The sequence below is a fragment of the Schistocerca americana genome, chromosome 1 (genome assembly GCF_021461395.2).
Source record: "Schistocerca americana isolate TAMUIC-IGC-003095 chromosome 1, iqSchAmer2.1, whole genome shotgun sequence".
In the NCBI taxonomy this organism is placed as follows: Eukaryota; Metazoa; Arthropoda; class Insecta; order Orthoptera; family Acrididae; genus Schistocerca; species Schistocerca americana.
In genome coordinates, this window is record NC_060119.1 from 1,089,699,865 (window position 1) to 1,089,844,043 (window position 144,179).

At 43.0% G+C, this 144,179-nt stretch overlaps 1 protein-coding gene across 2 annotated transcripts; it reads right to left on the minus strand.

Annotated features, from left to right (window-relative positions):
* Window positions 1-53,144: 53,144 nt before the first annotated feature.
* Window positions 53,145-112,908, minus strand: LOC124550502 (glycine-rich protein DOT1-like). 2 transcript variants are annotated; one of them, XM_047125317.1, is made up of 3 exons: window positions 112,784-112,908; window positions 62,125-62,395; window positions 53,145-54,121 (listed from the first exon to the last, which is right to left on the minus strand). In XM_047125317.1, exons 1-3 carry the CDS (start codon window positions 112,863-112,865, stop codon window positions 53,884-53,886), a joined length of 591 nt encoding a protein of 196 aa, XP_046981273.1. In that variant the 5' UTR covers window positions 112,866-112,908; the 3' UTR covers window positions 53,145-53,883. The 2 variants fall into 2 exon arrangements, with proteins under 2 accessions (XP_046981273.1, XP_046981274.1); XM_047125318.1 differs by lacking the exon at window positions 112,784-112,908 and adding an exon at window positions 112,647-112,759.
* Window positions 112,909-144,179: the final 31,271 nt, after the last annotated feature.

Genomic DNA, 144,179 nt, shown 5'->3' on the forward strand with positions numbered 1-144,179 from the left:
TCAGCCGGTAATAGCGAAAACTCTGAAATCACAAAAGGAGGAGGTACATTTGGAAAAGGCCGGGTTATACGAGAAGAATTCAGATTCTGAAATCAGATACTGGATTGTAAGGCGTACACAGGATCAAATACAAATTCAGATCACAATATAGTAGTGATGAAAAGTAGGCTGAAGTTTAAGACATTAGTCAGGAAGAATTAGTACACAAGAAGAGGGATGCGGAAGTACTAAGGAATGACGAGACACGCTTGAAGTTCTGTAAGTCTATAGATACAGCAATTAGAAATGGCTCAGTAGCCAGTACAGTAGGTGAGGACTGGACATCTCTGAAAAGGCCAATCACAGATGTTGGAAAGAAAAACAAAGGAACAAAGAAGGTAACTGCGAAGAAACCATGGATAACAGATGAAATACCTCAGTTGATCGATGAAAGGAGGCAGTACAAAAATGTTCATGGAAACTCAGGAATACAGAAATACAGGTCACTGAGGAATGAAATAAATAGGAAGTGCAGGGAAGCTAGGACGAAATAGATGCATGAAAAAATCCATGCGTGAAGAAATAGAAAAAATCGAAAAGGAAATGATTGTAGGAAGGACAGTCTCAGCATGCAGAAAATTCAAAACAACCTTCGGTGACATTAAAAGCAAGGTTGGTAACATTAAGAGTACGACGGGAATTTCACTATTAAATGTAGAGCAGAAAGCGGATAAGCGGAAGGAATACATTAAAAGCCTCTATGAGGGGAAGGTTTGTCTGATATAATAGAAGAAGAAACACGAGTCGATTTAGAAGAGATAGGGGAACCAGTATTAGTATCAGATTTTAAGAACTTCAAAGAACTTAAGATCAAATAAGACAGAAGGGGTAGGTAAGATTCCATCAGAATTTCTAAACTCACTGGGGGAAGTGGAACAAAACAACTATTCACGTTAGTGTTTAGAATGTATTAGTTTGGCCTTTCGGAAAAGTATCATCCACACAATTCCGAACACTGCAAGAGCTGACAAGTGCGAGAATTATCGCATAATCACCTTAACAGCTCATGCGTCCAACCTGCTGACAAGAATAATTGAAACGTCCCCTTTGAACAATTTATACAGGACTGTGCTTAACCTGACACACAATATTTTGTTAGCGCAACGCAATCTGACTTTCAAAAATCCCTACAAAAGAATGGCCCTGACTAACATTAAACTATACCTTTCACAAATCACTTACCTCACAAAAATCTTCGCTGCTCAAGCTACTGCAATACAGCGAGCGCCACTACTGCCAGCTAAATAAAAGATTCAAGCTATGGAAGGCACTAACTACTGATAGGGATAGTTAGCAAATGAAAGATATTAATAGAGAACAAACAATGTATTTACCTTGATATCATCATATATAAATATAGCAGTTCATGACAAATTTCAAAACTCCCCCATCTCTCTCCCCACATCCACCACTGCTGGCGGCTCACCTCCAACTGCGCAACGCTACGCGCTGTTCACAGCCAGCTGCCTAACACTACAATGGCGAGTATTACAACAATGCAAAGCAGCCACAGACTGCACACAGCACAGCCAGTGATTTTCATACAGAGGTGGCGTTACCAATAAAAAAACCTAAACAGCCTACTTACATAGAGAAAACGTAAACAGCCTACTTACATAGAGAAAACATAAACAGCCTACTTACATAGCCCCCATGCTCCCCACAAAAAATTTTACAATTTTTTTTTGGGCAGTGGCCAATAATGATTTGATAAAATTTTTCATAATTACAATAACAAAGAAATCAAATGCACACACTTATTGATACTATGTTGGTCAAAAGCTAAAAATTTCTCACAGTCCATAAAGACAGTCCAGATTGTTCATCACAGTAAAAATGCAGAGTTTTTCTCAAAGTCTGAGCAGTAAAAGAAAATGCACACGGAAGTAGTGGATTTCCATGCAGTCTTGAAGAAGTAGTGTTGTCCTTCCAACGGAAAGACAGTGCTGACTCTCGACATGCAGACAAGTATTGGGTCACAACAGAGCAAACCCACAGCAGAGTCATTCGAAGTTTGGAAGAATATTGGTAGGTAGGTCATCACAGAGCAGACCCACTGTAGTCCTGGTAGAGATTACGGTATTGGTGGGCCACCAGAGGTGCAGACCCACTGTAGTCCTTGTAGAAATGGCCAGCAGCCATCTGTTGCGACTGTGCAGGTGCACAATCACCATCGAAGAGTCTTGCAGAGAATATAGCAAGTCCATAAACCACCACTTGTGCACTCACAAAGTGTTTGGAATTGTCCTTAGAACCAGCAATGCTGTTATCCAGTCCCTTGCTGAATTATTAACACACGTGCAAACACTAACAGTCCCTACTTCTCACATATTGTCCATATACTATGACCAACAGAAACGTGTGCAGTGAAATGTAACTAACAAGTTAATAATATCATGAACTGGTGACAATTACAATTTTATAACATAAGAATACAATTACAAAGGTACAAATACATCATTAAAGAACATAATAGTACAGATAACATTTGTAGTAATAGGGGCTTTGCAAAAGAATAGAAATAAACATATACAGCAGTGTTACAGGAATTATGACATAAGTAAATACATAAAAGATCAGAATAACTTTTGAAACATCAACTTTACACATGAGCATTAAAACAAAACAGAATAAATAATGTCTAAACATCTTTAAAAAGAAAATAACATAGTATTTGAAAAATTCTACAACATATCTCTTATCAGATAAACACATAAAGACAGGAAAAACACAAATACACAAGAGTGCACAAACACATACCAGAATAACACAGGAGGAAAGGACAGGGTTTGTTTTCAGTGTAACACTTGGTACTGCAGTGCAACCCAAAACTTCATTCCATAGATCTATCGTCTTATTTCAACATTTGTTTCCACCAAAAAAATCCTATCCCAGCATGCTTTCTGTATTTATATGTTCACATATTTCTTACCTCATTATTTATTTCCAAGAAAATCCTACCTAAACCTGTTTTCTCAATGCGTTTTTTCCAATTCATCGCAACTCATTCTCTTAGAGGCTACCCCCTCTTAAGCTAACTTAAATCTACTGAGCTCAGATGCTAAACTAAGGGACGAGGCAATGCAGCAGCACAAAACAATTAACACAAACAGCAATGACAAAAAAAATGGAAAGTTGCAAAGCAAGCAGCAGCAAATCTAAATTAACAGATAAAATGCAAAATTACAACTAATATGAGCCAATGTGCAGCAACAATAAAAATAAATGAGTAGTAAAATTGGCTTAGCAGAGTAACACAAAGTCAAATTCAGTGACACTACGCCTGGCAAACAGCAGTAACTTATACCTAAACATGACATAGCTCAAGCAGAAAAAATATTACAGTAAAAACAACAATGCAGATAAGGGAAATGTATATTCACATCTTAATATCTATGTAATTAAAGTGGTGCACCATAACAACTGATTGTAAAAAGAAATATTACCATGTACTTGAAAAGAAAATTATGTGTTACTGTTACTAGTTCCTTCTTATTGTTCTTTCCTTTCCAAGGGCTCCTTTTTTAAAGAATGTGGATCATAAAATAATTATTTAATAGATCTGTTGACAGAAAGTGTTCACATTAGCAAATGCATTTCATTTTGTAAAAGCAATGCTGCAACACAGCTGGACACCAGATATCAAATGAAATAAGCAATTACGCAAACCAAAGCATAAAAACATCATTCAATAGTCATGTGGCATTTCGTAAGTCAGTAGCTCTCAACTCTCATAGAAAGACACTTGTCATAATCAGCTGTGCAGATGTACGAATATTTCCCATCAATTCATAAGCATTGCAGCAATTAGCACAAAGTACGAGTAATCATATGTTTTCAGGTAATGAGCGTGTAATATTTGCGATGCTTTCTACAAAGGAATGTCAATAGCAAGGTTAATGGAAGTAATGAGGGTGTCGCATTTGCAATATTTTCTCTAAAGGAATGTCAATGGCGAGGATAAAGGCCTGCCTTTTTTCCTTTTTTTTTTTTTTTTTTTTTACCTGTGCTTCCAGAAAGGCACACCCTAATGGCTTGTTCTCCAGGTGTTTGACACAGCTGCGTGCCCACAACGCATTACGTGCAGGTGGTCACTTAACTTTCTTACGGAAATATTTACGACACCAGTTTCCACTACAGTGACAGTCTCACATAAAAATATTTCACAGGTCAAGAATTAGCGTTGCAAATCTGTAGAAAGAAAAATCCTAAAAATATAAGTGTCCAAATAAAATATTCGTCAGTATTGTGATACAGTCACGCATATACACACATTTCATAACTCTTAAAGTACGATTCTTGGTTTCCAACATACTTCTTATTTCTCATATACAGTAGCATCATCTTATTGATCATAAACATATCTCAACAGCATAGTACACATCGTCGTCGTAATAATAACATCATAACACCTCAGTCAAATCTCAAAAACGTCGTAACTTCCTCCAATAATTTCTAAGCCTAAAAAAATTCTCTGCTCATGTCAAAAGTGTCAGCTGCCTCAAACGTACTTTAAAAATCATGATCTCATACCAAATACATCATTCAAAGCTCTCATAGTATCACAATGATTCCGAAAAAATATGAACAGTTTACAAAGTACAGACAAACACAATTTCGTAAGTGTGAAGTTATCCAACTGTGTAATTACGTAAACATCTGTCACTGATGTAGTAAAAAGAATGTTTGTTTCTCTGTCAAATAATCAGATAGCTGTGTAATTCCGTGTTAGAGAAATATGGTACCGATGTGTAAACTTGTATAAGCAAATACCATATTAGCTAGGGCTCCTTGTGCTTGCCAAACACATGATACACAAAGTCAGCGTGTACCCCCCTGAGGATTAATGTAATTATACCCTCAGGTGTTACAGATTACAGCAATGGAATGAAATGTATCACGGAAAACTTTCTTTGTAATTCAAAAATCTTTAAAAATAAATGTTTTAAGTACAAAATTAATCACTCAAATACGTGTACTGTAGCGCTAAATGTGCGTCTTGTTGCAACATAATCTGTGTGGAAGTGTCGTAGTTATCGTCCTCCGAAAGCTAAGTTCTGCATAAGTCAATGTACTTACCTCATAATACACAAAAGTGAAATGCTTTGCGTATAGATATCGTAGTTATTACGCTTATTGTTGTGATGAAGAAAGTACTGTACAGTAAAGTATTGTTATGCCACGAAAAAGGCTGTCTCATTGTTGCTATACCACAAAAGTTACTACTAAAACATGTTTTTCTTCCTAGAAGAATTCAGAAAACTGTGCAGATATAAAACAGATACACTGCAAAAGCAACATTGTGAATTGTCACTCATTAGTAGCATCGTGATAACATCGTGTAGCTGTCACATAAACTAACCACTGTGTCCTCTGGTATCTCACAGAAAGCACTTTAAACCCAGAATGTATTTTCAAGTAAACCAAAAGTTGCATTAAAATCTCATTAGCAGTACTGGTAAATGTTCTAAGTATGTGAGCCTTATAGTCGTTACGTAATCGTGCAACTAACAAGCAAGAATGTACAAATACAACACTGTGTCATCTGTTCACTATAACAATGGATTCGTAATTTCTGTTTAAAAATGTTCCCTAGGTTCTAGACTGGATATTTAACTTCAAACATTGTTGTATGTTAGCAGTTTCTTAAGTCTAACACAGCATACTAGTAATGTAAAGTGAAAAGTTTTATGGCAATGACAAAGTTAAAAAGCATATTATCTTTCAATAAACGGTTTTACATGTGAAATGTGGTGTAAACCTTTACTCTTCCTAGTACGCAGAGTTTCAACTTCAACGCAATTATCATGTGGTATACGTCGGATTCTGTAAGGTCATTGTAAACTAGAAAGAATTTGTGACTCAAGTGTTTCTTCTTATGTGACAATGAATGAGCTTTAATGAGAACTTTCTGACCAATATACAATTTCTTTGCATTTGCTTTACCGTGTAGTTTTCTCCTTTTGTCTGCTGCAGATTTTATATTTTTAAGAGCCAAATCAATTATGTCTTTGTGTCGAAGTTTACGTGTATTTGGGAAAGGTACAAGCTCTCTGATTCTGTTCGGTGGTTCTTCATTCTTTAGTACAAGAGTAGGTGGTAAAGCAGTGGAATCATGAGGCATTTCATTCAGCACATTTTGAAATAAGTGTAAATATCTGTCCCAATGCTGATGCTTTCTGTGACAATAAAGTCTGCAAAGCTTATTGATTTCTTTCATAATCCGTTCAGACGGGTTACAATGTGGTGAGTACAATGAAATAAAAACAGGTTTGATTTTATGGTTGCGAAGCATGCGTGACCAAACAGCAGATCTGAATTGCGGTCCGTTATCTGAAATGACTTTACTAACGTGTCCAACTTCACGTAAGAAATTTTTAACAAAGGCGTTGGATACAGACCGTCCAGTGGCTTTACGTAACGGTGTGAAAGAAACAAATTTTGAAGTAAGTTCAACAGCGACTAGAACGTACGAAAATCCATTAGATGTTCTGACAAGCGGTCCCAAGAGATCAACAGCAGCAAATTCTTTTAATTTAGAAGGAATGATAGGAAACAGCGGAGCACTATGGGAGATAGTAGATGGTTTCACCTTTTGACAAAGTTTACAAATAGACAAGACTCTTCGAATTCTCTTTTCCATATTGTTAAAATAACAAATCGTTCGAAGAATATGATAACATTTTCGTGGGCCAAAATGTGCGTAGCTAAAATGAATGTACCAAATGAGCTTATTAACAAAATCGTCTGGAATGCAAAGTACCCATAGCTTGTCATCAACAGTGAGCGTTTGAAGAGTATGTTGTTTCTAACCAGGTAATAATGCCGAATCTGAGTGTGTGTCTTTTCATGCCATTTACTTTTGATGTCTCTCCAAATCGGATCTTTATCTTGTTCATGAGCAATGTCTTTTAAAGATGTGGTGATGAAGTTTTCAAAGGCGACTTTCTGAATGTAAAGAATACTGAAATTTTTCTCGAGGTTGCCTTCTTTGTTACTTTTCTCAAGCCCAGCCGGTGCGCGTGACAGTGCGTCCGCAACAATGTTCTCCTTGCCGGGAATGTAGACTATTGTGAAGCGGAATTCTTGGAGAAACAATGCCCAACGTTTTAACCTGTCATGATTTAATTTTGAAGACATAAGAAATTGTAATGCACGATGATCACTGTATACTTTTACGTGCTTACCAGAAAGAAAGAAACGGAATTTGTTAAATGCCCAAACGATTGCTAAAGCTTCTAATTCAGTAACGGAATAATTTTTTTCAGATTTTGTTAGCACTCGGCTAGCAAAAGCAATGGTTTTCTGAACGGTAGTGTCATTTTCTATGGCTTCTTGAAATAAATGGGCACCAAGACCGACTTTAGAAGAATCCGTGCTAAGGCAGAAATCTTGTGATAGATCTGGATGAGCTAATATTGGCGCATGAAGTAACGCTTCTTTTAAAGAATCGAATTCCAACTGTGCTTCTTCGTCCCAGTTCCAAATAGTATTTTTTCCAGTGAGAGAACAAAGTTTTGGTGTAACAAGAATTTGTATATTCAGAAAACGACGGTAAAAATTTACGAGACCTAGAAAACTGCGGACTTGTCTTTTTGTAGATGGAACTGGAATGGCTCTGATTGCTTCTAACTTTTCAGGATCCGGCTGAATGCCTTCAGAAGAAATAATATGTCCCAAAAACTTCACTTTTTTCCTTCCGAATTCAGACTTTTCCAAGTTAACTGTAATTCCAGATTCTGCAAAAATGCGTAACAAACTGTTGAGGATGCGATTATGTTGTTCCCATGAAGCTTCTGCTATTGGAATATCGTCCACATATAAGGTGATGTGACGTTTTAAGAACTCAGGCAATATGGAATTTAGCCCGCGAATGAATGCTGCTGAAGAGATGTTCAAACCAAAGGGAAGTATCCGAAACTGATAACAAACGCCGAAACAAAGGAAAGCTGTGTATTTTCTACATTCTGGATGAAGTTCGATGTGATAAAAGCTGGATCTGAGATCAATGGAAGACAACACTTTTACACCATTAAAATTTTGAAGAAGTTCTTCCATCGTCTGCGGCCTGTCTGTTTCAGGAATAATGATAGTATTGATTTGTCTCGAATCCAAGACAAGCCTGATCGATCCATTTTTCTTCTCAACAACATGTAATGGATTGTTGTATGAGCTTACTGCAGGCTCAATAATGCCCTCGTCGAGCATAGATTGTATTTCTGTTCTAACACGGTCCCTATAATGTGCTGGAATTACATATGGTCTAACACAAAATTTAGTATGCTCACGAACACGAAATTGGTATTGAAATCCCTTGATTGTTCCTGTTTTATGAGTAAAAACTGTGGAATGTTCTTGTAAAATCTCAAAAAGGTCCTGCCTATCAGTGTCATTACAATTCTCAATTGTTTGAATTTTATTCTGAATTAACTTATTAGTGTCAAATGCGCCGTCGACATCATCCCTGTCAGTACTTGCAGAGTGATTGTTAGTGTCTAGTTCCGTAGAAAATTCCGATCTGTTGTCTAACAGAAGGTAAAGCCGATTGATTTCTTCGTCATGGTTTGAGAGCCAATATTCAAATTTCAAAGCTATTGACTTACCTTCTTTCTCTAAACTTATTTCAGCATCGTGAAAGTTTAAGATTGCTTTGTATTCATTCAAAAAGTCTACTCCCAATATAATTTCCGTCGACAATAATGGAACAATGAGAAAGTTCATAGAGAAGCTTTGGCTATGACAAAAGAATTCTAAATTGGTTTGTTGGCGTACATCTACACTTTTTCCAAAGATTGCACCTTGTAATTTAATCTTACGTAACGGAAGTGTGGGGCAATCGTTCGATTTGTTGCATTTGCTAAAGGCTGTTTCACTGATTACTGAAATGGGACTGCCAGAGTCAAGTACTGCCGTAAATTTTACGTCATCTACTGTAATGTGAATCACAGGATATGCAATGCTGTTATGTTTTACGTCGTGTTCTTGGAGTAAGATGTCCCTAATGTCTTCCATTTTTACGTAATTACTAGCTACGGCAGCTGCGTCGTTAGTTTCATACGTGCGTTTTGTGGCTGCCTGCGGTGTGAGTCATTGCCTATTGTCTCTTTGTTGGCGCGCGTCGTTATTGGGATTTGGAGACCTAACTTCTACAAATTCACCGTGACGAGAGGGCCCTGCCCTGTTTAAATCCCGCCAGTTCTGATGCAATTCGGGTCTGTCGTTACGATCACATCGTCTGTCGTCATGTCGGTAGTTCCTGTAGTTTCTTTCTTGTCGGTTAAGTGGTGGAGAATTTCTCCCTGAATCATAACTGCGCGCTGGACCGTTGCGTCTCAAGTTATTCTGTCTCCCGTAATAATAATTGTTTTGGTTCCCATATTGTCTGTTTCTCTGATTGTCTCTGTGATAGTCATTACCGCGGAGAGGTGATCTTTCCCTGTAATTATTACTACTCTGCCAACGGTTGTCATACGGGTGGTGTCTGTTTTGGTCACGATTTGTGTTGTGAGAATAGCCTTGTCGCGTCCAGTTATTATCGAGGAATTGTGACGGATGTGACCTGTAATTGTTGTGTTCCTGTTTCCGCATTCCGCGATTGTCAGTGTCAATTTCCAATTCTTGTAACAGTCCCTGAGAAGCTTCAATGTCGTCTTTGCAACGTCCTGCCAAAATAATGTGTCGTAAATGTTCAGGCAATTTGATTAAGCAAATGCGGATAAGTTCTGAGGGGCTGTATGGGTTTGACAGGTACTGATTCTTGTGCAACATGTCTTCAAAATATTTCATAAGACTGGAAAATTCAGATTGTTCGAAACGTTTCATCATTATGATGCTTTGTTTTACTCGGTCTTGTGTGGCCTGAGACCAATATGCTGAGAGGAAGGCATGGTAAAACTCTCCTTCACTGTGGCAATCGTGAATGACCGACCGCATTCTTACAGCTGGTTCATTCTCCAAGTAGCCACACATAAATTCTAATCTGTGTTCTAACGACCAGTTGGGAGGAAAACAATGAGAGAATTGATGGAGCCATGCTTGTGGATGAATGTCGTTGCCAGAATTCTTAAATGTTTCGAATTTACGTGTAGTAATGAACAGCTTATAGTCAAAATCATCATGTCGGCGAGTCGCATATCGGTCATTGTTAGGTCGTGTCGGCCGTTCCATATCAAAATTCGGTGCACATTGCCAATTTCTTTCATAACTTCCGAAATGCCCTGTGTTATTATTTTGTGGCTGTTCCGTATTTCTGTGTCCCTCTTCCCGTATTGGGGTGCGAGTATCCTCTGAAATACGTAATTCTTGAATTACCTGTGTCAGCTGATCTTGTACTTCCCGGATTTCTCTTTTGTATTGTGTATTGATTTGATTTTGATTCTGTTTGAATTTTCTAATTTGTTCATACTCTTCTGTGTCAGTGAAGGCTACAGGTGTTGTGTTATTCAGATCATCATCTACCTTTGTAGATAAGTTAGTGAACTGATCTGAAAGTTCAGCTACTTTATCCGATAGTGAAATTATTTCCCCTGTATGTTTTTCTGAACCAAGTTTCAGAGTATCTACTGTGTCCTTTAAGTTTTCCTGACTTTTTTGCAAGTTGCGTAACCGAATCGGTAGATGCAACTGAGTCAATTTTAGCTTGCAAGGTGTCGTGATTTTCATGAACAATGGTTTGCAGTTCTTTTATGGCTGCTTCGTGATTCTGTAATACATTTTCATGCCGCGAAAAAATAGGTTGAAAATGCTCACAAATTTGTGTTTTTACGTCATTACAGACCTTTTGACATTTCGATTCGATGTTATGTAACTCAGTGGTTAAATCTTCACGTGTTTGTTCATGTGTAGTGTCTAACGTTTGAAGATTTTGTTCCATTGTGTCTAACTTTTTGAGATTTTGTTCCACTGTGTCTAACTTTTTAAGATTTTGTCCCATTTGTCTCTGATTTTGTTCAAGTGTTGTGTCTAACTTTTGTAGTTTTTGTCCCATTTGTTGCATTAACTGTAATAACAATGCACTGGTGTCTGAAACATGTTCCTCAGTGCTTTTCGGCAGTGAAGTTGCACCGGCAACATTCACATTTTGACAAGCGGAAAATGTGTCTTGACTCATTTGGGAAAACGGTGAGGACGCAAAACCTGAATCTACAGTATTTGCAAAATTGTGTCCTGTCATTTCGGATTCCTGAGGTGAGCTGTTGCCGAGCGATCGATCGATAATGCTTCCCTGTTCACTACCTGTTTCACTGTCTACGCCATTGTTTGCAATCCGCTCCATATCCCTATGCACAGTTACCAAATTACTACTTTGAACGTCTGTTAATTCATTACACAGTGGTGCTGGTAAGCTACGCTCGTCGTCACTATTATTTCTCAGTTTACTTTGGAGCCTAGTGTTACGTTTTTCACACGCCATTATTGTCACAATATTTCACACGATAACACAGAAAAACACAATTTGAAGAGCAAAAATAAGAGAACACATTAACATAGCACTGAAAATAGTATCTAGTTAATTGCAAGCGCAGCTGCGAAATACTTGGTGCAAATTAACATGCATGCCACAACAACAATGAAAGACTGCAACTACAAAGGAGATTCTCTCTACAATTACGCGCTAGCAATAAACAAAAGCTACACCAATTACACAAACTACAAGAAAAAGTCAGAAGATTCCAGTGAGGTATCCTCGGCTAAGGGTCGACATATGAAACGTCCCCTTTGAACAATTTATACAGGACTGTGCTTAACCTGACACACAATATTTTGTTAGCGCAACGCAATCTGACTTTCAAAAATCCCTACAAAAGAATGGCCCTGACTAACATTAAACTATACCTTTCACAAATCACTTACCTCACAAAAATCTTCGCTGCTCAAGCTACTGCAATACAGCGAGCGCCACTACTGCCAGCTAAATAAAAGATTCAAGCTATGGAAGGCACTAACTACTGATAGGGATAGTTAGCAAATGAAAGATATTAATAGAGAACAAACAATGTATTTACCTTGATATCATCATATATAAATATAGCAGTTCATGACAAATTTCAAAACTCCCCCATCTCTCTCCCCACATCCACCACTGCTGGCGGCTCACCTCCAACTGCGCAACGCTACGCGCTGTTCACAGCCAGCTGCCTAACACTACAATGGCGAGTATTACAACAATGCAAAGCAGCCACAGACTGCACACAGCACAGCCAGTGATTTTCATACAGAGGTGGCGTTACCAATAAAAAAACCTAAACAGCCTACTTACATAGAGAAAACATAAACAGCCTACTTACATAGAGAAAACATAAACAGCCTACTTACATAATATACAGAGGAATCGAAAAGAAAATCGAGGTTATTGATAGAGGACGATCGGTTTGGCCTTAGGAAAGGTAAAGGCATCAGAGAGGCAATTCTGACGTTGCAGTTAATAATGGAAGCAAGACTAAAGAAAAATCAAGGTACGTTCGTAGGATTTGTCGACCTGAAAAAAGCGTTCGACAACGTAAAATTGTGCAAAACGTTCCAAATACTGAGAAAAATAGGGGTAAGCTATAGGGAGAGTTGGGTAATATTCTGGGTGAGTAACCAACTATTCCCACCAAGAATAACTCCGTAAGTATGACAGGAACTGAAAAGTTTGTGGGTCAAAAGTTGCATGGGGCAACGGGGGCCATAATATATGACGTTGGCTTTTTGTTGCTAGGTGGGGTCGCTTCAGAGATATGAAGGTTTTTTTTTTATAGGATGCTATAGTTCACTGCTTATTTTCTGATAACGGCTATCGAGACAAATCCAATGATGTGTAACAGTAACGTCTTTGAAGGTCAACGAAGGTCAAAAAGGTGGCATGAACGCCCATTTCCAAAAGATGTTCGAAGTGATGACCATTGGTATCAATGCACTGCTGTAATCATCTTATCATGGATTGAGTTGTATTCCTTACCACATCGACACTTATCGAAGGACATGCTCTGACAATTCTCTCTCGCATATCTTTAGGTGTAGTTGGAACGTCTTTATAAACAATGTCTTTTACGAATCCCCACGAGAAACAATCCAGAGGCGTCAAGTCTGGCGAACGAGCCGGATACGACACATCTCCTCCGCGTCCAAACCAACGGTTTGGGAATTGTCTGTGCAGCTCATTTCTAGCCATCAGCGAAAAATGTGCCGGACAACCATCGTGTTGAACCACATTCCGTTCCTTCTTCCTAAAGGTATTTCTTCCAATAACAGACCTAACTTCTTTTGGAGGAATGTGGTGTACTTCCTATCATTAAGATTTCCTTCAATGAAACAGGAGCCTACAATTCTATCCTCCAAAATCCCGTACCATACATTCACCGACCTCGGTTTTTGGTGTGCAACTTACCGCAGCCAACTTTGATTTTCAGTTGCCCAATAATTCATGTTATGCAAATTAACAAAATAAAATGGTTCAAATGGCTCTGAGCACTATGGGACTGAACTTCTGAGGTCATCACTCCCCTAGAAACTACTTAAACCTAACTAACCTAAAGACATCACACACATCCATGCCCGAGGCAGGATTCGAACCTCCGACTGTAGCGGTCGCGCGGTTCCAGACTGTAGCGCCTAGAACCGCAATCATCTCCATGGTTCTACATCTACATCTACATCCATACTCCGCAAGCGACCTGACGGTGTGTGGCGGAGGGTACTTTGAGTATCTCTATCGGTTCTTCAATTCCAGTCTCGTATTGTTCGTGGAAAGAAAGATTGTCGGTATGCCTCTGTGTGGGCTCTAATCTCTCCAATTTTATCCTCATGGTCTCTCCGCGAGATATACGTAGGAGGGAGCAATATACTGCTTGAAGGTATGTTCTCGAAACATACGTACCGAGCTACTGAGCGTCTCTCCTGCAGAGTCTTCCACTGGAGTTTATGTATCATCTCTGTAACCCTTTTTCGATTACTAAATGATCCTGTAACGAAGCGCGCTGCTCTCCGTTGGATCTTCTCTATCTCTTCTATCAACCCTATCTGGTACGGATCCCACACTGGTGAGCAGTATCGAAGCAGTGGGCGAACAAGTGTACTGTAAAGTACTTCCCTTGTTTTCGGATTGCATTTCCTTAGGATTCTTCCAATGAATCTCAGTCTGGCATCTGCTTTACCGACGATCAATTTAATATGATAATTCCATTTTAAATCACTCCTAATGCCTACTCCCAGATAATTTATGGAATTGACTGCTTCCACTTGCTGACCTGCTATATTGTAGCTAAATGATAAAGGATCTTTCTATGTATTCGCAGCACATTACACTTGTCTACTTCGAGGTTTAATTGCCATTCCCTGCACCATGCGTCGATTCGTTGCAGATCCTCCTGCATTTCAGTACAATTTTATATTGTTACAACCTCTCGATATACCACAGAATCATCCGCAAAAAGCCTCAGTGAACTTCCGACTTCTCTCCATTGACAATGACATGCTGCGTTCTGTTATCTAGGAACTCTTCAATCCAATCACACAATTTGTCTGATAGTCCATCTGCTCTTACTTTGTTCATTAAACGACTGTGGGGAACTGTATCGAACGCCTTGCGGAAGTCAAGAAACACGGCATCTACCTGGGAACCCGTGTCTATGGCCCTCTGAGTCTCGTGGACGAATAGTGCGAGCTGGGTTTCAGACGATCGTCTTTTTCGAAACCCATGCTGATTCCTACAGAGTAGATTTCTAGTCTCCAGAAAAGTCATTATATTCGAACATAATACGCGTTCCAAAATTCTTGAAAATGGGTATGACCTGTGCCCTTTTCCAATCCTTTGGAACGCTACGCTCTTCTAGAGACCTACGGTACACCGCTGCAAAAAGGGGGGCAAGTTCCTTCGTTCACTCTGTGTAAAATCGAACTGTTATCCCATCAGGTCCAGCGGTCTTTCCTCTTTTGAGCGATTTTGATTGTTTTTCTATCCCTCTGTCATCTATTTCGATATCTATCATTTTGTCATCTGTGCGACAATCTAGAGAAGGAACTACAGTGCAGTCTTCCTCTATGAAACGGCTTTGGAAAAAGACATTTAGTATTTCGGTTTTTAATCTGTCATCCTCTGTTTCAGCACTACTTTGGTCACAAAGTGTCTGGACATTTTGTTTTGATCCACTTCGTGAATGTAGCCTCGTCAGTAAATAAAATCAAATTAATAAATGCGTCATCCCTCTGAATGTGAAGTTGAGCCCATCGGCAGAATTCAATACGACGCATACAATCTGTACCAGTTAATTCTTGGTGGAGACTGATAAGGTGAGGATGATATTTATGGCGATGCAGAACACGAACAACACTACTCTGGCTCATGCCAGGTTCCCTTGCTATTTGACGCGAACTAACACAAGGATCTCGAACCACAGTTGAAAAATACCAATTTCCGTTGCCTCGTTAGTATCTGTCCTTTGCCGGATATGTTTCCGATGCGTTAAAGATCCAGTTCTTCTCAATTTATCATACACATATTTAAATGTACGACGTGTAGGGTGTGTACGTTGAGGTTATCTTTCAGCGTATAAATCTTTAGCTCTCGCTGAATTTCGTTGGCATTCTCCGTAAATGAGTAGCATATCGACTCGTTCTTCGAAGGAACACATCATTCACATTCACTTGATTTGACAATACTAGTCTTACCGTTCCTGTTAGTGCTGTATCCCGAAACCGTCGAATGGTGTTTGCATGTCAATGGCACATTAGACGGATACGCCGTATTCGGCAGGAGAGAATTGTCAGAGCATTTGCTTCGATAAGGGACGACGTGATAAGGAATGCCACTCAATCCATGATAAGAAGATTGCAGCAGTGCATTGATACTAATGGTCATCACTTCGAACACCTTCTGTAAATGGACGTTCATGCCACCTTTGTGACCTTCGTTGACCTGCAAAGACGTTACTGTTACACATCCTTGGATTCGTCTCGATAGCCGCTATCAGACAATGAGTACCATACTACAGCATCCCATTTAAAGAAACAAAGTTGACCTTCATATCTCTGAAGCGAACCCACCAAAAAAAAAAAAATCAAAGAAAGGTTTAGGAGTGGAATTAAAAATCAGAGTGAAAGGATATCAATGATACGATTCGCTGATGGCATGGCTATCCTGAGTGAAAGTGAAGAAGAATTACATATTCTGCTAAATGGAATGAACTATCTAATGAGTACAGAATATGGATTGAGAATAAAGTAATTGAGACGAAAATAAAGAAAAGTAGAAGAAATGAGAGCAGTGAGAAACTTAACATCAGGATTGATGATCACGAAGTAGATGAAGGTAACTAATTGTGCTACCTATGAAGTAAAATAACCAATGGCGGACGGAGCAAGGAGGACATAAAAAAACTATCACTGGCAAAAAGGGCATTCCTGGCGAAGAGAATTCTACTAGTATCAAATATAGGCCTTAATTTGAGGAAAAAAGTTCTGAGAATGCATGTATGGGATACAGCATTGTATGGTAGTGAAGCATGCACTGTGGGAAAACCGGAACAGAAGAGAATCGAAGCAGTTGAGATTTGGTGCTACAGACGAATGTTGAAAATTAGGTGGACTCATAAGATAAAGAACGAGGAGGTTCTGCGCAGACTCAGGAAGTAAAGGACTGTGTGGAAATCACTGATATGGAGAAGGGATAGAATGATACGACATCTTTTAAGACATGAGGGAATGACTTGCATGGTACTAGAGGGAGCTGTAGGGGGAAAACAGTGGAGGAAGACAGAGATTGGAAACCATCAAGCAGATAGTTGAGGACGTAGACTGAAGTGACACTCTGAGATGAAGAGAGTGGCTCAGGAGAGGAATTCGTGGCGGGCAGCATCAAACCAGTCACAAGACTGATGACCCAAAAAACAAAGGTTGGCTGTTGTTTTTAGAATTTAGCCACAAAATAATTTATGTAGTTGTCGTTTACAATTATAAAACAGTTGAGAAACGTCGGATAGTACGGCGAAATCTGTACTGCACACCGCATGTTTTCTTTCGTTAGGTTTTCAGGCGCAGTTGACAGCAAGTTCGCCAAAGGTGCTTAAGATCTTAACGCTTCTAGAGGAATATCACAGTCGGCACTTTCATCTTTTCCTTCGAGTGTAGCCTGTGAGGTCAAGTGGAGGTATTTTTTTCATTATTGTGACTGGTTCGACGTGGCTGCCATTACCCCTCTCCTGAGCCAACTACTACATCTCAGAGAATCACTTACATCCTACACTCTCAATTACTTTTTGGATATATTACAGTCTCTATCTTCCTCTACAGATTCTGTCCCTTACAGCTCCCTCTAGTACTATGCCTTAACACGTACCCTGTCACCTTGTCCTTTCTTCTTCAGTGAGTGTTTTCCACATTTCACTTTCCTTACCTGTTCTGGGGATAAACTCCTCATTTCTTATCCTGCCTTTCTATTTCCAACATCCTTCTATAGCGCCACATCTCCAACGATCAGATTCTTTGCTTTTTCTGTCGTCCTACGGTCCAACAATGCTATGTATTAAACGTATATCCTCAGATCTTCCTCAAACTAAGACTGATGTTTGATATTAGAAAATTTCCTTTAGCAAGGAATACCCTCTTTTTACGTAATGTATCGCATATTCACATTTTGGCGTCTTTAACGTAATAGGAAATTAAATGAACATACCAGCTATATGGTCCCTACAGTAGGATTTCTGATTCTCAGGTTTGTTTGAAAGACCATATTATCACTCCTGAGAGCAAATCTCTATTACGTGAGTTTTAATTCTCACTCTTCTCCTTGCGCTGATGCAGCGGCAGTTGAAACCACAGCGGAGTTCGCCTACACGGATAGGCTACCTGCCGTATCCCGTTAGGGAATTCGTCGCAGCTTTCAGAACATTCCGAGCTTGTGATCTGTCTCTACTGCCCTCGGTATGGCTCTACACGAGGTTTCATTTATTTAATAATCAGTAATAACACAATACAGTTATGCCGTACGAAAACACTCACGCCGCACACATCACATATCCGTACCGTAGGTTCGACCACATCTGAGCTGTATTTGTGGAGAGGCGAGACAAACATGTGGTTGTTGAAGAAGTGTAGCAGCTTTTTAAGTAGTTGCAGGGGCTATAGTCATGATGATTGATTGACCTGGCCTTGTAACACTAGCCAACATGCTCTTCCTACGTTGGTATTGCGAAGGACTGAAAGAAAGGGTAAATTACCGCTATTAAGTTTCCCGAGGTCATGCATCTTTACTGTATGGCTTAGTAATGATGATATCCTCCTCTCCAAAACATTCCAAAAGTAAAATAGTCCCTCATTCGGATCTCTGGGTGGATACTTACTCAAGAGGATGTCGTCATCAAAACTGACGTCTATGAGAAAATAAAAAGGTAGGAAAGAAATTACGAACAGCATAGTGAACGTATTGTAGTAGCCAAAACAGAGAAAAAGCCAGTACCTACCAAAGCAGTTAAAGTTAATATACCAGCTAGCTCCGTAGATGCCCAACAAAGAATCTATGATGAAGTAAAATAAACTATTCGTATAGTTAAGGGAGACTAAAACTGTGATGGGGACGGGGGGTGGTGTTCGGATTCAATAATAGTAAGAAAAGGAAGAGAAGGAAAAGTACTAGGGGAAAAGGGACGGGGAAGAGGAAAGTAAGTGGAGGTCGCCTGACATAATCTTTCAGTGAGCACAATTAAATCACTGCTAATATTCAGTTTAAAAATCATGAAAGATCGCCTGACATAATCTTTCAGTGAGCACAATTAAATCACTGCTAATATTCAGTTTAAAAATCATGAAAGATCGTTATATAGGTGGAGAGGACTTGGAGACACCAGACAGTTCCAAATAGATAACGTAATAGTAAGACAAAGATTTAGAAACCAGATTTTAAACTACATAACATTTTCAGAGGGGAATTGGGAGCATGCCATAATCCACTGCAATATTCCACTGCCGTGATAAATTTCTTGAATGATATCAGTCTGCCGCATTGTTTACTATTGTTAGAATTAAACCATCTTTTTATTTCATACTGTTCAATTTAGATAGTTTCAGCTGTGTAGACGTTCTAAAATGCCGAGCATAAGTTGTTAAATGCTCACACAAGGGTTACATTTACCATACCTATCTACGTCAAACCATTTTAGAAGCGGATCGTGACTGGCCGGACTTTAAATTTACTGGCATACGCTGCTTCTAAGGCTGTGTGACGTAGAGAAGTTAGATAAATGTAACCAAAATAAGTGCATTTAATAACTAATACTCCACACTTGAGAATGGTTACACAAGCCGAAGTTATGTTATAGTGAACAGAATGAAAGAGAAGGATAGTTTAATCCAAATTATAACAGCTAATTTGGCAAATTAATATCATGCAGGACATAATTTATTGGTTAAAGACAGCAGACTAAAGTTGATGTAACTGTAGATATGTTGGATATTAAGGAGATGGCACTTGGGGTTTAGAATTTCGAAGGGAATGTTAGACAACGACTGACTGAAACAGGGTGAGGAACACAACAGAAAAACGAATGGGGGCCTTGTGAGATAAAACATTGAAGTCAGTAGAAGATCAAGTAGGTAAAAGGGCAAGGTTTATCAGACATCTTCGGATAATGTACAAGATATTAAATCTAGTTGATGGGAGCAGAAAGTATAAAGATACTGCAAATGAAGCTGGAAAAAGGGAACACAATAGTCTAAAAAATGAGGATGATAAAATCTGCAAACTGGCAAGACAGATATGGCTAGGTGAGACATGCGAGGCTATTGAACTATGCAGGGCACTGGGAACATAGATGAAGCTTTTAAGTAAATTAGAGAGAATATGTATGAATATAAGCAGCTCAGGTGACAACCCCATAATAAGCAAGGAAGGGAAGGTAGATGGGTGGAAGGTACACATAGAGGGTCTATATAACGTAAGCAAATTTGAAGACAGTATTATAGAAAGAGAAGAGGAAGTAAATGAACATGAAAGGTGAGATATGATACTGTGCGAAGAATTTGACAGAGATCTGAAAGATTTCATTCTAAACAAGTTCACTGGAGTAAACGACAATCCTGCAGAATATTCAGATCCTTGGGAGAGGATCCATATCGTATGCAGGATGTATCACACAAACGAAATACCCTGAGGCTGTAAGAATGGAATAATACCTATTCAATAGAAGGTAGGTGATGACATGTGTGGATATTACCAAACCATCAGTTTAAGACCATAACTGCAGAATACTGGCATGGATTATTTACATAAGAATAGAAATTCTGGTAGAAACCGACCTGGGGGAAGAAGATTTTTTATTACAGATGAATGTAGGAACACGAGAGGCAATACTGACCCTATGAGTTATCACATTTATAGCATTTGTATAGTCAGATAAAGCTTTTAGCAATGTTGATTGGAATACACTGTTTGAAATTATGAGGGTAGCAGGACTGAAATAAGGGAAGCGAAAAGTTATCTATCGATGGTAATGGAAGGAAGTATTAGGGTAAAAGTTGTAGAGGAAGATCAAGGCTTGAATACAGTAAGCAGTTTGAAATGGATATAGGTTGCAATAATTATCCGCAGATGAAGAGGTTACTACAGGAAAGACTTTTGTGGAAAGCTGCATCAAACCAGTCTTCGGACGACAACAACTATTATCGATTTCCGGATTTGAGAACTAACTTGATGCAAATAAAGTAGTATGAGGACTATAGAGACCGCGAAAATGTCAAGGAATTTTAGAATCTCCAAGCTGCGATACTCTTCAGCTACGATACTTTTCAGCTGTTTGCGTGATTACCTTCTCGCTTGGATGAAGTAGCGTATATTGTTTTATGTATCCAAGCGACCATGATGTAATAAACTATTATACAAACAAATTTCGCATGTTTCGAATTGACATTATGTCAGTTTCAATAAAATTAAATCCATCTTCATGTATTCATCTGTACACTATCATACTGTGGGGTTTTCATTACCTTCGTGGCCAATGTTTTGCTCCATTATTGTGACGTTATGCAGGTTATAAAGGACATTTGGCTTGGAATTCTGACAGAGCGTCGAAGTTACAGGTGCTGACGCCTGTGTATGTATTTATACGCAGTGTGATTCCGTGATGATGTTAAAGACCTTCAGGGATGATGGAGAAGGATAAACGTATCAGTTTCAGTTAAGGGACCCTCCTCTATCGAACAAGTGATCGTGGTTCTGAAAGCATACATTTTAGAGCCCATGTTGCCAGACTCTTTTTCTTGTTTTGATCCATAGTACCATCTCTGAAAGTTGCCTATCCTGCAGTCTTAGCAACAACAGTACTGGATGATGTTTCCACTGTCAGAGGAATCAGAACGATTTTCGCTTATAGCTTCCGAATTGTTCGTTTCCGACGAGATCGTTTGCAACGATATCGTGTAATAGGGCTAGGAGAATCTGGATGTTCCTCCTGCTATGTTCCAGAAAGACTTGACAGGAATGTAGCCACTATACATTATTGCTGGCAGGAATGGTCACGAGAGTGTAGAATCTCACGAAGACCCGGCTGTAGACGGTAATGTGGCGCGAGGGAAGAGCATCGTGTTAGGCGAATGGCTGCGGCGCGTCGTACAGCGTTTACTGCTGCAATTTGAGCCGCAGTTGGCACCACAGTGACACAATGATCTGTTACAAATCGGTTACTTCAAGGACAGTTACGAGCCAGATGCTCTGTAGCGTGACCCCAAACCACCGCCATCTGCAACTTCTGTGGCGTCAAGCGGGAGCTCAATGGAGGGCAGGTGAAGGCCTGTCTTGGTTTCTGAGGAATGCTAGTTTTGCCTCGGAGCCAGTGATGGCGGTGTGTTGGTCAGAAGGAGGTCAGTTAAGGGCCTGCAATCAACTCATCTGCGTGTTAGACACGCTAGACCCACACCTGGAGTTATAGTCTGGGGTGCGATTTCGTACAACAGCAGGAACACTCTTGTGCTTATCCGAAGCACCCTGAGTGCAATTCGTACTCAATCTGGTGATTTGACATGTTGTGCTGCTATTCATGAACATCATTCGAGGGGATGAATTCCAACAGGATAACGCTCGCCCACATACCCCTGCTGTAACCCAACATGCCCTGCAGAGTGTCGACATCTTGCTTTAGCCTGCAAGATCATCAGATCTGTCTCCAGTCGGGTACATATGGGACATCGTCCAGAAACAGCACTAAGCGTTCTTGTATCGACCTACCAAGTGCAACAGGCATAGAACGCCATCCCACAAACTGATTTCCGGAACCTGTACAATACAATGTATGCAAGTTTGCATGCTTTCATTCAACATTCTGACGATTACACCGTTTATTAATGATACAGCATTTCACATCAGCAATAGCTTATCTTGCACTTACGTTAACTTGTGATCTTGCAATATTAACTACTTAAATGTGTTAACTAGTCGAATATATTTTCGAAATTTCATTAGTCTACATTAATTATTTTTTGGTTTTGCGATTTTCTGACGTCGGTGTATAAAGGCTGAACTCCCTACTGTCACAAACAAATTCGACACAGTATGTGAATCCACGATCCACAGGTAGAACCAGTAAGTCATAGTATGATGAGAACAGGAAAAAAGGGAAAATCCGCCCACAAAGAAAAGAAAGAAACAAAACAGAAAAAGCCAATTTTTCGAATAGAGGCGAAAACGGCTGAAAGAAACATTCCCCTCAGTTACGGGCTCTTATAACCATAGTTCGCACCAATTTCCACAACTGTGGTGCCTAGAGAAATCCTAATAATTATTCTGAATGCACACTTTGATTTTGTATTGCGCAAATTATGACATTCTCAAAGGTATGAGAATTGGCTGTTATCACATTTCTTAAATTAATTACGTAAATTTTCGGGTGCATTCTTTTTGACAGCTTTATTTTTCTGAATTGCAATTTCTTGGACATTATGGTAAAGCTCTGTACTACTCATTGATGTAAAAGAAATATTATGATTTCTAACACTTCATTACCTAGCACTGCTGACGAGAGGGACATTTAAGCCACAACCGGGCTTGAGAGGCCGGCCGTTTTGGCAGAGCAGTTCTAGGCGCTTCAGTCCGGAACCACGCTGCTGCTACAGTCGCAGGTTCGAATCCTGCCTCGGGCACGTATGTGTGTGATGTCCTTAGGTTAGTTAGGTTTAAGTAGCTTCTAATTCTAGGGGACTAGTGCTTAGAGCCATTTGAGCCATTTTTCATGCTTGAGACTTCGACAAAAGCCAGGCAGGAATGGCTTAACCAAAGTCTTTGCCTCGCAAGGGCAGAAGTTGCCCCGTGTGAAGTTTAACAGACACAAGGGTGATACCGTTAAGTCATGAGTACATATGGACGCTTGAGCGAATCACAGCTATTCTTGTTAAAAACATGTGGAATTTCTGTTTGTGATTGCTTTCTTGACAACTCATCATTGCAGACAAACACTTAATCTATACGCTAAGGAGTCACAACTCATAACTGCAACGTGGAACACCTGAGAACAAGACGGGAGTTCCCGGGTTACACGCCAGCCACTGCAAGACTGGAAATTCTCACCGCGTCCAAAGAACGGTAGGTGTGGTCACTTAACATTGATCAGTCACTGGCCGTAATTATATTTCAGTCCACCAACGACAAAGTGATACGATTGACAATTTAGCATCCTGGAGGATAGAGTACGAGAAACGAGTAAGTAAACTGCGAACAGAAGAGCAATGGGAAGATTATTTCAGGTAGATAATCAGTAATCAGTCCGTCAGGTAGAGAGACAGACAATAGTTACTGTTGTTTCGTGTCCAATTTACTAAACAGATTTAGTTGCAAAGTCTAGCTACATAGAGTAGTCAGTTTTTTTTATTAACAGTGTATTTACTCAGCCCGCCGGAGTGGCCGAGCGGTTCTAGGCGTTACAGTGTGGAACCGCGCTACCGCTACGGTCGCAGGTTCGAATCCTGCCTCGGGCATGGATGTGTGTGACGTCCTTAGGTTAGTTAGGTTGAAGTAGTTCTAGGTTCTAGGGGACTGATGACCTCAGCAGTTAAGCCCCATAATACTCAGAGCCATGTATTTACTCGGGATCACTTTGACTAATTGGGCTTGTAAGCGTATTGTCATATCTCTGGTTTAGTTGTGGAGTACCTTTGCGGGCAGCCGCGTCTGTAGAGTCGAGCGCGGGACACGGAACTGTTATGTTGTGTTGTGTGTAGCTCTGCATGTGAGAGGCTTTGTTAGCAGTATTCAGGTTGAAGTGTTGCTACAAGTGCTGTTACAGTAAAATGATGAAATATGGAAGTGATTCATAGGGTTGTGCGTCAAGAAGTAATTAAAAAATGAGCAGTGCCGTCGATAACGTATTTGTGTATCCTCTCGTTGCGTGTCGCACAGCATCGATCACCCGAGGCGTGTTCGGTCTCCCAGAATGAACCGATGTGAATCAGTAAAAATTAGTTACCATAAAATAGTGCAGTCAAGTGCCAGTGTCTTGTAGTGAGCGTGAGAACGTGCGTTCGATCATCGCGTTCCGCATCATCAACAATCAACCGCGCCGCGACGGTTGCGCGCACGCTTGTACAAGTGAGAACTGAAAAATTAACTTTACGAACAGTGTCACATCATTATTAATGTCAAGGAGGACTGGTACCAAATATCTGTGTATGCGTGACGAGCGTAAGAACTTTCGTGCGATCATTCGGCTTCCGCATTATCAACAATCACCCGCGTCGTGTCGGTTACGCGTACGCTCGTCCGAATGATATTGTGGACTGTTAATCATCAGAATTGTTAATTGGGATAAACATTTACGACTTAGAGTGTAAACAGTGCAACCTTCATGGTGGATATCAGTGGCGCCTTCGGCAACCTGTGGTGGCCTTCGCTTTTCTCCTGCTTGCGGGAGAAAGAGTGTCCAGGGCCGCTATACGGTTGCCTGAGGAGCTATTGTAAGGATCGGGAGGTCTGGCTATCATCCCCTAGCGAGAGAGTTGGAAAAGCAATCACTAAAGGATGGCCCAAGGATCCGTTTTAGGACCCCTTTTCTGGGACATCCACATGGAGCCATTACTAGACAGTTTACAACAATACGAAGAAGTGCTAGAGGTGATAGCCTACGCAGATGACCTCCTCCCGTTGGTCGGCCGCCGTAGCCGGGAAGACATAGAACGGAAAATTGAGAGAGTCATAGAGAAACTCCAACAATGGTGCCACATGACGAAAATGACAATCTCACCCAGCAAATCCACATACCTGCTATTAAAAGGACATCTAATCATAATTAACGGCTCACCAGTTCTCTGGCGACGTGAGACACGCTACCTAGGAGTCATCATTGATGAGAGGTGGAACTTCAGGAAACACATTGACACCGTAAAATAGAGAGCTCTCCAGATATTAAACAACCTCATCTCGATAGATCACAAAAGATTCCATCTCCCACCACACCTTATTAAACTTTACCTTAATAGCATCCTAACCGCAGTAGTGGGTTACGGCTCGGGAGTCTGGGCGCACAGGTTCACGAGGGTTGTGCCCGCCATGACAGTGAGAAGGGTCCAGAGAAGTATGATATTGAGATCTGTGGAGGCCTACAGAACATCTCCAGGGGGGGGGGGGGGGGGGCTATTAGTCATAATGGGGCTCTGCCCTCTGGACATCTAAATAAGGGAACAAGCGGCTTGGTACTGGGCAAAAAAGGGAAATTATGAGAAGATTGTAGACATCATGGGTGTAAGGGTGGAGGACAAAAGGCAAATAAGGAAAAGAGGGGAGGAACTTTGGCAGGGGTCTTGGGAGGTAGAAGAAACTGGACGTAGAACTTTCCAGTTCATACCAGATGTGAGGGAGCGCTTGGACATGAAATATTTTGAGCCTACACAAGGACTGATCCATTTTCTCACTGGCCATGGACCCTACCCGACATACTTATGTCGATTTGAGAAGAGGGCTACACCAGCGTGTGACTGTGGCGTATCAGAGGGTACTCCCGACCATGTAGTTTACGAGAGCCCCCTCTTCAATGATGGTACGACTACATTTCGAGACAGACTTCCAAACCACGACACATATCAACTGCTTAGACGTGAGGACACTTTCCAAATGCTAAATACATTGGCCAACGAGGTATCACGGAAAGTTTTAAAAGAATACTTGAGGGACATGAACTAAATAACTAAGACAACCAACACTGATTGCGTCCAGAGCCCTATTCCCATACCGCCTGTGCGTGGACTGGCCGACTTTCCATCATAGTTGGAATCTGCCACGTGCAGGATTAGGGGGAGTGAGAGTCAATGCTACCGATAAGGACATGCACCGGATATGACGTAAGATAAGTTAGTTTGTAGGACTTAGTTTAGGAAAATTATGCTAGGGAACTGCGGCGAATTAACATCGTGGCCTTCCCAGTGCCAGGGGCACGCTCTTCGGGTTTAGCTCGATGAGCAAGGCTATCAAAAGTAGGTTTATATCTTTCACTGGCACACATGTGACGCTGCAGGCGATAGGAATTAGTTATAAGAAATAGATATAAGCCGTAGATACTAGAAAGTAAATGCCCATTGTATGTAACACTAACTGTAGCTCACCTGAAAATTGTAACTAGCTGCAATATAAGTACTAGTTGTATAATTATTATGACCCACTAATGAGATAAGGAAGCGGGTTAATTCTGTACAATTATTATGGTTTTGTAATAAAGATTTTATAAAAATAAAAAAAGAAACAATGCAACCTGTGATTTTCTTTTATCGTCTCAGAATGTAGCTGTTCATACCAGACGTCGAACAGTGTTGTGTTTTAACGTTGAGTGGCTCCCCTAAACCCGCTTCCGTATTAAGAGATAATTTCAGGCAAGCCAGCAGCAGTGTGGAGCAGAACAGTACGACTGCCGTGGGATTATCAGGTATGTGGTGTGGACAGGGCGCACGGTCAAACAAAGCAGAAACGACAACCAGCTTAAAGGTACCCCACCCATTTGTACTCCCGGGCGTGTTACAGGCTGGCGACCGTCTTTCATTTACACGAATGCAGTTTTACCTTACAACCACAATAACATTGGTTCGATCCCTGTTAAATTAACTACTGCTCTGTCGAAACGGAATCTGTCAGATGACAAATCATATTCCGATTTCTTTCCATTAATATACGATCACTGTCAAACTTTTAATTCCTATCAAATAACATTTTCGGAGATTTACTCACGCAGTAATAATCGGTAGTGTTACAGTACCTTTACATTTCCGTGTATGCATGACGTCATCTTCACTGCATTAGTGGAGCGTCCCACCCACAACAATAGTATACCTCGACGTTGTCAAGTTTGCCTGTCCCACAATGTAAGCATCTATTGTTGTTTTGTCTTCCAGTCCGAAAACTGTTTTGATGAAGCTCTCCACGCTACACTATCATCTGTAAGTCTTTTCATCTCTGCATAAGTACTGCAACCTACATATAGTGCCAGGCCTCAATCTCCGTCTACAGTTTTTAACCTCACACTTCTGTCCATTATTAAGTTCACTGTTCTTTAATGACTCCCGACGAGTCCTGTCAACCTATACCTATTGTTTTTGTATGTCTATCCTTTTGACAGGAGGTTTTTGGGACGACGGCCGTTTACTACTGTGAGAAAATGAAACGTCTACAGCTGTCCTTGCCGGCCGCGGTGGTCTAGCGGTTCTAGGCGCGCAGTCCGGAACCGCGTGACTGCTACGGTCGCAGGTTCGAATCCTGCCTCGGGCATGGATGTGTGTGATGTCCTTAGGTTAGTTAGGTTTAAGTAGTTCTAAGTTCTAGGGGACTGGTGACCACAGATGTTAAGTCCCATAGTGCTCAGAGCCATTTTTTACAGCTGTCCTCATAATTTTATTTATTTTGTTGCGAACCATTTCGGCGCTTCAGTGCGCCATCTACAGGCTTTAGTTGAATCGAAAGGGATTGACACGATCCCTATGTATATCGCGTGATTGGACAACATAACTTATGGTTAGAGTGCTGCCATCAAAGTTTTCAGATAGTCTACGTGACCAGTTATGTTGGCCACTGCTGCGAAACATATAGGGATCGTGTCAACCCCTTCCGCATCGACTACAGCCTGAAGATGGCGCAATGAAGCGCCGAAACTGGTCGCAACAAAATAAATAAAATCGTAAGGACGGTTGTAGACGTTTCATTTTCTCACAATATTCCTTCTTGTAGTCGCGTTATACCGTGATGTTCTTTTATCGCCAGTTCGATGCAGTACCTCTTTATCAGCTACTCTGTTTATCAGCCTAATCTTTAACATTGTTAGGTAACATGCCAATAGCTTCCACTCTCCTCTTGTCTTTACGTTCATCACTCACATCCCACTTTCATCCAAACTCGTTCTTCATTCTCACGGTATAAAGCACCTGTTTTCCTACTATCCAATAGTGAACTAGGATCTCCGTCCCACTATCAACACTATAAAGCTTTCTCTCAGATCTCTCTACTTTTTTTTCCATCCCTATCTGACAACATTACCCTAGTATTCTTCGTTCTTCCCCAGACCAATGAAATCCTCCAATTTTCATTTATTCTGCACTGATTCCTTACTTTTCTGTTACGTGTCAGTACTCACATTCGACACCAGACTAATGACAGAGATTGTATAACATAGTGTTAAAAGACTGAGACTTCCGAAATTCTATGTACTCAACACTGTAGAGCATTGTAACGATTACTATACAAGGTGTAAACGTAATAAGTTTCCAAAACATCGTATTAGTAGAACACAAGTAATTGATTTAAAGCGCCCAGTAACATGTTTGTCCATTTTCTACGGTTGGCGCAGAAAAAAAAAAAAGTTCATCTCGGGACAATGTTTTCGGAAAAGTAGACACGAGATAGCGCACACGGATTAGACGTAGACTGTGGAAACATTATGCACAGTAGATTGGCAGAATTCATTAAACAGGATAAAAATACTACGAGGTACTCGATCAACCCCTACCGCTGCGCTTATTGGTATAGCGAGCGTGAGTCGCAAAGCGTAGGCAACAACGGCCTATAATACGCCGTTCGTCTGCAGTCATCGAGTTACCTATGCAGACGTTATTGCCACTCTGCTAAACGTTAGGATGGAAGGAATATTTACTGTCACTGAACTATGCGATATTCATTTAATGTATTGCGTGGCAAAAATAGTTGCAAGCGCGGTTATACGTATTTCTAGAGAACGTTTCTCATAAAGAAGCTTTCCTGCACGATCGACATTTGTTGCTGTTGGCCGAGGTTTGTATCATCATAATTCTCTACTTTTACTCGAATATTTTGCAATTCATTCGTAACAAAGTACAGTAGTTATCTTTATCCTTTTACATTTAAATCTGTATGCGAAACGTATTATCTTTTCTGATGTGTTTCGTTTTATTATCAAATAAATCATGACAGAATAGATATTACGAGTGCGCGTTCAATTTGCATAGAATGAGAGACACTGCTGGCTCTTTACCACCCCGCGCAGAAGGCAGTGGCCCACAACGCGAAGAACGTACATTGGAAGCTGAGGAACAAATTCTGGACCGCATCCACCAAGATCCTACTCAGAATACTAGAAACATCGCCATTCAAGTGGGTGCATCGCACACTATCGTTCACCGCACTTTGAAAGAGGAGCGTCTGTGTACCTGTACAAGAGCTGGAAGAGCAAGATTTCCCTCCGCGACGAGAATTCTCAGAGTGCTTTTTGTTACAAAGTGCGCAGCATGATATTGTAAGCCAAATACTCGTCACAGATGGAGCGTGTTTCACTCGCAACGGAATAAATAAGTTCGATAACATGCACACGTGGAGCGTACACACTCCGAACCAAGTAGCAGCAACACATTTTCAGCCTCGCTTTTCCTTAAATGTATGGGTGGGTATAATCGATGATTACATTACTAGGCCTTACATTTTATCAGCACGATTGACTGGTAACAACTACAGAATCTTTCTAGAGGAGACATTACTACAAATTTTATTAGAAATTATTCCGTTAGCCGTACGTCATAAACATGTGGTTCCCCCACGATGGTGCTCCACCCCACATTGGTCACAGAGTACGAAGGTTTCTGAATAGACGATTTCCAGGACAATGGATAGGACGTTTTGGTCCGCGTCGATTGCCAGCACGCCGTCCTGATTTAAAACCACTGTGTTTTTACATTTAGGGCCATATGAAGGAACGTGTTTATTCTCAGCAAGTAAATAATGTGGACGAACCTACGCAGAGGATTTTCGATGCTGTGTGAACAAGTGCGACGAAAACTAGGTCCGCCGTAATGAAGCATGTGTCGAATCAAATGGTGGGCATTTTGAACTCTTATTGTAGTATTGGTGTACAGGAAACAAAGTAATGTGGGTTTCATTTTCGTTACGGTGCTGTTATAGAAAAGGAAAATAACCTGAATGTCATTTTCGTTATGGTATTGCTGTAGAGAGAGGAAACAGTTGATTGCAATTGCAATAAACGCACAACAATTTACATGGTAATTGGTTGATTTTATACTAAGGAAACACATTTTATTTGAAGTTAGCTTCTCTTTATCACCACGACCATCGTTGTGCTAATGTTGTAAAAGAGAACGTCTACATCTACATCTACATTTATACTCCGCAAGCCACCCAACGGTGTGTGGCGGAGGGCACTTTACGTGCCACTGTCATTACCTCCCTTTTCTGTTCCAGTCGCGTATGGTTCGCGGGAAGAAAAACTGTCTGAAAGCCTCGGTGCGCGCTCGAATCGCTCTAATTTAACATTCGTGAAGTCCTCGGGAGGTATAAGTAGAGGGAAGCAATATATTCGATACCTCATCCAGAAACGCACCCTCTCGAAACCTGGCGAGCAAGCTACACCGCGATGCAGAGCGCCTCTCTTACAGAGTCTGCCACTTGAGTTTGCTAAACATCTCCGTAACGCTATCACGGTTACCAAATAACCCTGTGACGAAACGCGCCGCTCTTCTTTGGATCTTCTCTATCTCCTCCGTCAACCCGATCTGGTACGGATCCCACACTGATGAGCAATACTCAAGTATAGGTCGAACGAGTGTTTTGTAAGCCACCTCCTTTGTTGATGGACTACATTTTCTAAGGACTCTCCCAATGAATCTCAACCTGGTACCGGCCTTACCAACAATTAATTTTATATGATCATTCCACTTCAAATCGTTGCGCACGTATACTCCCAGATATTTCACAGAAGTAACTGCTACCGGTGTTTTTTCCGCTATCATATAATCATACAATAAAGGATCCTTCTTTCTATGTATTCGCAATACATTACATTTGTCTATGTTAAGGGTCAGTTGCCACTCCCTGCACCAAGTGCCTATCCGCTGCAGATCTTCCTGCATTTCGCTACAATTTTCTAATGCTGCAACTTCTCTGTATACTACAGCATCATCCGCGAAAAGCCGCATGGAACTTCCGACACTATCTACTAGGTCATTTATATATATTGTGAAAAGCAATGATCTCATAACACTCCCCTGTGGCACGCCAGAGGTTACTTTAACGGCTGTAGACGTCTCTCCATTGATAACAACATGCTGTGTTCTGTTTGCTAAAAACTCTTCAATCCAGCCACACAGTTGGTTTGATATTCCGTAGGCTCTTACTTTGTTTATCAGGCAACAGTGCGGAACTGTATCGAACGCCTTCTGGAAGTCAAGGAAAATAGCATCTACCTGGGAACCTGTATCTAATATTTTCTGGGTCTCATGAACAAATAAAGCGAGTTGGGTGTCACACGATCGCTGTTTCCGGAATCCATGTTGATTCCTACAGAGTAGATTCCGGGTTTCCAAAAACTATATGATACTCGAGCAAAAAACATGTTCTAAAATTCTACAACAGATCGACGTCAGAGATATAGGTCTATAGTTTTGCGCATCTGCTCGACGACCCTTCTTGAAGACTGGGACTACCTGTGCTCTTTTCCAATCAATTGGAACCTTCCGTTTCTCTAGAGACTTCCGGTACACGGCTGTTAGAAGGGGGGCAAGTTCTTTCCCGTACTCTGTGTAGAATCGAACTGGTATCCCGTCAGGTCCAGTGGACTTCCCTCTGTTGAATGATTCCAGTTGCATTTCTATTCCTTGGACACTTATTTCGATGCCAGCCATTTTTTCGTTTGTGCGAGGATTTAGAGAAGGAACTGCAGTGCGGTATTCCTCTGGTTATACTTAATTCATTGTTTGCGTAAAACGAATTACGCGCTCTTGGCAACCCAGCGCGGTTCCAGACTGAAGCGTCTAGCACCACAATGAGTGTTTAAATTGCTTGTTTCGGTAGTACCTAGCTGCCGCGCCGCGTCGTTGTACACGTCCAGTGTTTACATTGCTCTGATTCGTCCGTGACCTTTCTCTGACTGCCGCGTCGATGTTGCTAATACACAAGCAAGGTCGTGTGCTGTCAGTGGCCAATGTAAATAGAAATGCATCTGCTATCAAACCTACAAACCTTTTTGTAATACAAAAACCTACAAACCTTTTAGTAATACAAAAATAAGAACATGATACAACGGTATTTCATTAGACTTTTTGTTAAAGTACACGGAGATGTACCATCTATATAATTTTCGCAGCTTATACCATTTCCACCCTGCATATATTATCGACATCAGTTTTATTATTATCATTACTGTTATTTTCATTAATATTATTACATACTGCACATGTACTATTCACACTACAACGTTAACTCACTAAGGATATCTGGTTAGATGTACAAGAAAGCCTGAAGCTCCAAATCTTTCCGAATTTCGCTTCACTCCAGGGAAATATTCCAAGTAATGTGTAGTATAACCAGAAGAGACTTATGAGGAGATCTGTGACATTAATTTTTAGAGTAGCTCAATTATTACTCTGTTCCTATTGAGACGCGGAGGGAAATATGCTTGTCAGAGAACTTCGAGAAGAGATCTTTTTTTTTTTTTTTTTTTTGTTTTTTTTTTTTTAATGGACTTGTAGTCCGGGGTGATATGTTACAATACAGCATCACCGGTCTATTGCGGTCTAACTGTGTTGGTGAGGCAGTAAATTTCCACAGGGCAAGTGACTCCGTCACTGCAATTCACTTTGGAGGTGTGGCGGTGGGACTTGTAGTCCCGTACCACCCTCTGACGGTGATAGTACTGCATGAGTCAGGCAGAAAAATTTTGCCTAACATGGGCGGGTGAAGGTGTGGCGGTGGGACTTGTAGTCCCGTACGCCAGGGCAGGGGTGATGCATGACCACCGAGAAGAGATCGAAGATCTTAACCATACAAATAATGCTCCACACGAAAATGAACTGTGAGAAAATCTAGCAAACAGTGCGAATTCCCCTGGCAACTAATATTAAAAAACTTACGTCCCAGAACAACCTCGAAATTGACAGTGTAATAGCTAGGATAGGATACGAATCTCTGGCGTGTTAAACACTATGTGTGCCTCTGTAGCTGAGTGGTCAGTGTGGCTGACTGCCTTGTGGAGAATCCGGGTTCGAGTTCCAATACTGACAGCTGTTTTACCTCGCTGGGATGACTGGAAGGGGATGCGCTCAGTCTCGTGATGCCAACTGAGGAGTTGTTTGACAGGGTAGTAGCTGCACTAGGCCTGCCAAACAGACAACAGCCAGAACAATGGCATACTGACATCCAACCATCCTGACCGCTATGGAAATGGGTGACACGGCGGTTGGTCAGTGCGGACCGGCTTGTATGTGGCCAGAATGGCTGTGCTTTGTGTATAATATTAAATTCTGACATTTGTAAATTTATGTTATTCTCGAAGAATCAAGTTTTCCAAGGCCGCTAATAATGCATTTTTATTACTGTTATCGATTTCGACAGTTCTACGCTATCGTCATTGGATCTTGTAACATTATTAGGTATACATACTTTTTACAACATTGAAAGTCACATAGCGATGTTGTGTCAAATTGTAATCCAAAGTGGCAGGCGAAACCAGCGCGTTACAAATAAAATACCACACAAATTAAACATACAACATGTGCTGACATCCCAGCAGAGTAGCGACGAACAAACTGGCTTTCCTCTCAGAAAAAATTGCAATTAGTAAGTGCAGCTGATAGTATGGCGAAATAACTCCCACGTTTAGACGAATCACTGCAAACAGGATAAAAGAGCAGAAGTCCGTCGATATTTCTCACGTTACCGTTCATAAATGAAACGAACTAATGAGTACCGCAATTTTTTTGTATAAATGTTTCTTTTTTTTTACAGTTACTGAAACTTAGTATGAAGCACGAAAGTATTCATCAAACGTAATGTATTTTGTCCTTTTCCTGATAGAAAAACTGTTCGTCAACGTCTTTTGAACATTATGGAAACTGGATCAGTTTTGAAACAATAACCTCCTGCTTGACGTTTGAGCGTCGTTATATGTGAAAACATTCAGGCCATGAAGTAATAAATCGTACAACCTTCAAGGCGTTCTATAAGTGAACATGAAGCTATCCTTGGAGTTTTTGTCAGGGTATGGAAGAACGATGCAGCAGGAAATTGTGATACATGCCGACAAAATGCTGATGGCTTAGGTAGTAAATGAAAGAGAGTGGAAAACTCATCAAGACTAATGCGCACAGATGTCCAGTCGGTCAGCCAGTGTCCGGACGTTTTGCAGGACAGCATGTTGCTCGTACAGATACTGTATTGTTTAGCGGCTGTGCACTTTTTGAACAGCAAACAAACCAAATTTTCAGTATTAAGCAGTAAGTGCCCCTTGTGAAATTAGCGAATGTCAACTGCGTAACCCCCTTGAAATTTTCTATTGCTCTGAAACCGGATTTGGCAGCATCAGTGTATCTACGATAAGGAAGGTGACCGAGGAAGCTGGCGCAGTGGTTAGCGCGCTGGACCGGCATTCTGGAGGACGACGGTTCAAAACCGCGTCTGACAATTCTGACTTATTTTTCCATGACTTCAGTGAATCGCTTAAGGCAAATGCCGGGATGGTTCCTTCGAAAGGGGGCGGTCGCTTTCCTTCCCCATCCTATCCTAATCCGAGCTTGTGTTCTGCCTCTAATGACATCGTTGTCGACGGGACGTTAAACACCGATGTCTTCCTCCCAGGAAGAAGGTGTAACTCCAGCTGCTACAGAGTTTTCTGTGGGTAGAACTGGAAGAAAAGTTTCCGTTACAGGTCACGCTTCTCGTTTTTCACTTTCTGCCTCAAGGAAGCTGCCCACCCATCATATAATCACCCTGTATGGTGCAACGGATCGCTGATTTACATCGGTCGATTATTTCTTTACCTAGGGTCTAAAAATGTTACCCTTAAATCATTGTACCGTTAAAAAAATCAATACAAGACGCCGCCTTCATGTGATTCTCGAATGTTCACTAAGTCTAGGTCAGGTTTCGCGAGCAGCTTCAACGGTGTTCTGTTAGTTAAAAGTTCTGCTAGATTTATTTTCCCTTTAAAATGTTCCTTCTGTTTATGATGCTGCATCTGTTAATCATACGTAATTACAAAGAATAAACCTGGTAAACATTTCAATGAGTTTCTTAGACTCCTTGTTGCAATTACATATTTACTGTTAGATCAGACTCCTATTAGTGAAGAAATTGGTGTAATAATGATACTCGTTGCCATTGTTATTACTCTACTTCGATGTTTCCGGCGGCACAATGAGTTCTCAAACCGGTAATGCGGAATGTACTTTAGTGCTTTCCTCTCTCTTGTCTTCATGACATTTCCTTTCCAACTTTACTTCCGGAAAAACACCCATTTTTCTCTGGGAACTCACTCAGAATTTTTCTTGCCAATTAGAATAATTTTTATGCCAACATTGAATATATTAACTACGTTATGAACGAGAAAAATACACTGCTGGCCATTAAAATTGCTACACCAAGAAGAAATGCAGATGATAAACAGGTGTTCATTGGGCATATATATTGTACTAGAACTGCCATGTGATTACATTTTCACGCAATTTGGGTGCAAAGATCCTGAGAAATCAGTACCCAGAACAACCACCTCTGGCCGTAATAACAGCCTTCATACGCCTGGGCATTGAGTCAGAGCTTGGATGTCGTGAGCTTGGATGGCAGGTACAGCTGCCTATGCAGCTTCAATACGATACCACAGCTCATCAAGAGTAGTGAGTGGCGTATTGTGACGAGCCAGTTGCTCGGCCACCATTGACCAGACGTTTTCAATTGGTGAGAGATCTGGAGAATGTGCTGGCCACGGCAGCAGTCGAACATTTTCTGTATCCAGAAAGGCCCGTACAGGATCTGCAACATGTGGTCGTGCATTATCCTGCTGAAATGTAGGGTTTCGCAGGGATCGAATGAAGGGTAGACCCACGGGTCGTAACACATCTGAAATGTAACGTCCACTGTTCAAAGTGGCGTCAGTGCTAACAAGAGGTCGCCGAGACGTGTAACCAGTGGCACCCCATATCAGCACGCCGGGTGATAGCCAGTTTGGCGATGACGAATACACGCTTCCAATGTGCGTTCACCACAATGTCGCCAAACACGGATGCGACCATCACGATGCTGTAAACAGAACCTGGATTCATCCGAAACAATGACATTTTGCCATTCGTGCACCCAGGTTCGTCGTTGAGTACACCATCGCAGGCGCTCCTGTCTGTGATGCAGCGTCAAGGGTAACCGCAGCCATGGTCTCCGAGCTGATAGTCGATGCTGTTGCAAACGTCGTCGAACTGTTGGTGCAGATGGTTGTTGTCTTGCAGACGTCCCTATCTGTTGATTCAGGGATCGAGACGTGTCTGCACGATCCGTTACAGCCATGCGGATAAGATGCATGTCATCTCGACGGCTAGTTATACGAGGCCGTTGGGATACAGCACGGCGTTCCGTATTACCCTCCTGAACCCATCGATTCCATATTCTGCTAACAGTCATTGGATCTCGACCAACGCGAGCAGCAGTGTCGCGATACGATAAACCGCAATCGCGACAGGCTACAATCCGACCTTTATCAAAGACGGAAACGTGATGGTACTCATTTCTCCTCCATACACGAGGCATCACAACAACGTTTCACCAGGCAACGCCGGTCAACTGCTGTTTGTGTATGAGAAATCGATTGGAAACTTTCCTCATGTCAGCACGTTGTAGGTGTCGCCACCAGCGTCAACCTTGTGTAAATGCTCTGAAAAGCTAATCATTGGCGTATCACAACATCATCTTCCTGTCGGTTAAATTTGGCGTCTGTAGCACGTCATCTTCGTGGTGTTGCAATTTTAATGGCGAGTAGTGTATAACAGTAATGGATTAAAACATTAAAATCTCGTTCTGTACAATATATACACACCTAACAGGACACACAGTTCTGTGGTTTCATCTTATAAACAAAAAACCAGAGAGTCAAGTTACATTTTTTACCATAGCTGGATGTTCCTGCCGTAAATTCTTTCGTAGCTTAGAGGATATTCTGTGTTCTCCCCGAAAATATCCATAGCCGGCGTAGCGTACGGCGTTGTATGTTGTCGCAGTTAACTACTGAAATCACAGTTATACAGTTATGACATTCTGCTCTCCTTCTCTTGTATCTGCAGTACCGGCATCAAACATCTCCTCTTTGTACACGATCTAGTGACTTCAAAAATTCCTTGGCCGGACTGAAACAAAGTGGTCGCCTAATTGGAGCCGACACAAAACCTATCTATCTGGATTTGCGGGATTCCAGTCATCATGCAATGTGCAAAAATTTCGAAATCTCGCATCTGCTTTTCACCACGCTTCCGAGGCGATTTTCTTGATTTCAGTCAACTCTTGCTTTTTAACAGCATTGTTTAACTGTTGATAATCGATGTGATATTTGGACCATTAATCGTCTAACACAAGAGTGTGAACCGGACTGCAGAGGGCAGATGTTTCAAATCAACGACACACATTGTTTCGTGTAGATAGAATACTTCTTGTTATGGCTCCCTTGCCATTCTTCAAATGGTTGTCGATCTTCTGCATATGAACAATGTTGGACCGCACGAAACCGTAGTATTCAGCTGCTGATTAATGAAAGGGTTGTCAGTCTAGCAGTTGTTCCATTAGCGTCCCAACCAGTTCCTGGTATTTTATGTACGATATTCGTTCACGATTTCACCATAGCAGCTTCGTGTCTATGAAGATAAGCCCACGGTGATTATATTTAGTGCAACGCTGTGCCTAATGGTTCTGAAGAGCGTAAGTTTCAAGTGTAGGGCATTTATTTTACGCATACAACTAATTTGTCTATTATCCAGATGAAAGAAACTGGCACTACAAATGTAGGGGTTGAAGTAGTTGGAAGTAGTATCGCATCACAACAATTGCCTCACATGTCTGAAAATTATTTTAATGTGACCTGAAGGCAATGTGAAGTTATTCGTCGTAATGAAAGTTTTGTCTGCGGTGAAGTTACTGTCGAGAATATGTGACATAATTTGTGAAAACCTATTAATCCTACTATATTTTTACATAGATGAACGCGAAGACGAGAAGGAAGGAAGATGGACTCGAATTATTCTGTTGCATAAAACATATTCCATTAACGAGGCAGAGATCAAGTGATTGTCCGTAATTACTTGGCGTCTTCCTCTTAGGTGCGTCGAAAACAGGTTGTCTGACTTGAGTACTGTATTAAAATACCGCCTTACAATCTTCTACGAAGACGTCCAGTTCCCAAGAGAAGTGAGTGAACCTCAACAAACCTTCCTTTTAGTTTCCTCTGAATAAGAGTTTCGCACATGACCTTAATTTAAATCGGTTGCGAATTGAAGAGGAGTGTGGATTTCGATAAGAGCTGAACGAAAGTTTTCATAAAATAAATGCTACCTGTAACGTCATTTTGTCGTATGAAACTGAATTCTCTTTGCAATTACACTTAAGAAACCTGACATGCAAACCAGCAACATGGATGTCAACTGGGAAGACTTTTACCACACAAAAGAGTAATAATTAATTTGTTCACGCATTGTTGCTTACTAATTTAAAAAAAAAGAATCTCTATAGCACTGTTGTGAAGAATCATGAAATAGTAAATCCTGACTGAGACAAATATTCACTTCGCTGGAAAGGTATTGCCGAATTGAAGTTCATCTTTCTTTTATATGGACCATCCCAGAATATTGCTTTAGTATGTGGACCAGTCAACGCAAAGAACTTGTCATATGTGTTTGCTTCAGTTGAGTAGCTCACGTTAAGATTCTCGTTAACTTCGGATTTTCGCTTACGTCTAATAGAAGACTCACTCGCGCAGCTGAGATCGCTAACCCATTATTACGAGATAGTACAATCGAAATCCTGTTGCTGAAGAAAGTTACACTAACAGTATTTGACCGTAAAAGGGAGACTTCGTGACCATAAGACCCCGCTCAGACCCCAAATCTATTAATAGTGGCTCATTGAGTGAAGGCATATGAGTCGGTTTGTGGTGATCCGTCCATCCAGTGGGGCCAAACCAATTTTCATGTTGTTCTGTCTCGCCACTATCTACGAAACTACTCATCAAATTTACACTTAAGAAATCTGACATGCAAACCACCAACACGGATATCAACTGGGAAGACACACAAAAGAATAATAATTAATTTGTTCACGCATTGTTGCTTACAAATTTTAAAAAAATTACAAATAATTTCTGTAGCGCTGTTGTGAAGCATCATGAAGTAGTAAATCCTGACTGAGACACGAACACAGGGTCTTGTCTTTTGGGCTCAGTGCTCTTACCACGACTCAGGACACGTCCTGAAACCTTTAATAGCACCAGTATTTGTTGATTGCTTACTCACAATCTCCTTAGACTTTAATACATTGTTCTGCGCCAACTTGACAAAAAAAGATAACATTTCAGGACACTGACTCACTTCTTCGATGCTGTAAAAATGTCTGTTATATATTTTCAACGGTGTTTTTCTAAGGAGGTAGCAGTACATAAAGTGGTTCCTAAATTCTGCTATTTATTGAAAGCTCCAAATTCACCATGCAGTCTCATTCTATCCAGAGGTAGTTGAGGTTTAAGTAATCCAGTATGTCCAAAGGAATAGAAGAAGCAATGGACGATGAACAAGGACTGATCAACAGCACGTCGATAAGCACGCACTTTACTTTAGACACCGGGAGAGAGTGGTGGTAAGAAATTCGCAGGGCAGTTCCTGATCATCATTTTATTAATCAATGTCGTGGGTAAACTCTCATGAAGCGAGAACATATGACGCTCGTGACAGTGATCGGCCGTCTTAACAGAACAGTATGGTACATGTCGGGATGAGGTTTCACCCCTTCTCTTCGTTGCATTTGGACAGTCATCCAATGTAAAAATACAATTAATAACTACACGGCTGCTCAGCAGTCATATGCTCGATACGGGAAAACTGTATCTCGTCAGATCATACACATGTGATACACTCAGCGGAAGAAAGATTGACAGTACCTCTGAACATCAGTGCGCACCATCAGTATTCATAAAGTAGATCAATGATCATTAGCGATCAAGTAACAGGAATTTAAAGATAATAAATTCCATAATTTTAACACCTTCGTGACAAAGAGAAACTTTCCGGCGGGGTCAGGGATTTTCCCTGCCTCGTGATGACTGGGTGTTGTGTGATGTCCTTAGGTTAGTTAGGTTTAAGTAGTTCTAAGTCTAGGGGACTGATGACCATAGACGTCAAGTCCCATAGTGCTCAGAGCCATTTTTGAACAAAGAGTAACGTCACTCTCGAGCAACTTGTTATTAGGACACCGGACATCATTAAGTCTTAATAACTGAATAGCCAATTTTAGACAACAAGCAATTTATGAAAAGCTCTATCGCTGAAGCCCCACAAAGTGATGTGTGTGGATGGAAAGATACAAGCTTATTGGTTCAAATGGCTCTGAGCACTATGGGACTTAACATCTGAGATCATCAATCCCCTAGAACATAGAACTGCTTAAACCTAACCAACCTAAGGACATGACACACATCCATGCCCGAGGCAGGATTGTAACCTGCGACTTTAGCGGTTGCGCGGTTCCAGACTGAAGGGCCTCGAACCGCTCGGCCACACCGACTGGCTACAAGCTTATTCTTTACGTTAAAAAGGAAGGTTACTCGGCAGCATCTATGGAAATAGCACAAGCTCGGATGGACGAGGCTGAACAGGGGTGCGTCTTCCCTGTACTCACTCTGAAATGATTTAGACAAACACATAAAACCTAAAACGAGGATTTGATTCCTGCCCCTCCTGTACACAATTTGAGTATATTCTTGACGTACTTGAGGTCCAGGCATGTTTGATCCACATCCCTATGCATTCTCTTGGACAATAATATCACCTCTAAAATTTTGTGTGTAAATATTCTATAATATGAACATTCTACCTGATTCCACTCTGAGCGTAACACGGCACAATGCTCGGTTCATTGGCAGACACGAATTTCACTTGACCTATTTAATTCCTTGTAATTATATGTAATGCAAATTCCAAACAAAACTAGTTCTGGAGCGGTAGCAACACACTCACAGGAGATGCGGTGTCGTTCCTGTCTGTCGGCTACCTGTTTTTCGTGTTAAAGAGGAAACAAGTTTCTGTTATAAACCTGCACAATGTAGGATGGTAATTACTACAGAGACAGCGAAACAAACATTCCGTTGATACGGATGCATATTCATCTCCACTGAATGAACAGCATAAATGACAGTATGCAGAAAGAAATTTACTCGTCTGTCTTCAGAAAAAGGAAAGTTAAAAGTAGTCTTACAGCCTTCCCTATTCGCTTCCTTGAGACACAAATCAGTCACGACAAGGCAATTACGCTGCATCAGTTAGGTAGCTACTGTTGGAGAAGGGAGCTGGCACCGTGCTGGAGAGGTTGGAGATAAATGTGAGGGGTTGCTGGGAAACCCAGCGGGGACCCACACTTGGCTGCAGGCAGACAGAATGCGATTTTCGCGCGCCTGACGCAGCCACTTATTAGCTCCGATCCGATACATTATTTTCAGCCCGTGCCGGCCTTGGCATTTGAGTTACGTAAGCAGCGGAGGAGCCAGGTGATGCGCCTCGCGGGAAGTTGTTAAGGGCCAGCGCTGGGTAAGTCCACGCCGTGACGTCACGCCGGCCAGCGTAAACAATGAGGCTGCCACGCAGCGGTCCTTCCGCGCCTTCACACGCCTGCTTGACAAACAGCCGTCATTACGTTCCCGACAAACTGCACGTCAAAGAGCTTGCACCATCGTTCTTAATTTATGACGGCTAGGAATATTCCGAAGCAAGTGCATAATTACTGTGTGGTACTTCAGATGAATCTGAGGAAACGTTCGATGCCGACCGGTGTGGTCGAGCGGTTCTAGGCGCTTCAGTCTGGAACCACGCGACCGCTACGGTCGCAGGTTCGAATCCTGCCTCGGGCATGGATGTGTGTAATGTTCTTAGGTTAGTTAGGTTCAAGTAGTTCTAAGTTCTAGGGGACTGATGACCTCAGATGTTAAGTCCCATAGTGCTCAGAGCCATTTGAACCATTTGAAACGTTAGATGATCAGCTGCACATTTCACGAATCGCAATGTTTAAGTGGAGTCGCATACTACGTCAGTTACCTAAGTTGTTAACGCTTTATACATCAGGAAGAGCTCAAAATTGTTTTTGAGAGGCAAATGGGAGAATGTTTCGCTGTGCACACAATACTCATAACTTTTCTACCTAATGAGACAATTAGTTCCACGTTCTTTGATCACATTCACAATAAAAGTTGTGATTTGGAATGTGTCAGCTGAACAAAACACATTCTATGTATACTGGCCATTTACGTATTTTTAACTAACTAACGATTTCTGTTCAAAAGTTTTCCTATGGTATGGAAGGAGTGGTTAAGGAGAAAAGCTTCCATCTATTGTCTGACATTTCGTTTCAATGGGAAAATTAATAAATAATTTTTTAGCTGAATATTTCACTCTTTTCTATGCCAAAGTTTGTGTCACTAGGGGGAAATGCAGATCATTTTTCCTTCTAGGACTCTGTTGGAGAATATCCCTATTACTGTCATACTTTTCGTAAGTGAGCAAATGTACTGCGAGGATGTAAATTGTTTAAAAAATGCCCTCAAGATGTACGTATATGAAATCTACATATAATCCTAATTATTTTCTTTTGTGCAATAAACACCATTTGCCAAACCCATTTTTGCCCGATGTTCCCAAATGGAACAATATTCTTTAAGTTTTCGTTTATTTATTTCGAGTCATGTAATGGTTATTAAATTGTGAAATTCTTTTTACACTGCTTGGAATCTAAGTTTATTCTTAGTGCTCTGGATCAAATTTTCAAATGTGTGCGAATTCCTAAGGAACCAAACTGCTGAGGTCATCGGTCCCCTAGACTTAAACACTACTTAAACTAATGTATGCTAAGAACACACACACGCCCATGCCCTAGGGAGGACTCAAACCTCCGGCGGGAGGGACCGCACAATCCGTGACACGGCGCCCTAAACCGCACGGCCAGACCGCTCGGCTGCTCGGGATCGAACATGTTTGCCGTCTGATGGTTATTGTATGTTTACAAAGTTGTTACTCATTTTAGTTTAGCAGCAACTGAAGTAAAAGCCATCAGACCGGACAGAGCAGAATATATCGACAGAACTGCTCCACCTGAACCAGAATCTCATTCTAATAAATATGAAAGTAATACTAAACGTTGCTCAGGGGATCACTCATCTTCTTATGATTGGGAGAAAGCTGACATTACCCCAATTTCAATCAGTTTACTCCACTGCAAGGAAACGATATCTCCTCTAATCTTGTTGAGTGCTTTGAAGTCTTTTTTGACGATAGTATACTGACTCACCTTCGAGAAACGTTATCATGAAGGTGACCATAGTTTAGCAATTTCATGTGACGAACTCGGAGGTTCCTAGGCAATTTTGTTTCTGTCAGGGTACCTAACCGTTCATAGCTGTAGAATGCTGTAGGAAGTCGACACAGTCCAGCAATGCACCCCAAAAGATTTTAAACAATAAAACAATTAGTCCACTGTGCTAATAACTCCGAAATACCATCAGGCAATCGATCTGGTAAGTTATCACCCCCGATAAGGCTTCTGAATGATCACTTCTTGTCTCATCTAACAGTTGACAAGAGTATGGTATCACATTATGGCAGTCATTGAGCAAAGAAGTGTAACTGCATAAGATTTGGCTTCGAGTAGTAGTCTCTGTGGGCCACTTGGATACATAGTACAATTTTTTCCTTACAGCCGATAAGATATTGATCTGCTGAACATCATCAGCTTAGGTGAGCATGTTATTCTGGAACTAGTGAAAGACTTTCCACCAGCTCCATACAAAATATGGTCACTTTTTTTCCTCAATTTATTTGGCCAAAAAATTGAGAGAGAGAAAATTGAATGAGATTCAGGGGTACAATAATGAGCAATAGAATACGGAAGTGCCTTACGGATGATCCAAACAAAATAGCGAAGTTCCCTCGCAGTAGCTTCGACTACAGAAGAGAAAAACAATCGGGATCCCTGACAGCTACTGGGAACAACAACAACCTACCAGATCATCTCATATGAACATGTAAACCTGTTCACACCATCAGAGAAGCCTGCAGTTGGACCCAGGCTGAAAAGTAAAGAGTAGTAGTTCAACGGCCGAATGTAGTCCAAGCGTATAACCGTTTTATGGGCGGCGTAGATCGGATGGACTAAAATATTTTGTATTTTCGTACATCTGTATAATTAAAAAATGGTGGGGGCAAATATTTATTTTCTGTCTTGACGTGTCAACGCAAATTGCATGGGAACTTTATAGGAAAAATATAAATAATAAGAATTCTCATTTAGACGGAACATAGTACAAGTATATTTTCAAAAGTACGATGGACCACTAACGCCAGAAGGAAGAGCTAAAACACCGAAAAAATTGCTAAAGAGGAATATCGACACAGTTCGCTTTTACAACATTGGCCACTGGATTTGAAATGCATCCAAACATGGAGGATGGGGAAAAAAACAGAAGGCATGCGAAAAATGTAAATTAACTCTTCAAGAGTATTGTTTCGAGGATTAACATTCGAAGAATTAACTATTGGTAGGACATATGTAATAAATATTTGTACTAAAGCTTGATGCAGAGAAGCAGCAGAGACGTTCGTTCCGAGGTTTACGTTCCAACGGAAGCGGTAGCGCCACCGGCGCACACATTGACCGTCTGCGACAGCAGTATGTAATCGCCAACCAATCATAAGCCGACCAATCAGAAGCCGTCCACCGGCTACAAAAAGGCTACCACAGCAGCAGTGAAGACAGTCAGTTGCTCCTGACGATGACGATGGAGGTAATCATCGAAAGCTTCAGTTTTTATCCAGAATTAACGCGGCAAGAAAACAGAGAATGTTTTACATATAAGTGCCGTCGTGAAAAAACTTCGTTCCCATATTAGCTTCTGTTTTACTAAATAAACGAATAATACTGAAAAAAATGTTTTTTTTTTCTTTCTTACTTGTGCAATCCCTCTCATTCTTGGTGTTCGCATTTGGGAACAATGTTCTCTGCCGAAACCATTGGTGTACATTCAAAAGTTATAGGAAGGATATCTCAAACAAATTACTTTAAGTTACATTTTACATGGTCGCCCAAAATCAAACAGAAAAAATAATTCAAGCAAAAGTGGACTAAGTGAGGAGTTACACTAGAATTTTATTATCAGAACATCAGCGAATTAAAATGTACGCCAGCCGGTGTGGCCGTGCGGTTATAGGCGCTTCAGTCTGGAACCGCGTGACCGCTACGGTCGCAGGTTCGAATCCTGCCTCGGGCATGGATGTGTGATGTCCTTGGGTTAGTTAGGTTTAAGTAGTTCTAAGTTCTAGGGGACTGATGACCACGGATGTTAAGTCCCATAGTGCTCAGAGCCATTTGAACCATTTTTTGAATTAAAATGTACAAAATATATTCAGAATATATTGACTTACTTACTTCCCATTATTCTTATGACAAAAGTAGTAGAGTTAGTTTACAAAACATTTTTTTTTCTTCAATTTCTCATTGTCATACATCTCAAGACCTTCTTAACCAGTATATTATGTTTTTTGTTTGCAACCTACATCCATAGTAGCTCTGACAGTCGGAAACGGGATGTCCTGCGTTTCTTCAAAATCTAAAGCTAATCCATTTCTGCAGAACCAGTTAATAACTTTGGGAAAATTATGACGTAATCGTGGTTGCTAAATGGAACTGTGCATTTCTGTAACTTTCAAAAGCTTTAAAGAGCCTTTCGAAAAAGGAGTACAGTAATATATTTGTTATCGTCTGCAGGGGAATACTTCTCAAGTGTCGTGGGAAGTATACAAGATTGCCAGAACAACGCAGTATCACTAGATCAGGCGCGTAAACATCAAGAAAGAGAGCTGTGCACCTATCCGCAAAACGCTTCGCTACAAGTCACATCACACAACATATCAATACATTCATCATTCCAAGCCCTCTCGTACATCACTGATGAAATTTGTAAATCTTTTTTTTAATAACTTTTTCATTTATGTAGCAAATTAAGAAATTGCTTCTCCTTTATTTTCTATCACTTGTTGAAAACGTAAACGATATCTGACGCATGTCTAACCAAATCTTCAGGATTAAAATTATGCATGTGGCAAAGATCTCCACGCTGAGTACATCTACATCTACATCTACATCTACATTGATACTCCGCAAGCCACCCAACGGTGTGTGGCGGAGGGCACTTTACGTGCCACTGTCATTACCTCCCTTTCCTGTTCCAGTCGCGTATGGTTCGCGGGAAGAACGATTGTCTGAAAGCCTCCGTGCGCGCTCTAATCTCTCTAATTTTACATTCGTGATCTCCTCGGGAGGTATAAGTAGGGGGAAGCAATATATCCGATACCTCATCCAGAAACGCACCCTCTCGAAACCTGGACAGCAAGCTACACCGCGATGCAGAGCGCCTCTCTTGCAGAGTCTACCACTTGAGTTTATTAAACATCTCCGTAACGCTATCACGGTTACCAAATAACCCGGTGACGAAACGCGCCGCTCTTCTTTGGATCTTTTCTATCTCCTCCGTCAACCCGACCTGGTACGGATCCCACACTGATGAGCAATACTCAAGTATAGGTCGAACGAGTGTTTTGTAAGCCACCTCCTTTGTTGATGGACTACATTTTCTAAGCACTCTCCCAATGAATCTCAACCTGGTACCCGCCTTACCAACAATTAATTTTATATGATCATTCCACTTCAAATCGTTCCGTACGCATACTCCCAGGTATTTTACAGAAGTAACTGCTACCAGTGTTTGCTCCGCTATCATATAATCATACAATAAAGGATCCTTCTTTCTATGTATTCGCAATACATTACATTTGTCTATGTTAAGGGTCAGTTGCCACTCCCTGCACCAAGTGCCTATCCGCTGCAGATCTTCCTGTATTTCGCTACAATTTTCTAATGCAGCAACTTCTCTGTATACTACAGCATCATCCGCGAAAAGCCGCATGGAACTTCCGACACTATCTACTAAGTCATTTATATATATTGTGAAAAGCAATGGTCCCATAACACTCCCCTGTGGCACGCCAGAGGTTACTTTAACGTCTGTAGACGTCTCTCCATTGATAACAACATGCTGTGTTCTGTTTGCTAAAAACTCTTCAATCCAGCCACACAGCTGGTCTGATATTCCGTAGGCTCTTACTTTGTTTATCAGGCAACAGTGCGGAACTGTATCGAACGCCTTCCGGAAGTCAAGAAAAATAGCATCTACCTGGGAGCCTGTATCTAATATTTTCTGGGTCTCATGAACAAATAAGGCGAGTTGGGTCTCACACGATCGCTGTTTCCGGAATCCATGTTGATTCCTACATAGTAGATTCTGGGTTTCCAGAAATGACATGATACACGAGCAAAAAACATGTTCTAAAATTCTACAAGAGATCGACGTAAGAGATATAGGTCTATAGTTTTGCGCATCTGCTCGACGACCCTTCTTGAAGACTGGGACTATCTGTGCTCTTTTCCAATCATTTGGAACCCTCCGTTCCTCTAGAGACTTGCGGTACACGGCTGTTAGAAGGGGGGCAAGTTCTTTCGCGTACTCTGTGTAGAATTGAATTGGTATCCCGTCAGGTCCAGTGGACTTTCCTCTATTGAGTGATTCCAGTTGCTTTTCTATTCCTTGGACACTTATTTCGATGTCAGCCATTTTTTCATTTGTGCGAGGATTTAGAGAAGGAACTGCAGTGCGGTCTTCCTCTGTGAAACAGCTTTGGAAAAAGGTGTTTAGTATTTCAGCTTTACGCGTGTCATCCTCTGTTTCAATGCCATCATCATCCCGTAGTGTCTGGATATGCTGTTTCGAGCCACTTACTGATTTAACGTAAGACCAGAACTTCCTAGGATTTTCTGTCAAGTCGGTACATAGAATTTTACTTTCGAATTCAATGAACGCTTCACGCATAGCCCTCCTTACGCTAACTTTGACATCGTTTAGGTTCTGTTTGTCTGAGAGGTTTTGGCTGCGTTTTAACTTGGAGTGGAGCTCTCTTTGCTTTCGCAGTAGTTTCCTAACTTTGTTGTTGTACCACGGTGGGTTTTTCCCGTCCCTCACAGTTTTACTCGGCACGTACCTGTCTAAAACGCATTTTACGATTGCCTTGAACTTTTTCCATAAACACTCAACATTGTCAGTGTCGGAACAGAAATTTTCGTTTTGATCTGTTAGGTAGTCTGAAATCTGCCTTCTATTACTCTTGCTAAACAGATAAACCTTCCTCCCTTTTTTTATATTCCTATTAACTTCCATATTCAGGGATGCTACAACGGCCTTATGATCACTGATTCCCTGTTCTGTACATACAGAGTCGAAAAGTTCGGGTCTGTTTGTTATCAGTAGGTCCAAGATGTTATCTCCACGAGTCGGTTCTCTGTTTAATTGCTCGAGGTAATTTTCGGATAGTGCACTCAGTATAATGTCACTCGATGCTCTGTCCCTACCACCCGTCCTAAACATCTGAGTGTCCCAGTCTATATCTGGTAAATTGAAATCTCCACCTAAGACTATAACATGCTGAGAAAATTTATGTGAAATGTATTCCAAATTTTCTCTCAGTTCTTCTGCCACTAATGCTGCTGAGTCGGGAGGTCGGTAAAAGGAGCCAATTATTAACCTAGTTCGGTTGTTTAGTGTAACCTCCACCCATAATAATTCACAGGAACTATCCACTTCTACTTCACTACAGGATAAACTACTACTAACAGCGACGAACACTCCACCACCGGTTGCATGCAATCTATCCTTTCTAAACACCGTCTGTACCTTTGTAAAAATTTCGGCAGAATTTATCTCTGGCTTAAGCCAGCTTTCTGTACCTATAACGATTTCAGCTTCGGTGCTTTCTATCAGCGCTTGAAGTTCCGGTACTTTACCAACGCAGCTTCGACAGTTGACAATTACAATACCGATTGCTGCTTGGTCCCCGCATGTCCTGACTTTGCCCCACACCCGTTGAGGCTGTTGCCCTTTCTGTACTTGCCCAAGGCCATCTAACCTAAAAAACCGCCCAGCCCACGCCACACAACCCCTGCTACCCGTGTAGCCGCTTGTTGCGTGTAGTGGACTCCTGACCTATCCAGTGGAACCCGAAACCCCACCACCCTATGGCGCAAGTCGAGGAATCTGCAGCCCACACGGTCGCAGAACCGTCTCAGCCTCTGATTCAGACCCTCCACTCGGCTCTGTACCAAAGGTCCGCAGTCAGTCCTGTCGACGATGCTGCAGATGGTGAGCTCTGCTTTCATCCCGCTAGCGAGACTGGCAGTCTTCACCAAATCAGATAGCCGCCGGAAGCCAGAGAGGATTTCCTCCGATCCATAGCGACACACATCATTGGTGCCGACATGAGCGACCACCTGCAGATGGGTGCACCCTGTACCCTCCATGGCATCCGGAAGGACCCTTTCCACATCTGGAATGCCTCCCCCCGGTATGCACACGGAGTGCACATTGGTTTTCTTCCCCTCTCTTGCTGCCATTTCCCTAAGGGGCCCCATTACGCGCCTGACGTTGGAGCTCCCAACTACCAGTAAGCCCACCCTCTGCGACTGCCCGGATCTTGCAGACTGAGGGGCAACCTCTGGAACAGGACAAGCAGCCATGTCAGGCCGAAGATCAGTATCAGCCTGAGACAGAGCCTGAAACCGGTTCGTCAGACAAACTGGAGAGGCTTTCCGTTCAGCCCTCCGGAATGTCTTTCGCCCCCTGCCACACCTTGAAACGACCTCCCACTCTACCACAGGTGAGGGATCAGCCTCAATGCGGGCAGTATCACGGGCAACCACAGTCTTAGTCCGATCAGGGGATGCGTGGGACGAGCTGGCCGTCCCCGACAAACCCCCATCCGGACCCCCACAGTGATGCCCAATGGCAACAGCCTCAAGCTGTGTGACCGAAGCCAACACTGCCTGAAGCTGGGAGCGAAGGGATGCCAACTCAGCCTGCATCCGAACACAGCAGTTGCAGTCCCTATCCATGCTAAAAACTGTTTTGCAAAGAACGTCTGAACTAATCTACAGAGAGCGCAAACAAATCGACAAAATTTAAACGGTTATTAAAATACAAGATTGCCTAGTAAATGCAGTAATGCTGCTACTTGCGCACTGCTGACACTGCTCGGCGGCGGAAGGAGACTAAGCGAAATTACACTATTCAGGTACTAAAACACGATGCTACACTCTCAAATACTATAATACGCCCGAAATTTATGAATTAAACAATGCAAGTACCAAAAACACGCAAAGAAATTAAGAATTAAACTATGTAACAAATGAGTGAGCTAGGAGCATACGACTTGCTGCTCAGCTGCTTATCCAACGGCGGCAGGGAGCACACTGACTGCGACCAACCGACACTGGCCGTTCAAAACAAAAACAGTAGACAAACGACTACGCGAATTTACACTATTCAGGTACTAAAACGCGATGCTACAACTCTCAAATACTATAATACGCCCGAAATTTATGAATTAAACAATGCAAGTACCAAAAACACGCAAAGAAATTAAGAATTAAACTATGTAACAAATGAGTGAGCTAGGAGTATACGACTTGCTGCTCAGCTGCTTATCCAACGGCGGCAGGGAGCACACTGACTACACTGAGTACTTTGAGTTAGGGCAATAATGGAAGCAAATTAATATTTTTTCGTCATATAACGGGCTTAGGCGTCATAGCAGATAGCAACCGTGCGGAATGACCAACGTCAGCCAGAATGCATACATTATAACATAATCCATTGACCTATTCTCGATGTTCAGTATCGATTTATCTCACTGCTTGCACTCATTTCTTAAGATAGAAGGGCAACTGTTTCTCCACCAATTCTCTCCACACTGTATTCTTCGGAGTATGCATTTTAAGGCCAAGTCGATGCTCGCACATTGATGAATCCTCTCTCACACAGCTCTACACCATCTGCTTAAATTCTGTCTTCGTGTCACGAATGATCCATTCTCTCGCAAGTTCCCATCCACGGCGATAATTTTTTTTTTACAATTCAGATGAAGCATGTAACTAAAGTTTTCTCTGTAAATTTGTTATGTCTATGGGGCGCGGGGGGGGGGGGGGGGGGCTACGCCTATAATGGGCTCGTTAAAACGGGTACAAGTAGAAATGAAATACACTAGCCATACATATAGAAGAAAACAAGGGTTTACTGTAGGTTGTGTTAGAATACAATTGAAGTTAGATCAGAATAGCACAGAAAACAGGCTTAAGGTATTGACCGCACGTTAATCTGGAGATGCTTTCCTACAGTCAGTCATTAGTATTGGAAATCTGTATACCACCCAGAGGCGAACGACCCGATGTGTACAGTTGAGACCCTTGCGTCTGATGGGAGCTTACACATTCTATCCTGTGTTCTTCCTTTTTTTCCCTTCCTGATGAAATGATCATATGTCAAATTCTTACAATTTCTCAAGTCAAAGTTATTTTTAATTTTTTATTTTTTGTCTTAAGCGTATACTAGGTATTTTATGAAATAGCAATACAGATTTATTTATTTCTGTACAAAGTGTTACAAAAATGTAAAGTAATATACAGTTCATTTAATAAGGTAACTAATAGACCATCAGTGCAGATAAATGTTAAATGCAAATATTGCATATTGTCTGACTATTCGGATGCTACAGCTACCAGCTGCAGATACACGAAAGTCTGTAAATGCAAGTCTATAAATTCCTATAGCAAGTAACGCTCCATCTTAGACAAGTCATCAACTGTATACAGTGGCAGTTCCACCGTGGGCGTATCGTCAACGTCGACGTGGGAATGAAACATACACAACCGGGTCTCCCATGGGTAGATAATCCGAGACCTCGTAACACCTGAAATATTCATTCCGTCCATTATTTCCTTAACCCAAAACATGATCTTCTGCGGTCTGCATACTTTTGGCCATGATAGTTTCTGACACGTTGTATAAAGAATCTGGAAATAACTGTATTTAAGTTTAACAGATTATATGATCCAGTGTGTACTGAATAATAGAAGAATACAATGAACAGTGATCAGTATAAGAAACATTTACTTCAGGCACTGGGATAATAGGCTTAAACGAATGGCTTCGATGTAGTTAAAAGCGAAGCAGGCAGGAACCATTCTATTAATCGTGCCTTACGTGCCTTACGGAGTCCTCGGGAAACAGAAGTGCGGGTAACAGGACGTGAATTTGAACCATGCTCCTCCATTATGAAAGAATAGTGCCTTATCAAAGGCTACCACTTGCTCCAAGTACGTTACATTTACAAACGCCTTTAGACTATTTTTGCAAGCGGAGAAAGCCCTCGACATTGTCTATTGTAATAAGAGGCTTTGATGATGCTATTATAAATAAAACGCGAAAAACTTCTTCCGCAAGTATAGATCACATATTTCAGCTGCACAAGGGTCGATAACGAAAACCAAAGAATTATTTCTGGATTATTTGGAGGAAACTAAGCAACCAGACTTTACTCTTCGACCATTAAAATTTAAAACGACTTATAAGGTACGTACTCAATAACATTTTTTAAATGTTTTTTTACAAAATGTACTCTAAAAAGGTGCACTGGTAACTTACATATGTATGCGGCGAAAGCTTGATAGGATATTGCAAAAAATGCAATTAATCAGAATGAATCAATGGAAAATTTATTAAATTTATTAACTTAATCAGAGACATAACAGAGAGACAGTGTTACATTTGTTTTTGTTTGTTTGATAGGCGGCACACGGGGGGAAAATTTCATACAGAAATTGGTCATTATGGAATTGGTCCAACACTGCGTCTGATACCACTGACTTCTGAGCAACGTTGCTGGTTGTTCTAGACTAGAAATATCGTCGATATCTGTTTATGTATCCTGTCAGAGAAGGAGAAGAGTTTAAAGAGTCACGAATGGTATACACTACATACATACCCTGACTGCACGAACGTTTTAAAAACATTCTGTCTCTAAACGGCTGTTTTAGTTTACGTTCGACTAATTCGGAACAACAAACGTGCTAAGAAAACATACACTAACTGAGAATCAGATGGGAGTACATCTTGTATTACGAGTGACGGAATTGTCTCGCTTTAAAAACACGCTATAAATATAAATATAAATATAAGTGTAAAAATTAGACGGTAGGGTTATGTTGCAAATCATGTATTAAAATTTGAGCAATGCTATTTATTTATGCTTAAATGGTGAGAGGCTGAACACAACGTTGGAGTTATGGCAGTGAGTTGCAACACCTGCGGGTGCTTTGTTTACATTTACAGCTTTGGTCAACTTGAGGTTTTCTTCGGTAACTTGTGATGGTAACTACTACGTAGCAGGAATTAAATTTTAAAAAAAAGCTTGAGCATAGAGACATTTTTCCTAGCACAGCAGTAGTCAATGAGACGAGGCCGCTGCCCTTCGCAGAAATGTCGTGGCGTTTCGCCTGGCAGTCGATAGGCGTCGCATCAGTCGCCGCAATAGCTCCGGAGATTTCAACGCTGGGTTGGAAGACGAGCCGCGACGGCGTACGAACTCTGGCGGCAGCTGCTGGAACTGCTGCTGGCCGTGGCCGAGGCCCTGGCTGTGGCTGAAGCTGAAGCTGGCCGAGTGATGGACCGCCGCCCCCGCCGGCCTGAAACACGGCGGAGGCGGCGCCTGTGTTAGCGTACACTGTTCAGAGATCGGTCTGAAAACACGGCCGTTAGTCTGTCTGAAACTGGGATACATCTACGTTCTGAAACGATTAAACGTCAACCTGTTTGATCAGAATAACATTTTCCAGTTTTTTCTTGACTTTTTTTTAAATTTCGAACGACTATTTTGTTATATTAATACAAATACAGAATTACAAAGAAGAGAACATTAAAGAAGTACCCTTCTTCAGTACAGCCAAGTGCCTTAAAAATCATCCCATTAGGTTGTTAATCTCTACTAACATAAATCATTAGGATTTGAAATCAGTTGCAACGTAAAAGCATGATGGTGCTTAAAGAAATAAAGGACGTGAAACGTCTATGGCTAACACTTAAAACGTTTTGTCCAGTTGTAAATGCAGCCTTCACAGATAAACGACAATGATAAATATTTTTCCTGGTTTAAGACACAACAGAAATACAAAATGATCAGTGTGGTTTCGCAGAGGAAGACTGCACTGACACAACCCACAAATGCTATCTGTCGGTATTCGCATGTGATTTCTCGAAGTTACATTAACCACCACCGGTGGCGAGCAATTTGATGGAGAACCTTTGACAGTGCATAGCCACTCGTCCTGCCGAAACGACTGAAGAACAGTCAGAGAACCGTCAACCATATAACCCAAGCAAGATCGTAAGACATGGAAAAGAGCCACCGTGGTACAACAACAGAGTTAGAAAACTGCTGCGGAAGCAAAGGGAACTTCACAGCAAACATAAACATAGCCAAAGCCTTGCAGACAAAGAAAAATTACGCGAAGCGAAATGTAGTGTGAGGAGGTCTATGAGAGAGGCGTTTAATGAATTAGAAAGTAAAGTTCTATGTACTGACTTGGCAGAAAATCGTAAGAAATTTTGGTCTGATGTCAAAACGGTAGGTGGATCAAAACAAAATGTCCAGACACTCTGTGACCAAAATGGTACTGAAACAGAGGACGACAGACTAAAGGCCGATATACTAAATGTCTTTTTCCAAAGCTGTTTCACAGAGGAAGACTGCACTGTAGTTCCTTCTCTAGATTGTCGCACAGATGACAAAATGGTAGATATCGAAATAGACGACAGAGGGATAGAGAAACAATTAAAATCGCTCAAAAGAGGAAAGGCCGCTGGACCTGATGGGATACCAGTTCGATTTTTCACAGAGTACGAGAAGGAACTTGCCGCCCTTCTTGCAGCGGTGTGCCGTAGGTCTCTAGAAGAGCGTAGCGTTCCAAAGGATTGAAAAAGGGCACAGGTCATCCCCGTTTTCAAGAAGGGACGTCGAACCTATATCTCTAACGTCTATCAGTTGTAGAATTTTGGAACACGTATTATGCTCGAGTATAATGACTTTTCTGGAGACTAGAAATCTACTCTGTAGGAATCAGCATGGGTTTCGAAAAAGACGATCGTCTGAAACCCAGCTCGCGCTATTCGTCCACGAGACTCAGAGGGCCATACACACGGGTTCCCAGGTAGATGCCGTGTTTCTTGACTTCCGCAAGGCGTTTGATACAGTTCCCCACAGTCGTTTAATGAACAAAGTAAGAGCATGTGGACTATCAGACCAATTGTGTGATTTGATTGAAGAGTTCCTACATAACAGAACGCAGCATGTCGTTCTCAATGGAGAGAAGTCTTCCGAAGTACGAGTGATTTCAGGTGTGCCGCAGGGGACTGTCGTAGGACCGTTGCTATTCACAATATACATAAATGACCTTGTGGATAACATCGGAAGTTCACTGAGGCTTTTTGCGATTGATGCTGTGGTATATCGAGAGGTTGTAACAATGGAAAATTGTACTGAAATGCAGGAGGATCTGCAGCGAATCGACGCATGGTGCAGGGAATGGCAATTGAATCTCAATGTAGACAAGTGTAATGTGCTGCGAATACATAGAAAGAAAGATCCCTTATCATTTAGCTGCAATATAGCAGGTCAGCAACTGGAAGCAGTTAATTCCATAAATTATCTGGGAGTACTCATTAGGAATGATTTAAACTGGAATGATCATATAAAGTTGATCGTCGGTAAAGCAGACGCCAGACTGAGATTATTGGAAGAATCCTAAGGAAATGCAATCCGAAAACAAATGAAGTACGTTACAGTACGCTTGTTCGTCCACTGCTTGAATACTGCTCAGCAGTGTGGGATCCGTACCAGATAGCGTTGATAGAAGAGGTAGAGAAGATCCAACGGAGAGCAGTGCGCTTCGTTACAGGATCATTTAGTAATCGCGAAAGCGTTACGGAGATGATAAACTCCAGTGGAAGACTCTGCAGGAGAGACGCTCAGTAGCTCGATACGAGCTTTTGTTGAAGTTTCGAGAACATACCTTCACCGAGGAGTCAAGCAGTATATTGCTCCCTCCTACGTATATCTCACGAAGAGACCATGAGGATAAAATCAGAGAGATTAGAGCCCACACAGAGGCATACTGGCAATCCTTCTTTCCACGAACAATACGAGACTGGAATAGAAGGGAGAACCGATAGGTACTCAAGGTACCCTCCGCCACACACCGTCAGGTGGCTTGCGGAGTATGGATGTAGATGTAGATGTAGCAGAACGCCAACAGGTACTCGTAAAACAGTATGAGGCTATGATAATGTCGTCCATTCCTGTTTCTTGCACGTAAAGAAGCTGTCACAGCCTGACTACTACCAATAAAGAAATCAAAATTAGCAACAAGTACATTTCATTTTGCGAATAGCTGAGCTTGACAATGAAAAGACAGCAGTACGCACCCCTGTTACAAGGACAGACACACCAACAGTCGCGCTGAATTGCTTGCCGATACTCTACTGATGTCATTTTCAATGAAAAAGCAATTCTTGTATTGTCGTAAAGCCATCAAATTGTATTCACGAAATATGAAGAAAAACTGCTGTACTGCTGTCAATTATCTTGCTGATAACTATTAGTTCCTAAAAAAATTATGTTGTTGGAAAATAGCTTTACATTAATAAACGATTATAAGCAAATAAAAATAGAACCGACTCCTTTGGCAGTCCCAGTGCGTACGAAATTAGGTGCTCGTCAAAAATTTTCATGATGAACATTCTTCTCGTTTGTAATCTCTGTCCATACGACATCAGTTATACTACGTGAGATTTCATTTAGCAGACTGGATGTAATAGCAGAACGAAATTAAATTCCCAGTATACATGTATCGGAAGTGACATTTATTTGTAGATGGATCATAAATATTATTTATTATTTACCAAAGCTAAGAAAAACTAAAACATACAGTTTATAATCTCTATTAATCGCATGAAACTCAATAAATATACAATAGACCACCATGTTATTCGTCTAGCTAATTTTTGAAGCTGCATTCGTAATTGAGTTTCAACTACATAGTAATCTACTACACGGCCGAATAAATTGATAGTGATATGCACTCACTTGTCAGAAACTGGTGAAGAAGAAGAAGAAATACATCTCACTGAGACAACGTATGCCTTTCTGCGAAACTCTGTAGGTGAAATGAATATAGGCGTTTCGTTCGTATCAATGGTTCTGTGCTCACACCATTATAGTTGTTTGTATGAAATCAAATCATATGTGACGCCATGATTGTGAAACCACAATAGGAACATCGACTTGGAAGCGACAGTCAACGTCAGGTAATTCAGCGATAATTAGAGCGAGGAAATGGATGCAGATACTTTGAAGGAGATGGTTGTATGAAATTATCACTTCGAAAATGTGGAGAAGTAAAGTAGACATCCAATCAGAGAAAATGTGTTACAGCAATATGTCGTCATTTTGGGTTCTGGCCAGAGCTTACTGCCTGCAGTCCCAGAATGAATAAACACAATGATAGGTAGAAAGTGAATTTTGGAGAAATTAAGGAGGAAAACAAGCCTAAAGTGTAATGTCCCTTCGATGTCGAGATCATTAGAAACACTAGCTCGGATAGGCAATCGGCAAGATCCTTTTCACAGAATATGGCATTCACCTTAGGAGACTTCAGGAAATCGCGAATGGCCTACATCAAGAAGACTGGGTGAAGCATCTTGGGAGAGAAGGGTCGGTGCTGTTCTAATGATCTTTTGAAACTACAACAGTGTCATGGCAGCAAAATTTCTACTAGGAATTAACTACAGTATTAGTGACCTATTTGATTTACGCAGCAGAGACAAATAATATGTAGTACTCGGCATATAAGTCGCGTCAAATTACAGTTAAAATGCAACTCTTCTAGGTAAATTACAGCAAAAGAAGCCTCCTCAGTAGAGATCACTAACACATTCTTTCGTGGTGGCGCTTAACTTTGAGGTAACTCAATCGAATCCTGATCGTGGAAGTAACTTTCATAGCCAGAATTTTGTCGGCAAAGAAGTAGTGGCGTAAAATTCCTGATCATTATCACCAGAGTTTGTGCCAGCGTTCTGGGAGAAATTCAAAACCCCTCCACAATGTCTCATTGAGTGAGGGTCTGTGGCTATGATACTGATCCGTTAGCTGCGTGGTCGTTGGACCCTGCGGCCCCATTTTTGCTGTTCGAGAGGAGCAGGTTTTATGTCGGCACTGACATCCTATCTTTTTTCGTTATCATCAGCATCAACAACGACACATCATGGTACTACACACTACATATGCACGCATCAGTCACCACCACGACTTATTTTACACTCAATACAATGATACAGAAGTTGGTACAATTGTGCCTGCTAGAAGGGCTTGCACCAGGCTACACTACATGCCTTGGTATTAGCATGATTGCTAGACTGAGCTTTCAAATGTTCAGATGTGTGTGAGATCTTATGGGACTTACCTGCTAAGGTCATCAGTCCCTAAGCTTACACACAACTTAACCTAAATTATTCTAAGAACAAACACACACACCCATGCCCGATGGAGGACTCGAGCCTCCGCCGCGACGAGCGGCACAGTCCGTGACTGCAGCGCCTTAGACCGCTAGGCTAATCCCGTACGGCAGACTGTGCTTTAATTTGTTGCGACTTACGTAGCAGGAACTTTATATCGAGGGCGTTTTTTGTCCTGTTCATCAAAAGCAAACAGCGGATACTTTGGAGTCTCTTGGACACCATAAGGTTGGTTGCAGCGTATAGATATAGATAAGCTAGGAAATCGGAACACAATCTCATAGCGTTCAAACCGTTGCGGAGGGACGAAGCTGGTCGAGTTGAAGTCCATCGGCCAGGTTCAGGCAAGAGTAAGACTTTTTCTACGTCTATCCTCCCGAGACTATGAAGACTTAAAAAGTATGCGAAATTCACTGAGATTTCAACAGAACTCTTACGCACAGAAAAAAAACAGATGTCTGTGCCTTACCCGTATTGTGATTGTGTAAACCGTGTTAGACTAATTTAGGGTAAGCAGAGTATAACATAAATGGACTGAGTGAAATCGGGGTGCAAGATTTAAGAAAAATAAATAATACATTGAAATATTTCTTTGGTTTATACTTTATTGTAGATTAATTTCAGCTGAAATCTTCGTTCATGCTTGAAGCCGTTGAAAATGGTTTGCTATGATTTTGTATTCCTCGCTGGGAATCTGCCCAGCGAATAAACTACACTGGATATCCTCATTTTCAGAGTGTTGCAGGGCTATCTGTTTTAATTGTTAAAAACCATTCAAAAGCCAAGATCGCATAAAAATTTCTTTATTTAAGACGACAGGTTTCAACAGTCATTGCTTTAAAATCTTTTTGTTGTAAAATATGCTCATTTTACACTGAAGCTCATGCACAAGATGTCAAGTGGATAAAACTCAGCACGTCATGTTATTAAATATTTCAGCAATGACAAACATTTGTAATGTGCTGCGTTTTAGCCACTTGACATCTTGTGCATGGAGTTCAACGAAAAATGAATATATTTTACAACAAAAAGATGTTAAAGACCTAAAGATGACGGCAATGAATGTTGAAAGTTGTCGTCTTGAATAAACTACAGCGTATTTATTGAGTGAATCTAGTTAGTTGAACTGAGTGGCACTCTTTTTTTCTCTCTCTCTGTACAGGTCTATGCTACCTATCTCCCTCTCCTAGGTCACTAACGCATGCTTGTCCGGTGGCGCTCGACACGGAGGCAAGTAGGTTAGAATCCTGGTGGTGGCAAATTTTAAATGTCAGTATTTGGCCGGCAAGGGGAGGAGAGGTGGTGGTGCAAAGTTCCTGTTCATCAGTCTTTGCGCCAGTGCACTGGATTGAAGTCCAAACCTCTCCGCAGTGTCTCGCGAATTGAGGGCATGAGTGACTGTTCATGGTGTTCCTTCCGGCGGCTCTCCTTGGTGCTATACGAGAGGAGAAGACTATGTGCCATCAGCGGTAGCATAATCTCCGTTCCCTTCTTGCTTAACACCAGTACCGCAACGCTAGACTGTACAAACACTCATCAGAGCCATCTCATCACAGTCATCAATACGACACATACACTTGACACTTCATAACAGTTCCGAGGAAGTCAAGGGCAAATCCCGTCCACTGATACCCATTTGCTCCCCAACGCTCATTTCCTGTATATGGAACTCTATGTCAAATTGGTAATGAGTTGCGATAGATAAAAAAGGAAGATCACGATTGATCAGCCCATCAGAAATATCGTCAGATGCGGAGCACATGTTTGTATTGGACAAGGACGAGGGAGAGGAACCATTACGGTATTTAGTTTCAGCGATTTAGGAATATCTTCGGAAAAGTGAATTCCGATAGCCGAATGGATATTCGAAGCGCTGTCTTCCCATGTACGAGCTTACTACATCGCTACTGCGCATCATCACCTAGCTACTGTGGGTAAAGTGTTTAGTGAGCTGAGTATTTCTGGTAGATGGGCTGCTGAGATTGCAGTACACTATGCGTACGAGGCTAGTGAACTTCATGCTACCGGGAACAAATCTCCTATTACTGCTTCTTCAGAGACTCTTACCTGTTAGGATAGGAGCGCTTCGTGTGTTGTAATGCTGCTGCACAAGGTACTTGAAGGGAATGCTTGACTAATGTAGGATGAATATAGCATGACATCTCACTACAATAACAATGTTATTACTTTTGTTCTTTGAACATTGTAAGTTGAACACTTTATTCATGTAAACATTATACATTACTGTAAATAAGGAACTCGTGCCATACATTAGCTTAAGAAAAAGATAGATCTGCGCTTGACAGCGAAACGGTTCTACATCTTATGATATACTACAAACATTGTCAATCACAATTTAGCTCTTTAGGAACTATCATATTGCTAGCTCTGGCTTCATCGTCCAGAACTACCTAGGCTATTCAGTGAGTTCCCTTACATAGATAAGCATCAATTTGCAGTAATGTGGTTGAGGTTAATTTTCATAGTAATCACATTAATGGAGGAAAAACTAAACAATTAGAACTTCACATGCTTGACGTCAGGTAAGAAAATGGAGCACAGGGTAGAGAACACATGCCCCTTTTTTAAACTTTTAGTTTAATTTAAAAAATTAAGAAATTAAGTAGCAAGAATTAATCATTTATGAGTATTTTGCTGTTTCTGCACTAATGCTAATTAATTCAATTATGCTACTAACTCTAGTGAACTTGAATGAGTCGTAAAAAAAATTTAAAGAACTGAAGGATTTTAAATCTATGGCTTAGACATAACGACAGCTTCGATTAATTTTTATGTCTAATTTCAGTTAATCTAGGTGAGCGAAGATTACAAATGGTAGTTTATCGGATCAGGAACTGTGTCCAACGCATGGGCTGTACTATGGCTCTTGCATATTTAGTATAATAATATACTGGTAATAGAGAATACAGTGTTATGTTCTTGTGTGAAAATGCTGTTGAAGACCGAATCTTTCAGAAGGATAACCATGGCTGTATCAGTTTTTCGGGTGAGTGTGTATAGAATGTGAACACAGAGTGAGAGGGGTAGCAGGTTGAAGAGAGCTCTTGTCGAGCCTAGGAAGGAGCCTGGTCTCCCGCCTCCCGCCGCACCCGACGCTCACCCGAAGCTGGAGCTGTAGGAGGCGGCGTGCGCGCCGCTGCTGTAGCCGAAGGCGCCGCCCCCGCCGCCGCCGTAGCTGGAGGCGTGGCTGGCAGCGAACCCGGGACCGCTGAAGCTGGAGGCGCCGGCCAACCCACCCTCGGCCACGGCGCTCGCCCCCACGCCGCCCCCTGCTGCCTCCGACGCCGCCGCCGCAGACGCAGACGCCGTGGGCAGTGGGGCCGCCGCAGCCACCACGTGCGGCTCCGGGAACACGAAGACGTCGCCCGCTCCTGCGGAAGATCACACTTCATAAGAGCTGCTCAAAGCAGAAATTTCCGTGGTCTCGCAAACACATGTTGTTACAACTGGGAAACTTATTTATGTTATATTCGCACATATTGTAAAGCAACTAATGTTAAGCGCCGATTTGATTTTAAAAAAAGAAGGAAACAGAATACTATGGTGGTCAAAAGAAATGCTGCATATTCTGAAGGTGGTAGGGGTAAAATACAGGGAGCGAAAGGCTATTTACAATTTGTAGAGAAACCAGATGGCAGTTATAAGAGTCGAGGGGCATGAAAGGGAAGCAGTGGTTGGGAAGGGAGTGAGACAGGCTTGTAGCCTCGCCCCGATGTTATTCAATCTGTATATTGAGCAACCAGTACAGGAAACAAAAGAAAAATTTGGAGTAGGAATTAAAATGCATGGAGAAGAAAAAAAATCTTTGAGGTTCGCCGATGACATTGTAATTCTGTCAGAGACAGCAAAGGACTTGGAAGAGCAGTTGAACGGAATGGACAGTGTCTTGAAAGGAGGATATAAGATGAACATCAACAAAAGCAAAAATGAGGATAATGGAATGTAGTCAAATTAAGTCGGGTGATGCTGAGGGCATTAGATTAGGAAATGAGACACTTAAAGTAGTAAATGAGTTTTGCTATTTGGGGAGCAAAATAACTGATGGTCGAAGTAGAGAGGATATAAAATGTAGACTGGCAATGGCAAGGAAACCATTTCTGAAGAAGAGAAATTTGTTAACATCGAGTATACATTTAAGTGTCAGGAAGTCGTTTCTGGAAGAATTTGCATGGAGTGAAGCCATGTATGGAAGTGAAACGTGGACGACAAATAGTTTATACAAGAAGAGAATAGAAGCTTTCGAAATGTGGCTCTACAGAAGAATGTTGAAGATTGGATGGGTAGATCACATAACTAATGAGGAGGTATTGAATAGAATTGGGGAGAAGAGAAATTTGTGGCACAACTTGACTAGAAGAACGGATCGGTTGGTAGGGCATATTTTGAGGCATCAGGGGATCACCAATTTAGTATTGGAGGGCAGAGTGGAGGGTAAAAATCGTAGAGGGAGACCAAGAGATGAATACACTAAACAGATTCAGAATGATGTAGGTTGCAGTAGGTACTGGGAGATGAAGAAGCTTTCACAGGATAGAGTAGCATGGAGAGATGGTGCATAAAACCAGTCTCTGGACTCAAGACCACAACAACAACATTGCGAAAATGTGATATTATGCAAACTGAAGGTGGAGGGTATGCCCGCACATCCACCGTCGACGCGACTGCACAGATATTGCTTCGACGTTCTCCCCCTCTCCCACGAAATCAGACAAAACGGGGTGTAGAATATTGTCGATACGAAGCTATGCTGGGGTGCTGCGGATGACAACCAAGGTAGTCCTGCTGTGAAATGAAATGGCACCCCAGACCATCATTTCTGTTTGCGCAGCCGTATGGGGGGTTCAGCGAGGTTGGTATTGCGCCATTGTCCGCCTAGCGCGTAGTTCGGTGATAGATGCTTTTCATAATTTCCACAACGAAACTCTGTCTCGGAATCTGGATGAAAATCCAAAGAGATTCTGGTCATACATAAAGCGCACCAGTGGCAAGACGCAGTCAACACCTTCACTGCGCGATAACAACGGTGAAGTCACTGATGGCAGTGCCACTAAATCAGAATTATTAAACACGGTTTTCCGAAAATCCTTCACCAAAGAAGACGACGTAAATATTCCTGAATTTCAATAAAGAACAACTGCCAAGATGAGAAACATAGAAACACATAAAGTTGATCGACGGTAAAGCAGACGCCAGACTGAGATTCATTGGAGGAGTCCTAAGGAAATGCAATCCGAAAACAAAGGAAGTAGGTTACAGTAAACTTGTTCGCCCACTGCTTGAACATTGCTCACCAGTGGGATCCGTACCAGACAGCGTTGATAGAGGAAATAGAGAAGATCCAACGGAGAGCAGCGCGCTTCGTAACAGGATCATTTAGTAATCGCGAAAGCGTTACGGAGATGACAGATAAACTCCAGTGGAAAACTCTGTAAGAGAGACGCTCAGTAGCTCGGTACGGGCTTTTGTTTAAGTTTCGAGAACATACCTTCACCGAGGAGTCAAGCAGTATATTGCTCCCTCCTACGTATATCTCGCGAAGAGACCATGAGGATAAAATCAGAGAGATTAGAGCCCACACAGAGGCATACCGACAATCGTTCTTTCCACGAACAATACGAAACTGGAATAGAAGGGAGAACCGATAGAGGTACTCAAGGTACCCTCCGACACACACCGTCAGGTGGCTTGCGGAGTATGGATGTAGATGTAGATGTAAATGTAGTTGTAGATATCCTCGCTGTAGCAAAGCAGCTTACATCCGGGCCAGATTGTATACCAGTCAGGTTCCTTTCGGAGTATTCTGATACAATAGCTCCATATTTAGCAATTACAATCTTCGCTCACAGAAAGATCCTTACCGAATGACTGGAAAATTGCTTAAGTCACACCAATACCCAAAAAGGGAAGTAGGAGTAATCCGCTGAATTAGAGGCCCATATCACTAACGTCGATTTGCAATAGGGTTTTGGAACATATATTGTATTCGAACTATAAAGTACCTCGAAGAAAACGATTTACTGACACATAGCCAGTACAGATTCAGAAAATATCGTTCTAGTGGAACACAACTAGCTCTTTATACTCGGGAAGTAATGAGTGCTATCGACAGGGGGATGTCAAATTGACTCCACATTTTTAGATTTCCAGAAGGCTTTCGACACCGTTGCTCACAAGCGACTTCTAATCAAACTGCGTGCCTATGGAATATCGCCTCAGTTGTGCGACTGGATTCGTGATTTCCTGTCAGAAAGGTCACAGTTCGTAGAAATAGACGAAAGTCATCGAGTAAAACAGAAGTAATATCCGGCGTTCCCCAAGGAAGTGTTATAGGCCCCCTATTGTTCCTGATCTACATTAACTACATAGGAGACAATCTGAGTAGCCGTCTTAGATTGTTTGCAGATAATGCTGCCATTTACCGTCTTGTAAAGTCGTCAGGTGACAAAAACGAACTGCAAAATGGTTTAGATAAAATATCTGTAAGGTGTGAAAGGTGGCAAATGATCCCGAATAAAGGAAAGTGTGAAGTTATTCACATGAATACTAAAAGAAATCCGCTAAATTTCGATTGCGCGATAAGTCACACAAATCTGAAGGCTATAAATTCAACTAAATACTTAGGGACTACAAAACATAGGGAGAAATGATTATCAAGATAAAATAAGAAAAATCAGGGCTCGCACAGAAAAATTTAAGTGTTCGTTTTTCCCGCGCGCCGTTCCAGAGTGGAACGGTAGAGAGACTGCTTGAAGGTGGTTCATTGAACCCTCCGCCAGGCACTTTATTGTGAATAGCTGAGTAATCACGTAGATATAAATGTAGATGAAACACTACACTAAGCGGCCAATTTTGTTATCAATTTGACCTCTCTGATAGCTTTGACAGATTACAGGACCGACGCCGCCGTAGTTGGCTCAGCAGACATTGTCGGTGTCCAGTAACAATGGTAACTTCACGCTAACAAACGTAGTACCCTTCCACTAATTGTCGCCGCGTAACCCTCCAGCACTCCTCTCACTCGTTAGACTGTCACGCAGATTTTATCTTTTATTCTTTTCTCCACAACTTGCCAATGCATTTTCCCCTCTGCTCTACACCGCTACCCTTCAAAAATCTTCTACTAGCTCCCAGATAGGAGAATGTTAATGAGCAACCACACCCAGACGTATAGCCAACCTCAGATTGCGTGAACAGCAGACCCTTTCCCAGAGGGGATTAAACTTATGGTGGTGATATGGACGTAGAGGAGTTCTAATTATTGAATTATAGCAACCGTAGACGAAAAGTGAGCATATCTTCCACAGCTGGACTTAAGAGGAGGAATGTTTTCACAAGAGAAACGTCAGACAGCGTGAGCTTAAAGTTATTTCGTCGAGAAATAAGTCTTTTTTAACTTAAAAATGCAGATTTTTTTTACTGGCACTAGAAATTCCGTCCAATATGTTTTGCGCATTGTTCTAGACGGTCCCAAAAACTTATAAATGCTGGACGTACATTGAAGGTATATGCAATACGGACGGAGACTGAATGACATTTCACCTTGAGCCTATGAGACACGCCAGAACAACCTAAATTCGATAGTGTGAACGAGAGTCGATGCACCGAGACAAAAGGAGACTAACCATTACGTTTCCCGAAACTATTCATACCACCGAAGAACGGACAAGCTGTTAATTTTAAATCTATCAGACAATGATTATGACATTTCATGCTTTCGTATTGTCGGCTACATACATTGTGGTTTATAGTGGAAGGAAGCGTAATGAAAAATCTGGGTATCTTCATAGAGGTTGTGAATCAAGTGAGAGAATACGACAATGTAAAATCGAACAAGACATTCGAAACCAAGAAGACAAATGGGCAACGAAACTTTTAGGTAATGACTTCCTCTTACAGGTTTTCAGGACCACAGCCACTAGTAAACTTCCTCGAACTGTTTGACGTCCGTCGTGTTCCCGTGAAAGTGGACTCGTTGCATTCGATAGACGGCTATTGACCTTGGCTTTTGTTCAGGTGTCAGGTTGTTGACGACTACTGCAGTTTCGACACCTTCACAGGGAGCGCGTGATAGAAAAAAACACTTCCGAGAAGAATGACATACGTCTAGAAATGCTTTTTCCCGAAGCGCTTTCATTCTAAAGTATAGACCGAGAAGAATGACGCTCATTAACAGAGTTTTACACCGTGAGATGTCGCCAGTTCCGTATCTGTAATTTTGCAGATGAATGTCAAACAACAGATCTCCTCATAATGGTTAAGATGTTTCAATTTAATTTATTTTCCCTTCTACGGAACACTAGATGTGAAAGTTGAAGTAAGCCGGCCGAAGTGGCCGTGCGGTTAAAGGCGCTGCAGTCTGGAACCGCAAGACCGCTACGGTCGCAGGTTCGAATCCTGCCTCGGGCATGGATGTTTGTGATGTCCTTAGGTTAGTTAGGTTTAACTAGTTCTAAGTTCTAGGGGACTAATGACCTCAGCAGTTGAGTCCCATAGTGCTCAGAGCCATTTGAACCATTTGAAAGTTGAAGTAAACAGAACTACAGTCGTCTTCTTTCTTTGATACGAACCAATACCAATCAACAACAACGTGGGATTGCGGGAGCGAAATCACGAAAACAACTAGACGCTGCTGTGATGGGTACTTATTCACGGACAGCCAGTCCCGGTAAAGCAGTCATCTTCGTGTCACCAATAGACATTAATTCAAGTTAAATGAAAGTAGTTTGGCGTGGAATATAATAACACCTTCCTTTAATCTGATGTAGCGTTAATACGTAAATTGATCGCTTGACCGAAAGTGGTTGTCTATAGATAAATGTACATGGCAGTAGCTTTTGGTACTCCATAACACCGGTCTTTAAATACACTGAAGCTGTATACAGCTGGATACAGAATATAATCAGCGATTCAAGATGAAACTCTGAAAGCCATGGATCATGACAGTCGGGAAGAAGCAGTATTTCTCGACTTCCAAAAAGCCTTTGGCTCAGTACCATACTTACTACACAGGATAACCAAATTTTATCAGGCTTTTGTTTATCTTAATGTTTCAGTGTTTATATATGACTTTGCAGTGCTGATGAAGGATATGAAAGTAATTTTTTTCTTATTTCAGTATTTTAGGTGTAATTTCAAAATATTCACTTTTTCTAAATCTACGCTAACATAAGAAACTATTGTGTTCAAGAAACAGGGAAATGATATATAAGAAAATAATATCTACAAGAACAGTACTTATAACAAGCAACAGCCATTCAAAATGCATATACTTTAGTTTAGGGAGAATTTAAGTAGAAAAGTCATCTTTTGTGTGGTGCTATCTTCGTTTCACCCACAAAGCCCCGTGTATACTCCCCTATCGTAGTTGTATGCCGCTTTCCTTGATACGTTTTCTCCACAGACCGAATGTCTTCCTGGAAACGTCCCCGTGTTCTTCAATCACATTTTCCAAAATCTGTCTAAAGAAATCAATATGTGAATGCTAATAGGTCAGTTTAATTTAATTCTTCGTCCAGTGGTATTGTAGCTTTGAAGTAAAGCACCATCAAGTTTTAGGCAATTCTCATTTATTTTCATATAGAAACCCATGTACCAGCATTCTGAAGCAGTCCAGTGCATAACGTTCGTTTTTAGTCATTGCTTCCTCCAGATCTTTTGACTGAATGTAAAATGAAGCGAACCAGAGGCTCGGTAAAAAATTCCACCTTTCACTTTTGCGTCAGATGTTTGGGGTAACTTGGGCCTTTGAAAGTGAAGGGCAGCAGAATCACCAGCCACACCTTTCTTGAACTGTTTAATTAGTCCGAACGTAATATCCACAGGTGCTATGGCCACAATACAAAAACAGCAAACATCATTACGGTTTATGAGCTCCGTCAAAATTCAACGTACTGCAAAAGGCATAATTTTTCTTGTCCCATGGAAGTACCCTTCCAATACAGACCTACAGCTTCACATGGCAGAGGAAGGGCTCAAGAAATTTCCACATCCCCAACCGTAACTCCAAAGTAAGATTCATATGCATTACAAAACTCTCCTATACAGTGTTATGTTTAACTTGTTTATGCCCAATGTAACAGCCACAGACATAACAGAAAGAGTCAACTGCTAATTCCGGCTGCAATTTTTCTAAGTCACTGTAAAGAAAACACAACAAGAAAAGCAATTTCGAATAAACTAGAAAACAGTGGAATAATTTTGCACTAATTTTGCATTGAAAGACAATGGAAATGAATCTAATACGAAACGTGACACTGTGAATTATCTGGTGTAAGTAAATCAATGAACAGTATTTTATTCTAGATCTTTTAAAAACGATGATATCCTAAGTATTTACAAAATAATTACAAACAATGCTGTTGGAAGAACATCCGCAACTGAGCATTATAGAAGAAGTTGAAAATACCGCTTCAGTTGTAAGTTGCTTTATTTTCACACGACCGGTTTCGGACTGTTATAAGCCCATCCTCAGGTGTCGTAGCTGTGGCGTGGTCCCCGAGCGCCGCGTGTACCAGGCTCGGTGTGCTGCCTATGAGCGCAGTACAGGAACGTGTGAAAATAAAGTAACTTATTACTGAAGCGGTATTTTCAACCTCTGCTACAAAATAATTATTATTTTGGTAAAACTACGGTCATTTTAGTATTCTACATGTCAGTTTTATTCATAAAGCGACGTTAAATTTACACAAACAATTTCTTGTTACAGAGTGTTGTCAAAAGTACGATCTTATGTGGTATCATACGAAACTGGTGACTGCATTGAGGATTTCTTGGAGGGGGACGCTGCTTGCTATCTTGGATGGAGAGTCATCGAGAGATTTAGAGTCTTCGGGTGTGCCCCAGGAAAGGTTTTCGCGTCCCTTTTCGGTCTTGTTGTATACTAATGATTTTTCAGACAAAATAAATATTAACTTTAGACTTTTCGCAGATGATGCAGCTATCTGTAATAAAGTACTGTCTGAAAAAAGCTGCACAAACAATCAGTCGGATCTTGAAAAGATTTCAAAGTGGTGCAAATACTGGCAAGTTGCTTTAAATTTTCATAGATGTAAAATTGTGCACATCACAAAATTGAAAAACGAAGTATCCTATGACCACAGTATCAACGATGTTACAACTGTATTCGGTCAACTCATACAAATGTCTGGGTCTATCAATTTTTAGGTGTGTGAAATGGTAGGCACAGTAGCAGGTAAAGCAGCTGGGAGACGTTGATTCGGTGATAGAATATTATGGAAATACAATCAGTCTAAAATTGCTTGCAGACCACTCGTTTGAACCATCCTATAAGCAGCAGTCAAACGAAAACGAGACACAAAGGAATAAAGTAAACTGTTTATTGTTTCAAAAGTAATCACCATAACTGCTAATAGATTTATCCCACTATGAGACAAGACGGTGAATGCCTTCACGGAAAAATGTTTTCGGTCGCCTACAGAACAATAATTGATCCAAAGAGAGCACCTCTTTATGCGAAGCAAATAGACGGCAACGGACGTCTTTCTTCAGGGCTCCAAGAATATGGAAATCGCACGGACAGAGATCGGGACGGTACTGAGGATGTGTGAGGGCTTCTAAGCAAAACTTCTGCAGCGTAGTCGGAACAACCTTGCCAACAAGTAAACGGGCATTATCCTGCAACAGAATAATGATGTCAGGGCGTCTGGACTGGATGGCGCATTTCATTTTTGTAAATGGTCAACGTGGATTCCCAGGAATGTTGATGGACGGCACCATTCTGTTGACGGATAATGCTTGTCCACGCATTACCAAGGATGCTTCGACAACGCTGCTGGAGTTTCACTCATCCTCCAAACAGTACCGATCTCTCCCCGTAGGATTGTCATATTTTTGGAGCTCTAAAGGAAGATATTCGTGGCGGTCAGTTGCTTCGGACGAAGAGGTGCTCCCCTGGATGCAAACACGGTCCCGCAGACGATCGCAGACTCGCAGTAGGGTAAAGGCATTAGCACTTTGGATAACTACTTTAGAAGTAATAAATATTTTTGTCTCGTTTTCATTTGACTGCCGCTTGCAGACTACTGTTCAAGTATGTGGGACCCGAATCTAATAATTCTAAAAGGGGGTGCTGAACATGTACAGAGAACGGCAGCGCGAATGGTCACAGGTTTGTTTGACCAGTGAGAGAGTGTCACAGAGATTGCTCCTGGTCAACCTCTCGGGATTGCCGACTGCGAGAATCAACTGAGGAGGAACGCCTCTGAAAACGTTCAGCGCATTTCTGGACGAAACGTTAGGAACAGAAGAGTTTCGTGGATCACGACATTATACTCAGAAAGGCCATTCATTTTTCCGAATGATATGGATTTTAGCATCATCGGGATAAAAACAAACAGAAAAGATGTTACACTGTTAGTGAGGTGACAGTCCTCTTAGTGTTGTTCTCGTCCAGAGGATTTTAAAGGTTACCGTAACTGGTAGCCAAAATTCTACGAAACAAAATTGCCCTCATAATGATTCTTAAGGAGAAGCTGAACCAAAAGATAAAACATTTATTTTGCCCTATCAAAGTATCATGAATTTAGTTTCATCAAAGATACATCATAGGTAGCTCAATGTAAGATAAAAATCAAACGTCTATTTTGTAACAGAGGTTATTTAAGGAGTACTCAAATGAAACTAGTACTTCCCAAGGGACCTGCCTACAAAGCTAAACTACCCACAAACATCTTAAAACAGGATGATAGTAAAGAAAGGTCAGTTTACATTCCAGAAGAAAAGACGCATATGGAATGAAATTTTTACATATCCGACAAGAATAGAGATGAAACAGGAAAGAATGTTCAAAACGTATTTAGTTTGAGGAAACTATGCAAAATAACTACTTATTTTCCAAACATAAGGCTTTTAATTTATATTCCACATTGTTTAATGCAAAAAGAGAACATCTCCAGCGGCAAAAAAAAAAAAAAAAAAAAAAAAAAAAAAAAAAGGCTAATGGTATCGCAAACTGGACAAAAATTACATAATCTAAAGCACTATACAACAAATATTTTTAGGAAAAATATAGAATAATTTTGCTTTAGAATTTTTGTACAAAGCAGTTTTCTGTTTCTCCTGTTAAATTTGAAAAAGATGACCTGTTCCCTTTCTGCAATTACCAGTTCGGTAACGACATACTTGATATCAAAATGTTCAACGATACAATAGTGCAAGAAGTGAAACAGTAAAAAATTTCGAAAACACCGGCAGGCATAAATTCATCTCCAATTTATTTTGTAGGCTACCGGCTTAGGCCACATAATACGCCATCATCAGGCCCTCTACACTACACTGCCCAACAAAATTAAATGATTACTTTTCCGAAACCCGTTAAGTGTCTCCCATTCCAACGTGTAAGTTTGAAAGTTGGCTCTCTATAATGATGTAACAACGTGGCACCCTGTAACTTCACCCTCGGGTTCGTCTACATTTCAAACAGCAAGGTGCCGACACATGCGGAAAGAAGGCCCGAGCTCAGAAGTTCATGTGACGTCACATTGGGACCAAGTTTCACCGCAACTCTGCCCAGAACCAGAGCGTGATCCTGTCACACGACGGGAAGGTCGCCAGAGCCCCTCCTACCCACATTTCACCCTTCTGTTGACGCCTCTGCGATGGAGGTCAAAACCTCGACGCCCAGATTGTAAATATTCGGTTTTCTTACTCATTTTCTGTCACACTGCAGCACAGAATCGAAACGAAAAGGCCTTAGGGGACTTTATAAATGGCATCAACGAAACCGCACTTTTCCCTGTGACGTCCATTTCCACACATATCGCGGTAGAAAACGACAGTTCGCAGTGTGATGAGCATCAGAAAGACGATCTTGACAGCCTTTAACACTGCCGGCACCCCCTGACGTTTCGTACCTTCCTATGTGGAAATTGTGGGCTGCATCCCCATTCAACATGATCGCAGAGCAGTGCGACAGCGAATTCTGCTCACATGTACAGGATGGAACCACTGTGGACCATCCAAGCCCATTCAATGAAATCTGAACGTGATCCAAAGCAGCAAAGTGTCCTTATGCTTTTTTCAGTGCTCCTGTCTCAAACCCTCCTGTGGTGTGATCACAGAGGGGTGTAACATTGACACATGCAAGACTAAATCCGTAAAGGGTCTCTCTAAAACCTCAAGTCCAGCAAAATTCTCGGTGGCACCTGCCCACGTTCATTAAGAATTTTAAAAAGTGCCTTTCTGGAGAAAACCCGCGAAGGAGCCTGAGGCACCTGCAGGTAGGCAACCACTTGACACGTGTCTGGGGTCAGTTGCCTGCCTCCAGGCACCTATGAGTATCTCGCAGGTTTTCTCTGTAGAGGTATGAGGGCTGTTCGAAAAGTAATGTCTTATCAGTCATGAAGCGGAATCCTCGGTGAAAATAAAAAACTTTTTATTTGTAACAGGCAGCTACAGCTTCCAGCTACTTCTCAATATAGTTGCCACTCCATGTTAGACATTTGTCGATGCGTTGTACCAACTTTCCTACGTCCATCGCAGAAGACAGCTGCCTCTGGTTTCCACCAATTCTCTATCTTGGTCTGCAGCTCGTAGTCCGTCCCAAAACACCGTCTTCATGGCCATAGGTTCATGTGAGCAGAGATGAAACTCAAGGGGAGTCTATTACGGTCTGTATCGTAGGTAATCAAACACTTCCCACCGAAAACGCTGCAGGAGCAGCATCATTGCCCCTGCAGAGTGCGGCCGAGAATTTTCACGAGGATGGAAACACATGACAGTTATGTTATGTGGGCTGCATCACATCAGGCAAAATCTCTCACATGGCACTCACACTTGGTGAAAGACACATTTTCTAGGAATCTTTAAGTCGTCACTAAGCGCTCGGAACTGAAAAGAGCAACTTGACGCGATGTATGGGCATGCCAGAGACATTGCCCACTACATCTGTGAAAAGCTTCATCGGATTTTCATTGTGGTTTCCATTTCGCGCCCGATCGGACCTTACTTTCTGAATAGCCCTCGTACACTTTTAAAATACTCAGTAAATGTGGGTTGGTGCCACTGATGGTTTTGCCAAACTCAAGGCTTTATAGGAAGTCCTTGCCGTTTTATTCTTGTATGTGTCAATGTCGTACTCGTCTGTGATCACGCCACAGGAGGGGGTAAAACAGGAGCGCTGAAAAAGCGTAAGAACCATCTGCTACTGTAGATCACGTTCAAGTTTTGTCGAATTAGTTTAAACGGTTCCTAGTAGTTCCAGTCTGTACGCGAGAGCAAAACTTGTGGTCACACTGATCTCCAAAGATGTGTAATCACGTCCATTATGGATACAGCCAAACGATGTCAATAGGGAAGTGTCAACAATGCTAAAGGTTCTCAAGAACATCTACCTCTTGCTCATCGCACGGCGAACTGTTGTGTAAGAAGCGAAATGTGTGAGAATCGACATGTCAAGGAAAGAGGTGGTTTACTGAGGCTCTTTAATGACATCCCCTGATGCCTTTTCGTTTCGATTCTGTGCGGCGGTGTGCCTGAAATGTTTTCCTCGGCCATCCATAAAAAACAGCGTATTTCGACGCTTGGCATCGCGGTTATGGCTTTCATTCCCGAGGCGTCAAAACAAGGGTGAAATGTGGATAAGAGGGGCTGTGACGATCTTCCAATCGTGGCACAGGTCCACGGTGGCGTTAGGCAGAATTGTGGTGAAATCTGATACCAACGTGACAACATTAACCCAAATTACACTTCACATCAGCTTCTGAGCTCTGGTCTTTTTTTTCACATTTGTCGACACCTTGCTGTTTGAAGGGGCCGAGGTCACCATGCCGTTTCACCATTACATAGGAACGCTGTAGGCACCTTTGAGCCAAATTTTGAACTTATGCGTTGTAATGGGGGACAATTACGGGGTTTCGAAAAAATGTGATCCTTTAATTCTGTTGCGCAGTGTAGTTAGCGGCTGGATTTTCCAATGACAGGCGTATGCATGTCATACGTGAAAATAACCAGTCTTCGCACCAGCTTATGCACGAGTGGCATCAGCACACGACAACCTTACCTCTGAGACATTCTCGTGCGCTAATGTGCGCGCATAAGCTGATGCGAAGACTGGTTATTTTCACATATGACACAGATACGTTTGTTATTGGAAAATTCATCCACTGTTTAGTATAGAGGGCCTGATGATGATGCACGTATTATACCGCCGAAACCGGTAGCCTAAAAAACATTAAAGATGAACTTTCAGCTGAAGGTGCTCTTTACCTTCTTACATAAATATCGGCTGTTGTCCTACAACTCTGCAAAGCAAGAAAGGTTGCACCTAAGAAAAAGTAGCAGTTCTGCTACTTACGAACCAGTATTGTAGAAGATGGCCGAAGCAACGAAGATACCTCGTAATAATGGCACAGGGAGGAAAACGTTCTTGAACAGAAGAGCCATACTGATTTCAGATGTTGATATGGAACAGAGGGAGGAAAACTTCCACGGAAGTGTGAGTCTGTAGCTCACTAATGTACAGAAGTGAAACGTGGACCATCTCAAATCCGGGGAAGAAGAATCTGGAAGCATTTGAAATGTGATGCTATCGAAGAAGGTTAAAAATTAAATGGACAGATAAAGTACGATATGAATAAGTGTTAAAGAAACAGGTGAGGAAGTACATCGAAGACCCTTAGGAGAAGAACGACTGGACAGTAAGACATCTGCTACGGCAACAAAGATGCTCTCTAAATGGTGATACTTCCTCGTTGACGAAAGCTGAGAAGGTCACTCGTAGAAACGTAATATTTCGAAATGTTGCCTCGTGTGTTAACATGAAATTGCTCTTAATAGCGCAGTTGCTTTCCTTGACATTCTACTCACGGCATGCAATGCAGATGGACAGAAGAAATTTTATGCTCCTTCCGTGAGCAATTATCTGGCATCCTACTGCAACGTATCACTTCTTTGGTTGCTCTAACACCCGTGAGTTTATTTTTTTACAAATTATATAACAGTTGTGTAAAAGTTAGAGATTCGAAGATACCCCGGTTTTCATGGAGTCAAAATTATTACCATTGCTGACATTTTATAACTCACGCTGCATCAGGATGACATCAAGGCTCTACAGCGTGACCAGAACTCGCTTTTATGTTCGACGAAACTGACTTAATTAAAGCCGTGGAGGCAAAACGGGAAAACTATTAATTCCTTTTTTTCCTCTTTATGTCTCTTTGAGCAAATAAAAGTACGGTACTCCACGAAACCAAAACAAAAGTAAAATATTCTAGATTGCTACCTCCGTCTTATAGCCGAGATTGCTGACGCAGACTTCTGCAGTGGCCTTCGAGTCAGAGGAAGCCGGTTCGAGCATCAGTAGCAAAATAAATTTTTAGTATCGCTAATTTTTGGTCCGCAAGGAAATGAGAGGTGATGGCGTAAAGTTCTTGATCACTAGGCTTTGGGGCAATGCCTTAGATTAAATCCAAAGGTCATGTGACACTGCTGACGTTCACTCGGTTGGGGACTTCAAGCGCTGCTGCTCCCATAGTACTACACTGAGGGAAAAAAATCGCAACACCAAAAGATAGTTAATGTAGAGTAATGAAATTTCAGGAATACATTTGTCTAGGTAACATATTTAAGTAATTAACATTGCATTATCATAGGTTAAGGTAAGAGCGAGATAAGCTATTGCAAATGTGAACTGCTGGTACATTAATAACCAGTGTAACCGCCAGAATGTTGAATGCAAGCATGCAAACATTCATGCATTTTGTTGCACAGATGTCGTATGTCGGATTGTGGAATGGAGTTCTCTACATCTACATCCATATCTACATAGGTACTCTGCAAGCCACCATACGGTGCGTGGCGGAGGGTACCCTGTACCACTACTTGTCATTTTCTTTCCTGTTCCTCTCGCAAATATCGCTTTGCAACGTGACGCACAGATATTTGAACGACTTGACTGTGTCAATCAGGACACTAGCAATACTGTATCCGAACATTACAGGTTTGATCTTCCTACACATCCGCATTAACTTACAGTTTAGGGCTAGCTCAACTAGAAATTTTGTCTAAGTCATTTTGTATTTTCCTACCGTCACTCAACTTCCGACACCGTCCCGCGCACCACGGCATCGTCAGCAAACAACCGCAGATGGCTGCCCACTCCGTCCGTCAAATCATTTATGTACATGGAGAACAATAGAGGTCCTATCACACTTCATTGGGACACTCCTGACGATATTCATATCTCTGATGAACACTCGCTGTTTTCGACAACATTCTGGATTCTATTGTGTAAGCAATCTTCGAGCCACCCACGTATCTGTGAACTTATTCCATATGCTCGTACCTTCGTTAACAGCTTGCGTGGGGCTCCAGGTCAAATGCTTTCCGGAAATCTACGAGGGTTGCGCAGAAAGTAATGCACCGCGTTTTGTTTCTAAACCGAAAACAATGCTACGAATGCGAAACGTTTCGTACGTATCATTTGAAGTCTCCTGCGTGAGTGCGCCAAGTTTCCGTCACTTCCGACAGATGGCGTAGCTGCAGGGCAGTTTCAAAATGGCGCGTTACAAGCAAAGTGCCGTCATTGGCTCTGAGCACTATGGGACTTAACAGCTGTGGTCATCAGTCCCCTAGAACTTAGAACTACTTAAACCTAACTAACCTAACGACATCACACACATCCATGCCCGAGGCAGGATTCGAACCTGCGACCGTAGCAGTCGCACGGTTCCGGCCTGCGCGCCTAGAACCGCGAGACCACCGCAGCCGGCATGCCGTCATTGAATGTCTCACTGCAGAGAAATAAACTCTGGGGAATATTCACAAACGCTTTTGCGAAGTCTATGAAGCATCTGCTGTCGACAGAAAAACAGTCAGTCGCTGGGCCCAGACGGTGAGGTCATCAAAGGCGATTCGGCGGAGCTCCACGATTTGCAGCGGTCGGGGGAGACCATCCATGGCTGTCACACCTGATACGTTGCAGCGAGCTGACTTTGTCATTCACGAGGACAGACGCATTACGACTCGGCATTTGGTGCTGCATCTCTCAGTCAGCAAAGGAAGTTCACATAGTGAAGCACTGGCTTCGCCACCAAGACAAGGATTGGTACCGACAGGACATACACGCCCTTGTTTCGTGCTGGAGGAAGGCCATAGAACGGGATGGAGATTACGTTGAAAAATTGGGTATGTAGATAAAATACCGTTCTTTCGCGTGTACAATTCTCATTATGTTCACTAAAGAATTGTTACCGAGGGAGGTGGTGCAGTGGTTAGCACACTGGACTCGCATTCGGTAGGACGACGGTTCAATCCCGCGTCTTGCCATCCCGATTTAGGTTTTCCGTGGTTTCCCTAAATTGCTCCAGGAAAATGCCGGGATGGTTCCTTTGAAAGGGCACGGCCGACTTCCTTCCCCGTCCTTCCCTAATTCGATGAGACCGATGACCTCGCCGTTTGGTCTCTGACCCCAAACAACCCAAGCCAATCCAATGAATTGTTAAAAAAAAATGCGGTACATTACTTTCTTGGCAACCCTAGTACAATCGTGCAAGATGTTCGAAATTTTGAGAAAAATAATAGTAAGCTATAGGGAAACGTGGATAAGTGCAATATCTACTAGAATAAAGAAGGAATAATGAGATTGGTAGACCAAGAAAGAAGTGCTCGGATTAAAACTGAAATAAGATAGGGATGCAGCTCTTCATCTCTACTATTGATTCCATACATCGAAGAAGCAATGGCGGAAATAAAACAAAGGTTCACGAGTCGGATTAAAATTCAGGATGAAAGAGCATCAATAATAAGATCTGCTGATGATACTGCTATCCACAGTGAAAGTGAAGAGGAATTTCAGGACCTGTTGAATGGAATGAACAGTTTTGTAGGTACATAATATAAAGAGTAAACCAGGCAAAGACGTAAGTAGTAGGAAATAGCAGAAATGAAAATAGAGGGAAACGTAACATGAAAATTGGTGGTCACGAATTAGGAGAAGTTGAGGAGATCACGAACTAGGGGAAGTTGAGGAATTGTTCTTCCTTAGAAAAAAAATAACCCACGACGGACGAAGCAAGCAGGACATAAAAAGCAGACTACCACAGGCAAAAAGGGCTGTCCTGAGCAAGAGAACTGATATCAAACATAGATACAGCTCGAGGAAAGAATTTCTAAGAATGTACGTTTGGAGCACAGCACCGAGTGGGGAAACCGAAGCAGAAGAGAATAGAAGCGTTTGAGAAGTGTTCCTGCAGAGAAATATTGAAAATTTTGTTGACTGAGAAGATAAGGACTGATAAGGTTCTCTGCAGAGTCGAGAAAGACAGGAACATATGGGAAACACTGGCAAGAGGAAGGTCAGGCTGATAGGACATGTGTTAAGACATCAGGGAATAATTTCCACCGGAAAAGAGGGAGATGTAGAGAGTAAAAATTGTACGGAATACAGAGAGGAAAAAATTACTCTCATGAGGTGCACAACCTTTACTCTGTATGCCGTGTTATTGTTTGTGACGAAGGGGAATACAGAGAGAAAAAAAGTACTCTCATGAGGTGCATAACCTTTACTCTGTATGCCGTGTTATTGTTTGTGGCGAAGGGGAATGCACAGAGAAAGAAAAGTACACTCGTGAGATGCATAACCTTTACTCTGTATGCCGTGTTATTGTTTGTGGTGAAGGGGAATACAGACAGAAAAAAAGTACTCTCATGAGGCGCATAACCTTTACTCTGTATGCCTTCTTATTGTTTGGGGCTAAGGGTAGTTCGCGTACCCCTATAATTTCTCGCTTTTTTCCCGTCCCTTTGCTGAATGATGCATAGACATAATGCTGTCATAAGCCTACACATGAAGTCGAATTTCTCAGATTTTTACCATCATGGTGACTATAAAATTTCAAGACGTTGTTGTTAACTACATCTTTCACTGGTAAATTATATTTTGTTTGAGTACTTCCAATGAAACTTAGTCTGACATTTGTTTTTCCTGTACCAAGTTTTATGTCGTCGTTCCGCTTTGAATTCTTAAATGGTTTACGGTTGTTATTTACTGTTTCCAGTGATTGCTCGCCAGACGCGTAATGGAACAATATTGGGTCTTTCCGCCTAGTTCCTTCTACTTATGTTGAGGGTCAACCGCCAGCTCCTGCACCGAGCATCAATCCTCCGCAGACCTTTCTGAACCTCTATTCAATTTTCATACGTTTTGACTTAACTATGTACAGCTGGATCAGCATTAGAGTGTCTGTTAGCCGTGGGGACGTGTATATCTTTCAGTTACCTTCTGCACTATACTGTAGCAGTTCTTTCCATGCACTGTCCAACTTTCGTCGAGCTATGTTACTTGGATGTGAGACATCATGTGCATGTTACTTTCGTCATTATGTTTTGCACACTAGTGAATTTTCGTTTTCATGTTGTGTTGTGTTTAATTCATGTTGCAAAATGCGACAGTCATTGTTTCGTTTGTTTAGGTTGCTGAGGAGTCTGCTATTCTTGTGTGTGTGAGTGTGTGTGTGTGTGTGTGTGTGTGTGTGTGTGTGTGTATGGTTGTCTGTGAGCGTGCGCTTAATTTTTTTTTTCTTTTTTCGATTGGTGTGTGTGTTTGTGGGTGGGTGGTGTGTGTGAGCGAGTGGGTGGGTGTGGTGTAGATATATGTCCTAACTTGCGTGTGCACCAATTATTACTTTGTTATAGCATATTTTTATGCTACTGTGGCACGTGATCATGAGTGGGTATGTTGGTGGCTACAGCAATTGATTATTATTTACTTACCCTATGTTTTATTGTTTTAAATATCTTTTGGTTGTTGAGGTTTGTTTCTTTGTTTCTTATGTGTTCCTTTCCTATGACTGCCGTTTGAGATTGGAAGTTTCCTTGTTGTATAAGGAGATTTTTTTGTTTGCTTACTTTTATATCTGTTTCTATTGAGACGGTGTTGGCGATGGTTGGGTAGTGGGGGGGGGGGGGGTTGCTTCTCTTGTCATAGGTGCTCTACTAATGTTGAATGTCTGGTGTAGTAGTCTCATGCTCTTTTATGTTCTTTATATTTTGTTTCAAATGTTCCGCTGGTCTACCCTAAGTATAGAGCTCACACCTGTAACACTGGAGTTGATAAATGCCCGGTTATATATATATATATATATATATATATATATATATATATATATATATATATATATATATATCAGTTTCATTCTCCTTCTTTACATCTTTCTTTATTAAATAATTATCTTGGAAATGTATCTTAATTCCTTGTTTCTTAAAAATATTACCTGTTCTGTGTGTCAGCTTGTTTCTACATGTCAGTGTGTACCAGTGTGGCTGTTGAGTTTCAGTGCTGTGTCCTTATTGTGCTGTGCCGTTGTTAGTGTCTGAGTTTGCAGTGAGTGTTATGTATCTCTGGATTTGTGTGGTGTTTTCTTTTACTTATTTGTGTCGTTTTATTTTTACGTCATTCTGGTTTTTCTTACATAATTTTGTAACTAGAGTTTCTTTGTATCCATTACTTTCTGCTGTTTGAGTTGCTAGCTCCTTATTGTAATTTCATTTGTCTAGGGACACTCTGTTTAGTCTGTGGAGCCTGTATCTGAAAGCTGTTAATTTTTTGGCACTGTGGATAGCTTCATGATTTGTGTAGTATTGTGTCTGTTGTCGTGTTTTCCTGTAAATATTGAATGAGTTTTAGTTACTTTTTTGTGATGGATATATTTAGAAAATTTATTTGACCTACTTGTTATTATTGTGAAGTGAAATTCATGTTAATATGTAGTGTGTTTATAACTATGTGTTGTTATTCTGTCTTTGTTTCTGATTTGCCTACCAAGCATAGCATGTCATCCATGTATCTCCACTTGTGTAGTAGTTCGTATTTTCCTGGTGCTATTTTCTGTAATAACATTTCTTCTGTATTGTTAATGAAAATATTTGCTACCTTTAAGGAAATGAGAGACACCACTGGAAATCCTTCTTCTTGTAAGTCTTTGGTGGGTAATAATGTGTAGGACTGTGCTTATCTCTGAGATGAGTTCCTGTGGTAATTGATTGTATATTGTTCAATCATCATAATTGTTTCGTTGACTAGAATTGTGGAGTGTATGTTTTCTGCATCAAATCAGTATTGCTGTATCTGGAACATATATGTCTTTTATTTGATTTATTAGTTCCTATGTTGTTGTTTTGTACAACTAAGTGACTGTGTTTAACACATGTCTGGTAAGTACATATGTGGGTGCTTTTCTATAATTTACACCTAGTCTCACAGGTGTACCTGCAATATGAATTTTAGTTGAGCAGAGTTCTAGAGCATCAGGTTTCGTATGTGTCAGTCACGTTTTTTGTCTATCTTCGAGTGTATGTTGTATAGTTCTCAATACATGTTTTCATTTTTGTGAGGAATGTGTTTGTTGGGTCTGGCTTTACTCTTTTGAATTTATTCTGTGTAATGAATTCTTGTGTTTTGCTACTGTACACTTGTTTGTCCATGAGACCCACTTCATTTCCCTTGTCTGCTTTGGTTATGATTTTTTTCTCTGTGCATTTACCCTCTACAGGTTTTTAGAGTTTTAGATTCTGCGGTTATTCCTTTTGTTTTATTGTATTCATGTCTTTTATCTATGATGCTTTTAACTTCTTTTCCTATTAATTCCCTTGTTCGACCTATGTTCATAGTGCTTATATCCTTCGTCTGTTCTTCAGATAGTAAGTTTTCAGATACTGTGATCAAATTTTCTTTGTAATGTTCATTTACTTTTATTTTTACATTATGTGTTAAAACACAAGCGCGCACACACACACACACACACACACACACACACACACACGCACACACACAAACACACACACACACAAAACACACAAACACACACAAGGTCATATACGTCCCCCTGCTTAAAATGAAAAAAATGCATATTCGATTTAAAACATAATGTAAAAATAAAAGTAAATGAACATTACAAAGAAAATTTGATTACTATATCTGAAAACATACTATCTCAAGAACAGAGGAAAATACAAGCACTATGAACATAGGTCTAACAATACATATACCAGTCGAAAATATAAAAAGACACGTATGCACAGAGATATAGCAGGCATCTCTACAACCATAGAAAATAAAACAGTTTGCCATTGCATCAAAACAAATTGCTTGGGGTAGGTGCATCTACACTATGTGCAAAGATAAAGATGTCCAGGGTAAGTGAAATTTAATATTTTAAAAGTCGAGCACCTGTGTGTGGAAGAATATTAGGAAAGTTGTAGGAAGCAAACGATCGTGATAAATAATAGTAATTTAATACTGTTAAATAGTGGTACAGTAAAACATGAGAAATGTTTGCAATCGTAACAAACAGATTTGCATGAGAAACTAGACTGTTACAGTGACCACTGAAGATGCTTTTAAAGGCATGGGAGTGGCCGTGCAATACATGTCCATGAAGATGTAGAAGAAAAGGCGATAATTGGTCACTGAGAATGTCACTTATATGGTCTAAATAAGACTTTTATTACACTTGCAAAAGGTGGTATGTAGCCCGTAAATCTTGTATAACGGCAAATGTGGAAAAAAAAGGACTAAAAACGGAAAAGACAACATTAAATGGTATATGTATTAGTCGCAGAGGTAAATTGTTCTTTGTGTCAAATCCTGAGCTCTAGTTTCTCTTCCAGGTGTTGCTACTTCGGACGCTACACTTCTTTAAGTACACCAGGAGAAAGACTATTCACGTTCAGAGGACTCCATGTTAATACCCCCTCCAGCTTTGATAACGGCCTCAGTACGGTGTGGAAGGCGAGTCCACACGTTTTTTCAGGTGTGCCATATCTAGCTGAAGCCACTTACTGATAATTAGATCCTGCATAACTACCAAATTGCTGCGATTTGCTCACTGTTCCAAATAGTCGCAGAGAGTTTCTTTGTGATTAAGCTCGGGTGATTTAGCGCATCAGTAGAGGAGTGTTGGAATAGCTGAGTGCTCATCAAACCAGGAGAGCGTGTGTGAAGAAGCCCTGTCAAGGCGGCTGTTGTTATCTTGAGAGGTGAGAGTGACCATGGTATACACGTCCATGAAGATGTAGAAGAAAGGCCGATACTGAGAATGTTGCTTTGTGTTCATGGTGCCATGAAAGGATAGGTCCAAGTCGTGATACGAGAAAAAGCCTCTAAACCTCCAGCATGAATTACATCCTCCACGCACTACGTGTTAACTCCCTCATGAGGCCGTCAGCAGGGTTGACGCCTAGTTTCATTTGAAAAAGTCAGTTACTGTCTCGTTTCCGTGATTCTTGGCTCATTGACGAGATGGTCCTGCATTAACTGTTGGGTTTCAATCCGATTGTCACTAACAAGTCGTGAAACTCGTCTCCAGTCCCTTCAGGTGATGCTGCAAGCGGTAGACCATTCCTTGTAGGCACACTGAACTGTACGTGATGACAAAACAAATTGGGCAAATTCTTGCACGGTGTACCAGTGACGTTCAATAAGTAATTCAAAACAGTTTTTCTGAAACAGATTGGTGCCTGTCAGGATTCCAAAACACCATATTATTGGCCACTCTTTTGGCTACAAAACTCTATACTTCAACATTATCTCCGTTACCTTACTGTAAGGGCTTGTATTCTTATGCCTGCATGGTACCATTGTACTGCTCAACGTCGGAGCCAACGTTTTGCTGCATTAATAGCCTCTCATTATCCAAGTACCAGGCAACAGCCTTGCCACAGTGGATACACCGGTTCCCGTCAGATCACCGAAGCTAAGCGCTGTTGGGGGTGGCCGGCACTTGGATGGATGTCCGTCTGGGCCGCCATGCGCTGCTGCCATTTTTCGGGGTGCACTCAGCCTCGTGATGCCAATTGAGGAGCTACTCGATCGAACAGTAGCGGCTCTGGTCGCAGAAAACCATCATTACAGCTGGGAGAGCGGTGTGCTGACCACACGCCCCTCCTATCCGCATCCTCAGTTGAGGATGACACGGCTGTCGGATGGTCCCGATGGGCCACTTGTGGCCTGTCGATGGAGTGTTTTATTATCCAAGTACTGCTTCTCGCAGAGAGCATCCTTCGTTGAGCTAGTCAGATGGAAGTCTTCTGATAGGTGGCAAGGAACTCAGTCTGCACAAAATTTTCAGTACCCCAAATGGTGAATACCCCAACTGATGCATGAGTTTGTCAACAATACCAGCGGAAACATCCAGCTGAGACGTTTGAGTATGATCCGTCGATGACCTCGAATGAGAGTGTCCGCACGTTCCAACAATGCCGGACTCACAGTTGTGTGTGGCTGGCCGGTACGCGGGAGATCGGACATGTTTGCTCGACCTTATTGGGATGATGACAGACGCCTCGCCCAACAGCTCACCATGCTTTTGTTCACTGCCAGGTCTCCGTAGGCATTCTGCAAGCGCCTATGAATATCTGCGAAGCTCTGGTTTTCCAAGGAAAGAAACTCAATGACAGCTCTCTGCTTGGAAAGCACTTCCGTTACAGACGCCACCTATCAGAACTGTGTGAAACTATAAGGGCTGAAGCGGGAATAATCCAGGATCTCTCAGGATAAATTCCGCATTTTTCCACCGAAAGTGACAGAGAAAAAATGTGTTGCGTTACTTATCGAACTCCCCTCGCAGTAATGGGTACATCCAGACACGATAACTCCTTTCTGATATTCTGTCTCGTCTCCACCTCGACCTGTCTTACTGCACTGATTACATCCACTCGACCACTTCACTGCCAAGACTTAGTCAGGGATGGGGGGTCACATTGCCACCCGGTACAAACTCTATGATTTGTACAGCGCTCCAATGTGACCAGTGCGCTCTTTCTAAGTTATATTGTGGCTGCTGAGATTATTAAGTAGAAGCTCGATTAGAACGCGATGCTGAGAAAGCTCTTTCATTCACCATTGCGGATTTGCACATACACACTAGCCGGGAATACTGCCTACCCGTTGCTTCAGGTCAAACTGCGGCCGTGACAAAACAGTTACGTCGAGTTACGCGACCGTGGGCGCCCGCGAATGTCGAGGCGAGGCTGCGCGACCCATATCGCACGGAATGGGCGGCGGCGCGACAATGCACGCGGGGCGCGGCCCGCATACAGAGCGCCTATTAGCCACCCGAGGTTCCCGTGGCGGCCACCAGCCGGATGTGGCGCTAGCGGCGGCGGGCTTTCCCCAGACGGCCGCAGCCGGCAAGTGCAAGGTCGGCCGCGCGGGTTTCCCCGACCTGTCCCGTCCGTACACAAGCCGCCTACCATCTGCAGCCGTTTACGTTTTTCTCCTCTGTTTGCAATGAATCTTCTGCGGAGATGTGACGTCACTGCTGCCTCAGGGCACAGTAATAGAGCCATTATTCTTTGCGCCACGTGGTAGTCTTGGCCCACAATCTCTCTGGTAGCGTCACCTTGTTTACTAAAGAGCAAGTGGGATCGACTTGTAACAACAATAGAGAAATACGCCGCGCTAGCTTAATAAGATCCACCTCAGGTAAAGACAAGCAACTGGACAGCGAATGTTCCACAGAAACAAAAGTAATGTCGGGTACGCTTAAAGGATGCGTTACAAGAACCGTAATATTCCCGCTATCTCCTTCTTCTTCCTTGTCTTGCCCCGCTTCTCTACAGGGTCAGCACTGTTATGTGGGATTTGGTAATTTTAGCGCTGGTGGTGATCAGAAGACGCCAACACTCCCCCCAGGAGGAATTACCTGTCTGCCTCTAGACTAAATCTCACGTTGAATTGCGAGAGCGTGCTCTAAATGTTTGCGTAGCATGTATCTCAGGTGGGACATAGGTATAATCTCGATATTTACCTAGCTGGATGTGGGAAACCGCCTAAAATCACATCGAGGTTGGCTGGCTTGCTATCACTCGTCGTCTATCACTGGGCGGATTCGATCAGCTCTCAAGAGCAGCGCTTTAAGGGGCTCCGGAAAGGCTCAAAATCATGAAAAGTTCAATTTTTACTTTTTTGCGTTTTCTGAATCTGCAGACTATTACCTTTTAATAGATATATAATTTATTCAATTCCGAAGACTACAACTATTTTTAAATTTTTTTTGAAATGTGTTCTACATGGGCGTGACCCACTGTGGCGCTGTTAAACTGCTGTCAAATGGTGTTATTATTAACGTCCGTGTTCATCAGGTACATTTTAGTGATGTGAGATAAAGTATGTGTTGTGGCTAACCTGTGATGGTTCAATATATATCGCTGGTGTGATTGTCGATTGTTTCATGTTTATTTACTCTGTCGTTATCTCGAAAATATTCGTAATTAATTCTGTTTCTTAAGTCTCTGTTTTGTTGAAGTATAATAATGAGTAAAAGTAAAGTTATCAGAAATCCCCTGAAGGCTTTTAAGAAAAGGAGAAATGTTGGAAAGCCAAAGGTATGTGTTATTACTGTAAACAATAAAGACGATAACCAAGTGAGTGAACCTAACCTCTCAAGTACACCTGCCCATAGCAGTCAAAGTGGGAAAGAAAATACTTCACAGAAGAAGCTTGGTTCAATGGGTGAAAACTATGAATGTTTTATGGGCGAATCGGATGTGAATGAAATATTTGATATGTCGGTTCTCAAAGGAATTTTTTCAAACTGTGTAAGATGTATTCATTGTAGTGAAGTTGGTCTGGAACTCTCCATAATAAAGCACGTAGGACTTGCTAGTGAAATACAACTGAAATGTGATAAGTGTTCATACATGACCACCTTTTGGAACAGTGTTGCAGTAACTGCAACTGAAGAAAATGGTAGCAAAATCTACGGACACAACAACGAGCGATGCTTGCCTTAGACAATGAACGCCTTCGGGCTGCAGACAGGGCTGTAAAGAGTCTAGAAACACAAGCAAGAGTAAACAGGAGGAGGAACAAGAGGAAGCTGGAGGAGGAGTTTGCAGAGGATGAAGATAATCCATCCTATGGACCTGGAATGCACTAAAAAGTTAATCCAATCTTTGTCGCTCGATTCCCAAAACTTTTATTTTCTCATACTAATTACATGTTTTCTAAGGATCTTCCAAACATATTTGTTTCAAATTTTCAGTAAATGTTACACAGTACGTTCTGCATAATTTAACACAGCCTTTTTCCAAAAAACTGTATATTTTTGAATATATAAATAAAAAATTGCAAAAAAATGTTGTGAATTTTCATTACAATTTTTAAAAAATCATCTTTAATAACTGAACTAAAATTTTGTAAAATCCCTGTGTTAAGTTGTAGCCCATATTCCAATAAATAATCTGTAAAAAGTTCAATTTCCTACCTCAAATACTTTGTGAGGAAAGATGTAATTTATAACCGTTATTTTAACATTGCAAGTATAGGGCGTTCCGGAGCCCCTTAATGTGCTCATTCATTCGGGACGGCAATGTTATCAACGGTTTTGGCATGGTTAGTTTGGAGGGGGGCAGATGCCCTTCCTATCGCCACTTCGTGACGAAAAATAAGTTATATTTAGTTTTTCGTTAAACCACGAATTCATGAGTCAATGAGACAATTAGCTCTGCTTACTTCTAACAATCTTGAGCCGCTCGTGGCTTGTGTTCGTGCCATCTCTTATTTTACATCCTGTTTGTTTTTTTGTTTTTGTTTTTTACCATACTGCCACCTCGTTATGTTAGTTTCAATTTCTGTTGTAATTGAGTAGCTGCTTTGCCGGCCCATGAGCGGCAGCAGCAGCGCTTATCGACATAGCCCTGCCGTATCATCTTTGCTGACTTGTATTACTTCCCGGTTGACATCTGTCATGCAGCGAGTTGGAACGGGTCTGCAGTGCAGTTCGGACCTGGCAGTCATAGCATTGGGGTCACGGTGGAAGTCGGTCGGGTTGGAGCAGTAGTGAGGCTTGGATAGTCATGACTCGCCCGACCGTCGCCAGCACACATGACTTGAACTGGGGACGGTCTCGGTTTTACAAAGGTACAGACGGTGTTTAGAAAGGATAGACTGCATGCAACCGGTGGTGGAGTGTTCGTCGCTGTTAGTAGTAGTTTATCCTGTAGTGAAGTAGAAGTGGATAGTTCCTGTGAATTATTATGGGTGGAGGTTACACTAAACAACCGAACTAGGTTAATAATTGGCTCCTTTTACCGACCTCCCGACTCAGCAGCATTAGTGGCAGAACAACTGAGAGAAAATTTGGAATACATTTCACATAAATTTTCTCAGCATGTTATAGTCTTAGGTGGAGATTTCAATTTACCAGATATAGACTGGGACACTCAGATGTTTAGGACGGGTGGTAGGGACAGAGCATCGAGCGACATTATACTGAGTGCACTATCCGAAAATTACCTCGAGCAATTAAACAGAGAACCGACTCGTGGAGATAACGTCTTGGACCTACTGATAACAAACAGACCCGAACTTTTCGACTCTGTATGTACAGAACAGGGAATCAGTGATCATAAGGCCGTTGCAGCATCCCTGAATATGGAAGTTAATAGGAATATAAAAAAAAGGGAGGAAGGTTTATCTGTTTAGCAAGAGTAATAGAAGGCAGATTTCAGACTACCTAACAGATCAAAACGAAAATTTCTGTTCCGACACTGACAATGTTGAGTGTTTATGGAAAAAGTTCAAGGCAATCGTAAAATGCGTTTTAGACAGGTACGTGCCGAGTAAAACTGTGAGGGACGGGAAAAACCCACCGTGGTACAACAACAAAGTTAGGAAACTACTGCGAAAGCAAAGAGAGCTCCACTCCAAGTTTAAACGCAGCCAAAACCTCTCAGACAAACAGAACCTAAACGATGTCAAAGTTAGCGTAAGGAGGGCTATGCGTGAAGCGTTCATTGAATTCGAAAGTGAAATTCTATGTACCGACTTGACAGAAAATCCTAGGAAGTTCTGGTCTTACGTTAAATCAGTAAGTGGCTCGAAACAGCATATCCAGACACTACGGGATGATGATGGCATTGAAACAGAGGATGACACGCGTAAAGCTGAAATACTAAACACCTTTTTCCAAAGCTGTTTCACAGAGGAAGACCGCACTGCAGTTCCTTCTCTAAATCCTCGCACAAACGAAAAAATGGCTGACATCGAAATAAGTGTCCAAGGAATAGAAAAGCAACTGGAATCACTCAATAGAGGAAAGTCCACTGGACCTGACGGGATACCAATTCGATTCTACACAGAGTACGCGAAAGAACTTGCCCCCCTTCTAACAGCCGTGTACCGCAAGTCTCTAGAGGAACGGAGGGTTCCAAATGATTGGAAAAGAGCACAGATAGTCCCAGTCTTCAAGAAGGGTCGTCGAGCAGATGCGCAAAACTATAGACCTATATCTCTGACGTCGATCTGTTGTAGAATTTTAGAACATGTTTTTTGCTCGCGTATCATGTCATTTCTGGAAACCCAGAATCTACTATGTAGGAATCAACATGGATTCCGGAAACAGCGATCGTGTGAGACCCAGCTCGCCTTATTTGTTCATGAGACCCAGAAAATATTAGATACAGGCTCCCAGGTAGATGCTATCTTTCTTGACTTCCGGAAGGCGTTCGATACAGTTCCGCACTGTCGCCTGATAAACAAAGTGAGAGCCTACGGAATATCAGACCAGCTGTGTGGCTGGATTGAAGAGTTTTTAGCAAACAGAACACAGCATGTTGTTATCAATGGAGAGACGTCTACAGACGTTAAAGTAACCTCTGGCGTGCCACAGGGGAGTGTTATGGGACCATTGCTTTTCACAATATATATAAATGACTTAGTAGATAGTGTCGGAAGTTCCATGCGGCTTTTCGCGGATGATGCTGTAGTATACAGAGAAGTTGCAGCATTAGAAAATTGTAGCGAAATGCAGGAAGATCTGCAGCGGATAGGCACTTGGTGCAGGGAGTGGCAACTGACCCTTAACATAGACAAATGTAATGTATTGCGAATACATAGAAAGAAGGATCCTTTATTGTATGATTATATGATAGCGGAACAAACACTGGTAGCAGTTACTTCTGTAAAATATCTGGGAGTATGCGTGCGGAACGATTTGAAGTGGAATGATCATATAAAATTAATTGTTGGTAAGGCGGGTACCAGATTGAGATTCATTGGGAGAGTCCTTAGAAAATGTAGTCCATCAACAAAGGAGGTGGCTTACAAAACACTCGTTCGGCCTATACTTGAGTATTGCTCATCAGTGTGGGATCCGTACCAGATCGGGTTGACGGAGGAGATAGAAAAGATCCAAAGAAGAGCGGCGCGTTTCGTCACAGGATTATTTGGTAACCGTGATAGCGTTACGGAGATGTTTAACAAACTCAAGTGGCAGACTCTGCAAGAGAGGCGCTCTGCATCGCCGTGTAGCTTGCTCGCCAGGTTTCGAGAGGGTGCGTTTCTGGATGAGGTATCGAATATATTGCTTCCCCCTACTTATACCTCCCGAGGAGATCACGAATGTAAAATTAGAGAGATTAGAGCGCGCACGGAGGCTTTCAGACAGTCGTCCTTCCCGCGAACCATACGCGACTGGAACAGGAAAGGGAGGTAATGACAGTGGCACGTAAAGTGCCCTCCGCCACACACCGTTGGGTGGCTTGCGGAGTATCAATGTAGATGTAGATGTAGATATAGACGTGTATTTGCTCGCCGGTCGCTTATGGGTTAGCGGCGTGTGTCTCAACTCATGGTTCTGCCATGTCATTGCCCAGTCACTGCTTTTAGCATTGGCTGCGTTCTTCGTCCAAGTGTTTGTGTAATTGTGTGTAGCTTCTGATCTCTACTGCTCAGTTATTTTAGTGCTGTCTCCATGCTGGTGTGCGAGTCGTCGTTCGGTTGGCGTGGAGCAGTGAGGAAATCTCCACAGGGCGTTGTTTGGCCGGGCCCACTGGCGGTCTCTACACAGTGTCGGAGTGTGTGGGGCTGTTCCCATTGCTAAAGAGGTCCGTGGCTCACCGACCGTGGACACGAAAGTTCAGTTTGGATTTAATTTATCAGCAAGTCAAGACTGTTCACATTGTGCCATCTGGTTGTCGTTGTTGGCTGTTGGGACATTCCCGCGACTAACAACTTGTGTGTTCGAGTTGTCGAAGGTTTAGCCACCGTTCAGTGGAGTCTAACTGTACTTCGTTATTTGCAATTGAAGTGCACCAGCGGAGTTTTCTGCCTTGTGGTCGTTAATGTTCTGGTTACCTGCCCTGGCCGTTGAAGTAAATTCAGGCAGTGTCTTTTCTTCGCTGTGTTGTCGCTGTCCAGCATGGTGTGTAGTTTGACAGCTTAATGTATACTAGGTTGTGGGCGTCCATGCATTTTACGTTTTGCATTGAACTCCCGGTTGAGTGCTGGTCGCGTGGAGCGCAAGTTACCTTGTCGGTGGGTCTGTTGACTGTCTGTTGGTTGGGTTGTCGTCGGATCGAGAATGGTTGGGCCGACTGCCTGTCTCACCTAAGTGATCGTTAGTATTTGAAGTGCTGGCCGATCCCCGCAACTTGTGAGCGCCGTTAGTTGCACTGCTTTTTCTTATTATCTGTTGTGTGTATTTGTATGGCTCATAGCCGATGGTTTTGAATTAAAGTTGAATTGTTTTTAGAGGCGTTTGAAGTCATGGCCCTTCAGCCGTTTTAAAATTGAAGTCCATTGCTTGTCAAGTGTTAGATTTTTTGGGGCCTTCAGCCTAATTTAAGGCTTTGTTGTTTAAATTTATTTTACCTTGAGTCTTAAGTCATGGGGCCTTCAGTCGTTTCTAAATTAAGGATCTTTGTCTTTCGAGCATCAGATTGTTTGGGGCCTTCAGCCTAATTGAAGATAAGGCCTTCTGCCTTGTGTTTCTTTTATTTAATTTTACCTTGAGTCTTAAATCATGGGCCTTCAGCCGTCTTTAAACTAAGGTTGTTGATTTCAAGTGTTAGATTTTTGGCCTTCAGCCAAATTATAGAACTTACTTGAATCTTAATTGTTATTGCCTTTTCAAGTGGGTAGAATAAACGAGAGCATAATTACGCTGAATGCGACCTGCAGAAAAAAGAACACTAATCTAATCAATTACTTGGTGTTTAGACGTTTCAATCAAAGCTATGCCATCGACATTCACAATCTATGTTCTCGAAAATCTCGTAGGTTTGAACTTCTGTAGACACACACACGCGCACACACACACACACACACACACACACACACACACACACACACACACACACACACACACACATACACACACTATGTCACAATGTCTGTGTGCGTGTTTGTGAGTGCCGCTGACGTCAGATTATATTTGTTTCTTCATGATGACACGTGTCATCCACATTAATAAATTACTTCTAAATTCTTCACCCCGTCATTTGACACACACACACAAGCACACGAGCGAATGCATTTAATAGCGCTGGCTTGCCGAAGTGGCCGTGCGGTTCTAGGCGCTGCAGTCTGGAACCGCGAGACCGCGACGGTCGCAGGTTCGAATCCTGCCTCGGGCATGGATGTGTGTGATGTCCTTAGGTTAGTTTTAACTAGTTCTAAGTTCTAGGGCACTAATGACCTCAGAAGTTGAGTCCCATAGTGCTCAGAGCCATTTGAACCATTTGCACCATTAATAGCGCTGTTTGGAATTTCCCATCGATGGTTCTTTAAATTATTCTGTAACACTTCAGACTAAAGTAGCACCTTCACAGAATTGTCACCCACCAAGGATTCATGTAAGTATCATGTCATAGAATAATCTGAAAGCATTTTGCACTAATACTGAACAAATGACGAAATATTCATTTCGCATAAAAAGCTGCAAGATGCGCTCTAAAAGTCGTGCCAGCACCAAGGCGTGAGAGCAGGTGAACCTCCCCACATGATATCGTTATCACCCCACGGAGAACACTCATTTTGCAAGCCTTGTGGCTTCACGTGCCAGTTGCACTGGCTGTGATGCAACAGAACAATGATCTGCGCTTCCTGGTAGTCTCGCTGTTCCAAGAATGTTTGGAGGTCGCTACAGCGCAGCGTATATATGTGAGGGTCGGCAGCTGGGAAGCTGCAGAGTTCTGATCTCTGCAACAAGGAGGGTGTGCTCTGCTAGACGCACAAACACCTGTTCGACAGAAATCGCCCACTTGCAGAAGTGACCAGTCCCTTTCTGTGCCGACAGACCCTAAGACAGCCGTTTTCATGTCTGGGTTGCAATAAAATTTCGACTCAGGTGTTTTGCTGGCGTTAGAAACGTACCTCTTGACTGTTGCCACCAAATTGCTTTCCATCTTTCACTTTTTTGTGGCTTAAGAGTTGAGCGTGTAGGACACTGTTGATTCTGAACCCAATGTCGGGTGGGGCTCTAGCCCTGGCGGCCTCGTTAAGTCCTAATCGTATCTCCGTTCTGTGCTTTAAGTCCTTTCCACGGTCAGTAGCAAGACGTAATTTTACACGGCTTAGCTTGGTGCACATACATATGATCACAAATGTACACATTAACACTACCTCAACAGTAGTCCATCAGAGAAGGTACCACTGGAATGAAATGAAATATCGTGTGGCGAGGCCCCCCTGGCGGGTAGACCCGATCGCCTGGTGCAAGTCTTTTGAGGTAACGCCACTTCGGCGACTTGATCGTCGGTGAGAATGAAATGATGATTACGAAAACGACAGAGACGCCCAGTCCCGGAGCGGAGAAAATCTCCAGCACAGGCGGGAATCGAACCTGGGCCCCGCGGCACGACGTGTCGGCACGGTGGCAGACATGGTGCCACTGATGGTTGCAAAAAACCCTTAAGTGAGGACTGATACAAAGACAGTTTTGATGCTTGCGGAAAGTGTTGGGACGCTCCAGATTAACTGCAGAACAACTATACTCCACATTGGTAAACGCGAGGCCTATCCCTGCTAGAGATGACGTAGAACCTCTGACACCGGCAAACTTTCTGGTCGGCGAAGGACCACTAAATGTGCGCATTTGACACGAGTCTGCTGTCACACTCAGTCTGACCAAAGAATTATCACAGCACACAAAGGCAATAAAAATAGGATTATACAGGCTCATCTCGATTACTTGGAATCTATCAAGTCCATACACATTGCGAATTCAAATGGTTCAAATGGCTCTGAGCACTATGCGACTTAACTTCTGAGGTCATCAGTCGCCAAAAACTTAGAACTAATTAAGCCTAACTAACCTAAGGACATCACACACGTCCATGCCCGAGGCAGGATTCGAACCTGCGACCGTAGCGGTCGCTCGGTTCCAGACTGTAGCGCCTAGAACCGCACGGCCACTCCGGCCTGCTATTGCGAATTCATGTTCACGTCATTCTACATTTATCGATTGTGATGGCCGCATCCAAGCTTTGCGAGCGCACGTGAAAACGTTAGTACAAGGGTTGGAACTTTAATAGTGGCAACTATTTATTTACAACTCGTACAAAATATATATCTGTTTCAAAGTTTTACTGACCTACAAAGTAGTCACCAGCATTGTGTATAACCTAGCTCTAGACCTTCTCAGTTGGAGAGAGATACGGTGACCTTGCTGGCCAAGGTAGAGTTGCCAGCGATGCGGAAGTCGTAGGATACTCTTGGTCCTGGCCAGTTGTGTTGACAGTTCGAGCGACTCGGTCTGTTCCCCGACGTATTTGTAGCAATTCTGAAGCGAATACCGTGAAGTGTTACCTTCAATTTAGAAATCGAGCTGAACTCACGAGGGCTTAAGTCAGGGGAGTTCAATAGCTGGTATAGCACTTCCCCATCAGTCGAACAAATCAGTAACAGCTTGCACTACACGTGCTTGACCAATATTCTGTAAAATGATGGTCAGGTCCTGCAGAAAGTACCATCACTTCTGTCTCTAAGCTGGTCGTAGGTTGTGTTCCAAAAATGAACAGCATAGAGACAGAAGTGATGACACTTTCTGCAGGACCTGACCATTATTTTGCAGAACATTGGTCAAGCACGTGTAGTGCAAGCTGTTACTGATTTGTTCGACTGATGGGGCTGTTAAGTGCTATACCAGCTATTGAACTCCCCTGACTTAATCCCTCGTAAGTTCAACTCGATTTCTAAACGGAAAAAACACTTCACGGCATTCGCTTCGAAACTATTACAAATTCGTCGGGCAACAGACAGCGCCGCTCGAACTGTCAACACAACTGGCACTGCTAAGAGTATCCTACGACTGCCATATCTCTGGCAACGGGTTATACACAATGCTGGTGACCACTTTGAAGGTCAGCAAAACTTTGCAACACGTATCTATTTTGTACGAGCTGAAAATAAATAGTTGCCACTATTAAAGTTCCAACAATTGTACTTATGATCGTGTACAAGTACCAAAAATTCTCAAAACTTTCCCGACGATAACTGCTGAGGCTGGCTTATTCATGTCATGCAAACAGGTTTTACATGAGGGGACATACTTCGCTTGATGGAATTTGTAGGAGCAGTAATAGACGCAGCGCTTCCTTGTCAGGAGATCTACTGTGGCAATAAAACGTCGACTTAGACTCCCGTGCCAGCGGCCCCTCTTGTCCGTGCTAATCAGAAATAGACATTACTCAAAGGTAATAAAAATTACGGTCTATTTTGGATCTTTTTGCGAAGAATGTGGCCATCGGGACGAAGAATGTAATACAATTACTGGCGACACTACATGAAAACAGAAACTGAGACTTACTAACGGGTGTTTTCTATGTCTAAACCGACGACGTAAAGTGCCATATTGCTGAAAGAAGAGTATGGCATTTTGTAATGACGGTAAAATACCGAATCACAAATCGATATGCATCGAAGGTACGTAGCGTAAGATCTTAGTAGCAATGAGCAAAGTCACTTCCGTTATTAACAGGCAGCGGACGAATCCCGAATTCACTCATGTCTCGCGCCAGGTGTTGAGGTCGGATCACGTGTTTAACTACACGCTGCGAAAAGATTTCTGCTGTTTATGCCGGTAGCAACGTAGCAGACGTGATTGTCTCCATGTACCGTATGCTTCTTTAGCAATGTCATGTATCAGGTAGTTACCATTTGCGTCTACGAGTTCCTCCTCCTTTTAGAGATGGCCCTTTTCAGAAATGAAATGAACTACCGTGAAATCGGTTGGTTGGTTGGTTTGGGGAAGACCAGACAGCTTGGTCATCGGTCTCATCGGATTAGGGAAGGATGGGGAAGGAAGTCGGCCGTGCCCTTTCAGAGGAACCATCCCGGCATTTGCCTGGAGTGATTTAGGGAAATCACGGAAAACCTAAATCAGGATGGCCGGACGCGGGATTGAACCGTCGTCCTTCCGAATGCGAGTCCAGTGTCTAACCACTGCGCCACCTCGCTCGGTGTGAAATAGGTCCCGAGGCTGTCGCCGATCAGTATTTAGATGTACCTTTACATGTAGTTAGTGATTACATCACGATTACAATTGATAAAAAGTGGTATTTTTCTGCATGAATTAATAATTATTTTTTCATAATGTCGAGAAACGATTTATGTTCAAAGACCGAAAGTTTAAAATAAAAAAATGCAGAGTTGAAGAGATTTAAATTTTTTCGACATTACAAGAACGAACCAAACAGCTAGCTCGCAAAATAAAGTCTTGTGTAATCAAACGACTGTACCGAAGGAAGATTAGAGGAACTGCGTTGATCAAGCTGCATACAAACAGAACAGCGAGCAACATCCGGCCACGGTACTAAGATGGAACAAAGACACAAAAAAGACGCTCTGCTTATTAACTATCCGAACGGGACGGAGTTTGATAGATGTGATGTACATGTAGACAAACATATGATTATAATTTCAGAAAAATTATATGATTTATTCAAGAGAAAGAGCTTCAGGAAAGCGAGAACGCATTGGTCCACCTCTGTCCCTTATGCACACAGTTATTTGGCTTAGCGTTGACTGACGGAGTTGTTGGATGTACTCCTGATGTACACTCCTGGAAATTGAAATAAGAACACCGTGAATTCATTGTCCCAGGAAGGGGAAACTTTATTGACACATTCCTGGGGTCAGATACATCACATGATCACACTGACAGAACCACAGGCACATAGATACAGGCAACAGAGCATGCACAATGTCGGCACTAGTACAGTGTATATCCACCTTTCGCAGCAATGCAGGCTGCTATTCTCCCATGGAGACGATCGTAGAGATGCTGGATGTAGTCCTGTGGAACGGCTTGCCATGCCATTTCCACCTGGCGCCTCAGTTGGACCAGCGTTCGTGCTGGACGTGCAGACCGCGTGAGACGACGCTTCATCCAGTCCCAAACATGCTCAATGGGGGACAGATCCGGAGATCTTGCTGGCCAGGGTAGTTGACTTACACCTTCTAGAGCACGTTGGGTGGCACGGGATACATGCGGACGTGCATTGTCCTGTTGGAACAGCAAGTTCCCTTGCCGGTCTAGGAATGGTAGAACGATGGGTTCGATGACGGTTTGGATGTACCGTGCACTATTCAGTGTCCCCTCGACGATCACCAGTGGTGTACGGCCAGTGTAGGAGATCGCTCCCCACACCATGATGCCGGGTGTTGGCCCTGTGTGCCTCGGTCGTATGCAGTCCTGATTGTGGCGCTCACCTGCACGGCGCCAAACACGCATACGACCATCATTGGCACCAAGGCAGAAGCGACTCTCATCGCTGAAGACGACACGTCTCCATTCGTCCCTCCATTCACGCCTGTCGCGACACCACTGGAGGCGGGCTGCACGATGTTGGGGCGTGAGCGGAAGACGGCCTAACGGTGTGCGGGACCGTAGCCCAGCTTCATGGAGACGGTTGCGAATGGTCCTCGCCGATACCCCAGGAGCAACAGTGTCCCTAATTTGCTGGGAAGTGGCGGTGCGGTCCCCTACGGCACTGCGTAGGATCCTACGGTCTTGGCGTGCATCCGTGCGTCGCTGCGGTCCGGTCCCAGGTCGACGGGCACATGCACCTTCCGCCGACCACTGGCGACAACATCGATGTACTGTGGAGACCTCACGCCCCACGTGTTGAGCAATTCGGCGGTACGTCCACCCGGCCTCCCGCATGCCCACTATACGCCCTCGCTCAAAGTCCGTCAACTGCACATACGGTTCACGTCCACGCTGCCGCGGCATGCTACCAGTGTTAAAGACTGCGATGGAGCTCCGTATGCCACGGCAAACTGGCTGACACTGACGGCGGCGGTGCACAAATGCTGCGCAGCTAGCGCCATTCGACGGCCAACACCGCGGTTCCTGGTGTGTCCGCTGTGCCGTGCGTGTGATCATTGCTTGTACAGCCCTCTCGCAGTGCCCGGAGCAAGTATGGTGGGTCTGACACACCGGTGTCAATGTGTTCTTTTTTCCATTTCCAGGAGTGTATATCGTGCTAAATTCTGTACAACTGATGCGTTACATTGTCAAAGTCCCGAAATGGTTGGAGGGCCCTACCCATAATGCTCCAGACTTTCTCAGTTGAAGAGAGATACGGCGACCTTGCTCGTCAAGGTAGAGTTTGACAAGAACCAAGAAAAGCAGTAGAAACTTTCGCCGTGTGCAGGCAGGCAATGTCTTGCTTGAATTGTAAGCCCAGGATGGCTGGCCATAAAGGGCTACAAAACGGTACGAAGAATAACGTCGATGTACTGCTCTGCTGTAAGGGTGCCGCAGATCACAACCAAAGAGGTCATGCTATGAAGTGAAATGTCACCCGAGTCCGTCACTCCTAGTTGTCAGGCCATATGGCTGGCGACAATCAGGTTGACATCCTACTACTGTACGGGGCGTCTCTAGACACGTGTGTGGCCTGGAATCCCATTGACTAGTGTAGAATTGTCCTCAGTGACGAGTCCCGCTTCGAAGTGAGCCCCGATGACCAGCAAAGACGTGTCTGGTGACGTTCTGGACAGCAGTGGAATACCACCGTGATACTTCGCCTGCAGCCGGCGGGAGTGGCCGTGCGGTTCTAGGCTCTACAGTCTGGAACTCGGCAACCGCTACGGTCGCAGGTTCGAATCCTGCCTCGGGCATGGATGTGTGTGATGTCCTTAGGTTAGTTAGGTTTAACTAGTTCTAAGTTCTAGGCGACTTATGACGTCAGAAGTTAAGTAGCATAGTACTCAGAGCCATTTGACCCATTTGAACTTCGCCTGCTACACGGCTAGACAACCAGGAGTGAAGGTCTGGGACGCCATTTCACTCCATAGAGGAGAGGAATTCGTGGCGGGCCACATCAAACAAGTCAGAAGACTGATGGCTCACAAAAAAAAGCAAGACCCCTTTTTTGGTTGTCATCTGCAGCACCCTTACAGCACAGCTGTACGTTGAAGATATTCTGCCATCCTGGGCTTACATTTCAGCAAGATAATGCCCGCCCGCACACGTCGAGAGTTTCTACTGCTTGCCTTCTAGATTTCCAAAGCCTACCTCGGCCAGCAAAGCCGCTAGATCTCCCTCAAGCCGAATACGTTTGGAGCATTATTTGCAGTGCTCAAACCGACTCGTGTTTTGGCTGTGTAACGAAACGGTATAACAGAATTTGGCATGAATGCCTCAGGAGGACATCTAACAACAGGGGTCAGGGATTTTCTCTGCCTCGTGATGACTGGGTGTTGTGTGATGTCCTTAGGTTAGTTAGGTTTAAGTAGTTCTAAGTTCTAGGGGACTGATGACCATAGATGTTAAGTCCCATAGTTCTCAGAGCCATTTGAACCATCTAACAACTATGTCAATCAATTCCAAGCCAAATAATTGCTTGCCTAAGAGCCAGAGGTGGACTAGCGCGTTATCGATTTGCTCAGTCTGTAAAGCTCTTTCTCTTGATTAAAATATCCAGTTTTTTCTGAAATTGTAATTATTTGTTTTTCTGTACATGTATATCGCTTCTACCAATTACCGACTAATTCGGATAATTCCTTCATGGTGTATCCGGTTGGTTTTTATTGTATCTTAGAGTGTATATTCGCCTCAGTGAGTTAAAATACATGCAATACGCCAAACTTCAGTTGCGTATCGTAGGGTCAACAAGACTAAGAAAACTTACTCGATGTGTGTTAGACAACAGAAACCAAGCAACCCTCATATCAAAGTCGTTAACAGAAGATTTGAAACTGCCAGCCTCCGACCAACGACAACTTACAGTTTCCACGTTCGAATCTCATACTAGCTCCTCGTGATGGTACAGCCTTGTCAGTTTCGAGATTACAGGAGTGTGGACTAATGTTACGACCTTCGTCAACGCGTATGAAACCGATCAGTGGTTCACGCCACTGCCCTATGTTCCAGAAGATTATGGTGGCACGTGTCCGCGCACTGCACTTAGCTGATCGACGAACAGATTCCCAAAAATACATGCCCATCGAGTTTTTAACTGGTAGTGATCATTATCAGAAAACTGTCGCCGATAGACTACCGATCCGCGTTTCTATATCCATTGTTCTGATTCCCACCATATTCAGTTGGACTCTCATTGGGAGCAGATCTGCTGTCTTTGTACTTTGGACTCAGATGTCCACAGACGACGAATTGAGACCATTTTGGGACCTAGAGGTAACTCGCTCAGCTACACATCGTGATCCAGTAATGACCAATATAAATTCTGTCTTTCAAGCCCACATACGACGAGTTGAGACCATTTTGGGACCTATAGGCAATTGGCATAATTGCACATCATGATCCAAGAATTCCAGGTATCTTATTTTGTGCTTCATGATCGAAGAGTCGTCCGCCTTCATAAGAAATATTATTCAGTATTCTGCTAACCCACAGAATGCAGAACATAGATCTCGTAGTTCACATAAAAGGCTTCTTAGCAATGACCATCATCTTATGTTGGACGAGGGTAATCCCAAAAGTAAGGTCTCCTATTTTTGTAAGTACATAGAGCTGTTTATTTCTTCAATGGTTTACATCAGTTTACAGCTTGAACATTTAGCTATTTTTCGACATAATCGCCATTTCTGTCGATGCATTTTTGTAGACGCGGTGGCAGTTTTTGTATGCCCATGTCATACCAGCTCGCCGCCATGCTGTTCAGAAAGTTATTAACCGCTTCTTTCAACTTGTCGTCGGAGCTGAATCGCTTTTCGGCCAAATGCTCTTTTAAACTACGGAACAGGTGATAGTTTCTGGGCGCCAAGTTAGGACTATAGGGCGATTATGTTCCACTGAAACTGTTGCAGGAGAGCAACGGTTTGCCGAGCGATGTGTGGGCGAGCGTTGTCATGGAGAATGTGTACGCCCTTGCTGAACATTCCTCTTCTCCGGTTCGGAATTGCCCGTCTGAGTTTTTGCAGAGTCTCACAGTGCCTGTCAGAATTAATCGTGGTCCCAGCGACTCAGTTCCGACGACGAGGTGAAAGAAGAGGTTCATAACTTTCTGAACAGCATGGCGGCGAGCTGGTATGACGTGGGCATACAAAAACTGCCACAGCGTCTATAAAAATGAATCGACAGAAATGGTGATTATGTCGAAAAATAGCTAAATGTTCAAGCTATAAATGATGTGTAACCATTGTAGAAATAAACAGGTCTATGAACGTATAAAAAAAATAGGAGTCCTTACTTTTGGGTTTACCCTCGTAATACACTGAATGCAGAACGTATATTTCGTAGTTGACAATAAAAGGTTTCTTAGCAACGACTCCTTACAAGACATGCACCATCATCTTATGTTGGACTACACATAAGCATGTAGAGCTCGTTCTTCCTGAAAATCCAAGTAACACCATCCTTTACCTTCCGCATCAGGTAGTTAACAAGGAGTAACTTGATTAAATGAAGTGAATGATCGTTTTCGACGCGTCTAATGAGATCAACGCTTTCGCTCTCAACAACGTTAAATAGATGTGACATTCATATATATATATATATGAAATATGTGTGATGTACGCCGACGAAGCGCCGGGAAAAAAGCTAATGTGAATAAAATGTATAACAGTCTATGGGTTTCGAAATAGGCAGTTCTGCTTCAGTTTAAACAATGTACTGAATCACTTAGAGAGCTACTTCAAGAGAGGCGATTCATTTAAGATCCAGTTCAGTACCAGGACGCTTGAGCGATCGCGCTCGATCTGGAGGGAGCTGCTTCGCATCTTGCTAGTGGAAGTAATTTTCAACAGTAGTATTCGGCCAGTGAAGCAAGCACAGGTGGTGGCATAAAGTTCTCCATCAGTAAACGTAGGGCCAGTGTCCGGGGCTAGCTTCCAAACCTCTGACCATGTCCCATGTGGCGAGGGCACCCTTCTGCCGGATGGTGGCATTAAGTTCAATAGCTCCTCTTAGAGACGAGTAGGATACGAGCAGGCTCAGAAAGTCACCTTATTTTTGCTCGTTTACCAACAATACAAATTCCGCACTATACTCCACGCGCACTCATCAGAGCCATCTAAACGAAACAGTTACGTTCAACCACGAAACTCATTCTTCATAAAGCCACCGAACGGTCGAGTATAAAAAAAGTTTGAATAATTTAGGCCTCTGTACGTGTAGGTAATTTTCCAGCCTAAAGTGCTACACAGAATTCACAAAGTAACTAATTTTGTTGTTATCAGAACTGTCGGACTGGAGATTGGAGATTTATTGGTACCATCCGCGAAACCAAATGTAACACTAAAAGATGTTAATATCACGGATCTCATTAACTAGTTAAAACTGAATATGTTAATTAAAATTACAGATAGCATTAGCGTTAGATACAACATGCATGTACTCGATTTCTAGTGTCCCTGTGGCTATGTAAGTAACTACAGGATTAGCAAAATAAAAGTGGCCCAGAAAATATTCCATATACCTTAAGACAGCCAGCCCAACGTACAAATGGTTCAAATGGCTCTGAGCACTATGGGACTTAACTTCTGAGGTCATCAGTCCCCTAGAACTTAGAACTACTTAAACCTAACTAACCTAAGGACATCACACACACCCACGTCCGAGGCAGGACTCGAACCTGCGACCGTAGAGGTCGCGCTGTTCCAGACTGTAGCGCCTAGAACCGCTCGGCCACCTCGGCCGGCCCCAACGTACATCATCCGCAATTAGGCAGATGATGTCAGTTAAGTTGCCTCTCTTAAGGTACATAAAATATTTTCGGGATCACTTTTATTTTGCCCACCCGGTATAAGAGTACAGAGCCAATGGTGCGGGGATGGATGCTCAGAAGTTTATAAAATTTATTATGGCACTTAATTCTTCTTTCGCCTCCTGCAATGGATGTCGAATGCGAAAACAGTTGCGTTGCACCGTTCGGAACCCATGCTGAAGTGTAGGTAACGATGTAACTGCCTCCGCAAGTCAGTTCAAAGGCCGGAATTAGGGAAGGACATACTACCACGTCTAGTAGCGCACTTCAGTGTTCAAACCTTCGGGTTGAGGACAGGTGCGCCCTTGCGCAATTGGGCAGTCATTTCTCAGCAACAACGTACCGAGGTGGGGGACTGGGCTTTCAATAACGACTCCACCCACCGAACTGACGCTTCTCTTGTAACCGCTGATCTGAAGTGAGGAAAAGAATCTTTTTTCGAACTGCTGAAAAGTACCTACACTTAATCTATTGCTGGCGCAGTACCGTCATTAGGGATGCCGGTTATCGCTGAACCAACAGGCTTTCGCTTATACCCGTTCTTACAACTCCAGTTTATTCTGACTGTTAAACCGCTCGAAATAACCGATTTCTGAAATAAGTTTCTGAAATAGCCGATTTTCGGCATTTTATTGCTGTTATTTTTTCCCTGAAGAGAACCACAGCAAGTCGGTCGAAACGTCGGCAATTTAGTTGTTTTAGTAGTTTACAATGATGCGCCTTAATACCGAAAATTATTTTTTCCAAAAAAACACCGGCTGTGGAAGCCTTTTATCTTTCTCCCTATGTTGGTTGCTCGTTTCTAATCGTCGCCGTTGTTAAAATGGCACTGGTCGCATTTTCCATTTTCTAGAATAACTCAATATTTCATAACAATGGAAATTTTACAAATAAACGTAACTCTTTTTTAAAAAAGTTTTATTTAAAAAAATTTACATACTGTTATCTCAGTTTTTGTGCAGGGTGTTCGGAAATTTCCGTTGCAGACTGCAAGGATTTCTAGAGAGGAGTGAGTACATAAGATTTTGAATAGGAGTCCGTTTTACGACGGTTTCAATTCAGATGTTTAGCTCATCCATTTCTACTTAACGAATAGAATCAGGCGTGACGCAGTACAATTATTAGGTAAAAATTCGAAAGGAAACATAACGGTACATTCATTTATCACTTGAGAACATTTGAAGCTTAAACATTACGTGTTTACATAATTCCAAACTAAACAAGAACCCAGCATGTTTTACGTTCAGAATAGTACTGATGCATTACAACAGCTGCTCGATGTACTTAAGTGATAAATCGAGGTTTCGTTATGTTTCCTTTAAAACTATTACCCAATAATTGTATTTCATCAAGCTTAATTCAGTTCCTCAAGCAGAAGTGGATCCGTTAAATATCTGAACTGAAAACGTGGTAGAAACGGGTTTCTGTTTGAAATATTAAGCACTCATTCGCCTCTGCAATTCCTATAAGTTTGTAACGGGAATTTCCGAACACCCGATATATTGCTGGTTCTATCATAAGTGGAATGTTATTACACAAGACCACTAGACTTTTAATGATACACTCACAGTGTACCATAGCTGAGCTGTATATTAAATACACGCTCAGCTGGTGTATACCTGCCCTTAGATAAATTACATTTCGTACCTACACTGATGCTTATCTCCGCAAAATTGTTACATACTAAGTTACATTTTACATGTAACTTTGTAAATTTTGTTTTATGTTATGGCTGGAATATCAATACACTGAGCCCAGCGTTTTTATGTATGCGTTAATGAATACTAAATTACGCATTGTTGTAATATATTATTTTATTAAACAGCTAGATGTTCACTTGTTTTAATTAGATTTTTGTGCAATGACGCAATCTTTTGATGATCATTTTCGCCAGAGTCCTTACACAAGGTGATATTTATAAGATAATAAACTGGGTGGTGTTATTTGTCATTTATAACTACATTGTATCAATCAATTGCATCAATACTTCTGTAATTTTTATTAACACCATGTAGTACTGCCACCTGGGCGGTTCTTCATCAAATACTTCGATGTGTGCAATGAACCATTTTGTATTCAGGTACCATCATGTAATGTAGACCAGGTACTCTATATCCATGTCTGCGAAGTTAAGCTTCGTTTTACCTAAGAATGTGTTACGGATTTTTTTGTGAACTCTATCTCTCCTTTTTTATGATGTTCATATCATGTATTTTATTACTGTTTTTCACTGAGTACGTGCTTCTTCCGTTTCTACTAAGATGTTTTATGTAATTGTACCAATGTATTTTCACTGATACCCTGCCATATATTTCTTTTGTACAGCCTTTGAAAATGACGTAGCGCCGAAACGCGTAAGCCAGTGCAAAATTAATTGATACAGTGACACTATAAAATTAATTAATACAATGGTCAAGGTAAATATCAGTTTTTGAGTGCGCCAAGACGTCCGCAACGTCTCACAAAGCATTTACAAATTTTGCTGCTGATTTCACGAACAGCCGCTGCTACACGAAGTATACCTCGTTTACACATAAAGTATTACATTGGTGTGGTTTTTAAATTTTAAATTTATGATTGCTGTTTCCCATCTGCAAAGAAAATAACAACCATAAATTTAAAATTACCGGAAAGACTCCTTTACAGACATATTCATCCCAGATTCCCCTCGAAATCGTACGCCCTACAAACATGCAGCATCCCACCACATCATCCACCGTCTCCTTTCTATCTTCATCTTTCAAGAAGACTATAACTAGGAACGCAGTACAGTAAAAACAATAGCCAAAAATAATGAATTTGATTCCAATATTATTGACAAAATTCTCAATGAAAGACTGAGGAAGCAAACCAGACCCTACTGTACCTCATAAACAATATAGACAGACCGAAAAGCAAGTGATGGAATTTACCTTGCATAGGTAAAACTTCAAAAAGAATAAGCGACATTTTAAAGGTAAAGAGTCTCGCTGTGTTTTTCTATGTCCCACAAACACTAGGTAGATGTTTCTTCAGTTCAAAAGGTAAACAACCAGACATCATGTTTAAGTTAGGGTTATAAGATCATCTGCCAAGATTGGCAGTTTTGTTACATTGACAAACTGGGAGGTCAGCATGTTCTAGGCTCAGAGAACATGGTAGAAGCTGGAGATTAAGGAAGACAGATTCATCCTTTGGTGAATATCGCTGAAACGAAAACCACAAATACATAGTACATTTAAAAGTCCTAGACGTAGTGCGAAAGGGTGCAAATCTTACTCAGAAATATTAGAAATTAAGAAACAAATGTCTGTATCCCACATTTATTATTGAATGAGCAAACTAAATTCAATTATTCACTCCTTTTAGACAAAGTTACAGCCTCTGCTTAGGATCAGAACCTTGGTGCTTTCATTCATTTATAGACAATGACAAAAATAGCACTCTCCAAAGTATGTTTAATTGCAGTAACCGTAAAAGCTGTCCAAATGAATTTTGTAAATCTTTGGGTAAAATTTGGCAACAATGGTAACTGTTACAGTTTAAGTCAAGAATGGGTAGATTAAGAAGCTGAAATGTTTATGTTGGCTTGGTTCTCATCTGTGAGCAATTTTGTACTAGTTTGTGAAACAAGGCTACACATGTGTTTCATTTAATTAGTACAACATACAATGTTTCGCCAAGAAATCACAGTTGAATCAATTGAAATGAAAGTTCAGTAATTTCATAAGGGTCTTTAGTTAAAATTACAAAGCGATAGCTTCATTGTCGTTACCAGCACCAAACGCGAAGGGATCCAGGGGGTACGTTGTTGGCTGACATCTGTGCCACTACTAGAAAAACGGTCTCATGTCTAGAAGTGTGCTCCTTCAGCGTTGCCGAAAGCAAGAATGGATTGTATATCGGACCGATCAGAAGTCTAGTGAAATGGCAAGTCGTTACTTCGTTCGTAGTATGGTAGTTTCCTTGACTACCTCGAAAAAAGTGCCACAGAAAACTTCTCACACTCTTATCGTCTTCATGGAAGGCGAGCTGCAGAGTTGCTTGCGTAATATCGCTAATAACAGCCGAGGCATGTAATCGGAACTGTAGTAGAACAGAAAGCATTTCTAGCAGAATATTACGTCGCACTTCGCACATATTTGTACACGTATTTCATTTGTATCTGTAACGAATTATGCCTGGTTTCATCGAAATCGAAAGGAAACTTGTAATTGTTCCAGTGTATGTATGCAAAGTGTCCTGCGCAGTTGTTCAGCTCTTTTGGGGTGAAAATGACACAAACACTTTTTACATTTGTAAAGGGTAAGTATATCGTCTCATTTCATCACATTCACTCGCATTCCTTCCTTTTTAAATTTTTGTCGCATTTAAAAATACAAATAAGAGACAGATTGCACTTCATACTTTTAAAGTACTACAATTCAACTAAATGGAGGTAAGAAAGAGCAACTGGTCGTTTTCGAACGTTTTTCCATGTCAGCCCTTCTCATCCCCTTCTAGCCTAGGTCGCTGACGCATGCTTGTGCATTGCATTCGACTCAGAGATAAGCCGGTTCGAATCCTGGTGCTCGATGAAATTTTCGATGCTAATACTTGGCCGGTTAGGGGACGAGAGATGGTCCGTAAAGTTCCTGATCGACGGCCCTTGTAGCAGTGTCCTGCATTAAATACCAAACCTCTCCGCACTGTCTCATGAAGAAGACATGCGACACTGTTGATGGCGATACGTCCATTGGATAGGGACATTAAACTCGGCGGCACCCTCGGTGCTATTCCCGAGTAGTAGGCTATGAGCAGGCACCCTCTCGTTTATCTCACCATCATAATGCGTAACACTACGCTGTATACTCATCAAGGGTAATATATAACGCGTACAAGAGCCAAGATGAAATAACAAGGGTGGACGACCAAGGTCGAAGTCGTCTAATTATAAAGGGTGTAAGATAGATACGTAGTCTTTCGCCCTACTGTTCAATCTCTTCGTGGGAGAAGCAGAGACGGAAATAAAAGGAAGGTTCAGGAGTGAAATTAAAATTCAGGGTGAAACGATACCACTGATACGATTCGCTGATGACATTGCTATCCTGAGTAAAAGTGAAAATGAACTACATGATCTGCTGAGAGAAATGAACAGCCTAATGAGTACAGAATATCGACTGAGAGTAAACTGAAGAAAGACGAAAGTAATGCAGTAGCAGAAATGAGAACAACGAGAAACTTAACATCAGAATTAATGGTCAAGAAGTAGACGAAGTTAAGGAATTCTACTACCTAGGCAGCAAAATAACCAATGACGGATGGAGCAAGGAGGACATCAAAAGCAGGCTAGAACTGGCAAAAAGGGCATTCCTGGCCAAGAGGAGTTTACTAGTAACAAAAATGGGCCTTAATTTGAGGAAAAAATTTCTTCGAATGTGGTTTTGTAGCACGGCACTTAATGGTAGTGGAACATGTTCTTTGAGAAAACAGGAACAGAAGAGAATCGAAGCATTTGAGATGATTTCACAGACGAATGTTGAAAATTAGGTGGACTGGTAAGATAAGGTACGAGGAGCTTCTGCGTAGAATCGGAGAGGGAAGAAATATGTTGAAAACACTGACAAGGAGAAGGGACACAATGATAGGACATCCGTTAAGACATCAGGGAATGACTTCCATGGTACTATAGGGAGCTGTAGAGGGCAAAAACTGTAGACGAAGACAGAGATTGCAATACATCCAGCAAATAATTGAGCAGGTACGTTGCAAGTGCTACTCTGAGATGAAGAGGTTGGCACGGGAGAGGAATTCGTGGCGGGCCGCATTAAACCAGTCAGAAGACTGATCACGCAGAAAAAAAAGATACACTCATCCATTACACTCATGTACACAATACTACTATGACATATCCGAATGGAAAGGGTCAGTCTGTATGGAGGAGAACACCCTTTCTACCAGGCAAGTGGACCCACACAACCAACAATGCCACATGTTATTTGTATGTTTTACACAAATAATGAGTCATGTATATACCAGTTTGCTCCAGACGTTCCTGGATTGTGCACCTACGTGACCACCTTCTCGTCTCCACCCCCAAACTATGGCAGGTATGCGGTTCTAATCCCCACAGTGCTTCTCTCCAGATAGTAAGCGATACCTGTACCAACTGTGGTTGAAATCGATCCAGTGGTTTAGGAGTGTATGTGGGAAGTACATTCATAAATACATACATATGTAGAATGATTTTTACACATACGAATTAGGTAACCGTTTGATGGATTAACAGCAATAAATTTAGAAAGAAACTGTTCCTACACCTCAGAGAAGCTTGAGCACAATCTGAGAACAAATTATCGAACAAGTTCAGTACACACTGGTGTCCAAAATTTTCTAGGTCGAAACTACACATATGCTCGAGGATCCCAAACTGAGTATTACGAGCTGAAAAACTAGTAGCCGAAAATTACTATTTAGTTCTTTATGATGTAAACAGTTTGCACCTTACAGACCAACTTAAGCTCACAGCTGCTGTTCAAAGTGATGACCACCATTCTTAGTACATGTTATAACTGGGTATAAAAAATTGCCGCACTCATTGTCCCTACTGTTCCTCTCCGGTTTCTACTGTTGTTTCATACGGCACCACGAAAAATTCCATCGTGAACACACATCAGGCGAGTGTGTATTGCTTTATACAGGTAGCGCCACTAACGTCGATGGAAAGCATAAGCAGTTTGAAATACTTTTTTCGCGTCCAAACACCATTCATCACCTAGTACTGCGTGAAATATTTATTTCCGACGATTGATTCCTTACTCGAAACATTCAGTTTCGAATCCTCTGTCATATATAAAATTTTGACATTAAAGATTTCAGTCCCATGTACGTAACAGATTAAAGCTGTTTGCTAGAGCGGGATTCAAACCTGCGTAACTACTATTTTTCAGGTTGTGCATTCTGAGCTCACTTTGCAAAGCCGTGACTGATGACAAGATCAGCTCTCGACACTGTACAAAGTTTGCCTCGCCCGAATTGACTGGCGTTTCTGCTCTCGATGATTTCGTGAAACGAAAATTCGATTTCGTAAGTGCTTCACATAATTAACGTCTAATTATACATCCCCCCAACAGCTAGAACACCGACGCGCGTTGTCGAGTTCGATTCCCGCGGGTCGCATCGGATTCTTCAGTAACAGACGTGCCCGGTTTTGAATCATTTGAGGCCAGCTCGGAAGTTGCTTCGATAAAGAAGCAACAAAATGGGCACACGGGCGTGTGGAGTGGTAGAAGGAACGAAGGAAGCTGATAGTTTAACGTCCCATTGATGTTACCGTTAGTGACGATTAGGAAACTCAGTGTGACTGGGATTGTTCGTTATAGTACATGTTACACAGATCATCTGAATATTTTTTTTTTTTTACTTAAATAATGACGAAAGAGTAAGTTTTCATGATATGTAGACATGATCAGTTTTAACAATACTGAACATATTATTTTTCATTCCTACTAATGTGGCTACCTTTAAAAATTAGTCTTTTTACAGCCTACTACTTTCTAAATAAAAATTCTAATGTGAAGCAGAAATAGTCCACAAGGAATGATATTACGTTAGATTTAAAGCTTGTGGTGCTATCAGACATCTTATGTTGCTGGGCAAATGATCAAAACTTTTTGATGATGCACACTGAACTGCTTTCGGAGCCACTGACTACTTTAATAATGGGTAATAAAAGTCGGTTTTTTTCTTCCTGTGCTGTAGGTATGGACACTACTACTTGGGTAGAAAACGTATATAGTGTGAGGGTGCAGTTAAATGGGCAGTATCACTGCGGGTGAACACATATTATTCTTGCTGCTCGATTAATATTTTCTTTCTAAGTGATGAGTTACTCCAGAAACTTATTCCATAAGGAATTATAGAGTGTAACTATGCAAAATATATCAGGACGCTTTTTGCTGACTCCTGTGCATTTGCCACGTCAGTTGTTCGTATGATTGTATTCGTTGTACAAATCTGAATATAGTGTCACATCTATTTAAAACACTACGGCCTATTGTGCCGTGGTCGGATCAGTCTGTTGCTAAAACCCAGCATTCTGAAGTTTTTGAAGATCCGATGTGCGACCTGACTAACTATTGACAGCAACAAGCCGGGGCTTCCATCGAATCTTTGAGAAAGCTGCAACCCTCTGCTTGAGATGTTTTCCGCAGATGACTAAGAAATGTTAGGTTTCAACAATTAATTCATGCGACCACGGCATAACAAAAAAGAGTATTTTAATTAGTGGGTCGCGTCCGGACATGAAAGTGTACGTTTCACAACGAATACAGTGTGATATAGCAGAACTTAGCGAGAGCAGAATTTGTGCAGGGCAAGGATTCGAACCCGTGTCTCCTGCTTACTACAAAAGCCATCAGGACACAGTGGTCATCGCAACTGCGCGGACTACTCTTAGCACACCTCCCTCCAGACCCAAATTCTCAACTTGGCCACACGCTACTAATGTAGTGCCCCTTCCCCATTATCCTCATCCATTATCTTCACGTCCGAAAGAACAGACCTGTTCACATATATAACGAAACGGAGTGGACTCAAAATAGAACCCTGTGGTACTCCATGAGTGAAATAGGCTGTTACTTCTACAGAGAAACCATCCAGTATTCGCCTGAAGTGGGTCGGGAAAGCCTAAACTGGATGGCAAAAAGGACAGCTTTGTTCCTCTAGAATGCGAGTCCAGTGCCTTACCCATTGGCTACATTGATCCGTTGGCCAGGCTTGCACCAGGTCGTGAACCGTACGGCAGTTCTTTTTACACAACAGCACACATTACCCTTCGATATTAATGCCTCGCTCGTACTCCAGTGACTTGGCGACCTACTGACCTGCGATGTCGGTGGGTGCGGCGCGGGCGACGGCGAACAGCACCAGTGCGAGCAGCAGCGGCAGGTGGCGGGGCGTCGCCATGGTGACGGCTGGCGTCGCGGCGCGCGCCGCCGGCCTTTTAACACTTCCCTGCCCCCGGCGCGGCGCGGGGCGGGAATCCCTTATGTCGCATTGTGACACGGCCCAGGGGCGTGGCCCCCGCTCGAGGCTACTTCCGGCAGCCGGCGCGCGTCCTCCCTCCGTTTTTGGCGACGAGTGCTTCGTGACGAGAAGTGCTTTGCCCCGCGTCGACGTCTCACGGACCACGCGCAGTGGATCGTGGGAACACCCGTGCTCTGACGTGAAATCAAGGATACTCCCAGTTGCCGGTATTAGCGTAGATAATCCAAAAGCGGACAGACACCGGAGTCTCATAAAAATGTTGGGGGCAGGGAGAAGCCGCATAGGGGCGTAAGGACTACTGGTACTACATAATATAAATGTATTACGTGAAATACAAGCTGACACATTTCGTGTTGAAACACGCATCTCGGCACGATCTTCGAGATGCAACAAAGTTTTGACGTCGATATTTGTTTAGTTACGAGTGTACACGTGTTCTTCCACAAACAGTATACGATGGAAAACAGCTCTCTCGTTTGAGATCCCATATCAAACTAAACTAACACTTGATGTTGTATGCATTAAAAAAAAAGGTGAGGGTGTCTGTACAATTCTGAAAAATTTCGAGGAGTAACGCCTAATAGCTGGCGTAATCCTACGCATACATTTTCAAGGATTACGTTTCACTGCGCAAACTACTAATATTTGCATGCACTCATCACGTCGCTCGTAGAGTTTGTTAAATTTCAACAGGCTTTGATCGCTAAAAGTACATTACTGGCAATTAAAACTGCTACACCAAGAAGAAATGCAGATGATAAACGGGTATTCATTGGACAAATATATTATACTAAAACTGGCATGTGATTAAATTTTCACGCAATTTGGGTGCATAGATCCTGAGAAATCAGTACCCAGAACAACCACCTCTGGCCGTAATAACGGCCTTGATACGCCTGGGCATTGAGTCAAACAGAGCTTGGATGGCGTGTACAGGTACAGCTGCCCATGCAACTTCAACACGATACCACAGTTCAAGAAGAGTAATGACTGGCGTATTGTGACGAGCCAGTTGCTCGGCCACCATTGACCAGACGTTTTCAATTGGGAGTTCTGGATAATGTGCTGGCCAGGGCAGCAGTCAAACATTTTCTGTATCCAGAAAGGCCCGTACAGGACCTGCAACATACGGTCGTGCATTATCCTGCTGAAATGTAGGGTTTCGCAGGCATCGAATGAAAGGTAGAGCCACGGGTCGCAACAGTTCTCAAATGTAACGTCCACTGTTCAAAGTGCCGTCAATGCGAACAAGACGTGACCGAGACCCGTAACCAATGGCACCCCATACCACCACGCCGGGTGATACGCCAGTATGGCGATGACGAATACACGCTTCCAATGTGCGTTCACCGCGATGTCGCCAAACACTGATGCGACGATCATGATACTGTAAACAGAGCCTGGATTCATCCGACAATATGACGTTTTGCCATTCGTGCACCCAGGTTCGTCGTTGAGTACACCATCGCAGGCGCTCCTGCCTGTGATGCAGTGTCAAGGGTAACTGCAGCCATGGTCTCCGAGCTGATAGTCCATGCTCCTGCAAACGTCGTCGAACTGTTCGTGCTGATGGTTGTTGTCTTGCAAACGTCCCCATCTGTTGACTCAGGGATCGAGACGTGGCTGCACGATCCGTTACAGCCATGCGGATAAGATGCCTGTCATCTCGTCTGCTAGTGATACGAGGCCGTTGGGATCCAACATGGCGTTCCGTATTACCCTCCTGAACCCACCGATTCCATATTCTGCTAACAGTCATTGGATATCGACCAACGCGAGCAGCAATGTCGCGATACGATAAACCGCAATCGCGATAGGCTACAATCCGACTTTGATCAAAGTCGGAAACGTGTTGGTACGCATTTCTCCTCCTTACACGAGGCTTCACAACAACGTTTCACCAGGCAACGCCAGTCAACTGCTGTTTGTGTATGAGAAATCGGTTGGAAACTTTCCTCGTATAAGCACGTTGTAGGTGTCGCCACCGGCGCCAACCTTGAGTGAATGCTCTGAAAAGCTAATCATTTGTTTATCACAGCATCTTCTTCCTGTTGGTTAAATTTCACGTCTGTAGCACGTCATCTTCGTGTTGTAGGAATTTTAATGGCCAGTAGTGTAATATAAATTTATTTGATGGTGGATGCGAAATACAGGCTGACAAATTTCGTGTTAATATACGCATCTCTGCTCTGTACACGTGTGTTTCCACAATTAGCGTACAGGCAGCATACGATGGAAAACAGCTCTATTACTCACATCAAACTACACTAACACTTGATGTTGTATGCATAAAAACAGCAATAAGGGTGTCTGTATCAAAAATTGTATACATTTTCAAGGATTAGGTTTCACTGCCTGGACTCATCACATCGCTCGTAGAGTTTGCTAAATTTCGAACGGGCTTTGATCGCTAAAAGTATTATTCTGTAACCAGTATCGATATATATGATCACCATTAGACACGTCTGTCTTTGTTAACTAGTGTATTAAACATAAAGTATAGTCAACAAGATTTAAAACATAATAAAACTGCATTATAAACACAAATCACATTGTAATCTTTCTTAGTTATTGCTTTGTATTGTACAAAACTTCACAATTTTGCTCGTGGTGCAAATGATCAAGCGGAATATTACATTATCTAGCGTAACTGTGAGCGCTGACTCTTTTAATAAGTTAGTGTATTCATTGACGGAACATAAATGAATCGTCGTCAGCGTACTGTGCTTGTAGTTGCGACGAAATCAACTCTTGTAGAGAGTGTCAGTGCAAAATTAGACTAATAACAGCTCCCACAAGATATATAGTCCAATAAATTCTTCCACATTGCATCCTAGAATGGAATGAGAAGAAATCTTTGTATATGACACATTAAAAATTACACACTGCCACGCACTGAAGTGTATACAAGATGATCCAAAAGTAAGTAACAAATTGAACATGAGAGAGGTAGATCGGTTCTAGATGATAATTTTAAGAAAATTAACAAGGGGACTGCTATCTACATATGGAGTGCTAAGCGAAAGTGAAGTGCGATCGGTCCACCTGGACGAAACACGTACATGCATTATAAATTAGGTAATATAAGGTTAGATCGGCCTTGATTTTTGTTTCCTTAAATATTTTAACTGTTATTATTTTAATTTAATTACGATATATCTTACAACAAATGATGCTTATGAGCGCCAGTTCATTGACGGTACATCTCAATTCGTCGAACTAAGAACCGCTGGCCGTTAATAAATCTTTCATGAGCTTGATCTCGAACTTCGCCCGGAGCACCAATTATATCTAAGAATGTTACCTCACTGTTACTGGGGTTCTGATACACATAAGCCTTCATGTGTTCCCAGAGATACAAATCAAATGATGTAAAACCGAATTATCTAACAGGCCTTTTATCCTCTAAAATGAGTGTGTGCCCCGCCGTGCTGGATCGACATTCGTCTTTTGATTTGATGCGGTACATCGAATTATCATTTAAAAGTGAAGGAAGAATGTAAGATACCGTCATAATTACGCGTCGAGAGTTCCATGTTCACTTGCTCAAAACGAGTGTGTATATACATCCCACCGCCCAACAAAAATTATTTATCAAATGTGGCACGAACGGCTTCGCGAGAGCTTTACTTTTCCCATTCAGTGAATGAAGTGCGAGTGATGTCAAACGAAAGTGGAGATACTGTCGCGGAACAAAGTCAAAATTTGTCGAGAAACACAGTCAAAAATTGCTATGGTGGCGCAGAAACCATTGTGAGTAGTTGGTCAGCAACTGAAGCTGTCAGATCGACAGTGAAGAAAATTAATTATACTGGAGTTACTGTTGAGCAGCTCTTACCAACAACAGAATAATGCTCCGGCAAAGAGGAAGGCACTTATTGATAGATATCCATTGTCGCACATTTTTTCCCCGGAAAAAAATTAATATAGTGGTGCCCCGACCTGTTACTTATCTAGAAAATCTGGCTAGCCCGAAACTCTGACTCATTACGACCGAACCTGACAAATGAAAAGCAAGTGTATTTATGCTGTTTCTAAACAAAGTGTCAGCAGCCTGTTTGTCGTCGAAGAAATCATACAGAATGTTTACAAAAACGTTTTTAAACGATGTCCAATGCTACAACAGCAAACGAGCGAGAGCACGGTTCCATTTTCTAGGATTCTGGCCAATGTCGTTCGTGCAAGAAAGTACCGTTACCTATTTTCATGTCAACCAAATGTTAAGATCAACGAAAGGTACCATTACCTACACAAGGAAGCGACGCTCCCTGAACCTCTCATTGTGCGTGTTGTTTTTATGGGCATTCGTCAAGAGCAAAGCTCATCATATATCTCCGCTTCCAGCGACGACTCATTAAATAACCGTTTCGACAGCCATCGAGAATTTCATATCTGGTTCAGAGGAGTTGGCAAAAAAGCGACCACGGCCTGTAGGTCAGGTGTTTATCGCATTAGGCTCACTTCGGATGCACGATAGGTTGATGAAAAAAGTTCAGACCTCCTTCCTTGATATGATGTTAATATCAATGCTATTTCAGAACAATTACTTCCGTCACGTGCGGCCAAACTGCGGTTTCCTAGTCGCGAGAAGTGGCCGAGAGCTAAAATGTAAAACTATGTGCGCTGCTTTGCGACTAAGAGATTTAGATAACCTGACATCTAACAACAGTGCTATAAGCCTCAAGAAACTCTTTTACACGTGATTGCAAAAGTTGTTTAGTACCGGTCCAGTCTGTCATATTATTATAAACAAACTCAAAATTAGATGGCGTTGCTCAAATCCTACATTTATTGTCTAAAAAGCTGTCACAGAAGAATTTTACTATGAAAGCTATACGTTATTGCAACTGCACGTCTGTCCATTGTCATTACTTGGTAGAAATGACTGATAAGTCTTTTAGATCATCTTATTTGTATTGTAGCAGACACTAGCTTTATTGTGCTTGTCAGCTGATACTTCCTTGATCTCCATGTTCCCCAGTACTACATTTGGTATGTATGGCTTATGAAGTTTTTAGAGGAGGAAATTGTGGGCAGAATATTCATATAACTGTATGTGTAACCTGTAGAGAACTTGTACCCAAGAGGCCATAGTGGAGGCGATGGAGAACGGGGAGAAAGATGAATTGCGAGCCAGTGCAAGTTATTCGGCGAAGCAGTGCTCTGTGAATTTTACCTACAGAATGACTTCGGGCTGTGGCACTCCATTCTTCCCACTTAGGGTTGGAGCAGGCGGATGCCGACTCGCAAAACATTTTACCTGGACCCAGGGACAGATCACTGCAAAGGCGGCCAGTTGGCAGTAAGTGGGTTGAGTAAGTCATTTAACAGAGACTACTGTAATACGCGCTTTTCTGCAAATGGTGGGATGGACATAAAACTACAAGCATTCTCATGTCAGAAGATGGGACGATTCGAGCAGTGTGGCCGGTGCACAACTTTAGTAGAGGCATGACTGTAACTCCCCTTAAGCCAGGAAGTCACGAGGCTCTTTTAGCGAATGGTAAAAACATATATTTCCTGTGCATGACTGTCTAGGAAGCTTAATAGCCTTCTTTCAGAAATTGGAAAGGATCAGAAACATCGGATCTCTCTGTACATGAGGGACTGAGGTCCCATCTAGGTAGTCGTTTTTTGACAAAACGTGTCCATGCTTACCATGAGAACGACGCCTCCCTAGTCGAAAATCTTCTTTCTTCCGACATGAGAGATTTTGAGTCGCTGAATGGCTCCTCTTAGGATATGCGAAGTAGATGCTTGCTCCCCCAGTGTGAGAACCCCGCTGTTGTGTCTGTATTGGCTACATGGCCAGCAGAACAGTCGAGAGGGGAGATTCACTGAATAGAGAATAGTTCTCCTGGTTTATGCAACATGGAGGCTGGTTTTTTTCTGCTAATTCGGCTCCCATACCGAGGCTTGGTGTAAAGTGATTAATTCTTTGCTTCTTCGTCTTCTGCCCCCCCCCCTCCCCCCTGGTGTGGAACTTCAGGTTTTTCCCTAGTGGGTGGCTCTTGTGGTCTGCGACTTGTGGTGGACTAAGGGCCAGTGGCAGTATCCAAGAGTACCGACAGTGGAACTGCGTATCATCTCGGACGTATCGTGCGTCACGAGGGTGACTTTATTGGCCCTGAGTCGGCCGTCTGACGTTTGACAATTGCAGCACGCGCCGTCGTGTCAGTGAGTCAAAATGGTTGGCCAGTCCAGTAAACGGATGCACCTCACACTGAAGGCTACCGCGATTTCAGGGCTCTGATAAGGAAGTTTCCCACTTTCTATTAATCAGAACTCCAGTCCGCGTAGTTTGTAAGTTTTCATGGACGCGTCAGAACATTACAGCTGCAGCAGCATGGCCCTCATCACCCACAGCATGCCGTCTTCTACCGCCGCCTGAAACAAGGTGAAAGGGTAAAGTATTGCTGCACCGGCGTAGGGTTGTTAAATGATATTCACAGCTCCCTGTTCTCCGTGAACCATACTTCGTGGCGCTCTTGGTCGTAGTTAATTCCATTTGAATAGAATTGGGGCTCACAGTGGATTCATGTAAACAAAGTCGACTGCTTTCTAAGAGGAATTAATTCAGGGGAGAATTTGTATAGTTTCCACCCCAATAAATGCTTTGCCAGTCAAACACCATCCCTTCTGATTCATGTTTGTCAGTTTTTTTGTGAGATTTATCAGCTCGAATGTAGTTATAAAAGAATGAACAATAACTTGCCATCATTTTTCTAAACTTAAATAAGCCACAGTTCTTATTCCTCATTTTATTGCTGTAATTCGTTGATACATCAGCAATTCAAAATTAAATAGAATTACATTACTTAATTAATTTGACTTCTGAAAGTGACCCCAAAGATAGGCAACAAAAGTGGAATGGGTAAATTCACTAATTTCATATATATAAATTAAGATTGTAGCTCACGAGATTGTTGAGAAGATAATACTTTTCTTTATGTAAAGATAATAACATTTAGTATCACTTGGACATATACTTACGATTAAAGCAAGCGACCTCTTGCAAAGGACCCATGCAGCAGTTCGATCACCAACCCTGTCAATTAGCAACATAATATTAATGTAAATAAGTAGGGCCAATGGGAAGACACAAGGTGCGCTAGATGTCATGCGCTCCTTTATGCCCACCCAACTATCAGAGGGCTAGCCAGTCCTTTTGGCATCCCGCTAGAGGCATCAAGGGTGGAGACAGATAATCCGCAGTGGCGTTATGCCGGCGATGTCGATTGCTTCCACATCTGGTGGTGATACCAAATTCTTGAGTCCGCATGATTTCACGAATGCACATATTTATTAATCATCATTTTTTATAAAAAAAAATAGCCTTAAGAAAACGTTCAGTAATATCTAATCGTTTTGGTCATTCCGAGTTTGAACCTAGTGCCGAAGGGAGTATTTCGTCGGAACCATTGCCTCGTCCTATCAACTATCATGAGTGTATTTGACTGAAACCAGGCTTGCAGGCGAGGAAGGTTACCAACAGTTTACTCACATTATGTCTATACTATTGAGTGTTCGTATGCTCGCCCACACGGGAGTTATGATAGAGAACGAGCTAGACAGCTTTGGGCACCGGAAAACATAGCGTCGAATGTGAATTGGTAAGTGCTAGTTTTGATCCACACCGCTATGGCAAAAAATTTTACATGTATTTAAAAAGGTATTTCACCTACAGTCTCCGTCAGTAATGTGTAATAGATAGTGAAGAACAGTTATGGCGTCACTACTTGCACAACGATCTTCAGATATCTTGCTGTTGACGTATACAATACGTGCTGCAGGCAGCATCGTGGCCAGTCGAAGAAGTGCAGGAAATCACGACCAAAGGAGTCGGAGAAAATGAAACGGTTAAGAAAGAATAACAGGGGTCTAGAAATAGAGTAGAATAATCTGCATCTATAATAATAAAGGAAATGATTAAAACAACTTTAACCGCGTTACGTAAAAAGTAAAATTTGTGTGGCAACTGTCAGGAAATTTTGAAAGAAAATCAAGAGTAAGACAGGAAGATGGCTGGTCACCTCTACATTTTAAATGCGCTTTAGACAAAGTGGTTAGCGAATAGAGGAAAGCCATAAATACGAGGCCTGTTCAGAAAGTAAGCTCCGATTGATTGCCAAATTGAAACCACAGTGAACATCAGAAATGTTTTACTTGTAACAATTAGCTACACCTTTCAGCTACTTCTCTACGTAGTCGCCGACCTGACTTAGACTTTTGTCATAGCGTTGTACCAACTTTTCAATGGCCTCATCATAGAAGGCAGCCGCCAGTGCTTTCCGCCAATTCTCCACGCTGGCCTACACCTCGTTGTCTGTGTCAAAATGTTGTCTTCAAAGACAGCGGTTCATGTGACCAGAGATGAAACTCAGGGGGAGACAATTGCGGACTGTATTGTGGGTAATCTAACATTTCCATTTGAAAACGATGCAGGAGCATCTTCATTGCCCCTGCAGAATGCTGCTGAGAATTGTCGTGAAGACGAAACAGCACGACAGTTATGTAATGTTAGCTGCATAGCTTCAGGCGAAATTTCTCACCAGGCCCTCGTACTTGGCGGCAGACACTATTTTCTAGACATCTTTACGCACTCACTGCGAGCTCAGAAATGAGAAGAGCGACGTGATGCTAACTGGGGTTATACTAGAGACACTACCCAACACATCTGTGCAAAGCTTTATCGGATTTTCATAGTCGTTTCCATTTCGCGACCGATCGGAGCTTACTTTCTGAACGCCCCTCGTATTAAAAGTACACAACTACGAAGAAAGCCAAACAAGATTACTGTAGACTGCCTAGCATTTGCCGATGAGATGGCACTTACAACAGACTCCCTGGAAAATGCACAAGAAAAACCCACAGAACTACAACGTCAAATACCAACAGTAGGCTTACAATTATCACCTGAAGAAAACACAGCTCATAAACAACATCAATAATAAAATAAATTACAACACAATATTTAAAGTACACTGTTTTAAATATCTAAGACAATGGACATCAAACAACGTGAAATAAAATACAACATTAGAGACTAGAATACATAAATTGGAGAGCGCCTTTCAAATGACAAGAAACATCTATAATAAAAAATCCTGGACCACAATACTGAAATGTTATGAAACAGTGGTAAGACGAGAAACATTCTCTGCAACAGAAACTTTAAAACTAATTACGAAGTGAGAGCTTGAAAAATTAGAAAAACTGGAAGAAGATTCCTAAGAAAAATGCAAAGAACCAACAGCAGCGAATCAGAATACAGGTTAAGATAAAATACAGAACTACATTCAAAAGTTGTAAAGGTAACAGATGTAAATTTTAAAGAAGCGACAGAAAAGGCAGCCTTTCGGTGCAGAAAAAAATTAAGAACTGGAAGTAAGAAGACACAAGAAGCGAAGAAACAACATTCTCGAAGAATGACAAAAGTGTGGGCCCAAAGGACACTACAAGTGAAAACAAAGAAGCAAGAACAATGTAGATTTATCGTACCTTGCAAAACGGTTATTCGAAATACAAAAAAGTTGACGCTATCAGTCACGTAACCACATCGGACACGCTCACTCGAATTTCCTTGAAATGGATCCTCTCAAAATAAGTGCATGATTTGTTCATCGAATTACGTGGTGTGTGGAATATTTTATAGTACATTGTACCAGTATTCGTCAATGTTCATGTGCCTATTTTTCCCCATTTTATTTAAGCATTTGAAGTTTAATTGGTGGTTCGCCTGTTGACGAAATAATGTGTACAGCCAGAATGTCTCAACCCCTGGTGAGGACAGCAGCCAGCGATGTACTGCCCGAGCAGGCGTAGCCAACACTAATTCATTTACCTGTCGTTCGGCTGCCAGCCACACCTGGAGAATTTCCGCGGAACAGCGTAACGTTTCATTGACAATGGCCTCACGTTTCCGAGAACATCGCCTTTCAGGGGCGCTGATGGAATTGGAGAATGCTTGGGAATGAGAGACTCTGGAGAGTAGTGACGCCACATACATTCTTCTGCTTTCGTGTCTATCGAAGTCCAGTCTGGTTTGTCTACACCATTAAATCACTTTTTTTGACATGTTCGTAAAAATCTTCTTATTATTTCCCTACTCAATATCACAAATACTGAAGGCCCAATAGAAATAATTAGAAATGGACGACAGTGTCAGAATTGTGGTCGCATATAAATTTCGTATTACGAATAGAGAATAGAAATGCTAAGGGAGAACTTATACCAACAAATATGCTGAGGAAAACTTATACCAATAAATTGGTGAACGGAAATGTAAACTGCCCCCTGGATGCGTTCCGTGTTACACAGTTTCTCTCCGTATTTTAATTACAATCGTCACTTGGCAGTATGTAACTAGGTTACCATCTCTAAACTCTACTCGACAGCTTCTGTACATCTATTTAAAGACCCACATTAACTTATTGACAGATTTTTATTTTCTACAGAACTCATTGTAGTTGTATTTCGTACAGTGAGTGCCAAGCAATGGAGAAAACAACAATGTATATTATACCTCAAGAACTTCATCACAACTCTATTGCATGTCACTGATTTTTAATGATGAGTCCTTCAGTTTCCTATTTTCAGGCGCAAAACGTATTTATGAACACGTTTGAAGGCAAACTGCCAGACTTGATGCCATGCGGCAGATAGCATGAACATCAAAAGTGTTACACCACATCCACCGCACCGCTTAGAAGATAATACACTGTTAGTTGACATAATCGTGTGTCATTGTGTAAGAATGCACCCAAATAGGGAAGCTGAGGTTATGAGGTTAGCTTATCATTTCGTTATAGGTAAAATACTCCGTTTTTGGTACAAAATGAAGTACAGTGAAAGGAAAGAAGACCTTTCAAGAAGCAATTTTGAAGGCGATGCGGATAAAGAAAACACTACAATGTTTTATCTCAGGACAGGGAAACATTTACAGAACCTAAATGTGGAGCGTGGACAGGCAATGGTCAGAAGTTTTTTCATAACAACAACGCAAAGAACAGCAATCTGTGGACTATTACGGTTATTATCCGTATTTTCATAATAAATTAAGAACTTTGGTGTAAAGCTGGAGAGGTTGAAAGATCAGCCAACCAGTTGTAAGCCCAAGATTTATGTAGCACTTGACCTAAGTTTCGCTATTTTATGAAACTGTCGTCTTCAGAAGGAGTGGACCTTGTTACATCATATGTTGGTAAATTACGTAATCTGAAGCCGAGCCTAATGATGAAACAAGGTCCACTTCTTTTGAAGAAGATATATCTTCAAATATCGAAACCATGGTCAAGGGCTAATAAACCTTTGATTTGCAACTGGTTAGCTGATTTCTTTCAACCTCTTCAGATCTGCTGAATCGCAGCCATTTTTAAGATATTGAGTTTCTGATCAGCTGATATTGTGAATATCCAGGGCTAAATTTCAAATCTCTCCGCAGCGTGTCATGAAGTAAGGGCAGGTGATACTGTTTTTGGCGATCCGTCTGAAAGAGGCTGACGTCAGGCTAGATTGTTCCCTTGGTGCTAGTCGAGAAAGGCAAGCTATGTGCCAGCAGCGTGTTTCGTCCTCTCCCTCTGCTTCAATCATAACAACACAGACGCATCACTACGTTCTACACGCACTCAGCGATTCACGTGAGGCAGATAGACTCGTCTACACAACAAGGGAAGGGCATGGTAAATGGAGCAAATCATAAGCCACTTATGTTAGCGTAGTTTCCAGGCAGCGGTTGGCGTATCGCAAAGTGCACGAAGGATACTCGGATGATCGCAGGATCTATTCCCGGTTTGTAAACATTTCTCTTTCTTTTTTTTATTTTCAATTTTTGTGTTACTTAGACTGCAAACGAAACGAAATAATTGTGTTATCATATATTGTGTTTATTAATACTTTCACAAAATGCATGAAAAGGAAAAGCAAAGGAAGTTTGGGATTTAAAAATAAATTTAAACTAAGTATTGTACTTACAGCTTCCACAAAGACTTCACAAATTATTTTCCAAATTCAAATGGTGAAAATGGCTCTAAGTACTATGGGACTTAACATCCGAGGTCATCAGTCCCCTGGACTTAGAAATACTTAAACCTAACCAACCTAAGGACATCACACACGTCCATGCCCGACGCAGACCATTTAAAGACATCTATGTAAAATAGAAAATATGGAACCAATTTACCCGTGTCCTAGTGTCAAACAGATGAAGCTTGCGCTATGGGACACATCTAACGAGAGAGGGCACTAGTGTAATACGCGAGAATTTCGCGTAACGTAAGCGGTAAAATACATACTAGCGAAAACAACCAAAATGTTACATTAAAACGAAACCATCTGTCGTTGTGAATAAAAACATACTAGTCAATTAACCGCACAAACACACCGAAAATCACAAACAGCAAACATCAAAAATACGTAAAATCCCAACAAGACAGGAAAAGCACATTTCACCGCCATCAACAGGCAAGAAAACTAACTTCTAGAGAGCCAGACTGTACTACATTAAGGCAAGGAGGGGTTTGAAACTGTCTAAGCTGCACCTGTTCATTCAGAACAAAACCATCTTTTAGAGACAGATACTTGAAAATCTCTAATTCTTCGAGCATATCCAGTTTGTAACCCTTACTCGCTTCATGAAGCAATTCTACGTCATCCAGTTTACGTGGCGTTTGCCGAACATCTATGGCTCTTACAGCATACCCCAAACTCTTAAAAAATTCTCGAAACGTCCTCCTCTTGCTTCTAAACATGCATGCACTTATCGAATCATGGAATGTCGCACTTCAAATACTCCCAGACGATTTCGAAAGGTTCTCTGCTACGTTAATGAAGAGTTTCTGCATGCACATGAACTGCAGCATAGACTTATGGTTTAAGGCGCCCCCAGAGTTAATAGTCGAAGGGACTGAGGTCGGGTGAACGTGGACGCCATGGAACTGGTCCTCATCTGTAAACAAAACTGCGGAGACAGACAGCAGATTGACACTTTGTGTAACTAACCATCGACAAACGTTCGCCTATGGTGGGAGACTGGCAGGCATAAAGCCTTGCGCACGTTGAAGGTGATACGGATACATGAGTTGTTCGTGAAGTACCTTTCATGCTGAACTTTGAGAGCTATCACATCACAGAGCCACTTGTCATGCACTGATACATGGCTCTTCTTCGACAGCCCGGAGAATGTGCTCTTGCTGGTCAGGTGTATGACCACCACAGGGCCTTCCTCAGTCAATAGTCTCTGGCACTTCGGATCACATTTCGTCAACGCGACGATGCACAACACCAAAAGTTGGATGACTCAGCTGTCCACTACAGCCGTGCAGCCTCGTGCGGCCGTATATAAAAGTCAAGTCTGCCTGCTGATGAAATAAATATCATGCTATGTTTGAACAGAGTACTTTCAGTTAACTCAGTACGTGCAGTACATGTACACAATTAAAAAACCTGAATATAAGGAAAGATGAATGTAAACAAGTCTTCCTGACAAAATGATGCCATTTGGGATACAATGAATCAAACGGGTATGTGAATAAGTGAAACTGTTGGGCTGTACCTGGAAAGCGGTTTAAAGTCACTTTTTATTAATAACTCGAAAATTGAGGATTGTGAGATGTATGCTTCTATTAATTTTTTCTTGTTTCGGCGTGAGGAACTTGTCCCCAAAGTTTGAAAAAGTACTTTTGAAACGTACATCAAATTGTATGTTGTAGAGTCGAGCCGCACACGTCTGCTTTCATGCCCTGCAGCTGCTCTCGCTGAAAATAGTAACATATACCCATGATACTGCAGTCAAGCAGTCTATGAATTGGCTAGAACTGCAGAAATTCGAGGAAAATCGGACTAAACATCAAAGGTAAAAGCTTAGAGATAAGTGTTGCCATCTGTTGCTGGGTACGGGAGCTATCAAAACTGTCATTGGTCGCACCACTAAATATCACATTAGGATATTGAAGGGTGAGACCCAGCAATAGATGGCAACACTTATATCTAAGCTTTTACATTTGACGGTTACCCATTTTTCCGCACATGTCTTTAATTGAAAATTAATAAAGTAATCAGAAATATTAAATAAAGATAAATGAACAGATAACAAAAAAAGGTTTTCTTTCAACATATGTCAGCAGCTCTTGATCTTATGGTTAATGTTGTTGACACGATTTTGGGACCCCTGGTGCGATTCCCGGCCGGGTCGGGGATTTTCTCTCTTGGAACTGGATGTGTGCGTTGTCCTCATCAGCATTTCATCATCTAAGATGTGCAAGACGCCGAAGTGCCATCAGCAAAAGACTTGCACTAGGCGGCCGAATTTCTCAGAATGCCTCAAATGCCATACGCATATTTCATTTCATTCTATCATCTGACACTTGTATAGACGACACCTGAGAATTATGGTGAATAATGTTCATTCAATTAAGTAATCTCAGAATGCCTCAAATGCCATACGCACATTTCATTTCATTCTATCATCTGACACTTGTATAGACGACACCTGGGAATTATGGTGAATAATGTTCATTCGATTAAGTAATCTCCAATAAACGGAATGTGGTCCTCTGTTACCAATTATAAAACAGCCAGGAAGATAACCTTATTAAAATGCAGTAAAGTTCCATTAAATGTGTTACAAGAATGTAGCAGAACCGCCAAGCTAATTAGTCAACCAAGATGTGCTAAGGAAATGCACATTACTATTTAAACATTAAAATATGAGTGATAAAGAGTAGACACTCATACTCTGCCAAGTCTCAGCTGCATAATGCAAGCGGAAAAGTTGAAGTTCTGAATCAGACTTCAAGAGAGTTAAAGTCCCTTCGAAAGTTAAAATATTATAGCTGTCGCTAACTGCCCATGTATGACCGAGTATCATACATTGCCTCAGGCAGGTCTACCTTCTTCTGGATCTAACGTAAACATGTCCTGAATCACACCCTTGAGTGCACCACTCAAAAAGGACCTGTCTTCACTTGACTCCAGTAGTGTTCCGCCACTGTCTAATCCTCATTGGCTGAAAGCCATCCCCATGAAAAATACATCGTTCTAATATTCTATGGACATGATCTACTCACCTTGATCACTTTCCGTGGTGAACTAGTAAATTATATCAATGTTTAGTAAAAAGAGTCTTATAAACATTCAGTCACGCTCATACCATTTACATTAAGTGTAAATAATACTTTTTCATTAATACATAAACCAACATCCTGGTGCACGTGCGTTCAAGTTAACTGAAACTAAATTTTGATAAATATCGTTTAAATAAGTACATAGGTCTATTTGATATAAGCGTCTTTAAGGACTCCACGCAATGGTGGTGAAAATATTAATTAACTAATTTCGTAAGGATGAGAAGATATGAGGCATTCTTTCTGCATTCAGTTGGTGTGTTATTGCGGAGAATACAGACATTTGCGTAATGAAAGAGATATAAAAAGTAATAAATAAATAAATAAAATAGATACAAATGAACAACTTATAGGGATGATAGCTATAGTGCTATGCTATCATCCGAGACACTATTTGCTGAAATCGCACAAAGCATTTAAAAGTTGTTATTTTTAAGGTTTATTGTGAAAATAATTGGTCACTTTTCTCACTTTTGTAGTTTTTAAGATATAAAACAATACTCTTATTCCATTGGATGTTCCTCACTTTCCTCCTTTACTACGGAACTATGAGTTATTACTGAATTTCTAAGAGTTTCAAGTAACCACATTTCAGACTGTCTTATACATGCGCCGCCATTTGTAGTGCATCTTCTGCGCTCTAGCTATGCAAGCGATCGCCTTCCACATCCTCCCTGCTCTGATATTTACCCATTTCCGGCTATGTACTGTTACCTTTGATCATGTATGCTATGCTATGGATGTCGTCAGTGAAGACGAAAGCTATTAATACTGTAGTTGTCGACATTAGTCGACAGAGATTCGTATCTCGAGGTGGTTGTAGAGCTGTTATCATGTCCATTCTTGATCGAGCCATTGATACTCAGGTCCCACAGACAATGTGCAACCACATGAAACTCAGAATGATCACTTCTTTGTAACCAACTGCAGTCTAGTCACCGTCTGAAATTACTGCTGAAGCTAGAAGAAGTTCTTAGAAGCAACGTAGCAGTGGTCACTAGTGGATGCACCAACGATGTCGTTACAGTAATTACTGGAAATTCTAGAGCTCAGACACAGCGAGAGTGTAACGCAGCTCTGTTGATTAACCAAGCGTGTGAAAGGAGAGAAAAAAACATCGAAGACAGTTACAAATAATACTGTATGATTTTAGATGTTGCTGAAAAGAAAGCTGACGAGGAACAGGAGTCATTGTATAAAATAAATGGTGTATCGATTAGTAGCAAAGAATTAAGTCGATCTTTGAAAATATAATTTTGAATGAAGGAAAACAATACCGATACAAAAGGACATTTAGTGATACTTGGAAGGTATCCAATCGACTCACATTCTGAGTGAAGGAAAGCGGAATATTCGCTCAGAAAAGGCAAATTCGTGAAAACTAAGTGCATAATTGGTCAATTAATCATTAACAAATGGTTCAAATGGCTCTGAGCACTATCGGACTTAACTGCTGAGGTCATCAGTCCCCTAGAACTTAGAACTACTTAAAACTAACTAACCTAAGCACATCACACACAATCATGCCCGAGGCAGGATTCGAACCTGCGACCGTAGCGGTCGCGCGGTTCCAGACTGTAGCGCCTAGAACCGCTCGGCCACACTGCCCGGCAATCATTAATAGACAAGGGCTAGAGAGAGGAATGACAACGCGTATGGGACAATACCATTTCAACAAGAAAAGTGTGTAATATTCCGTCGATTAACGCATGAATATGAATCACGAAATTCCTTCAACAGTATGGTAAAAATGGTAACGCTCCAAAGACGGGACCTAGACAACTTTTAAACATTGGATGACAAGAGCAACGGCAGGTGAATCTGTGGAGAAATGTGGATACCTGAACCCGTAACGGCTCAGTGGCTCGATCGAAAGGCTACAGCTGATGAACAGGCGCTATCTTCTGGTAATTCAAGAGGTATGTGCCGTACTGAATAGGTTAGCAGAGCCATATTACAGTAAAGAGATCAGTCTTCATTTAGATAGAAACGTAAAGCTCAGTCATGATCAATAGCACTCGACACTGAATACCCAGATACAGAGCAGACAGTACAAAGAAATACATCTGATCTTGTAGTTCTGGCTACGTATTGTCAGCACTTAGTCGGGATAAGTTTTAGGTATGTGCCTGGCGTTTCGGCTCAATTCCGCAATAGTTCCAATTAAACGCGCGTTCTAGTACTGAAAGCAACGTAATACACTCATTTTTGTTTTGTTTTTTTGTTTCATTTTATATTCTTCCTAATTAGATAGGATTTTTATATATTTACTGTTAAGATTCTTGAGTTTCTCCCGGCGTATTTGATAATCAAAATATCCACGGGTATGCTGCCGGTCTATAGTGTCCAACGGGCACAATATTTCGGCGATCATACATGTCGCCATCATCAGGTGAACTGACGGGCAGAGCTCCTGTGAACGTGCCGGCACGGAGATCCGTACGCAATGGCTGCTCAGAGGGAACTGGGTTCGGTCGCGCTGACGCTGCACTGGTGAGGGTTGACCCTCGGCTTGAGACGGAAGTTCTAGCGCCGGGGCGCTTCGCCTTCCTCATGGCGGTGTGGTGAGTGGAGTCGTGGCGGTAGAGAATGGCTTGGTGGTGTGCATGTTGCTTTTTTTTTTTTTTTTTTTTGATAACCCGAAGAAGACAGGAGAGAGAGAGAGAGAGAGACAGTAGAAGTGGTGGAAATCGAAAGGCCTCATATGGCTGGCCTGGTGTGGGTTTCTTTTTTTTTTTTTTTTTTGAAAAGAGAAAAGGATAGTAGAAGGGACAGTAAGAGAAGCAGGAAGACGAAAGGCTCAATTGACAAGCCGGTCGGTGATGAGATGGAAGAGAAGAAGCAGAAGTGAGAATGAGAGATGAAGATTATAAACATGAAGACCAGCAGAGCCGGTTGGTGACTCGGACGGGGAGGCAGACACTCGTAGATGGAGGGGTCGCAGGCAAGGAGCAGTTGGCAGGGAAGGGGGAGGATGAAAGGAAGGGGACACAGGGAGTGAGGAGGGGTAGGGAAAAAAGGGGGGGCGACCAGTGATCAGGCGGCAAGGAGGTCAGGCCATCGGGTGGTGGCCAGACGGTGGAGGCGAGTGCCGAGAGAAATGATAAGAGGATTGGCAGACTGGCGGGAGTGGTGATAGAAGGAAATGGCAGAGGAGCAGACGCGTTCGCGAAGGAGGGGGATTCCAGCAAGAAAATGAAGATCACGGGTGGGGAAACGGTAAGGGAGGCGGAGGGCAAGGCGGAGAGGATGGTTCTGTACCGTTTGGAGACGGTGGAGATGTGTAGGGGCGGCATTGCCCCACACAACGGAAGCATACTCAAGGATGGGGCGGATCAGGGATGTGTAGAGGAGGACGCCAAGATGCTGGGGAAGGGAGGAGGATGGGTTAATGAAGGGATAGAGCTGACCGAGACGCCCCAAGGCCTTGCGCCGTATGTCCTCGATGTGGGGACGCCAGGTGACGGCCCTGTCCAGGGTGACCCCCAGATATTTGGCGGTCCTAGCCCATGGGGCAGGGGTGCCAAGGACAGTGACGGGAGGATAGTTGATGGGCCAACGGCACCGACACATGATGAGAGCCTGCGTTTTAGCAGGGTTAAACGCCAGGCGCCATTTTTTGGCATACTCCATGAGAGAGTCGATTGCTGATTGAAGATGCTGTCGGAGGAGGGCCTTGCTCCGGGAGCGAGCATAAACAGCCGTATCGTCAGCATACAGGGCGAGATGAACCCGCGGAGTGGTGAGCGTGTCGGCCGTGAAAAGGCTGTACAGGACAGGGCCGAGCACACTCCCCTGCGGTACGCCCGCCCTGATGCGCCGCCTGGTGGAGGTGCCGCCCGGGATTCGAACATGGGAAGTGCGGCCTTCGAGGTATGTGGCGATGAGACGGACATGGGAGGTGGAGAAGCCATGCTGAAAGAGCTTGTACAGCAGTCCCTCATGCCAGACTGAGTCGAAGGCCCGGGAGACGTCGAGGAAGACGGCCCCGAAGTACTCCCGACGCTCGATGGCGTCCAGTGCCTCCTCAACGAGGCGGAGGAGCTGGTGCGTGGTGGCATGGCCATGGCGGAAGCCAAATTGAACGTCGGGGAGCACGTGCTCCCGGGCGACATGTATTAGGACTCGCTTGAGGTACAGCCGCTCAAACAGCTTGGAGAGGGCGGGAAGGAGGCTGATGGAACGATAGCTGGAAGGGGAGCGAGGGTCTTTACCAGGTTTAGGGATGGCAATCACCTCCACATGTTTCCAAGCGGAAGGGAATTGCCCGGTGGAAAGGATGGAATTGAAGGTGGAGGTAAGGATGGGGACAGAGGGCGGGGGAAGCTGTTTGAGAAGCTGGTTGGTCAAGGTGTCAGGGCCGCCAGCTTTCCGAGGATGCAGGTACCGAAGCTCCCGGGCGACCTCCTCATCCGTGACGGGGGTGATGAAGTCGTCAGGGTCATGGGTGCCGAGGAACCGGTGGACATGAGCCGTGACCAGGCGGACATGGGCGGGGTCGATGGGATCATCGACGGGTGTGAAGCTGCGCGCGAAAACGTCAGCTAAGGCGCTGGCCTTAGCGTCAGGATCGCACACAGCCTCAGCACCGACCAGGAGGGGGGGAAGACGGGGACACGTCCGGAGGAACTGAGAGACCAAGCGCCAGGCAGATGCGTCTTGGAGATTGAGAGCATAGAGCTTTGCTTCCCAGGCAGCATTGCGATGGTCCTGAATAGTGGCCCGTATCTCGCGCTGCATTCGGTTCACATGCCGCCCGGTGGCAGGGTTGCGAGTGCGTTGCCAGTCGCGGATGGCCCGGTTCTTAGTCATGATGAGGGCACGGATGGCTGGGGTAGAGGACGCAAGTGGGAGGGAGGATGAGGGGGATGGGGAGGGGTGGCAGCAACGGCAGCGGCTACGGCAGCATCCGTGAAGTGCGCGAGGGTGAGGTCGGCCCCCACCCTAGCGGCGTCGGGGATAGTGGGCAGAGCCGCCTCGACGCGCCGCCGATAGGAGTCCCAGTCTATGCCCCGCAAGTCCAAGGAGGCACGGGGTGGCTCCAGAGACCCGACAAGGTCGATGGAGTAGATGACAGGGACGTGGTCAGAGGCTAGGGCGGCTGGAGTGGTGGCGTCGATAGGGAGGGGGAGACCTTTGATGAGGGCGATGTCGAGGACATCCGGAGGGCCACGATGGGGGAAGATGGTGGGGTCGAATGGGCTGACGATGCGGGCACCATGGGCCTCGACCACACGAAGGAGGCGACGGCCATGGGTGTTGGTGAGGCGACTGTGCCAGGCAGTATGCTTGGCGTTGCAGTCGCCCCCAACGATGAGATCGCCGCCTAAAGATAGGACTGTGGCGAAGTCAGGGGCATGGAGGAGGCCACGGGGCCGACGGTAAAGGGCCACAAATGTTATAGGGCCTCACACAGTGTGCACGACGACGCCGGTGGCCTCAAGGGTGGCAAGGGCGGGGAGAGTAATCGGGTGGTGGCGGAGGGATGCGCGGACATACACTGCAGTTCCGCCAAAGGCGGTTAGTCGATCGGTCCAGTAGCAGCAGAAATTGGGGACCCGGACACTGACCCCCGGCTTAAGATGGGACTCAGTGAGGAGGCAGATATCGACCCCTTCGTCAAGCAGAAACTGCCGGAATTCCCCTTGCTGGCGGTGGATGCCATTGGCATTCCAGACGAGGACGGTGAGGCCATGGAGTCTAACAGCCATGACGGGGGGTGGGGAGGGTGGCGGTGATGGGGGAGAGGGAGTGGGAAAGGGCGGCTGCAATTTGTTGGGGAATGGAATGTAGGAGGGCGTCAAGGGCTCCAGTGATCGCAGACGTCAAAGCGTCCACGACACTGGAGATAAGGTCTCCAAAGACCAGGGGGACAGGGGAGGAGGGGAGAGGGTGGGGGGAAGGACCAGGATTGGCACGGGGAAGGAGGGGAGGGGGCTGGGCGGGAGCTGGGGTGAATGGGGCTGGATGGGGGCAAGGGGAGTGGGGGGGGAGGTCAGGTGGGGGAATGGGGGCGGCGAGGAGGGGGGTGGGGAGGGACGGGAAGGGTGCGGGAGACGGTCGGGTGCGGGAGGGCGGGAGGGAAGATGGGCCAGGTGGACATGACCATGCAGTGGGACCTGCAGAGCCAACCCCGCGCTCCACAAGGGAAGGAGGGGCCGCAGAGCGTCGCTGCTGGGCGCGAAACGACTTAATTTTAGGACAGCCCTGGTAGTTACCTGTGTGGGCGCCACCACAGCGAGCACAGGTGGGGGGGACTTCACGAGGTTTAGAGCAGGAGGTGGATTCGTGTCCGCCGGCGCACTTGACACACCGCACTGCACGAGTGCAATCACTCGCATAGTGCGCCAGGCCCTGGCACTGGTAGCAAATGAGAATGAGGCGCCGAGAACGGGGCTTTTCGATGGTGACCGAACATCGGTCGATGGCAGGGAGAGTCAGGAGGACTCTATTTTCTGGTGTGTCGTCGGCAGAGACAAAGTAAAGGGGGGTGGGGAGTTTGGTGCGGGGAGAGACGACACGAGAGATGACAGCAGGGGTGATGTGGAGGGCAAGCAGCGCCTCCCGGAGGTCGTCGGCCTCATATTTAAAAGGGAGGCCGCGGACAACAACCCGGAGCCGTCTCGACCTCTGTGGGGAGATGGAGCAGCCGATGTTCTCTTCTCCAAGAGTATGAATGACCTTCTTGAGGTCGTCGGGGGATTGGAGGTAGAGGCGGTAGAGGTCTTCGCCTGTCTGCTTCACACGGTAGTCAGAGGTAGTGACGTGGTCCAGGAGTTGGCGGAGAGTTATGTAAGGTTTTGGATATTCCACCAGAATGGGAGGGGGCGGCGGAGGTTTGGCGTGAGAGGGCTGGGAGGGGGGGGGGGGGAGGAGTGTTTGCCGTGCCGTCAGAAATCGGCGCGAACTGGTTGTGCACCGGGACTGCCGGCGGCACGGTAAGGTGGCGGCGAGGCGCCGTCTTGCGGGGGATGGTGAATCCCTCCGCGTCATATGCTGCCTTCTGCTTCTTTCCCCGGGCAGCGGCGGTGGGGGTGGCTTCAGAGTCGGAGGAGGCCTCAGCAGGCTTCCGTTTGCGAGACTCCTGCTCGACCTGCATGACGTCGTCGGCATTGTCGGCGGCAGCGGCGTGGGGGTAGAGAAACCGCCGAGCTCCCAAAGCGGGGTCAAACGGGAACTCCCCCTCCTCGGCAGCGTCGCGGAGAGCGATGAGGTGTTCCTCCAGGCCCTCCGCGATGTCGCTGTCGTCCATGTCGCCGCAGTGCGAGTCGCAGTCCGAATGCTCGGACACATTGACAGCGTCGGAAATGTCCGGCATGTCGATGGCGGACGAGGGACGAAGGGAAGTGGAAGCCTGCCTTTGCCTCGGCGCGCGCGGGCTGGTCCCACGTGCAGGGGGCCCTGGCGCGCCATGTGCCCTATCTAACCGCCTAAGGGCGGCGGCATCGATTCCTGAATCGATGCCACATCGCCCAGAAGAATCAGCAGAAGAGGTCGGCGTCGGCGGCAAGCCGCCAGCGGATGAGGCAGCACTCTCAGGTGAAGGTGCAGAGTCCAAAGAACGAGCCATCGCAGAGTCCGGGTGAATGGGCCGGGTTGTCGTTGGTGGGGGGCCGGATGGGGCCGCTGACGAAGCTAGCTCCGCCAGGCGGCGATCCGCCACACCCTCAGCTTCAGAACACACAACAGTCGCAAGGGACATCGCAGCTCGGAATCCGGGTTCGGTCGCGGCGGCGGCCGATTTAAATACCCTCCGCCCGCGGCGCGCTCCCTGCGCCGTCCGCGCCCCGCGCCACGGTCGCGCGGTGGAACAGATTGCGACAGCGTCTGAGATGGCGTCGGTGTGATGGCTCTGTCCACCGTGGTCGGCACAACTATACGTTTGCTCGATTTACTCTTGATTAACCCGATCGCTGGTTCCCAAGCCTTGCTAAGATTATAGCCACAGTCACGGCTTATGAGGTCGTCATTGGTGCGAATTTCGATGGCCTCTCTAACACCGCTGTCCCAGTATCTCAACGTCTGTACCAGAATCCTCGTGCGGTCATACTCCATGCCGTGATTTTCCGACAAACAATGTTCAGCGACCGCCGACTTGCTCGGATACATCAGTCGAGTGTGCCTCTGGTGTTCACGGCATCGATCCTCGACGGTACGCATCGTCTGACCAATATACGACTTGCCACATTGACACGGAATCTGGTACACGCCGTACAAGACGTCAAAGAAAGGTAATTTACCCTCCGTTTCAGTCTCCATAGTGAATTACCTTTCCTTGACGTCTTGATCAAGAGAAGGGCTGACGGCACCCTAGGTCATGGGGTGTATCGGAAGACTACGCACACTGATCTGTATTTGCACGCAGACAGCTGCCACCACCCTTCACAGAGGAATGGGGTACTTAAAACTCTAGTACATAGGGCGCGCACTATCTCTGAGGCAGAGAGTCTACTCCAGGAATTGGAACATCTGAGAACAGTATTTCGGAAAAATGGGTACTCAGAGTGGCAGATTCAACGTGCTCTCCGCCCAACCACTGCAGCACAACCTGTTGAGATGGATGAAGTCACGAGGGAGGAGGTAGGCACTGCATTTATTCCATACACAGGCGCACTCTCGGGGAAAATCGCCCGCATTCTGAAGAAACACCGGGTCGGAACTGTGTTTTGTCCTCCAAATAAAACTCGTGCACTGGTGGGGAGCGCCAAAGATGACCTCGGTTTGAGGAAGGCCGGCGTGTACCAGATTCCGTGTCAATGTGGCAAATCGTATATTGGTCAGACGATGCGTACCGTCGAGGATCGATGCCGTGAACACCAAAGGCACACTCGACTGATGTATCCGAGCAAGTCGGCGGTCGCTGAACATTGTTTGTCGGAAAATCACGCCATGGAGTACGACCGCACGAGGATTCTGGTACAGACGTCGAGATACTGGGACAGCGTTGTTAGAGAGGCCATCGAAATTCGCACCAATGACGACCTCATAAGCCGTGACTGTGGCTATAATCTTAGCAAGGCTTGGGAACCAGCGATCGGGTTAATCAAGAGTAAATCGAGCAAACGTATAGTTGTGCCGACCACGGCTGACAGAGCCATCACACCGATGTCATCTCAGACGCCGTCGCAATCTGTTCCAACGCGCGGCCGTGGCGCGGGGCGCGGACGGCGGAGGGAGCGCGCCGCGGGCGGAGGGTATTTAAATCGGCCGCCGCCGCGACCGAACCCAGTTCCCTCTGAGCAGCCATTGCGTACGGATCTCCGTGCCGGCACGTTCACAGGAGCTCTGTCCGTCAGTTCACCTGATGATGGCGACATGTATGATCGCCGAAATATTGTGCCCGTTGGACACTATAGACCGGCAGCATACCCGTGGATATTTTGATTATTTACTGTTAAGCTTAACACCGGTTCCCGTCAGATGACCGAAGTTACGCGCTGTCGGGATGTGTGACCATCCGGTCTGTCGAGCGTTGTTGGCAAGTGGGTTGCACTCAGCCCTTGTGAAGCAAACTGAGGAGCTCCTTGATCGAGAAGTAGCGGCTCTGGTCTCGGAAACTGTCATACGGACGGGTGAGCGGTATGCTGACCACATGCCCCTCCATGTCCGCTTCCACTGACCCCTTCAGGCTGAGGATGACAGGATGGGCGGTCGGTACCGTTGAGCCTTCATGGCCTGTTCGGAAGCTATATATTGTATAAACCAGTATCTGTAGTACTGCATTATTAGACAGGAAAATTTTGAAAAAGTTGTACTTTTACGCATAGAATATTCAGTGTTTTGTACGACTTTAGACAAACGGGATGTAGATTTTCAGAAACTAATAAATAAACAGATAAAATCTAGAGGTGGAGTTTATTCAGTGTAAGCCACCAACTGGCGAAGGGAACACGTCACCACAAACTGAAGAGCAAGACCACAGAAAGGACCACAGTCAAGTTATCGAACAATTGGAAGACTTGTGTGGCAATCTGCCGTAAGTAAGAAGGTCACAGTTTCCGAGTCCGTAGCATCCGACATTCTATAATGGAAATATGGGTTCATGGACTGCAACTGGTGAACTGCCTTTCAACATATACAGTACTATGAACAGTTACACCTTGAATTATCGTATTAGTTTCCTTATGTTTCTTTAAAATTGCAGCTTCTTTTATTTATTCTAACACATTTTATAAATAAGTAATCACGTGTTGTTCTCACACTTCCATCCCTCAACATCATACTTATTTATTTTTCCTCACCTTTCTTTTTCCGTTCCCTAGACCATTTTCTCCATATTTATCTTATTAACACTTAAGTAGACTAATATAATTAAGTGTGTGTGATGTGTACAGTCAGTTACGTATAAAATGACAATAAATATTCATCGTCTATTCTAGATAATATTAATAATAATAATTGTGAATCACGGTATACAGCAGTTTCTCCACTGAGGTGCCAAAAGTCATGGGATAGCTCCTAATATCGTGTCGGACCTCTTTTTGCCCGGCGTAGAGCGGCAACTCCGCAGGTCCGATGAGGTATTAGGAGATATCCCATGCTTTTTGGCACCTCAGTGGAGAAACTGCTGTATACCGTGTTTCACAATTATTATTATTAATATTATCTAGAATAGACTATGAATATTTATTGTCATTTTATATGTAAGTGACTGTGCACATCACACACACTTAATTATATTAGTCTACTTAAGTGTTAATAAGATAAATGTGAAGAAAATGGTCTAGGGAACGGAAAAACAAAGGTGAGTAAAAGTAAATGAGAATGATGCTGAGGAATGGAAGAGTGAGAACGACAAAGTGATTACTTATTTGTAAAACGTATTAGAATAATTAAAAGAAGCTGCAATTTTAATGAAACATAAGGAAAGTAATACGGTAATTCAAGGTGTAATTGTTCATGGTACTGCATGTGTTGAAAGGCAGTTCAGCAGCTGCAGCCCATGAACCCATACTTCCAATATAGAATGTCCGATACTACGAGTACGGACTCGGAAACTGTTACCTCCTTACTTACAAGTCTTCCAGTTGTTTGACAACTTGACTGTGGTCCTTTCTGTGGTCTTGGTCTTCAGTTTGTGGTGACGTGTTCCCTTCGGCAGTTGGTGGCTTACACTGAATAAACTCTGACTCTAGATTATATCTGTTTATTTATTGCTTTCTGAAAATCTACTATCCTGCGTGTCTAAATTCGAACAGTACACTGAATATTCTATGCGTAAAAGTACTACTTTTTTAAAAGCATACGAGTATAAAAATCCTATCTAATTAGGAAGAATCAGATGATAGCGTGAAATGAAATATGCGTATTGCGTTTGTGGACGGGATCTCTCTTTTGGGAAATTCGGCCGCCTGGTGCAAGTCTTCTACTGACGGCACTTCGGCGTCTTGCACATCGTAGATGATGAAGTGCAGATGAGGACAACGCACACATCCAGTCCCAAGAGGGGAAAATCCCCGACCCGGCCGGGAATCGCACAACTAAAGTATTTATTCAGTGATATGTTTCCAAATTATATCTCGTACTCAGGTTATATTGGCATTACAAAAACATTTAACACACGTTTATACACATATTAATGCTTCTTTACATGAATGCTGTGATAATTCTGAAGAGAGAGAGGAGGGTAACCTAGTAAGAGGCGATGTCAGTTTGTGTATTGGTTTTCTGATTACATGAAAATTTTATAATACAATCACTCACTTTTTTCTTGTGGTTTTTGTGTAAAGCTTTTTTAAGTTTCTCGGATTTTGATGAAGTAATGACGACATTCTTGTTATTTACAGCGTATTAAACCACCATTTTTTGAATCCTCAGTCCAAATAAGCCATTACTCACTTTCAGGCAAGCAAAGTCTGCAATAATTTTCCAGAAAGGGTTACAGCAAATTGCGCTGCATACGTGGATTACTATGATCATATCCTGTCGTTTCACGAGAATTACTTTCCCTTCGATGGTACAGGGTTCGGTTATTTGACAATTGCTACTGTCAACCTGCAGTGAGAATACACAAATGTAAATATATTACTATACAAGCTGTAAAAAAGAGTATTTCGATTGACGTTGACGAATTACAATTGTCGACTTACCTGCTCTATCGGACACTTTAATTACCATTCCTTCTTGGAAATTAATTGCCGGCCGCTGTGGCCGAGCGGTGCTAGTCGCTTCAGTCCGGAACCATGGTGCTGCTACGGTTTCAGTTTGTAATTTTAGTAAGTAACTAAAAGATTTTGTGCCTGTATTACTCTGGTAATTTCACGGTTACTTAAGCTTTAGTGTTTTTTCTTTCTCGTTTCCGATGCTAAGTTTTTGCTAATGAAAGTGTCTTCCTGTTCAGGATTTTTTACTTCTGATGAAGATATATTTATATATACCAAAACCTTGGTCAAGAATTTTAATAAATCTTTATCCTGCAACTGTTTTGGCTGTCATCATTTACCGTGAAGAATTTCAACAGTTGCTGTTTCAGCCATGTTTAAAATCTTAAACCTAATTAACCTAAGGACTTCACACACACCCATGCCCGAGGCAGGATTCGAACCTGAAACCGTAGCGGTCGCGCTGTTCCAGACTGTAGCGCCTAGAACTGTAGGCGCCCTGGTGGTCCCGGTCGCCTACGGTGGACTGGATGGCCGAGCGGTGACCTCTCCAGTTGTCAGGATGCTAGGAAATGACTGTGGACGCGTCAGAAACGCCAAAGAAACATTATTAATTCATAACACCTTTATACCTGCCGAGTACAATGTGGCTTGGTGATATCAACAACATTTCCCGAGTCCCCGCTGACTCGTAGCGATGACACCAGCTCCGGCCCGCACAGTCTTGCTGGCGCAGCGCCGCGTGCTGTGACGTAGCGGAGGAAAGCCCTTACTTCGGCCGCGCGTGGCTGGCGGCGCCCGGCTGGGCGGCCGGCTTGGCTGCGGACAGCAAGAGGCTCCGGGTTGGAGTTCCGGCGCTGTCGACACGAGAAGCGTTCTCGTAGTGCGGAGTGTACTCTATCTTCTTCCCTGCTCCTCCTGGTGGCTTGTCCGCAGTGGACGGGCGGAACGGGCTGCAGTCCCCCAGCGTCGTCGGCTCACCCAGTTGTGACGGCGGATGCACAGGGCCTAGGCCCCGCACGATCTCGACGACGGCTCACTGATGTGGTCAGCATTGGCGGCGAGCGAGTCTGCCGCGATGTCTGCTAATCCTGGGTTGATGATTGACAGCGGCAGCAGAGAGGACCAGAGCTGGTACTGTCCCCTCACGTCTGCTGCTGGATGGGCCGCCCTTACTGCAGCATCTCCTTAACAAAGATTAACATGTCGATCACCGAGCTGAGCGCTACGCAGCGACTCAGTACACATCTAACTGCAAGTCTAACTGTGAGTCTGACTGCGAGTGGCTTGTTGCTATCAAAGCTGGCGTATTTAAAGGAAGCACGAGCGACGTCCTATCGTCATGCTCGTTTGTAATGAACGCACTCGCTCCACTTATACTGCTGATTCATCTGTCGTACTCGCCCCTTAGGTGTTCTTGCGACAGAGTTACGTGTTGTTACGGCAGACAGTTCAGCTGACGCTATACCTCTGTCTTACACTCTACGAAAGTCTCCGTCTAACACAAACCCGCGTGCTAAGCAATTCTCTCTCGCCTGTTGTGTGTAACCAGGCCATTGCCCCTACGTGACGACACATTCCGATACATGTGCAATCCTCTTACCTCTTGGCTAACCTACTGCCTCTGGCTCTCGGCATAGGCAACGAAACTTTGACAATATTCCACGTTTCCAACTCTTTACTAATCCATGACACTACAGAACTGCTTGGCCACCCCGGCCGGCGTGTGGAAAGAATCAGTCCACTAACTCTGTAAAAGCATTTTTGAGCCTCCCTATTAAGTACCAGTATCTCTAAGGGTGATTCATGTTATGAAAGTTTATTTCTCTCAGGGGCCCAGCATTCGTTTGCTTGGTACAGGCTTGGCGACCCCAGAGTTTCTGAACTGGGGAATAGTATGCGCCGCTCCAGTCCCCTGTCACTGTAAGCTCTGGGCATGCTTCAGCGAGCACTGTATGGGCTCTAGGTATGCTTCAGCGACCACTGTATGGCACGGCAGTGGAATATTGTGTATCGCAGATATGGGAATTTGGCATGACCGTCTGGATCACGAGAATAGTAAATATCCCTGAATCTGAAGATGTTGTGTGATGATGACATGTATGGCTCTTGATGTAGAACAGTCGTCAGCGGGCACCTCTCAGTTATATGAGCTTACTCAGGTATGTAGGGCCCTGTCTGAGTGGGCCCTTATTTCCCTAGCTGAAGGAGGGACCAGGATGGATTCTTCGAATTTTTCTTCCTCTCTACCCAACAGAAAGGGTGGGCCAAGGTAAGACACAAACACCCAGTCTAATAAGAGGGCTCGTGTAGCCAGTGCTTCCAACTCAGGATTGTTTCAGAATTCTAGTTTTTATACTAACAGAATGCATGCTGCTACTCAGAGAGCGTTCTTATTAGTTAAAAAGAAAGAGTAAGTTTTGACAAAGTCTCATCCTTTTACATTTAGAGGTGTTTGCAGGCACCTTAAAACCTAATAAGCGGATATGCCACTGAGACTGAGCTCCACACCACAACAAACTACAGTAAATGTGTAGTGACATGTAGAGATCTATTATGAAAAGGGCGGAAGGCAATCTGATTAAATCCGACTCATTCATCCTCACTTTTGATAGCACAGAACATACTAAGGCGGGTTTTCTTTGCTTAACCATGCGGCCCTATGTCCCCAACCCAACGTGCTGTTTGAAATGCCAGGAATTTGGGTTCAAAAGGTTCAAATGGCCCTCAGCACTATGGGACTTAACATCTGTTGTCATCAGTCACCTAGAACTTAGAATTGCTTAAACCTAACTAACCTAAGGACATCACACACATCCATGCCTGAGGCAGGATTCGAACCTGCGACCATAGCTGTCGGGTGGTTCCAACTGAAGAGCCCAGAATCGCTTTACCACACCGGCCAGCCCAGGGCTTTAGAAACACCACTCTTGGATGTAAGGGAGAGGCCACTTGTGGCAAATGTGGTAAGGCTGCCGCGAAGGAGTCGGATGTTAATCTCCTCCAAAATGTGTGAACTGCTCTGGGCCTTCCTCTGTCTGGAGTAAGGACTGCTGTTTCTTCCTTGAAGATGCATCAGAGATCAGAACGATTTGTAAGACCATGCAGTGTCATCCCCTCCCCCCCCCCCCATTTCCACATTCGCTACCTCATGTGCTTCAGTTATTAAACAGGCAATACAGAAAACCAATGCTGCTGTGCAAACGAAGGTACTAGTACCTGCGGATGTCATTGTTCTTGTGCTGCTGCAAGCTATTTCAAAATTCTACGCTTCCTCTCAAAACATCAGACAAGGCCGTGGGCGCTAATGTTGCAGGCCTTCTTGCTCCTCCAAACGTTCAGTCTGGTCCACCATCCAGGGCTGCCACTACCACTGCCATGGTTGTGGATCAAGAACCTACAAAGGGCAAAAAAAAATCAAAGGCCAAGGGTCTACCACTGATAGAGTTGGGAAGTCAACAGTTAAATGATTTCGACGTCAGCCTATATGACGTCTCTCACAATTCCTCTGTAGAGCTAATGGATCTAGAACAATTATCTCGCCCCAAGACTGAGCCTCCACCCACTACTGGCTCCCCTCCCCAGTGAAAAGACAGAGTGAAAGTGCAACCTCCTTGATAGATGGCTCCCATATTACAGTGGAACATTAAATGGTTCAGAACATACGTGGAGGAACTAAAACTGACAGTATAGAAACGTCCCCTTTGTTTGTGTTTAGAAGAAACATATTTGAAAGCCACTGACATCCCTGTGCTACAGGGCTATACCCTTCACTAAAAGGATGACTTGACTGAGGACAGAACCATGGGAGGAGTTCCTGTGTTTGTGAATAACATGCACTATTCCTCTGCTCTCCCCTGGCTACTGATCTGCAAGCAGTTGCTATTGAAATTCATCTGTGTCAGAGAATCACTGTTTGCTCACTGTATCTATTTCAAAAGATGCAGTAGACACTGAAGCTCTCACAGACCTTATGGAACAACTCCTGTGATCAGTTCTCCTACTGGGGA

Coding starts and splice junctions, on each gene's coding strand:
- LOC124550502 (XM_047125317.1), bottom strand. CDS start 112,865: ATGGCGACGCCCCGCCACCTGCCGCTGCTGCTCGCACTGGTGCTGTTC. Junction 62,396..112,783: donor CGCACCCACCGACATCGCAG/GTCAGTAGGTCG, acceptor GATCTTCCGCAG/GAGCGGGCGACGTCTTCGTG. Junction 54,122..62,124: donor TCCTACAGCTCCAGCTTCGG/GTGAGCGTCGGG, acceptor GCCGTGTTTCAG/GCCGGCGGGGGCGGCGGTCC.